Source organism: Onychostruthus taczanowskii, unplaced genomic scaffold (genome assembly GCF_017590055.1).
Source record: "Onychostruthus taczanowskii isolate IOZ18803 unplaced genomic scaffold, ASM1759005v1 scaffold10, whole genome shotgun sequence".
In the NCBI taxonomy this organism is placed as follows: domain Eukaryota; kingdom Metazoa; phylum Chordata; class Aves; order Passeriformes; family Passeridae; genus Onychostruthus; species Onychostruthus taczanowskii.
The window spans coordinates 11,408,589-11,552,767 of NW_024496526.1; the positions used below are offsets into that span (position 1 = coordinate 11,408,589).

At 39.3% G+C, this 144,179-nt stretch overlaps 2 protein-coding genes across 2 annotated transcripts in view; one reads left to right on the forward strand and one right to left on the reverse strand.

Annotated features, from left to right (window-relative positions):
• The first annotated feature begins 9,533 nt into the window (after nt 1–9,533).
• Nucleotides 9,534–80,244, forward strand: MGAT5 (alpha-1,6-mannosylglycoprotein 6-beta-N-acetylglucosaminyltransferase). The gene is made up of 16 exons (XM_041405754.1): nt 9,534–9,920; nt 13,837–14,004; nt 24,379–24,455; nt 25,890–25,979; nt 33,930–34,001; nt 35,061–35,222; nt 36,106–36,275; nt 37,148–37,282; nt 43,195–43,328; nt 47,334–47,467; nt 57,968–58,117; nt 65,661–65,807; nt 68,448–68,564; nt 69,304–69,378; nt 71,711–71,868; nt 73,058–80,244. Exons 1-16 carry the CDS (start codon nt 9,683–9,685, stop codon nt 73,254–73,256), a joined length of 2,226 nt encoding a protein of 741 aa, XP_041261688.1. The 5' UTR covers nt 9,534–9,682; the 3' UTR covers nt 73,257–80,244.
• A 5,800-nt stretch (nt 80,245–86,044) lies between these two features.
• Nucleotides 86,045–144,179, reverse strand: part of TMEM163 (transmembrane protein 163) — an 86,754-nt gene continuing 28,619 nt past the window's right edge. The window contains exons 3-8 of the mRNA XM_041407413.1: nt 121,097–121,140; nt 119,863–119,954; nt 106,146–106,242; nt 92,289–92,400; nt 88,869–89,010; nt 86,045–87,213 (exon numbers count right to left, since the gene is read on the reverse strand). Coding sequence (XP_041263347.1) covers nt 87,153–87,213; nt 88,869–89,010; nt 92,289–92,400; nt 106,146–106,242; nt 119,863–119,954; nt 121,097–121,140 — 548 coding nt within the window. The 3' untranslated portion in view covers nt 86,045–87,152. The remainder of the gene's footprint in view (nt 87,214–88,868; nt 89,011–92,288; nt 92,401–106,145; nt 106,243–119,862; nt 119,955–121,096; nt 121,141–144,179) is intronic.

Consider the following 144,179-nt stretch of genomic DNA (forward strand, 5'->3'; position numbering starts at 1 on the left):
TTCTTGTATTTTCTCACAAAGCTTTAAAAATCTTAACAGCATTGTGAGAATCATGTGCAGAGGTTTTGTGTGAAGGCTCATGTTATTACTGTTTTATGGCTGAACTGTGTAAACAGTGAAACTTTTGTCTGATATTTCCTCTAACATTACTTTCAAGCCCTTTGCTATAAGGTTCTGCCTTCTGTGACTGTAGGTTTCTAACGGGGCTTCACTGTGCATGTACAGAACTTCATGTATGTCCCTTTAAATATTTTACATCTCTGTGGGACAGATTGCTGCTCCTTACAAAGAGAAATAAGAAACATTGGCAGTTTTCATTCTTTGATTTCAATTAAAAGTGCTTCTCTAATCTTTGGTGCTATCAGCTGTTGAAAAGCACCAGTGTTAAGCAACAGCATATATGCAGGAAAGCGGTTAAAATATTTTGCTGCCCTGCTAACTTCTGAATTAGATTACAAATTAAAACTTCATCCTTTCAATAATAAAGGTCTTAAATACAGAGTGATGGAATAATCAGCAGCACTGTTGCTTCCAAACGGGTGACAGTATTGAAATTTTAATTCCATTAAATTTTGTTCTCTGGAGATGCAGCTTGTACTTTCAACCATTTGTCTAGCCACATAAGCTGGAATGTGTTCAACATGCTTGCCAAGAACAAATCCATTGGAAGAAATGTTATACTTTGACCCAAGTTCAAGAAATTCTGAAGCAACAAAAGATAAATATTTCTGAAGACTCATTTAATGTTCAGCTTAGCTGTTTGCTTTCCTGTCCTCCCTGTGATCTGATATGCACTTGCTTAATAGCATGTGCATAAACATTTTCTATATATTTATTTCTGCTTTTCCCTATTTTAATATGACTCTGCTGTCTTTTCCCTTGGTGTTTGTCCTTTGCAAAAAGTTTGTGTGTAGAATCCTGTAGCAACAATTAATTTAAATCAAATTTAATGAGACTTTATATTTGTTTTGATTATCTACAATTCCCAGCAAATGGTAGAAAATTCAATAAAATTAACTCTTTTACACAGACGTACTTATATTCTTTGTTTTCTATTTTTAAAAAACTTTTTCAGTAAGGTACAGTGAGTATTTTGAGCAGGAACATGGCTGGATCTTTCCTTAGAACTTGTATTTACTTTTGGCTGTCTGTCTGTGGTCCAGCACAATTGCTGAAGAACCACATTTAGTGTGTTGACCATGGATTTGACAGGGGATGATAGCTGGGTATCCGCATTGATGAGAGCTTTCTTGCAGACTACAAGGAAGGTTTTGACTTTCCTCTGAGAGTTGGACAGAGCTCCTGTTGAGAGTAGCTTGTTTTTCCTCTTGGACAGACCACAAGATGTGATGTAGCAAGCTGATTTGTGGTTAATAGCAGTGGGTGAGATTGGAGCCTGGAGTATCAGCTTGATGCAAGAAATGAGCTAATGGATCCAATTTCTATGTAATAAACTTAGTCATTCTTGGAGTGCCTCATAATTTGGTTGCTTTGATTATAGGCTGAGGTTAATTTTATTATTCATTAAAAATAAATAAAGCTTTCTGCATAAGCTCATAACAATGCTTGCAGCTCTTGTTGCCACAGATACTCTGTGCACTAAAGAAATGGGAGAGCATTACCAGAACATGGGATTGTTGTGTAGGAGGAACCGAGGAGATTTTGCTATGGAGATTGTCCAGGTGACCTGAAAAGGGTGAGGCCCTGCTTCTCTGCAGGTGCCATGGTTTCACCCTTCAGAGCACAAGTGCCAAATGTAAAATTGAGAATGACAGCAGAGGATGTCATATATTATTAGCCTTTCACTGTGGGGAGTTGCAAGGAGGGGAAGAGAAAAACATAGGTACTTTATCCACACTAGAAATATGATAAAACTTAGTGGCCATGAGTCCTATTTTTAAAATTCATTAAAATTAATGAAGTAACTTAAAGGTTTGTTTGTGCAGTGGGCTTCAGGGACTCTTGAAGCCATGAAAGCATGCTTATGGGTACTTTCTTCACTGGTTTTAGGGATTCTGTAGATGATGACTGGGGCTCTCAGGCTCCGTAAGTTACTTTCTTGCAAAAAAAAAAAAACAAAAACTACCCAACCAAAACCCAGAAAAAACGAAAAACTATTTCTTAATCTCCTGGTCAGCATGCTGACATTCCAAAATGTTCTTTTCAGTGAGAAAATGCTATTTTGGGCATATGGTTTTAATGCAGCAGCAAGACTAAGGTTATTAATATTCCCTGTCCTTTGACTGTAAATGGCTGTAAAAATGTTCAAGGTCAGGAACATTTCTGATTTTCTGAAGTTCATTGAAGTCCTGTTCCTAGTCCTATTATTCATTCAGTTTATTGAAAGAAGATCAGGTTGTTTGTGATTATGTTCTTAAATGCATTGCCTGGAGTGTTTCTAATCAGTAAGCAGTGTATGTACCATAAGGATTTCAACACATAAGGATTTTGCCTTATGGATTTTTTTCTGATCCTTTTCCCCTTTATCTGTTGTGGTTTTTCCTTTTATACTCTTTCCTCCCTGAATTATCACAGTAAGCAAACAGCATGAAAGGAAGAACATCAGATGGTTTAATTTTTGTAGGACTGAAATACAGCAAGTGATGTGCTAGGTAGAAAATTTGAAACACTTCGGAATGCTCTGTGAAAGCACAGACCCACGTGAGGGAATTAAGGTGGGATGCCACCCAAATTGTTTCTAAGTGGGGGAATTTATTTTTGAAAGCGAAGGCAAGCTGCTTGCTCAAGATGAAAATTTACTTGTTTTTATGGCACCTTATCAGAGACTGTTTTCCCTTCCTTCAACTTTCAACCCACTGCCTCCTGCCAATTTGTACTACATGCACATGCACGAAAGCAAACATGCCTCCCCAACCTAAAAAAACCCCAAACCTGGAGTATTTATACTCTTAGTCTCCTTCAGTCCATCTGTCCTGCTGCTTCCGTTTGACCCAGTGTTGTTTTGCTTTTCTCACTTCATGGGATTACATCCCAAATTGCCACTTCAGGCACAGTACATGGTGCCACATCAGCTGTAGAGGGGTGGTGAGCGAGAAGACGCAGTGACATCTGTCAGCTAGAAGAACAGAATGGGTTGGCAGAAACATTGCTGAAAATAAAATTGAGCAGCAGTAGGAACAGCAAAACTAAGACTCCATCATACAGTTAAGGGAAATTGTTCCTTGCATTTATTTTCAATATTAAGGAATGTAAATGATAAAATGTGCAGTTAGCAAAAGTGTGCATAAATCTGGTAAAGCTGTGTGATTTTTTTCAACTACCTCTTCTTCCTGGGCCTATGAGGTGTGTAGGGAATATGTACAACTTCAACCAGTTGGAAGCCCTCATTTAGACGTGGGATTTGCAGATCTGAGTTAGTATTATGAGCTTTGCTCACATGCTTCTGCTTCTTCCAGGGTGTTCTATCAGCCTTTTTATCAAACTTCTGCCTTTTATTGGACTGATCACAACTGAATGAAGAAAGTTTGTTTCAATATTTTAAAAAGTGTTTTGAGGTGGCTTCAAATTTATGACTTGACCTATTGAAATGAATGTTCTTTTGTTTCTGTGACCCACTCAGGCAGGATACAGCCCTTGGCACCCTAAGCAGGTGTGGATTCAGCCTTTGGTTGTCCTGCTGTCTGACCTCTGCTTTATGCATTTGACATGGTCAGTGGCTGAACAGCAGCTAAAACTGCTTCTGAACACTCAGTGTAACTGAGGCCCCCAAGTTTTGCTTAGATGTGTGGATGGTTTAATGTTAATGGAGTATATTTCCTAAGTGTATCAGTTAATTAATTGCAGTGTCAGTACTGGAGTCAAGATGTGTGTGGTACAAAGACACTTGACAATGGTATGAGCAGAAATCGTGTCTAAATGCAAGTAATCTTATCAGAAATCAGGCTTCTTTTTCTCTTCTCTGATCCTTTCTTATCTTCTACCAACAGAGCCTGTGACTGTTCTTTGATTTCACTTGCCCGCATTAAGTAGGAGGCCGTAACTTATCATTGTTAATGCTGTGGTTTGAAAGAAGGAAAGGTAGATTGAGCCTCCAAAAGGACTGAGGGAGCCAACATCTCACAATCACAGCACAGATTGCACTGTTTCAGAGCACAGACTGGCCAGCTGGGGTGGGGCAGGTGCTGGGATATTCCCACAGGAATAAACAACTGCAATACCAGGAAATCCAGTAATTTGCATTCGGTTGGGGTATAGTGCACATCTGTTTAGGCAATACAGCTGCAGCAGGAGACTGTGGTTAACATCAGCCTGGAATTCTAGTTTATGTATACTGGAAGTTTGTCTGGCTTGAACTCTTAAAATGTTTAAAATGTAGCACTCCCAGTCTGGACTCCCTACTCCTAGCAAAGAAGTTTTAGAGGATTTTAGGACGTATTGCATCAGTTTCTGCATGAAACCTGACTTCTGGCACCCCTTAGCAGAGGAGGTCTGGGACAGGGCAGGTGTTTTCACTCACCCTGCGTTTGCTGGCTGTAGCTCTGGTGTGCTGGCAGCCCACTGGCTTCACACTTGAATTATCATCAGCTTTTAGGTTAGCACGCCCTTGGTAAGAATAGAGACGGTTCATATCTTGGTGTTTGTCCTTGGCTGGTCTGCAACAACTTGTTCTACAGAATCAAACAGTTGCAAACAGAAGGGCAGCTTGCCCTCTTGAGGAAACAATCTGGAAAATAGGTCAGGCACGGTGGCATGCGTGCATCTGAATACACACTGTTAGTGTCTGGATGGATATATCTAAGAGGAGAATGAGAGGTTGCTGTGACTGAAGGTTTAGGAGGCTGATGGAACAAAGTGATTTAAAACCAGCTCTAAACTTTGTTACAGAACTTGGGTAGACATGCCTGTTATTAAAGGCTGTTTTTTACTCATTCCTGGTCATTACTACTGCATAGTGAAAGCAATTAGTGTGTAAAAGTTTCATTATAAATGGTGAGCAGAGGGTACCACAGAGCTGGTGCCATGGATTTAGCACTGATGAGCCTGTCACAGGTGCCTTATCTTACTAAGCAGTACTATGCCTTCTTTTCAGCTTTTGCTGCTGTTGAAAGAAAGCAGGTTTTCTTCCAAAATTCAAGGTTGTGTCTTATCATTGACTAGTATTTGACCATTGTTGAGTAACTCACAATTTTGGGGCCTCTCCTTTCAACCTGTGCCTGTATTTCCCAGCCCTTGGTTCTTACCTCATATCTAAGCTGTTTGCTGAAACAAGAGGCACCTGGTATCCAGCTCTAGGTCATATTGTTATTCCTAGAATAATTTCTTAAGCATAAGAGGCCACAATTTGGGACGTGCATATTTGGCATTGGAATACAGGCCTTTTCCTAGCAGTGGCAACACTATTTTTACTGAGCCACATAGTACAAAAATACATATAGGCTGGTTACTAGTCATGATGTGTAAGATTACTTAGGTTTGAGTTTATAACAAACTAACAATTAAACACCACTCAAGCTGCTCTTTTTATGGGTGCAAGAGCTTCTGTTTTGGCTACAGACAATTAAGGTTTTAGAATTGTGTAACTACTGATGAATGGTGCATTCAACTGATGAAGACTTTAATCCTGAGTATCCTGATTTAATTCTGAGTGTCCTGAGGATAGTGGTGTTCCAAGCTTACCCTAAGTACCATTTCTAATATAGGTACAGATTGGACAGAGAATATCAAGCTGTGTATATGTACATACTTATAAAGAGACTTAGCTTAATCTCTTGTAGATGATTAATTCTCCTCCTTAAAAAGTGAAGAGGAATATGTGGCTATGTGTCACCAAAATCTGTTCACATGAAGATGAACTGTTTGTACTGTATTTTAATCATAAAAAAAAAAAGGTAAAATCTTAAAATGCTGAGAAATGTGTGGTTTGATATATAGATCACTTTAATTAGGGTGCTTATCTGAGATGCTTCTTGATAGTGTGAGGCCGCTTTTGTACCGATGACATCAGCATGGTAATGTTATCCTCTCTAACTAGTGAACTGACCAGCTGGTGGACAGGATTTATTAAATACAGAGCAGGAAAAAGTGTGTTTCTGATGAAGCTATATAATAGTACTTTTAGTATTTTGAAATTCTTATGCCCGGTTAAATGGGTGTAAGGTTATCCCTTTTTCAATGAAATATGTGAATAATTTTTGTTCATGGTAAGGACAATTGAGTTGTAAATTGTGGTATGTTTTTCACAAAAGCTGTAACTAGTCTGTTTAAAAACAACCCCAAACACCTGCCTACCACCCACAGAATCTTCTTTTGGTTGTGATGGGAATTTGGCTGGTTAGAGTTGAATTTGAGAAAGAACGTGACAAAGATTCTGTTTATTAGAGGTGTTCTTGCCTCACGTATCCTTTCACTTTCGTCTTGTTTTTCACACTTGGTGTTTAGTTTTCGTACATTAACTGCTCTAAGTCAGGAGGAATTATCTTCCTAACAGTTTCACAAACAAACTCACAACTAAAGCATCCAGTTTCCAGAGGATGTTGGAATTATTTTGAGAGATGTCTTAGAGTGGGACCACATCTTTCCAAAGCTTAAAGAAGGGGTGGGAAGTGGGTAAAAAAAAGCACCTGTCATTCTTTAGAAGCACAAACAAATATGGGTGTCCATATCCTTGTTAGATATGTCCATTTCGAGACTAGACTAGGAAAAAGACTTAGTAATTAACAGGATTACCTCCTTTGGAACCTCTTATATCCTTTATAAGATGTGCATAAGAATAAGGGAAATATACTACCCCCTGGAGTTTTGGGATGTCTTACTTGGTATGGGCAGAGCGATAACTTGTCAGTCAAAATCCATCAGTGATTATGGTAGACAAATGTGTGTTTATTGCTTCAGCTCTTGCTCAGTTCAGTTATTAATTTCCTGTCAAAACAGAAATACGTGGAGACATTTCTGTGCTGCTGTCTTCATGCATTCCACGTCACCCCTTGGTATCTTCAGTCCACTGTCCACTTAGGTACCAAATTATGACTCATTATAGGTGTGTGCTAATCAGTAACTGGGGAATAGTTGGGTTGCAGTCCTTGACAGCTGTCAGATCTGGGATTAAATATATACCAAAGTCATATAAATATTTATTAAATATATACCAAAGTCTGTGCAGCTGCCCATGGGAGCGCCAGGATTCTGCTGTGCACTTTATAAACCTCCATGGCTACCAGCAGGGCTGTAAAGTTAATTAGTTAAGTACATGTTGTTGGGAGCTCATCAAGTTGCTGGCCACTGAAATTGCTTCAGGAAAAATAAGGCTTGTTGGTGATATTTGGGTTTGGGGTTTTCTGGTGGTTTGTTGAAATAATGGGGACCATTGTGCCATCTGTCATTGAATTTTAGTTCTTTCTTATGGCAAATTTTTAATATTTGCTGTCTACCTTCTTACAGTTTTTTAGTGGATTTAAGATTTATTTTTCTGCTGATAAATAGAACAGAAAAGTCAACACCTCTTTAAGGAGATAATTCTCATAGTTCAGTGTCATTACACTATTTCTTATGCCATCTTTCTTTCTGTTCTAGAACTTTAAAAAGAAGGCTGTGAAATGCTTGTATTCATAATTGCTGTTTTTAATGTTAATTATGTTCAGAGGTGTTTTGTTCCATTATCAACTAGTCATAAACAATCATTAGCACTTGTCTGTTAAAATATGGTGGTGATAGATTTACTTTCTTATTCAGTGTTTTCTTCTTGACAAACAAGTGATAATTGAGGAAGAAATATTGACTGTTTAACCACAGATCTTATTGCTGCAGAGGATGTTGTCAGTGCTTACTTGAAATTAAGTCACTGAGGGAATTTATCTGGAATATTTTAGTTTTTTTTTTTAAGTCATGCTTTGTTTTACACTATGGAATTTTCTATATTTTATCGCACCCAATATTGCAAAAGAATAATGAAACTTTCAGCTTGTAATGAAGTAACAATATTCTATTATTCAGTCAGACCAAAAATATCTCAAGACTATAGTTAAACAAACAGAATGAAGTAAAATTTCTCCCTGCCATTTCTTGGAAAATTAACTGAAATTTATGTAGCGCAGCATTGAACAAAGTCCTTAATTTTCTCTGTTGAGACTGTTCATTTTCTTTCCTGAGATATTTTCAGTGTGAAAAAAGCCAGCTTGGGGGCTTTATGATGTTTTTCACTGTACTTGCAATTAATGTCTCTGCCCCATTCCTCCTAAAGAAAAGATGGCAGATTGTTCTTTTAGCAGTGTGGGGGCACGGGACAGTGTCTGCCTTGCCTGTTTTTAGTTTAAGTAATGTGCCTTCACTTCCACAATCAATTTAATCCATGATGTGCAGTGTGCACACTCAAGTCACATTGAAGATAAGTGCTCCAAAGGTATTTCTGGCTCTGTGCACAACTCCTGGTTCAGCTGGAAGCAGAAGATCTACAGGGAATTTTAACAAGCAGGGAGCACTGCTAGCAGGGATCTGAGTAATTATCCTATTAAAACAGAGCAACATCTGCATTATCTGTGCAAGCACAGAATGGAAGGGAACATTATGTTCTCTAATCCTGTCTGGAAGCATTATGAAGTTAAAAGGATAACATTTTACCAAACCTGTGTTCTAACATGATAGGTTACACTTAATTACCTTTTAATTACCCCTCTTCTAGTTGGACTTCAGGCTAAGGACCCTGCCTCTAACTCTCATCACAGACCATTTCTTGCCTTTGGATTCTTCATGCCAAGTTTTATAACTGAGTTTACCTTGAAAAGTTGGTCCTACTGTATCTTGAAGGCCTTTATTGCAATACCTTTTCCCTTGTGTATGAAAAAAGCTCTGAGAATATTAGTTTATATATCAAAGACGTGTTGCTGCATTCAGAAGTTTGTGTTTTCGATTTAGTTGCAAAGAGCAACCTCGTTGGAGTGTGTTTTATGGCTGAGGAGTAACTGCACAGCAGAGGCCACACAGGAGCAGAACATTATTCCAGCCTCCCAACTGCTTGCAGTGGAAGCCAGGAGAGTGTGTTGGCTTAAATAATGTAGATTTCTTCTTTCCTCTTTACCCCTGAGGGAGTCTGATTTCCTGATCACCTATCTAGCCATATGCTGTAGCTCCTGCCAGGAACTCCGAGCAGTGTCACTGCCAGCTAAAATTACTTGTTTTCTGAGAACTGAATTACATTGAGAATTGTCTTAAATTGCTGCACTGGCAACATTGTGAAGTTTTGCGTACACACACACACACACAAATAAATGTTACAGCTGCCTTACTTTGAAATACAGCTTAGAAACCACTTCAGGCAGGGAATTTGATCCAGATGCTGTGAGGTGTTCTCCACCTGCTCGGGCACATCACTCCTGCTTTGTTGTCCTTCCAGTGCTTTCCTCAGCCTCTCTTTGCTCTGGCTGCCACAGTACGATGATGAGACATGCAGATTAACCATTTACAAAGCAAGCATCTTGTCTGCTCCTGGTTTGTACCAGTTAGAGGGAAAGAGCTAGAGTGGGTAGTAAAAACTTCAGGTGTGCTAACTGTGCTTTTTTTTCTTTTCTCTTGCAACAGGATGGAACTGAAATACGGATATGTGTTGACAAAGGAGTTGGAATAAGACTGAGTCCTGCTCTGTGATATTTATATACCTGCACCATGAACTTGCTGTTTGGCTTCATGCTTTAGGAACCTTTGTAGTAACTGTGTGAAGCTGTTGGGAATCATGGCATTCTCTCCATGGAAGCTGTCCTCTCAGAAGCTAGGCTTTTTTCTGGTGACTTTTGGTTTTATTTGGGGAATGATGCTTCTGCATTTTACTATTCAGCAGCAAACACAACATGAAAGCAGTTCAGTCCTGCGTGAGCAAATTTTGGATCTCAGCAAAAGATACATCAAAGCATTAGCTGAAGAAAATAAAAATGTAGTTGATGGGCCTTATGTTGGGACAGTGACAGCATATGGTAAGTGTGTTCTCTGGATTATTAGATAATCTGATTAAGGCTTTTTCCTCAGTTGTCCAAAGATTTTGCTTCATAATGCTGCTCAATTAGCAGCACTTTACCCTGTGCATTTTCTGTACAAATGGAGAAAATGGCCTTCCCTTTTAAGTGGGACAAACTTTACATTTCTTGTCACTTGAAAACGAAGCTGTCTGCTAATTTTTATTATGTCTGTCTAGTAGCTCTATCTAGTATGCTTTAGGTTATTTGTTACAACTCAGTTTTAAAAAAAACTTTTTTGGTGTTTTTGAGAAAGTTGGGAGGCTTTTCAGTTTTCGTTTCAGTGATGTAAGAAATTCCCTGTGGGAAAACTTGCCTTACTTTAAAATGGAGACCTGCTATTTATTTCTTCTTTCCCATTTCACTTCTTTGTTCAGTCAATTTACTTAATGTTTAAGCTTATTTATGTGGTATAATCCTAAATTAAGCTTAAGTATATCCTGTTTGCCTCAGGGCAGAAAACTCTGTGAGTTTTAGTGCTTTGTTTGGCAGTTGTTTTTAATGCTTACTCTCTTCCAGTTTGTATATTAGAGTTAAGGTTTTGTGCATGTGTCAGACAAAGCAAGCAGAAAAGAATGAAACATATTACCTGAAAATATTCCTAAAAAATAAAATTTAATCAATTTTCAGGTTATGTGTGGCTCCTTTTCAGTCTGTTAAGATCACATAATGCACCTTACTTGTTTAGCAATTTTTAGACAGACTTTCTTTCCAACTTACCTATGCATTTCCAGACTGCCTGGAAAACTAATGACTAAACTAAGTCATTTAGGTTTGCTTTCTTTTATAGTTTTCTTAATATTCAGCTCTGAAGAAATTGAGTAGATAGTTTTTGTATGCTTGGACAAAGAATATAGACTAGGATGCAACAGATAGAATAGCTGAGAAAAAATAACTTTTTTTCTCTAGTTTTCTGTTAATACTCTACTTTTTGGTGCATGCAGTGAAAATATTCTGCTGCAAGGTTCTCTCTGTGTCTTGTTTCTGTCACCAGTCCTTTTTCTTCTAAAAAGCAAAATTTTGAGTTGGTGTGCATTTGTGTGCCTGTAAGCATGAGATTATTATCCACAACATAGCTAACAATTAAATTGCTTCTTGGCTTAAATAACAACCTGCCCTTATTCTGTAACTCCAGATTTGTGGCTGCATGTTGAGCTGTACTGGAACTGTAACATTACAAAGCAACACAAGCAAAACTATATCAACATTTGGGTTGAGGATCTCTGAGCAAGCCTAGATCCTTAGAGGATTGTGTGATTAGGCTCAAAACAAAACTTTATCTGCTGTATAGCCATTACCAGTGTCCTGTTACTGTGCAGGGGTGCTTGATGGTGGATGAATTGAGAAAGAAAATAGACAACCCCAAACATTCTGGCGCCAGATATTGAAGGTAACTGGGTTAATATGGGTACAGGATATCCATAAGCAAAGTTCCCCCTGCAGGTTGTTGCCTGTGGCATTAATTTCCTGTTCCAAATCCTGCTGGGGAATAAGTTGACTTGCCTCCAAACACTGGTCAAGTTCCCAAGGAGAAGTTAAACTGCATTTGGAAGCGGGTGAAATAACTTTGTGACACTTCTGTGAAGGGAAAACCAATGTTTGTGTAGTAATTTCAAGCCCATGGCTGAGAATATTTTTAAGTTTGGCCAGGTGTGTTCAACAAAGTAGTTTGGAAAGATGGAAAATAATGGTAATGCAGTTATTTAAAATATTTCAGGGAAAAGCACTATAGTGAGTGAATAACACCATAAGGTAATTACTTAATAAGTTAATTTGTCCTGTTTGGCATACCAAATGACTTGCTGCTAGCAAATAATCAGGTTAGCTCTTCACAAATAAACACATTAATGACTGATGTTAATAATAATTGGTAGAGGTTTCTTCAGTGTTCTGTGAAAATTAATGCTCTTGCTTATTTAGCCTTTTTATATTTCTTAATGTTATCCTCTGATTGCTTTAAGTGAGCACAGTCGTGATTTCCATGTTCAAGAATAAATTAAATGTTTGCTGCATTTGGCTGCTTTTACCTACCTGAAAGGTTTTCAGTCATTCCATAATTGTGGTTGCACAGCTTGTTTACTTTCTCACCTTGTCTTTGTGCTGTGTATTCACCTGTCAGGTAGGTGGCTCAGATATTTTCCTTTCAAAAGTCATAGTTCAGATATACACAATGAATATTAGATTTTAATTTGTAGCAGTAAACGGTTCTTTTGTAAAAATTCTATGAATCTGTGCTTCTGCCCTCCCCTTCTCATACTAGCTTCCACTTCCCTTTTTGTTCTGACAAGATGTCTCTCATATCAATGTGTTGGTATCAGAATTAAAAAACAATAATTTTGAACCTCTTTTGTCTTTATGATCAGTGTATGCTTTATGTAGGCTACGTTTCTTCCTCACTGTTTCCTGAATTAATTTTACTTTTTTTCCTTGATTTTTTTTCTTCCTTCTGTACCTTGGTTTTGTTCATGTTAAGTCCAGAGTTTCCTTTTCTTCTGCACACTGTGCCATTAAATAACTTCTGGACCTCTTTTAAAATAGTCCAGATGTATGGACTAGTGCTTCAGATTCCACCTTCTGATCTTTACAGGACAAAGGAAAACACAGTTATGATGAGAAAGGCTTTCTTTTATGGCACTATGGAATTAATATGATTCTCCTTTTGTTTGGAGAAAACAACTATAAGCTTTCTAAAGTAATTGCATTTTCTTATTTAGTCTCTCATTTGCACAAGAATTGAGATAGTCATTGGAAAAAAAAATTATGGAATGAATGTGGCAAAAGTACAACTGCTGTAGAGACAGTGGAATCTCTTCAGATATATGTGTAATAACATATGGAAAAGTTTTCTGTTATAGATCAGAATATTATTTGATTCTAAAGTTGTGTAAAACAGAAAATACATTATGCCAAAACACATGCAATTATTTTATGTAATTAAACAGAAAAATAATGTCAATTCCTTGTACCAAATTCTTTAATCTTTACAAGGGTAAATGAACAAAGGACAATAGTTTCATCTTCTTTGGCTTGTTGCCATTATAATAATACAGTTTCGTCTGATAGTGGTCTAGTTTTCTACTTTTGTCCTCACTTCTTTTAACTTGCCAGAGTGTCTTGCATTCCTTCAAGGAATCTGAACAAAATGAAAGCCAAGGAAAAAAATATCAGAGAACTCTTTCTGTGTTGTCATTTGATATGCAAATTCCTGTTATTGTTCATTGCCTTCCATGCCAAGGAAACCCTGTGTCAGAGCAAACAGAGACAATCACCAGCAGACTGAAGAAAGGAAATGTGACTTTTGGTCTTGTGTGAATACAACAGAAAGGTTGAACTGAACTTTTTTTGAGAAATTATGATCTATTTTTAATTTGCCAGTGCAGTAACTGGTTATGTGGAGGAGATGCAGGAGAAGGTTTTTGTACTGGCTTAAAGCTGTTCTTTTTGGGAAGGGGATTTTTGTTCCCAGATGACTGAGTATCAACAGACTGTTCCTCTGATGGTGCTTGAATATGGATTTAGCTTTAGACTCATTATTATTTAAGCAGCTTCTTATTACTTGAGCCATTGCAAAGCAAGCATTTTTCTGTTCCTGTAAAGGCTCACATTTCACCTTGAATTTGGATATCTATGGGTAGCGCTGTGCTTCATAAAATATACAGACTGACAAGTTCCATGGCCAAGGAAACTTGGATCTGAGGCTGAACAAAGGGAACATGAATGCATAGAGCTGCTAATGGCAAAGATTTGCACTGAGAAAATGTGTGTGTGTATATATATATATCTCTCTCCAGTCTCATTCTTGTATCTATTGCATGATTCTGTCTGACAAGAGTGCACTGCATTATTAAGCAGTTTAACTTTTCATTTTCATTTGCAGATTTGAAGAAGACACTTGCTGTCCTGTTGGATAATATCTTGCAGCGCATTGGGAAGTTGGAGTCCAAGGTGGAAAATCTTGTGCTTAATGGAACAGGAGCAAACTCGACCAACAATACCACCACTTCTGCTCCCAGCTTAGGAGCAGCTGAAAAGCTTAATGTAGCAGGTGTGTATGGCAATTACTAAAATTATTTATGAGCTGTTTAATCTGAACCTTTTCTCTCTTGAGCATAACATGATTTTTCAATGTTAGATATTTGGAATGTCTTGGAAAACAAAATTCAAAGTCTAGCCTTATCAATGACAAACTGAAGTCCAAGCTTAGTGGAAGGTTTCTGTTCTGTGGTAACTTGAGCACATTAGAAAAACAAAATCTCTTCTCAAGGGAATAGTTCACTCATTTATAGTAGATGTTTCATGCTTTAAATGGTTGCATTTTAGAATGATGAAACTGGGGAGATCTTTTCTCTCAAGGCCTAACTATTTACGTTGGTATCAATCTGCTCTGCCATTCTACCATATGCACTTTATTGGTTATTAACTGAAAGAAAACATTTATTGTATTTGTTGGTCATGATTTTTAAATGTCTTTCCCTACAGTGTTTAATGGCTCTTAGGATTTGACTCAGAGAGATCACCTACCTGGTACATTCAGTTAAAATAAAAACATGTTTTGAGATGACATTTGAAGTCATTCATTTTGTTTTCAGTGAATGAACTGTTTTGTTCTGCCACCAAGTTGAAAGAGATACTGGCAGTCCTGACTCATAGGAAAGTTTGAGTGTAAGTCCAATGATCTTTGCAGTCCCAAAAGAGAACAGAGCAGAAGAGTTAAGGCAACTTGGTAAATAAGTTGATAACTGTGCTCCTGTGTCTTGTCTGTCCTTGGGCTTCCCGCAAAAATAAATATTTCTGTTGAGAAGGTGTTACTTTCTGAAATTCTCAAAATAGAGAGGCAAATGCTGCCTTTGGTAGGGAAATGCCACTGGAGCAAGTCTAGGAAAGCAGATTTGCAAGTGATTGCCTGATGACAGTGTGGCAGCAGAGTTGCTCTCAGCTGCTCAGTCCTAACTGCATTTATCTGTACCAGGGTGCTAAAGTCATGCTATCTCTTGGTCAGACAGACCTTTCCCTCCCCCCATCTGCCTTGCCTTGGTAGAATTGAAGGCAGATCAGGAACAAGCAGCTGAAAAGGTGCAGCACCTGCAGGGTGCTGACAGGCTGTGCCACCTTCCTGCCACAAGATCTTGGAAAAACAAGATCTTGCATCCAGCACAAGATCTTGGAAAAACTTCCACTGAGATGGAAAGTGAACGATTACAGCACTGTTAGAGTCTGGACCATATATATAAAATGAAAAACATCACTGTATGTTTTCTTTGCATAGCTGGACAAAAGAGTTATTTCCTTAGATTTGCAGATAATTAGAACATAATACTCATGTTGTTGCTTTAAAATTTATAGGCAAAGGTTCATTGTTTTTACCTGAAAAGGAAACATCTTTCATCAGTTCTTAGGGTGATTTGAATGTTGTTTATTATTCTTGGAGTAGGCTGGATTCACAGTTTTGGTATTCAGGAGCAACATTGAAGGAGCCTGGTAAGAGTTTTCTGTTGGCAGTGTTTGCATTGCTTTGCACTGCCTGAGGCTTACTCTGTGGCAAAGAACACAATTCCTCTGATCAGAGCCACAAGATTCACAGTTTTGGTATTCTGGAGCAACACTGAAGGAGCCTGGTAAGTTTTCTGTTGGCAGTGTTTGCATTGCTTTGCACTGCCTGAGGCTTACTCTGTGGCAAAGAACACAATTCCTCTGATCAGAGCCACAGCTTTTTTACCTTTGACTCTTGGTACCCTGAGTTTAAAATGTCTGAAGCAATCATTAAACAGCAGCAACAGGAAAAGCCTTCAGGTAAGAGTTCCTTAAGGTTCGATTAATGTATTGTGCTGGTGACTGGATGATGTCACTGCTCTGGACTGGATAGTACCTGGGGTTAGAGTAGAGTTTGAACCTAATCCCTGTGTTAAATGCCTGCTCTTCATCCATTTGAAGCAATCAGTGGCAATTACTTAGATCAGGGGCAGCCAAATGGAAATGAAAAACTTGTCTCTACTTCTTCCTTTGTGGCAGTTCCCTGACAGCACACTCTGGAAGCCATATGATTCCAGCATAATTGTAATATAAGTATCTTCTCTGTTGGGAAGGAATTGTTTAGAAAATAAGCTGGGTGAGGACATTGTGACAATACCAATGTTTGTTTTTGTCTGTGATATTTCAATTACATCCCTTTTACATTGTGTTAAAGCAATTGAGGTAATGTGAAAATTGTGGTGAAGGCATTTTGTTACCCAATAGTTTGTCATTTTACTGGAGTTGAAAGAGGTATGTATACAAATACAGATGATACTTTTCTTTGTAACATTCAGCTGTTACACTATGAAGTGATCACAAAAAGCATGTTAGGATTACCTTTCCTCTCTTTACCAGTTGTAATATTTTAATGCTGACTTTAGACAAATTCATGTTAGGGATGGTTAATAATTTTGGTCTTTCTTTCTGGACAACCATAGTGTTTGTGAAGCATCTGATTAGCATAATGTTTAATAATTTTGATAATCTTTTTTAAAGGCTTCTTGAGTTGCTGCTTAAAACTCTGCAGTAAATTGTGTTTTATGGCCTTATTTGTCAGTGAAACAGTGCAATGTCATTTAGCAGACTTTTCTACAAGAGTCCTGCTTCCAATGGAGCTACATCATGTAACAATATAAAGATGCTTATAAAGCTTTGGCTGATTGGTTTCAAAAGCAGTAAAGCTGTCTTTCCTTCTCTCTCTTTTTTTCTGTTTATCTATGTTGTATCTGAAAAGCTTCTGAGATATTTGATAGTCATCCTTTTTGCATCTGTGGGAAGTAATATATTCTCATACACACAGGAAAATATTAATCTAAACTTTGGGTGCCTAGGAGATAAGAGTTCTCACCAGCCTTTAGAACAGGAAGCTTTGAGGCACTGCCACAAATGACACCCTAAGCAGATTTAAAGTTGCTGTTGTAGAGATGATTAAACAGAAATGGGGGAATACAAAACCATGACACTTTGAAGCAGAGCTTGTCTACAGGGCTGCTACTGTTGTAGTTGCATCTTTGTTTCCATGTGACAGGCACAAGATCAGCTTGGTTTAGGCAATTTAGTTTTTAACAATTGTGCTTTTCTACAATAATGATAAAAGAAATCCTTTATTTTTCTGGGATAGAATTGCACTATCATGATTCATATGATAGGGAAAACTGCACAAACATGATCAGAGGATCAGTCCTCTGTTTTCTTCATGTGTTATTTTTGGTAAGCAGTGGGAGTGGGATTAGTGTGTTGTGTTGTGGGATGGGTTTCTTTAGAGGTGGTGATTGCTGTTTCTATGCTTGTTCAGTGACAAGCTAAATTTTTTATAATCTTGACCATCTAATGCCTCAGATACAATAATTGTACTGAAAACTCTGCCAGACTGGTTGTTTACAAAACATTATTTTACCTTGAAAACTGCTGCTTTGAATGATTTTAATTGCGTGTCTTTGGTCCCACAAAAATGAGCAAGTGAAGGTTTGTGTTAAATCCTCCTCAGCCTTCCCCTTGTACACAGCTGGTGCTGGGAGGACCCTTGCAGAGCCTAAGGACAGGCTCAGGCTGCTGCATGGAACACTGCACAGCGAGGGAGGACACTGCTGGTGTATCTGTTCAAAGCTTCCATAGCTCTCCTGCCTTGTGCATTAACTTGTTCTGCTGTGTTGGCTGTTCAGTTCCCTTTTAACAACTTCAGTTTTAACATCTTTCAAGTCACTCATTAAGATGCAGACTTCAGTGTATACTTGTCATTTAAGACATGATGGCTTGGATGCCTGTCAGATATCTGGCATCCTTCGTGAATATGTAGCAAGGCAGGCTGACAAGTCAGCTTTGGCAATGCTACAAGAAGGCTATTTTTTGTAATGTTACTATGGTGAGAAGGACCTTTGTCGTGGTATTTCCATGTCCTTATTCCTGAAGACTTGGGGCTGCCACACTGAAGCCTTTTAGGTCGGTGCGGGGGAAAGACTCAGGTAACCTCAGGATCAGTGGATTTGTTTCCATGGCTCTCTGATTAATTTTGTTACACAGCCTCTTTAGTTTTAGCAGTCTGCAACCACAGTTCTACCATAGTCCTGTACTTGCAGAGATTAAAAATCTAAGATACTGCATGTTGTTTTAAATTCCAAAGCTGCCCTCCTGTCTTGAGAGGACTAGAGCAGGCTTTTCTTCAGTCAGCGCGGTGTGTTGTGCTCAGAGCACAAGCTGACTGTCCCCACGGGGCACCAGTGTGTACCAGCTGTAGCAGGGTGTGGGACTGCATTGGCTCTGACAGTCAAGATAGCAGCTTCCTGGAGGTGATGTTTTGCTTTGACTCGTGTTTATTGTGCCTTATTCATTGTATTCTTTTTCACACTGTATATGTGTATTTATTAAGATTCCCCCCCTCCCACAAAGGCAGTTGTGTGGAGCTGGGGAGTTTTCTGTGCCCTCAGCCTGGCACAGTGTGGTGTGTGCAGGAGACTGCTGGTGAATATTTTCCACTGCAGTGCAAAGCTGTGTTAATAGTGCTGAAGGGGGCTCTTAGTGGTCCCCTGGGCTGCATTTTGATTAACCACTTGACTACTACTTGAATTCTCCTAGCACTGCATTGATTTCAGTAGTGCTAATGGAACACAGCAGAACAGCTTGTGTGAGGATGGACTAGAGGTAGAAAAGTTAATTTTCTTTAAATCATACCAACACTTTGCTACAGAAGTTTCTAAAATGTTGGTAGAAAGCATTTTGTGCTCTGCATTTGAAATCTTGAAACCTTTAGCTCATTTGGTTGAATATGTTGTTAGTGCTTTCAGCTCACACTGCAAATTCTCTCTTTAAAGAATTCTTACCAGCTGGAGATGAAAAATGTGAATTGAATTGAGAATGTGTTAATTAGTAGGAGAAAGGAAAGAAGACCTTACACAAACTAAACCAGCCTTAACTACAGTCTGTGTCTAACCACAGATACCAGATTTCAGGACTGAAATAGAAACAAGAGAACAGTTTCATGAATTAAAGTAAGAATATTACTTGTATTTAATTTTCAAAACCAGGAGAACAGAGATAAAACTGGTGAATAGATTTGATCGGATGTGAATACTCTGACCTTATAATACTAGAGAAATTCTATATACATCAGTAGAAATCTGCTGATGGGAGACTTTTGACTTGAGCTATTATCTGTGCTGTATATCATAAAAAAAACTTTAATATACACTAGTCTGAAAATCAGAGTTTACGCCTCAAGGTTCCAAAGTACATCATTTTTAGTGTAGTGTTAAATTCTTAATACATTTCTATTCTCAGAAGAACACCAAGCTGGTCCTTTAGCAGAGTAGATAGGCTGCTGGTGTCAGCTTGCATTTTCAGCTGTATTGCAGCCTTTTCATTTGCTTTAACCAATATTGCTATTTTAAAACTCTTATGACAAACAGAGCACCTATCAAACAGCACTCACTGCTGAGTGACTAATTATAACTCTTGTTCAGAGTACAGTCTTAGTGGAATATTTCTAGACTTCCTAACTGTCTGATGGAGGAAAATTGAAGCAGAATTTTTTTAGCCTATTACAAAGCACATTATTTGAAGAATGTGCAATGTAGGAAATGGAGGAAATACGCATGTAGCACTCACTATTGCTCATTTTTACTGTTTTATTAAAGAGCAACTTGAAAGCAAACAAAAATCAATTCCCTACCACAGACTGTGCTTTTAGCCACATCATTCTCAACGTGGGTGTTGTCAACCTTCACTATTACAAATGAAACCTGTGGAGCTGAAATGCAGGAGGCAATGAAGAGCTGCATCTGTGAGCTGGTATTTAGGTGCTGGAGGCCTGGGGCTTTAGCAGGTGCAGTGCTCATAGCAAGCAACAAGAGAGAAGCTTCTTTTCCAGTGCAGGGTTGGTGGCTTAGCTCAGCTCTGCCGTGTCGCTGATGCTGACGCGCCAGACTTTGCGCTGAAACAACTGAGGATTGTTCACAAGTTCAGGTTCACCTGCTGTGCTCTAACGACGCCTGATGCAAAGCTGTAGATCATTTGTGAAGGGAACATATGGCTCCTTTCTAAACACGGGGATGGAGTTTGGTAGTTATATTTTAAATATCCCAGGACCTCACAAACAGTATTGAAAGAGGTTTTTTAAGATCTGCAGTTGGTGGGTGTTTTATCAATATTTTTCTTTTTTTTCCAGGATTATCTGTACTGACTGCATGCTTTTGAGTTTATAATGTGCTATGTTCATGTTTTTAGTTTGTTAATGCATTGACTTTTAATGTATGATCATATGAGATAAATGTTTAATAATTATGTCTTTTTGTAACAGCAGTCAAGAGGAGATAAGCTATGCATGAATTTAAAAACATTTAGGTGTGTGTAGAACATAAATTAATATAATGGCTCACACAAAGTTTAGAAGAAATAAGTGTGTTTATTAACTGCTGTTGTTTTGTACTAACTTGACAGCTGTATTTCTAACTTCTTTTGGCTATAAGTTCTAAGTTTTGGCTGGGAAAAGAGATTTCAGAGCTTGCATTTTAAATTGCATAAATCCTAATTAAGGGTGAAAATTCTTGTGGTTTCTCAAATACTATTTTCCAACAAAAGTAACTTCAGTGTCTGGCTTAATGTAGTTTTCCCCTTCAGGAAAGAATTATCCAACATGAATTTGCTAACAGCATAATACATCTATCCAGACTTTTTAACAAGAATCCTCATGAGATATTAGGGTTTGGGGTTTTATCTCCAAATGATGAAAAACTCCTAAGCCTTGACTTGTATGTTAATGCTTGCTTTTCATGCTTTGGAAGATCCTGATGTGTAGATTGGCATCCCCAGGGTTCCAGTTCTTCATCTCCCTTGTCTTCATGATCACACTCAGAAGTGTGAATTGCTGGTATCTGGTTGAGCTTGGTCTCAGCTGCTCATGGGAAACACAAGATTTGTTCACCTCTGGGGTCCTGTTTAAGGAGAGCCAGCTCTGAGGTGTTACCAACAAGCTCAAGCACACCTCCATGAGGAGCAGAAATGTAATTCTTCATACAGAGTCTGTTCATTAAGAAAAAAATTGGGAGGGATGATTGTCAGCCAAGAAGAAAGGGTACAGCCAGAGCAAGTAGTACTTGGCTGGAACTGTCAGGATTATTCACTGGGGAATTCAGAGCCTGTACTGAGTTCTCAGGCTTATGTGTGGAAACCAGCAGTGACTTGCCCATTTCTGCAGGCAGTTGTTGCTTTGGACAGCAGTCCTTGATGTAGATGTGTTTCCAGTCTGACTGCATCAGCTGGCTTCCTGTTCATGGGCACAGAGGAAAGACTGCTTCTCTAGGGAATACTCAGATGGAACAGAATTACATTTCTCTGTTCCTTCTGTTCTTTCACATGCATTTCCTCTTGTATGCACATATTGCTACATTTTTTTCCTGCTCTGGATAGTAGTTTTATGTAAATTGTGTCATGGGACTGTTTATATTTAAGTTTTATAGAATTGCCTTCACTGTGCAATGACCTAATTAATAGCTGAGAATGAAGCAAGTGAAAGCTGGTGTAGGTGTTTGGGATATAGATCCATGGTAAGGCTGAATGGGAAGATGGGAGTGGGGAGCTGGTGATTGTGGGAAGCATCTCCTCCGTCTGTGGACTATGGTGGAGGTAAAACATGAATATTTTTGAGGAAGGTGAATCCTCAGAGTGTTCACTGTTGCTGGCAAGGAGGAAAGATGTGAGCTACTCTTCGTAATACTCCCAGACATATTAATATTTCAACATGGTTAGAGGTGATAAAGTTGGGCATTAGTGTTCCATGTTGTCTGTACAGATCCATGCTCTGTTTGTGTGTAACCCATCCCAGTGGAAGAGCAATAGTGGGACTGCTCTGAAAAAGCCTTAGTGCAGCTGGCCACAGGGGAGACCAGAAGCCTGAGAAAGTCTGCATCTTTTGCTGAGAAAAATGTCTGTCTCTTCCTTTTTGGTTTTTGGGGGTTGGACAGGAGCAGGGAGGGCTGGGAGGGTTTGTGCCTGGGCAGTCTCTGTGTGGTACTGGCACAGCTGATGGGAGCTGTGGAAGGGTGAGGCTGGTGCAGTGTGTGACTATTGGAAGAGGGGTTTATTCTTGCAGGTAGATCTTGCAAATACAGGGATCCTGTAAAACCTTGTGAGTAATGAACAGCAGCAAAGGTCTTTGCCTCTCAACAGAAACACACTGGGATGCAGAGAATGTGTTCACACGTGACAGAAGCAAACATGTGAACTGCAGTTGTGTATTTACCAAAAATCAGGCTGTTGTCTGGATTTTGGGATTTTTTCTCCATTTTTTCTTTCTTTAACAGGCCATGAGACCCCCATTAAAATGAAATATGGTATAAGTGGTAGACTTGGCACTGTGTGCTGTAAAGTAAGGAATTATAGCTTGTACCCTGTACTTAATAGGACTTAAGTAGAAGAGAGGATTTGCTTGACTAACCTTCTGAAGAGGAAAGCCATCATATGATAGCATAATTAACTTGATTTTTTTTTATTTTAAATGACAAAATTCATGGCTCATTCTTGTTGGCAAGCTATACCCAGGCATTCAGCATTTTCCACCCTAAATTTAGTATAATGCTGAAAGTTAAACTTTTCCTATGGCTGATCTGTATCTCTGATGTTGTACCAGAGATTTCAGAGGTCTTTTTTTCTTTTAGGAAGACCTTGAAATTGATATGCCTTATGTAAAACTGTCATTTTGCATTCAGACTTGTGGGTTAGGAGAAAAAAAAAAAAGAAGAAATAAAAGAGAAAATCCCACAAACCCTTTTAAACCATAAAGGTCTTCTAATGGAATTTTACTGATTATTGAAAATTACCATGTAGTAACCATGCCTCTTTATTACTGTTAGGTATCAGGTATTGATTCTGGTGTGATGCAAGTGGAAGGTCTGATTCCTGAACTGCAGTAAAGCAAAATGTCCTATTATTATGTAGCTCTACTGACTGAATTGAGAATATACTTTAAATTGCTGCTATCTGTATGCATTCTCTGTATGTTCTTATTCAGAGCAGAAATCAGAGCCTTAGATGTCAGTGGTCTGGTCTGCAAGAATCCCACAAGGATGAGAAGATTAGGCAGAATATTTTGAAAGTGCTTATTGATTTGAAATTACAAAGTCATTGTACAAACTACTTTGCTTCAGTGCTATTGTCACGGGCAGTACAGCTCAATTTGTCAAATCACTCCTGCTGCAGAGACTGACAAAGAAGTGGGGACTTCCTGCCATGACTCTTCTTTCCCCCATCAAGTTCATTTTGCAATGCTTGGCTCACTTTTCAAATTTTATCTTTAAAAGAAGCTATTTGCTAAAAAATAAAAAATAGATCAATCAGGTCATGGGGTTTGCATATAATAATATAATGCAACTTTTTAACTTTTACCCACGGATTTTTGTCACCGTTCTATTCTAATACTGCAATGTATTTTTTGTATTTTCTTCTGGGCACTCTAATTAGCATATTCTGGATGAAACTGTGCACAGTTACTGCCACAGTATAAAGTGTTCCCAGGTTGATGGCTGGCTGACTTTAATGATCTTGTTTCTTGCCTGTAGAAAAAGCCAGAAATGATGCAGGTATAATTTAGATAACTGTGGGATGAACTTCCTAAATTGAAAACCTCCTCCACTGCCTTTGGCAAGAATCTCTCCACCATGGTAATGATTTTTCTTGCCTTAAAGGCCTGCATTAGAGGGTTCCTCTAAGAAAGTCCCTTGGAGCTGAAGAAGTAATGTCCTTTAAAACTGCTGCTTTTTCTTTGGCTCATGGGCTAGAAATCCTGCTCTTTATTACAGTCTTTAATGCGTTGCAATAATCTAGAATGAAAAAAAAAATTAAAATGGGCAAAAAAGAAGAAAAAAAAAACAAAACCTTGGGAGACCATAGGAAATATTTCTTTTGAGATGTGATGTAGTGCTACTCAGTTTTTAAATTAGATCATATTGCAACATTTATTAATTGGGTCATACTTCTGGTGCCAAGTTTCGGATCGTGGGTATCTGATAAAATGATAGCAGAGCTTGAAAAACTAGTTTTATGTTTAAGAGCCATATATATCCTATAAATGTTAGACAAATGAAAACAAATTGTTGCAATTTAGTAGTTTCAAGAACACTTTGATTAGGAAATTATTTTCTTGTTATTTTCAGTATGGATTAGCTTAATTTTTGAGTCTTTATAGATCAATTTTTGTAATTCAGCACTTTCACTTCAAGTCATAGTTGAAATCTATGCAACCATTTTCTCATGTGGTCAAAAAGGAGCACACTGAGTTTTAATGTTGTAGCAAATATTACCCAGTAGGACCCTGCAGTCAGTCTGGGCTGTGGATTCATGAAAATAAAAGGCAGGATTCATCAGGCTATCTGTCAGAACTGTGAAATGAAGCTCAGTTATGGTCTGTATTTCTCTTTAGATCTCATAAATGGAGCCCAGGAACAGTGTGAATTGCCTCCTATGGATGGTTTTCCTCACTGTGAAGGGAAAATAAAGGTAAGTGAACTGGTTTTAATCTTATGTGCATTCTATTAAAAATGGAATATATGTTGCAAGAGGTCACTACTCAGCGGTGCTAAACAAGAACAACAGTCAAAAAATAGGATATTTAGGACTGTGTGTCACTGCAGCATTGCTCACCTCAAGCCTTTAATACTACTGCTGCAGAGGAATAAAGTGACATCCTATTAAAAACTGCCCTATTAAAATGCTATATTATTTACTGAAAACCTTTATTGTTTGAATGCTGTCTTGTTATTCAGAAACTTCTCCTTTTGGAAAAACCCTGTTTTCTTCCCCATGATGAGTAATTTGGTGCTCTCCTGCCCCAGGACTCTGATTCTGAGAGTACCTCACTCCAGCCCCTTTTTCAGCATGATGTTTCTTTACATTTCTTTCATCTCTTTGCCCACAGGTTCTGTGTGGTTCCTCTATTCCCCTCTTCCCTTGAAAACATTCTGCCTCCTCTGCTCAAGGATAGGCAGTGTCTAAGTGTGCAACCAGAATTCTGGGATTCTCAGTGGATCCTACATAAGTCCTGTATTTTACTAATAATGCAGTTGGAAAGGCTAAATATTACAACCCATGAGACTTTAGCTGGAAAGGAAAAAAGAAAAAGGCGACAAAAACAAAGAACAAACTCCAGCAAACTTGCAGAGATGGAGGTTTTTAAGGGTTGTTTTTTTTTTTTTTTTCCCAAGATATGTTTCAAATGTAAGGAATACTGATTTATTACTGTGAATGGCCAATCCTTAAAAGTTCAAGGCCAGGTTGGAAGTGCCTCAGAGCAACCTGGTCTGATGGAAGCTGTCCTGCTCATGGCAGGTGTTTTGGAATGAGATGATCTTTAAACTCTCTTCCAACCCAACCCATTCTGTGATTTTATGATTAGTGGTGGACAACAGTAAATTTTCTGCTTACTTAAATACCCAAGTATTTGTAAAACTAAAAGTCTCTAAATTTTGAGTCTCTGATCTGTGTTTTGATCTGGTTTGGCAAACAGGCTGCATAGTAACCATGTAATAAATTATTTGAACATTGAAATATGAACTGAAATTAATTATTTTCTTCCATAGAAATGGCAGATTTCAGTCTTGGTAACTGAAATGATGTCATGGTAGGGAACACACAATGCATTCAACTCCAGCCAGAGCCAAATGTCTGGATCCCAGTTTTATTCTCCTTTTGATATTTGTCTCTGCTTGCCTGACTGCCAGTTTGTAAAGCTGTGCTCACATCTGCTGTGCTGTTGCTTCCCAGCATTACTGAATGCAGGGATGCAGTGCTGCTAATCACTAATAACATTCCTGGTTTGTTATTTGTGGTATTTGTAGTCACTTTGCCACTTCCCCCATTATTCCTGGGTGTGAAACAGAGCTATTTTGTTGTACTTTAACCTAATAAACTTTTGTGTCTTTTGTTCTGTTGCAGTGGATGAAAGATATGTGGCGCTCGGATCCCTGTTACGCGAGCTATGGTGTAGATGGGTCCACATGCTCCTTTTTTATTTACCTCAGTGAGGTCAGTAATTTTTTCATCTGCTAAGGGGAACATCATATCGCCTTCACAGCTTTGGTAACTGTACTCTTCCCAAAAGAAATCATCATTTTGTTCGGAATAATTGGGTAAAGAGGGAAAAGTTATTAAAACTGAATTATTAAGTGTGTTGCTATTATTCATGAACTCTGCAGGGGTTTCTAGCCTGAAGAATTCTAATGTTTGTAACTGCAGTGATGTGAGTAGCAGCTCTCCAGGGAGGCCATGTTGGGTATCCTGTTAAACCTGCATGTGAAGCTCAGTCAGAGATTTTTGCCTTTAAACACTTTTTCTGTTGCTTTTTATGCAGCTGCTGAGGTACTAATGGGGAGGCATTTGGAATGGAAAATTTAGGAAGTGTTTCTTGATGGTCCATTGTCCTAAGCAGCATGGCCATGTCCTGCTCGGAGTCTGTTTGTGGATTGTGGAATCTGTTAGCAGGAACAAAAAAAGAACCTGAATGTAACGTTTTTGAGTGAAGTTGAAGCTATATTGGCTAAAGCCTTCAGTACCTGTCACAGCCTGAAGTGTTTTGTACACAGCTGAGTAGGGTGCTTGTCCTGGCGAGGTTTTATTTCAATTTCCTGGATAACACTTCTTTCCCAAGAATTAATTTTATCAATTAATTATCATGAGCTCTATTAGTGGCTTGAAGTGTGCATGCACCAGAAATAGTCAGGTGTGTTTGATCACTCAGCCTCTTCTTTCTTATAAGTGAAATTTTGATAATTTATGGCAACTGGTCTTAGAAGGAGTATTGATATCCAGTGGCTCACTGCTTGCAAAGAACTGAAAGAGCCAATGTGGCTGCAGGATTGTAACTAATAATAATTTCATAGCTTCTGTAGGATTGGGAGGGTTAGGCTGGGATTTTAAATTCCATATCCGAGATTAAAACAGTAAGTCTATTATTAAATAACTTGGTTGTAATCAAAGCAGTTTCTGTTGATTTACTCAGTTGGCTGTCATTAAACTTCTGGGGGTGTTGCTTGAAGCAGCAATAGTTAAATGCATATCCAAAACATTTATCTGAAGGCATAACAAAGGCTGGGTTGAATCACAGTTTTGACTCATTCAATTTCTAGCACTGAGTGTTGATTTATTTATGGGCTGTGAAGCTGTGGAAGGAAAAGATGCAGGACAACTATATTATTTATTTTGTTATTTATCATAGAGACTAGAGATATGGTTTCACGATGATCTGAGGTTGATCTAAGGTTTCTACTAGAAGGTTTTGTTTTAGCATCAGAAGAACTATGTTTGGTCATTAGTATTCTGTCAACCAGCAGGTGCTTCATGGTTTTAATGCAGATATATCTTAAAAATTATGATGTATCTCAACTGAACCCGAGACTCTAATATTCTTCAATGGCATTTATTATTTTGCATTTCTGTTAAATCCCAATTTTTTACATGACAATCTTCCCTTATCATCAGTCTTGAAAAGTCAGTTGATGCTGTTAGCTCTTTTATAATTGATCTTTCATGGCCAAATGTGAACAGACTTTCAGAGGCCAAATGGTTGTTTTTTCAAGTGTCTTGGGATTTGAAATTTGAAATTTTTCTTTAAGCAGCAATATTTAATTTGGTCAACTTTTCATTTCATGAAGGACTAAATGTGCAATTAGCCTGTGGACATATTTGGTAACTTCAGAAAAAGGTGGGGGTTTTTTCCTTTTTTTTTCTTTTAGAGTATTTTTTAATGACAGAATGTAAAACTAATATTGGGTGAGCGTGTTATTAACCTTGAGTTTAAATTTGGCATTCTTAATCCTATGATTAATTTCATGATTAATGTCCAGCAACAGAGGTTGAAAGCTTAAATGTTTGCGAATGCAAGCATGAAATGAAATTCTAATAACACTACAATGATGTGGATTTATGAGGTGTGTTGGCTGCTAGGGATAACTTGGAAATGCTGTTGCAAGAGTAATTTGTCAGTGTGGACAGTGATGAAGAGTTGACAGTTTATAGCGTGGTTGCACAGCTGAATGATAAATGTGCCTGCTGAGCTCTCAAGTCAGAACTGCTGATTTAAAATATTAAAATGCATTAGGGTAATGGAAAGGATATTACTGTTAAGATTTTTCTTTTTTACTTCAAGGTTAGACTGTTGGAGTGAGATGGTTGTGTACGTGCATGTTTCAAAAGGCAATATATGCATCAAATTATGTCCAACCTCAGTTAGGAAAAACAGTGTGCATGAAATTATGTGTGTATCTACTTTTACTCTTCAAATCACCTCTACAATCTAGTGTGACAAGTGTCTGTGCTCTTTCGTACTCTTCTGGGATCTACTTTTTTAATTCTGAAGCAGTTCAGTTAGGGTGTTACACTACGCTCATGCACTACTCTTTGTAATGTAATTTCAAACTTGTAAACAAAACAGCCTAAAATGTTTCATTTTGTTGTGCAATACGGGTCAGAACCACAGAGACACAAAGTAATTTGTTGACAGTTTAGGTTTAGAAACAAAAGGCTGGCATAAACCCCAGCCTTTGGGTATCAGCCATGTGCTCTGTTATGTTTTCCCCATGAGTGTCTGCAAAACAGAAACAATGCTGACAAAGCCCAGGCTGCCCCAGGTGTTCCCTCCTGAAGAGCCTGCTCAAGTGCAGGTACCAGCACTTCTGCCTTGCTTTGGGTGGCAAAAACACCTGCAGGAACTTGAGAGCAGCTCTTCTGCACTGCTCTGTGTCTTGGCTGCTTGAGCAGAATGGGAGGCAAGTGTGGCAGCCCAAGGAAAGCAAGAACCAACCCAGCATGTCCAGGCTCCTGCCTTTTATTTAAAGCTGTCCCTTGTGCAAACTTGCAGGTGAAACTGAGAGAACATTTGCACTTCTTTGTCACTGTTTTGCTTCAGGCAGTGGATCTTTCCTGGGGTATGATATGCAGCTGTGTGGTCACAGACCCATGGAATGGCTTGGGTTGGAAGGGACTTCTTCTTGTTCAACCCCCTGTCATGGCAGGGACACCTTCTCCTGTCCCAGGGTGCTCCATGTCCTGTCCAGCCTGGCCTTGGGATCCAGGGATCCAGGGGCAGCCACAGCTTCTCTGGGTGACCTGTGCCTCACCACCCTCTGGTCTCAGAACACAAATTGTGCTGGACTCTTTGAAGAGCAGGTGAGGTACAAATGGCCTGAATAGCAAAACCAGGCTTACATTCTCTTGAATACAGAGCCAGACAGGGATTAGAAATAGCAAACATTAAAAAGCAAGTTTAACTTGCTTCCTTTTAACTGTGATGCCCATAGAGAAGAGTTACTTTTAAACTTAGCATTTGGTTATGAAAAAGGCAGTTGTTTAATGCTGTAATGGCACTGGCAAAGTTATAATTTTCAGGGATGGCATTGCCTCTGGGCAGAAATGTGAAAAAATTAATTTCTAGGCGGTACAAAAATATATTTCAGTGCAAAATGTCAGTTTGCAGCTGAAGAATGAAGCTTTTAAAAATATCTTCTAGAAAATGAGTTTTTCACACTATTTCCAAGCTTAAAAAAAAAAATTGGAGAAAGTGGAGGGGGTCTATAGATTTTTTTTTCCTTTCTTTATCTACATCCATGTTTCTATGAGAGGACTGCTTTCCACACAGGAGTGGGACTGGTGGTCAGCTGGTAGCTGTGGGGCAAGTTCCCCCCTCCCATTACACTGGTGCTTACCTGCTGGAGCTGGGCAGGTGTCTCTAAAATCCCAGGCTTTGGTTCTCTAGCTCACCTTTCAGGTGCACATGTAATTTTTGGTACCCATCCTGGAATCCAACACTTCAAAGATTTTAAAGTGGTTTGAATTCCAATCTGTGGGAGTCCTGTAGCTTTTGCATGTGTGCTAACACGCTGCTGGAGAGAATTCTTGTTTTCAGTCCTTCGGACTTGATGGAAACACAAGGTGTGGTTTGGTAATGGGAGTATTTTCCTTCATATTTTTTGTTTCAGGGCTAAAGCAGAAAAATGTGAACCAAAGGTGATTTTGAACATGGATTTGTTTCCAGGGTGCAAGCTGTAGTCTGAGGCACAATTTAGTGAAAATTCCTGGGTATGATAATTATAGATATTCCTTTAATCCTCGTGGTTTTTCTAGTTTAATGCAATTTGCTCACATCCATGGGGAAAGTCCCCTTTCCACAATTTCTGCTGCTAATCCTGGACATTGAGATAATGATTTGCATTTCTTCAGTGTAATGTAACATCAAACCAGCTTCTTTCAACTCTATGCAAATACTCAGAAATTTCACAAAACCAGTGTCGTTGTCTGAAATGTAAATCACCAAAAGTTCAGACTTATTTAGTCATTTTACACATGTCCCTGAGAAACTGAAACGCTAATGATAGTCAGCACTTCATCCCAGAACCTGTTGGCCTGATTTTGGGTGATTTGAGTTGTTATTTTTTGGGTGATTTGGGCTGTTATTTTTTCCTTCTTCTGTCACCTTAAACTGGGATTAGTCTTTTAATGACTTGTTGGAAAAGACATAAATGCCAGTGTATGAGAGGAATCAAATACAGTGCACATTGCTGAAGGCAAACAAGAGGCTGTTTGTTGATTGATGTGTGAAATGTTGTGTTGCCTTGTCACCAGGGCTGTGGGTGCCTGACACCCAACATTTGAGACTGCCTTTGGAAACAACCACATCCAAAGCTGCCTGTATCCTACCCATTTCACTAACCAGACAGGCACTCACCTTGCACATCACAGATTCTGCAACCCCCTCAAAGGGATTCTGTCACTGAGGAAATGCCAAACAAAAAATAGGAGTTGAACAAGCCACCTTCCCAATTGGAGTTGTCCTTTCACATCAAATTCTCAAAGAGATTTGTGGCATTACAAGTTCACTACCTGCCTAATAAATTTAAAGATGCACTTTCTTTCACCACATATTGCAGTGGATTATTTTGTTTGTGTATTCTTCTCTCCTGGACTCACTTAAGACACTTAAGAGCAGCACTGAACCATGGATAGAAGTACACTGAGCAGTGTGTTCACCTGGTGTGTAAAGAAAGTTCTTTTAGCTTCCCTATGGATGGGCTGCACCTGCCCTTTGGCAGAATCCAAAATGAAGATTATCCCAAGGGCTCAGAGCGTGCCCTTCAGCTCCAGCTTTTATCAACTCCCACTGTGAATCTTTGAAAGCATAAAAGTCTTTCTGAAATTTTGGATGTGGAGAGCTGCTGGCAGAGTATGCTTTGATTCAATTTGGAAGATGCTCAGACTACTCCAGTGCTACAGATGTTTGTCAGGTTCTTAAAACCTTGCCTGAAGTACTTGCTCTGTAATGGAGTCAAGTGCTGCAATCTTGCCTTGCATACAGTTTCAGTGTGTGTCTGAGGAAGTCACTGGAACAGACACCTGCAAAGCTTCTATAAAGCAAGTACTCTTCAAATTTACTAGGTTTGTTTGGGGTTTTTTTCTTCATCCTAAACCTAGCCATGTACACCTCAGAGCAGTTCAGAACACCAGCTTTTCTCTAGTATTGGGAATCATGTAGCACTTAAATTTTGTACTTTTAAACTGCTGTGCAACTTAACCTTAAGGCGCTGGCTGCTTATACTCCAGGCAGTCTGTGACTAATGTGATTCCAAACCAAGTAGGAAACACTTGACTTCTCAGGTGGACATGGTTTCCTGAGCAAGATCAAAGACTGCCTAATGCCCTTGATTTGCATTGAATTCAGTACCAGGAACAGGAGTCACAGCTGGTCTTATTCAAAAATATGACAGTACAAAGATAAATATAGTGTGTTCTGAATAATAGCTTAGCATTTATATCACTCATCCAAAAAATGGTCTGTCTTCAAATCTACAGTTGCTGCTTCCCAACAGTCATCTTTAACTGCTAATCTGTCTGCTATCACATCCTTCCTATTAAATCCTCTACATGACAGTACAACAGGAGGTTGCTATGGAGAGAATCAGCTGGAGAAAGAACTGATGGGAACCCAGTGAGAATAAGGCGGTGCTGGAAATGGGCAAGAGGAGCTCTGGTTCCTTCTTCAGAGGCAGCTTTAGTGTTTGGTCTTAAATGATCAAATGAACAAGTTAAAGAGCAGGATCCAAATGAGCATCACTGCCTTCCTTCACCTTGCTCAAAATTAGGGCTTGTTGTATGTAGATCTTCTGTACCTAAACAATTGCAAAGCTGAAGGATATTTCTGAAGGAATTTTCTTCTAGAACCCACTTTAGTGATGTCATAATCCTTTCTGCCATCATTGCTAAAGATCAATAAGGAAAAATGAGAGTCAGACCAACTGCAGACACTGATATTACTTTGAAACTATTCCTTAAGTGTTTATTTGTGATGAGAATTATTATAAATTATTTTTAGACTAGAGGGAATATTACTAAAAGCACAAAAGAACTGTGTTTGTTTTTCAGTCAGTGAGGCATGCAGTGAACTGTCCTTGGCAGCCCTGAAAAATCTGCAATTCCTTTAGGATGCCTTGTGGTGCAATATGAAATACATAAAGTAGTCCTTGAAATGTCATATCTTAATTTAGATCAGTTCTAATGCTAGGAATAATGCAAAATTTGTACTACTGAAACAAAGAAAGAAAAAAAAAACAAAACCAGAGACAGTTTGTGACTGTGCATGATTTATAATGTGGAGCTTGCAACTCTTTTCTGCCACAATTTATATTGTAAAAGTTAGGATTGATAACTGCTACACTTTCTGGTGTGGTTCCAGAGTTGAAGACCACTAAAGAATCAGATGTTTTCAAAGGCTGATAAGTCACTGCTTTCAAATGTTATATTAAACACATTGAGTAGGTTAAGTCATAGCATTCAAAATGCTTTTCTATAATTTGTCTGAGGAACCCAAGGTTGATACATTTCTTCTCTTTAATGAGGTTAGGATGGCTATTCATTTATTTTCATGTGATTGGCCCTCTAGGCAATCATATGGTGTGATTTTAAGCCTTTAATCTGTAATGCTCCAGGCTTCTGCAGCATGATTAAGCTAAAATTGTGGTTTGACAGGTCTGTGATTGGAGGAACCATAAAAGCAGCTCTGACTTTCAGTTCTCTGAGAGTTGTGAACTTAATCAGTAGTGGTGGGGTGTCTCAGCCAGCTGATAAATTTTCACATTTTCCCCTTTTGACAGTACAGTCATGTTACAGTTTTCATGGGTTTGCCTTCAACACTGAGATTTCTCCTTCCCCAGAGCAAGTGATCTAATTTCTTAAGGCAGATAAATAATAAGGATTCTACACAACAGGGAAGACCCCGGGGGCAGCTCAGGAGCTCTCAGTGACTTGCATCCATTTGCTGTTTCTTCATGGACTACTCCCTGTTGTACTTCTTTATTTTGTAGTGGACAATAGTAGGAGTATTGCATTTGCACTGTTCATGTTTCTCTTAAGAAGCACAGCTGTTGATGCCTGTGAATGTTGTTACTCATGTTATAATTACCTTATTTATAGCCTTCAAACATGCTGGCTTTGATTCTATAATGATTCTTACTTTTTTGGTCTGCATTGCTACAAGGTAGAACTTTGATCCTTTGATTTAGCTGGCTTTGTCTTTTTATAAACATATTCTAGGGAGATGGAAATATTCCAAAATACATATTGTTGTAAGGTGTAGAAGCATAAAAAAACTTATTGAAAACATTTTGGAACTGCTCAGAGAAATTGTATTTTGAGCATTTAACAGCTGACCTCTGCCTTGATCTTCTGTTTTCATTATCTTGAATGAATGTCTAAATGTGACTTCTGGTGGCAAATTTGCTGGGTTAAAAGAGCATTGAATTGCAAAAAGCAATCTTAAGCTTTTTCTGCCAAAACAGCAGTTTTATCTTGAAATGATGACCTTATTATCAGCTGATTACTTTTTTAAGCCATCAGGTTAGCATAAAGATGTAATATAAAGGCAGTGAGTGGAGGCTTTGGTCAAGGTGAAAATAAAGTAACATAATTTATTTTGATGTGATTGTTTTATAGGTTGAAAATTGGTGTCCTCGTTTACCTTGGAGAGCAAAAAATCCTAATGAAGAAACTGATCAAAAAACAGTGGTAAGAACAGCCATGTCCTTAAAAAGGACAAACATGAGAACTAATTCAGCAATTGTGATTCATAAAGTAAAGTGTCCTGGAACCCTGTGCCACATAAATGCTAAAAAGACTAGAATTTACAATTTTTACTCCTCAATTCTTCAAAGCTGAAAGGCACCTCCTTGATGTGTATAGCTCATGTATCCAGTCATTGTATTGTGCTCTTGCTGGTAGATTTCCATTAAAAGCATTTGTGTTTAAATTTATGAAATACTGTACACAGCTACCAAGAAAAATTTCAAATCCACAAACTGCTCACCAGTGTTAAGTATATGTGAAAATGTCCATTTTTATTGTCCCGGTAATATGGAACCTTTTTACAAAACTGCATTAATGGCAAAGGCTTATATCCATTTCAGGTTTGTAGTAACATTTTGATTACTCTGTTTTTTCCCATTAAATACTATAAGCACACAGAGTTGTTTCTAAATTGCTACAGCCTAATTATGTAGCAATTAGGTAATTTAAGATAATTGCTGGGCTGCATATGAATGCTTCTTACATAATATAGATATAGGTTGCCTCATTTTTTAAAACCAATTTATCTTAGAAGAGTCTAGCTTTAAAACAAGTATTTCCTTTAAAATTTATACCCTGGTAATGTTTCTTCCTTTCTGGTGTAATTGGAGACTTCCTTGTGTTTGGAAGATTCATGATACACATAAATCTTGAGCCTACTGTTCTGTATTACTATTTAGACTTACCTGTACCACATTTTGAAGCACATGAACAATACCAGACCTTGTATTGCAGAAATAAATGCATTGTGAAACATTGCAAACATATTCTGGGCTACCAAGTAATACTAAAAAAAATAACAGTAATTTATGTAGCTTAGAAGTGTCAGTTTAAGTATTTCTTTAACATTTGAACTAAAATCTGAACGTGCTAGGAGTTTTTTCTATTTCATTTATTTAAAAGAGGAATATAAAGAGCTCACATTTGAGCAGTTTTTAACTTCTGGAAAGTGTGTTGAAGAATAACTAATGTTTGGGGTGTTTCTTAATGCTTTGCTCGAAGGCTGAAATCCGTATCAACTTTGATAATCTCTACAAAATGATGTCAAGGCATGAGGAGTTCAGGTGGATGATGCTGCGCATCAGACGGATGGCTGATACCTGGATTGAAGCCATTAAATCACTTGCAGAAAAACAAAATTTGGAGAAAAGAAAACGAAAAAAGGTAAATGAGAGCACTTTTGTTCCTGTCACTTGCTGTTATATGGGCTCTTTCAAGCTTCTTGTTCCAGGTGTAGCTTCAGAATGGAAATGGAAAATATAAAAGGCTCATGTTTATACTCCTTTCAAGAAGTATTTTCCTGTTTGAAATTCTGTTGCAATGGGTGTTTGCTTTACAGATAGTGTTACGTGTTTTGCATGAGTCAATCTTGGACTAAGTTTTCTGACCTCTATAGTTTTGGATAAAATAGACTATGTAGATTAAATACAGACTATGTTCTAAATGGAGAAACTGGGAATTTACTGCAAGCTGATGACACTGGAGTGTTTTATGTAGCCATAGGAAACAGCAATTGTACATCTTTGTTGTCCAGAATTGAGATATACTGTAAATGGTGTATGTTGGTTTTGGATTTGAGTAGACTTAAAGTTGACCAATACTTTGGAATGGATCAGTTTAGACCTCCTGTAATGAGTTCAGTTTTAAAGCCATGAGACACTTGAAGTGAAAAGGTGTAGTTCATTTGATTTTATTTTTTTTAATTACCTTAACTAGTTAAGATAAAGCCAAAAGTTGCAAGCACAACAACAGGTTTGCTTTCTTGCCTTGTTATTCCTGGAGCCAGTTCTGAGTGGCAGCAGCCCCATGTATGTTCATATTTCCACTCTCTCTTAAGCCTCTTTTAAGCTCAGCTCCTTGCTGGAGATTCTCAGTCCTTGCATTCATTACAAAATTAAATTATTCAGGTGGAAGTATTGGCTTGTTTCTCTTGATTTTTTTTTTTTTTTTTACCATAGCTGGAATTTAATAGAAAGGAAAACTGCTGTAATGTATAACAGTTGCATGTTTAATGTCGATAACTCAAACATATGACTTTCCTTTCCAGATCCTTGTTCATTTGGGGCTTTTGACAAAAGAATCTGGATTCAAGATTGCAGAAAATGCGTTTAGCGGTGGCCCACTTGGTGAATTAGTCCAGTGGAGTGATTTAATTACATCTCTCTACTTACTGGGCCATGACATCAGGATTTCAGCTTCACTGGCAGAGCTCAAGGAGTAAGGAGATTACTTTCCCTTTTGAAACCAGAATTAGAAGAAAAGAATTGTAAACTCTTGAAGCTTCTATTAGCAGTATATAATTTCTTGAAGCATAAAATGAAAGTGATAATTCACTAAACAGACGATAAGATTATTTTCATGAGCTAAGTATATGTGCCATGGAAAGGATAATGTGTTTTCACTGTAGCTTCAGGCTCTTGGGACTTCATAAATGAATGTTGTAAAATTCCAACTAAGCAGCTTAGTCTTTAACATTCCAGGTGCTTTAACCAGCTGCAATGGGAAATGCTACAGACTAGCCTTATTCTGTGTCCTCTGCTTCAGTTTCTGCTGTTCTTCACTCAGTATCTCATTTTAAGATAAAGGTTTAAGTTCTTTAAACATGTTACTTTTGATGTAGTTAATTGCTTGTGTTAGGTCAAATTGCTCCTTACTCTTCCTTGTTCTGCTTTGCCAACTATTTCAGCACCAGACATAAAACATCTGTTTGAAGCTTGAGCACATGTGCTTTTTCTGCAGCTTGCTTTTTTAAATTACATGACAGCATTGTTTTATAGACAGCTCTTATACTATAAAGCTGTCAATAGAAGGCAGAAATTATTTTGAATAATTTCAAAGCACACTATTTTTAAGCATTTCAAACATATCATTCTTTTGCTTAAACTAGACAAGATTTTTAGTGAAAATTAGTGCTTTACATTTAATAAATGTTGAGCATCTCTAGCATTTCAGTGTTCGTACATGGTTCATGATAGTAAAAGAGTAAAACTTTTTTGGAAACTGGAATTATTGGAATATATAGTGTTACTGCATCAATTCAAGGTATTTGGAAAGTAATGCTTTTTCATATTGCTTCTTTTTTTGTTTAGGATTATGAAGAAGGTTGTAGGTAACAGATCTGGCTGCCCAACCCAGGGGGATAAAATTGTAGAACTCATTTACATTGATATTGTGGGACTGACTCAGTTTAAGAAAACCCTTGGTCCATCATGGGTTCATTACCAGTAAGTATAACACTCACTTGCCCTCTAAACTGCTTTGTTAAGGAGCTTTTGTTGAATAACACATGTCAAAATACTGAAATAAGTCCATTCACATGAATTTGTTTAAAAGTGAAATGCACTTTTCTGTTTTCTTTAGCTTTTAGGATTAAAGGGGCTAATGCTTGTTCTTTGCATGCCATCATTATCCCCCCCAGCAAGCTTGAGATTCTTGGATTCAAGTATTTTTAATCTTAAAAATCTTAATTATCCTCTTGATAAATCGTCATCTCTGCCCCTCTTTCCCTGCTTTCTTTACCTGCACTTCCCCCTCCCCATTTTTTCTGTAAATTAGTAGGTGAGCTGAGAGATTACTGCATTTTGTTGTTTAGTTGGAGTACCAGAGGCATGTTTTGCTTTTTTATGTTTGTAACCACACTGGATCAATGATTGTGGAGATTTATCTGTTCTAATTGTATTGCCCAACAACTGCAGTGCAATTTTCTGTTCCATTCCTTAAGATAGTGGGCAGAGAGTTCAGGGGCAGGTCTGAACAATAAACTGCAGTTATTGTTGCTTTTCTAATCTATAAACATCTTTCCACTTGTAATGGAAGATGAGGGTGACAAGAAAGAACTTTGTGTACCTTTCTTCACATCTGCAGTTTTAGAACCTCTTTTCTTTTTGTCAATAGCTTTAAATCATTAAGTCTCTCATGTATTGACACATCAGCATCAAAGAAACCCAAATCTCAATTACTGATGCTGAATTTTCTATACCTGCTAGAATTAGCTGTGTCTCATGATCCACAAAGTCCAGTAAATCCTACTTGAAGGAAGGTATTGGAAGGTGCTCATGGCAGAGAAACTGTTTTCTTTCAGCCTCAGGATTTTCCAGAGCATTGGATCTTTCCAGTGTAATTTTAAATGAGAGTACTGTGATCAACATTGCAGATTAGATTACTCTTAATCTCTTTTAGAAGCAGGGAAGTAAATGGATATTCTAGTTTTTAGGAGCCTGCTAATAAAGATAATCCCATTTTCCACCGAGCAACAGTTACTTGTCTGTCTGCCAGATGTAATTGTCACTAGGAGATCACATGCAGCACTATGGTCAGGATATGAAACCCTTCCTATAAATTTTAGATGTTCTTCCTGTCTGCTTGCAATTACCTGTCTGGTATATCCTGTAACAAAGCTATGGAAATACATATTGAGATTATAGATTAGCTATTCAATTTTTCTTTTTTTGTAGAATCATTACATCTTGAATTATCAGTCTGTTTTACATGGATTGCTATTTTTTGGTAATGGCTGGTGTTTTCCTGTTTAGGAGAGCAGAATTACATTTAACTCCAAGTACCATAAGTACTGCAGTTGTTGGCAGTTCCTGGTAGTTGAGGCTGCAGGCGTGTCCTGACTCTCATTCCACTTGCAGACCATCCTGGCAGCCTGGTGGGTGGAAGTACCACAAGTGAACACATCACATAAGCACAGAGAAACAGCAAAAACTGAGTGGTTTGGTAGTTTTTTTTCCCTTTTATACTAAAACCCTCAGGGTTTCTTAGAGTTACAATTTTTTGAGGCTTTTGGGGGAGAAAAAGGTATCTTAATGCCTGTCTTCTTCAGCACTGCCTTTGATGGACTGGAAGGGAGTCTCATCCAGTCCGTGGCCTGACTGAAAAATAGATAAGGATGCATTTGTTTTTCATGAGAGATTTTTGCCTCACCTTTTGCTGAAGACTGAACAAGATGCCCCAGCATGTTGCTTTATATAGTTAAGCTTTTCTTTAAGGTGTTTTTCTTGGCCTGGTTTCTTGTTAACTGCCCATTACTGCTTATTCTAAGGGGGTTCTGGAGAATAAATTACTTCTTTCTCTTCTCTGCCAGCCCCTAGAATGTTGTCTATACTGCTTTTCCTTCCATTTGCTTTTTTAAAGTACATACATTTAGGGGTTTGAGTCATTACATACAATTCATCTTTTGTATACCTTTCATGAAACTTGTTATATTTATTGTGAATCTCTCTAATTACATGAGGCTTTTTCTCAAGTTCAGTGTACGAAAGAGGATCCAGAGTCTAGCAGAGACTACAGAATTGATTAAAGCAGGGGAATTAATTTGTAGCTGCATGGATGCTGTATCCTATTTCAGGATCCTCTTCCAATCATTGTTTTTTCTCCCAGCATCATGAGTTATCTTATAAATTTTGTCATTAAAATGTTTTGAAGTTAAAACCACAAAGTGCCTTATAACAGCAGAGGCATCCATTTCTGTTTAATTCCAATAAAATAAACATTATCACAAACAAAGCTGCTTTTTAGCCCTTGTTCTTTACAAACTCTGTTTTTTTTTTTTTCTCAGTTGTATTTTATGTCAGTAGGAATAATTGTTTCTCTCAAAATAATGTGTTTTTCAGTGGATGTATGCAGGTCTGGTTTATGCAGACCAGACTCAGATAAAAATGAATTAAAATGTTTTTATTCACTTCAGATCAGAATAGAGTGGCAGAACAAGCCTCTGCCTTCAGAACAGTCACTTGGTAAGAGTGCTTTATATAATCTTTCTGGGTGAACTTGAGCCCTGAGGAAATTTTTGGTAGTTGCAAATCAGGTTTCTGGAACTGCAAGCTCGAAAGAATGACCCTGCTGCTTTGGGAGTGAGTATTTCTGAAAGACTCTGCACAGCTGAGAGCACCAGTGACTTTTGGTAGTATGTGCTTCATCTGTGGGATAACTGGTGCTGCAAATAGCAGGAACACAGCAGAACACATCTCATTTTGGACTGCACCTTATTTCCAAGCAGAGCAATGCCTGGACGTGCTGGATTTTTCAGTTCTGAGGTGTGGATGTTTGAATGCAGTTTGTGTGCAGTGAATCAACATACAAATTAATAGTTTAATATAGTTTGAGAAGTGCAGTCTTTCTTAGCACCCTCATCCTCCATGCAGCACATAAAAATCTGGTATTTTTTTCATTTTTCCACAGTCTCTCTAGCAGTGACTCATTCCCATATGCCAACAATCCAGCTGGCTTTTTTTTCTTGAAATAAATTAATGTGACAGCTATCCTGAGAAATGAGCAATGTTCCTGCTTTGTACATGTTCTCTAGAACACATCTTTTTTAGGAGGTTTATTTTCTGTCCTAAGATTTTAAATGCAAATACTGTGTGGCCTGATGAAGTGGGAGAAGGATACAAAAAATATGTGTATAAATATGTCCACTAGGTCAGCTCTGTTAAGACTGTGCTTCGGCCCAATACTCAAAGGGGAAAGAAAAGCTCCATTTCAATAATCCCGGGTTACTTTTGTCTGATTTTTTTAAAAGCCCTAAAATTGTCACTTCTAATGTGCTAGACAAAAAAGACTAATATGGCTGTTTCAAAAGCAATTTACTACCTACCAGTCCTCTTTTTAATTAGGTAGAGAATAGACTTATTGTGACACCAATTTCAGGGCACGCTGCAATTCTCTGCAGCTTCACTCCTAAAGTTAGGTGACATTTTAGGAAGGAAGAGTGGGAAAACTGAAATTAAAGGTATACCAAATTAGCATTTTAATTTAAAATATATCCCTGAGTTATAAGAAAAAAATACTGTTTTGTCATTTTCAAAATTAATTCTTTCACTTTAGAAATGCTAATGCTTGTATGCAAAAATAATAAAAAAATAAAAGGCATCTAAATTATTAAGTTAAACAAATGGAGAATATGGGAGTAGGGTAGACAATCAAGGTATTCCTACATATATTAAAATATCAATTCAGTATAACTGCTATTAATTGCATTCATTTCTAAATTTTAAATCTTTACCAGCTCTTTTCTACCACATTTCAGGGATTAGTTTCACCACTTGAAGCTTTGATCTCTCATACCATTCCTGCACAGACTTGCACGTTTTTCTGTTGTCTTTTTTTCTGACTTAGTTTATACCAAATCATACAAATATTTTTCTTTTGTTTTCCTGCTTTCTGGTTTGGATTTCTGTTGCATCACATTGCCTGACCTAATTCAGAGACCCTGCATGTACTGGACATGGTTCCTCATATCCCTGTGAACCATTAGTGCTTATCTTACATTTTTTAAAAAAAAGAGAGGCAACAAAGCAGAGTAGTGCTCCTTACATATATCTCTTGACAGCCTCCAGTAATGTTGCAGTTTTTCAGTAGCTTTCTCCTATTTTTCATTCTCCTGTGCTCAAGTACCTGGCCAAAAGCTGTATGTTTGAGAGGAATTTTGTTTTAAGACCTGCCAAGAAATAAGAGGGCTTTTATTACTGAATGATTCATCAGTGCAGAACTTGTTTTGGTCCTGCTGGAGTATTTTGTGTGATGCAGAGATAATTGCCACTGTTGTAAAATATTTTCATTGAGAACAGTTGACAGAAAACACTGCACAGAAACTGATCTGTCAGCTTTGTTGTTTGGTGAATCATAATATGTTGTATATTTTGACTTTCTTTTTTGTTTGAAATATCTCTGTGAATGTTTAAAAAAGCACATCATTTTTCTCAATTTGTATTTTGAAATACGAAGGTAGCATTTCATAGAAAAGTTTAAAAGTTCCCACATTATTGAATACTTTTAGAGAAAGAAGCAACATATAAGTAACACGTAAATTTATTTTGAGGACTAAAATATTTTATTTTTAAAGCTGAAAAATAGTTGGAGATTAGTTCTTTCACCATTTGAGGGCTAAATTCTTTCACCTTTAAATGCCAAAATCAGGTGTTTTACTGAACAGAATATACATATGGGCTTGGAGTATGGGAAATGTTGAAAAACTGCAAAAAATAGGCATTTTTAAATTGTCATTTTTTCAGCTGCCTCCCTTCTCTGCCACCCATGAGGTCCCTTCCTTAGCACATACCAGCCCAGTGCTACAATGTGCAGTGATAAGAGTTTGTGTTTATAGCACAATTGCACATGTTATTTAATTCCTGTATAAGTCTTTTCTGCAATTTTGTTTGTAGAGGGCTGAAGAATGGTAGACTGGAGCCCTGTAATGCACTTCAGTAGCAGTGGTCACTATGTGCAAGTCATTTCAAAGATTTGGCAGGCTGCATTTTGGAAACATAACTTCTAGAATCTCTGTCCTATAACATGTACTTCTTCATACTGACATATTTTTTCATACTGATACTTCTTCATACTGACACTTTTTCTGCTTGTCATGCACCATGTGCCCTTTCTTTTTCAATAAATTAATAGGATTTTAAATACAGGGTGAGTGTGAGTCTCTCATCCCAGGCCCTCTGTAATCCAGTGCCAGGATTTCTCTCTCTTTTGTCTTGGTTGATGCAGGTAATTGACTTTTATGTTGTTTCTTCAAAAGTCGATGAGAAAATGTTTCATAAACAAATAAATGAGCTGACTGCAAGAACTCAGCATATTAAACCATCTTCAGTGCTTTTAGTTGGTCTGAAAGTCAGAACCTGGAGATTAAATACAATTCTCTAAAGACAATGTCCTCTTCTGCTCTGATCTTCTTGGCATGTGGCCTCTGGTTGCTGCATTTGGTTTGTGGTAATGGTTGAGAACTTTAGAAAACACATGGAAAATCCTCTCTTCTTCTGCCTAAATTCTACTCCAGAGCCCTAGGAAATGCAGGTGGCCACTGTGGCATTCCCATAAGCTCTACTTGGATTTTAAAGCATAGCTTCATTCTGTAAGGAAAAAATAAGCTCCAGGGCTGTTATTTGAATATCTGATATATCCTTGAATTTGCTGTTCATAACATCTTTGTGAATGTAATATGAACAGAAATGTTTGAAATTAAAATATACCTTCAGTGTGTATGTTCTCCACAGCTGCAAACAAAGACAGAACACATTTTAATTATCATAACTATGTGTGTATATATATATATATATATATATACGCACATTCTTATATATACATATGTAGGTGTACCCACAGTACATTTTTTTTTCTTTTTCAGGTGTATGCTAAGAGTTCTGGATTCCTTTGGGACTGAGCCAGAGTTTAACCATGCCCATTATGCCCAGTCTAAAGGCCACAAGACACCATGGGGAAAGTGGAACCTCAATCCACAGCAGTTTTATACAATGTTCCGTAAGTACTTCTGTGCTTATGAATAATTTAGAGCTTTAAAAAGGAATGCTGTCATTGAGAAGAATTTTTTCAGTATGAAAGACAAATTCAAAGTTTAATAAAATGCAACTGCTAAATGGGAAGAATTTTGTCAGTGTCTGTAGACTGTGCAAAAGCTCTGTTGTCCTTCCACCCAGCAATGAGAAAACAAAAATACTGAGCTAATATAAATAGTGGTAGGGATCTCTATGCCCTGGGTACCTGTGGAAAGTGGTGCTTGGCTTTTCCCTCAAGTATCAGGGGCTTTGTTACTTTTGCTTTCTTTAATATTACTATAAAGCAATAGATCTTTGAGGAACTTGCTAGGTTACACTTTTATGAACTCCTGCATTTCATCACGTTGAACTGAAGTTTGGAACTATGTTGGCTATAGTGTTGTATTTCTGCTTTTGTTCTTCAGCAGCTCAGCAGCACCATCCCTTCACTGTTTCTTTGTTTTCAGAATTCTAAAATGACTACTCAGCAAAAAAATTTGTCTCTACTTTCTTAGGGCTTCGTAAAAAAATTTACCTAACTTGTTTTCATATTGTGAGTATTTATCCTCAGGTAAACTGACTAATGTTTATTTGCCAGTAGTGTACAAAGCTGTTGTAAAATAAGTAGTAGATTTCAGCACTGCTGTAGATCTTTGAAGTATCAATAAATATCTTTTGAAGTGACCTAGCTGAACCTAAAAAAGAAACAAAACAGACACAAAAAAAAGGTACAAATTCTCTATAAATTGGGTCAGATTAAATGGTTAGTGTGACCTGGTCTATACCTAGTCTTTGGCTTTATGGCAGTAGGTTCCAGAATCAAGGGATCTGCCTCTGGGCTGTTGTAGCAGTAATTCAGGTGTGTTGTCTCTGAAAGGTGCAGGGCAAGGGAGGCTCAGGGCAGTGCCTTCTGCTGTGTGCAGAGGCTGCTCACCAAACCTGTAAGGAAACAGTTCACGGTGACCAGCCCACCTCCAGAGTTTGGTGCTGGTCCCTGTCTGGCATTAAGATCAGGGCTCTGTCCTCTCTCATCAGCTTTCATCATCAATCTTTGAAACTTTCCTGCTTTTCACAGCAGAATTATACATGCTGCTGTCGGGTTGACACGCTTTTGATTTCAGTTGCCCTGTAGAATTCTTGAGAGAGGCATATTTTGTCTGTCAACATTTGCTGTGCAAGTTTTTCCAGAGAAATATAAGTGTAGGTTGTTCAAGAGATAAAAGGCTGCATTCACAGTTGTTGGGAAGCAAGTAACAAAGCATGTGGTGGTGAAATGTGACTTGAAAGTGGCTGCAGAGTTTGTGTCTGGATATTAGTAAGCAGAGCTTGTTTTGTATCCACATTTGCTAATATTTATTAGTTTGTCCTAAATGGAAAATGGACTCAATTATTCTTTGTTTAAGTGGTCCAGCTGTTGGGAAATTCAGATGTGAGGCCTGTTCAAGATAGCACCAAGGGGGATGATGCACTCAGTGCGAGCTTGTTTTGTATTCACATTTGCTAATATTTATTAGCTTATGTCCTAAATTGAAAAGGGACTCAATTATTCTTTGTTGAAGTTGTCCAGCTGTTGGGAAATTCAGATGTGAGGCCTGTTCAAGATAGCACCAAGGGGGATGATGCACTCAGTGAAAATAGCTGGATGAGCATTGGTGATAAAGCTGTGTGTGCACTGCTCAGTCCCACTCCATGAAATGCAGAAGAAAGTAAATCTTCTCTCTAGACATCTCTGTTGTGGCAGTACAGACTGCCACAGGTATAGTTTCTTGTGCAGAGAAAATTGCTTCATAATGAATTTTCCAAAGAGTATGACTGTATTGGAATTTTAATAAATAACCATTTCCAATTTTTTCTGCTGGAAATGACTATGGGTTTTCTTCTGCAGGAAAAGGGGTAAATAGATTGCAGGTAAACTAATTCTGAAGCATGAGTGGTTCCAGTGCTGTGGATTATTCAAAGATTTTTCTTCTTTTTTCCCTTCTTTTTGTTGTTTGGTTTTGTTTTTTTTATTTTTTGCTAGGTGCAGAAGAGTCAACATGTGTTGTGATATTTAAAGTTTATATTTGTTGTTTTGTTCTCTACTGCAGAGATAGCACCATCTTTATGGGGTTGTAATTAAAAGTGCATATTATGCATCAGTAAAGATTTTATGGCAGATTGGAACTCTGGACACCTTCCCAAGATCCCCAGACTCTATTATGTTTTGAGAACTCTGATTATAAGGGCAGAAAATTATCCTGAGCAACAAGCAAGCCATATTCAAACCTGTGGCACATTACCAAGTGCTTGACTGTTCTCTGTGTTTCCCAGAAGCATGAGAGCTTTTCCCCCTTTTTATGTTTTCCATGTTTTTAATTCAAATACCTTCCTGCAAAATAACAGCCCTGGTACTTCTAAAAGTGCATGATCTTGCTTAAAAATCCGTCTGAGTGCTGCTTCCTGTCCGTGGTGTTTGAGGCATTAAATTCTACCAGTTCCAAGTGCTAACTTTAACAAAGGTTTATTTTTCTTTTGAGTGTGTACTGCCTTGCCTCTCCTTTGAATGCAGTCTCTCATCCAAAAATATGAAAGGATGGAAAAAATGCCCCTTTTCAGACATATTTGAAATGTGCTGTTTGCTGTGTAAAATTCTAAAAAGTCCTTGGGTCTGAGTGGGTGCCTGGCTGTTGCTGAGGCATTTTTTTGTGAAAAAGAGTAATTGTCGTTTGAAAGATGAAGTGTAATGGCAGAGGGACATGTACACTGTGTATGGTTTCTCTGTTCTCCTGCATTATCCACTTGGCTGATTTTCAGGAACAAAAATGCAAAGCCTCATAATTGCAATAGAATTTTTTTTAATAACTCTGGTATAGGTTTAGCATTGCACATATCGAAAATGCCTGGGGTGTTGTCTTTGGATTTAGGAGGTTTTTGTTTTGTTTTGTGTTCTTAAGCTTTTCAAAATGTGATTAATTATCAGCTTGTGTGCCAGAGTTTAACAGCAGGCCTAGGGAGGAGATCCTGCTGTTTAGTGCAGCCTTTTTCTATGTGCACTTGTGAGGCTATGGCACTTTAGAGGCAAAAAAACCCCCACGTGTTGGAGTAGTTTTTATATAGTAGGGATGGATTTCCACCTGAAGCATTGAGTGTTGGAGTCCATCACTGGAATTAAACATCCAGTCTACAAAAAAAACCAATCCAAAACAACAAAACCCCTTACTTTTCATGAGCCTAAAATCTGTGTTTTGTAGGAGGGAGAACAGTGACTGACACTGCTGGAAAAAAGGGGCTAAAAATAATATAAAAAACTATGAATTAGTTACATAACTTTTGCACACAGTCTTTTTTCACCTGGGTTGGGTTGAAAACAGTTTTGCTGACTTCATTTGCCACATTTAAATATTTTATGATCACTATGTCTGGGTGAATTAGGCAATGCAATTTGTATTCTGATTTGCATAGCGTGACTTGGTAGGCCAGTAATTAGCATGGGTACCTAATACACAGAGAGTTGGGTGGTTGGTGTTGGTAATTCCTGTGTAAGAGGTGAATCCAAGAAATTTGTTAAAATTTATTTATGCCATTGAGCAATCTTTGCTTGCATCTTTGCTAACAAGCATAAATCCAGGGGGTTTTCAAACTGTTGGTATTGTATCTCTGAGATTTGTCAAGCTGGATTTCTTCTGTTTCTTTTATCTCTAATAATAAAATAAAGCTTAGCATGCAGACAAAAAATATCATTACTATTGGACTCAGTCCAGCTGCAGAGTTTTTATTATCAGAAACAAGACAGAAAATAGCTGCTTACTCCAGTAGGCATATGGAGCAGGACTTAAAATTAATAAAAACTCTTTTGGATAATAAAGCAAGCAGATGTGTCCTTCAGTACTAATAAGAAGGAGGTGATCAGTTGCATAATATGTTCCTTATAGCTTCTTTTCTGACAACATTTACTGTAATGTAGCATTGACCAATATTTTCAAAGGTGCTGAATCTGCTCTGTTTCTTACAGCTCACACTCCAGATAACAGCTTCCTTGGATTTGTGGTAGAGCAGCATCTGAATTCCAGTGACATTAAACACATTAATGACATCAAAAGGCAGAATCAATCTCTCGTTTATGGCAAAGTAGATAATTTCTGGAAGGTGAGTTTTTTATACTCATATGCTTGAGTAAATTTATGTTGATCAATAAAATAAAGCACAATTTGAAATTTGAAAGTGTCCCATCTGTCTAAACCCATTAAGTTATTTTTCTGGAAATAAATGTATTTGAATAATTAAATTGAACATTTTGAAGTCTTTCTGTTAGAGAAACTTCTGTCTAGATTGATGTGGATCCTTTGCTATTTCTGTACACCTTTCTGGTAGAACAAAAAATATAGTCTTAAAGTCACAATAATTTTAGAAAATGTAGAAGGCTGCTAAACATAATGGAAAATTTAAGGTGTGAACTTCCATTAATCATAAGCAAACCTGGCTCTCAATTGCTTCTGTTCTTATATCTACAACGAAAAATGTGCTGCTTTTTGAGATGAAAATTCTGTTCCACGAAAGGCTCTAAAAGTGTGCAGTCTCATTTTATCTCCTGTAACAATATCAGAGTTTTGTTTCTTTAATATTGCCATTATTGTATTTTCATCTGCAGATGAGAGCAGCAGAATAACAACACCGACGTTTGGTGATGTTTTCACTAAATTAAAGTGTATTGTGTTTCTAAGTCATAGTGGTCTCTTTTTTTTTCACCCATTGTCCTTTTCTGTGACTCCTTCTTCCAGGCTGAATACCTGGAAATGTGTGTCTCATGCAGTTTTCAAAGAGATTACTTACTAGTATCTGGATTTCTTCCAAGTTACCTCCAGCTCAGTGTGCCCAAATACTCTGCATGCCCATATCCTCCATGTCCCTTCCCTCCTGTCTAAAAAGACCTTATTTTTAAACCTCCTGTCAGCTGAAAAGGGAACTCATCAGTGCCATACATAGGGCCAAACAATGTGACAGTGGGAGAACACCTGGGTCTCGCATTGTCTTTCCTTTTCTCTTTATTGGCATGAGAATATTGCTTCTGCACAGTTTTTCAAACCACAAAAACAGCATTCATTCTGATGACTGAGATTATACAGAATAAATTCTCTAAAGGCAATAACTACAAGTAAATGGTCCATCTGTGAGACAAAGCAAAACTAAAACTTGATAGAAGCAGTAGAATGTTTGCAGTGGTAACAGAACAAGTAGAGCTGGATGCTTCTTGGCTACTGTGCTGAGAAAATATGTAGTAAATACATGAAGGAATTTATTCTGTTTGGATCATGGTATAGAAGGAATTTGTATGCCCCTGGGTTCAGTCTCTCCTGTCTGCAGAGTGCTGGAGCAGAGCTGGAATCCTTTCTTTAAGTCTTTTCAAGCTTAGGCTCTTGTACTTTTACATGTGACTCTACTTACACTTTTGCTTGTGACTGATCTCATTATCAGTCTCTCAAGAACAGCAGCATACAATAATATTCTAAACTTCCTGACCTGATTTGCAGTGCACATCAGCAGAAGAACCTGTTGAATACTAGCTGGATTTAAGGAACAAGACAGCTCCTTAGTCACCAGGGTGTTTCTCACTGACATATATATCTTTCTCAGTTTATTCAGTCTGTATGGATTCAGAAGTGTGTATGGATATTTTATATGCCCAGAGGGGAGATTTGTGATTAGTCTCAGATTCTGTATGACACACAGGATATTCATGGACTGATTAAGACAAAAACATGGCTTTTTGGGAAAGAATATCCAGTCTTGATTTTTAAATAGCACACAATGGAAAGGCCACTGTTTCCTCTGGTGAAGTCCTCTGACAATCTAACAATTGCTTTCTCCCTAAAGACTTTGCATTATTTCTGGTACAGATTTCCATGTGGTTGTTTTGAGTCTTTGTAGAAGTTATAAACTTTCTCAGCTGGCCTGATGATGTTTCTGTTCTATTGCCCTGCAGGAATATATAGGTTGAGGTCAAAATAACCCACAATCATCTCCTGAAAAGCTGTATATATTGAACCCCTGAGAGCTGTGTGCTTTCTAATCCTTAGGTTGAGGTCAAAGCAACCCACAGTCATCTCCTGAAAAGCTGTATATGCTGAACCCCTGAGAGCTGTGTGCTTTCTAATCCTTAGAAGTTTTCACATGTCGGTTTTCTGTGAACCTTCTCAAGATTATTAACATTCCTCTTGAAAGGTGAATGTTTGCAAAGGGCAAAAGTTTTCACATGTTGGTTTTCTGTGAACCTTCTCAAGATTAAGATTATTAACATTCCTCTTGAAAGGTGAATGTTTGCAAAGGGCACTTGGGCCATACCAGCATCAAATCCAAAAGGAAATACTGTCTCATTTTTAGGCAGGTCCCCTTCCACCATTAGGACCTCTCAGCCAAGACCTTTGTATCATTTTTTAAAGTGCTGCTTTTCATGTCACTGCTGTATTCTATCAGTATTTCCTATCTTGTTTTTTCCAAGATGTTTGATTTGGTATCTGGCCATGTTAAAATGTGTACTGTGTGCTGGTAACATTGAGCAGATTAAAACTGTAACTTGCAGATTGTAGCTGCAGTCATGCTCATATGCACTCACATATAAAGTGCAAATCACTGCAGATAGACTTTGAATCAGTTAGTGTGGGATTTCTTATCTGGAGTGATAAAATCCAATTCTTGTGATCAAGAGAAAGCCTGAACTAATCTTGTGTCTGTGTAATTTGCTTATTTCACGTTTCTTTCATTTTCCCTGTTCAGTGTTCTTTTCATCTGCCACCATGGCTTGTATGGAACCAGAGTAATCTATTTATCCTGCTCCTGTTCTTTCTACTGAACATGGCCAATTAATGAGAAGTGTAATCTGCACAGAGTACATGTGTCACTGCTGGGGCTGATCAGTCATTAGAGCAGCACAGTGGGGAGGGGAGAGTGTTCCTGTCCCCAGACTTTGGTGCTTTTGGGCAATAGCAGTGACAAATCAATGGTTTAATTTTAAACCAAGCAGGCTGAAGTGGGACTGAAGTGTGCACAGGACCTCTTCTCCCTGGGGCTGTATAAACCACCATGGCTTTACACAGCCATGGCTATGGGTTTTTTCCTGTGCCTGAGCCCAGTGACGTCCATCCCATCCTACAGTGGCCAAGTCTGGGTGCACCCCCTGAGGTCAGGAAGGATGTATGGTGCAGAGGGTGTAAGATAAATCTGCTTTATTTCCCTCTGGTAACTAAATCTGCCTTAGGTGGGTTGAGGATAACAAACAGGAGGTCCTAAAGATTTTTTTTGCCACATTTCCAAAAGTTATCTTTAGAGGTGAGCTATGAAGGGCAACATTTACCAAGTGCTGGGCAAGTGTTTGTTGGGATAAAAGGTTTGGGGTTTTGTTTGGGATTTTTGGCAGTACTGAGGAATAAAGAGAGTCCTATCTATGCCAAAGTGGGAGATTTATAAAATGTGTGTGAAACCCATAATGCTCTCCATTATCAAAATTTACTTTAATTACAGACCATTTCAATTAAAAGAGAATGTTTGGAGCATTTCATGTTGCCTTAGCTGCTGTTTCTAAGTCTGTTCTTTGATCTTCTTCCTGCAACTTACTGTTATACTCTTCCATTAATTTGACCCTTAATCTAGCAGAAAGAGTCAAGATTCATTTCGCAGTACTTGCTATTTTTTTTTTAATTCTTTGTTCTTCTTCCTGCAACTTACTGTTACACTCTTCCATTAATTTGACCCTTAATCCTAGCAGAAAGAGTCAAGATTCATTTCGCAGTACTTGCTATTTTTTTTTTATATATTGTGGGTTGCTGTGAGAGAAGTCAGAAGGCTGCTTCTGCCAGAAAATAGGCATACATAAGTATATAATGACAGCTTTAGTATTTTGTTATAGTCTGTTGGAGCAAATATTGAAAATATTTGTATATTTAGAGGCAAAATAATGTGGGAGTTTCTTACTAATGCTACTTGAGAAGCTAGGCATTCTCCTTAAATATATACTGCCTGCATAGCAACTTTTGAAGAGCTGCATTGGAAATGGTTACCTTCTGCTTGTTCTCAATGGGAAAGCACATCACTGAGGCTGTTCACACTAATGTTCCCTTCGTAGCTCCAGGGAACATGTGATGGAATGTAATTTCCCCATCATGTGCCCTCTTGCACGAAGCAGGAGGAAAGTCCCTTCTTTCTGGTTGGTTTTTGTACTTCGTGTTTAGCATTGTACTTTGAATAAATATTTTATTTCAACTTTTAAACTGAAAGAAAAATAAGTAAGGACAGAAGTTCCTTCTGACCTTTTCTCCCACGTGGTCAGTGCACTCACAAACTTTCTTGTGGTTGTTCTATTTTGTGTGCATCCAAGTGTGCAGCAGCACTGGGGGCTTATCAATTGATCAAAACTTACCCCAGAGCCTGGCACCACGAGCTCTGTCCTGCCTTATGCCACAAATCTAACAAATTGGAATGAGCCAGACACTTTAGCTCAGCAACATTTCTGAAATTCACTATTTCCTTCTGGAAGCAGTATGGATCAGAAACAAGTCAGTCAAAACAAATGAATGCAGTAAATAAGCATACAACTTTAAAGGCTTATTCTTTAATATTTATTATGAAAATTAGAATTTAATTTATTATGAAGAAAGAAATAAAACTGTATTTTTCATGGATATTTACCTGTCAGGTAGTCCAGTCATCAGCTTCTCACTTTCCAGAACTCTTCAGCTGCAAAATGAATTACTGAGGTCTTACAGTACTGATTAACACAATCACCTACTGTTATTTGGTTAGCACAAAACCAACACAACCTTTTCTTCCTCTGGTCCCACTTCCTATTTTCATCTGTGCCTCTTCACTTTTCTCCTTCAGCACTTAGAGTGAACAAGGATGTTCTGGAAATTTCCATTCAAAGGACAGGAAATCGCTGCTTGGGTGTTGGTGTGCATTGCATGACAATGAAATTGTCAAATCTTGGGAAAGAAAAAACCCCAAACCTTCATGGATGAAAAAGATGAGGATAGGGAAGTGGATAAGGTTCTTCAAGCTCTGCCAGCTTGATCCTAAACCTTCACTGAGATGTTTTATTCATTCTTTGTGCAGAATTTATATATGTGCCAATGTGTGTTTTATTCAGAGATATATGGTGCCTAAAAAAGAAGTTAAAAATGGACATTCAGGAAGAGCAAGAGCATTGCAAAGTTATATAATACTTCCCTTGCAAATTCTCTCTCTTTGCAGCTTTGCTAATTCAGTTTATTTCCTGAATCTGTTTCTCTGTTGATAAACTGTCTGGTCCCACATTGTTGAGATCTCAGTAAGAGGTGGTTTCAAAGTGTTTGTGGTTTCAAAGTGTTTGATCATGAACCTATGCAAACTTGGTTTGCCTCTGCAGCTTTTTCTGTCACTGAGTCCCTCAAATCTCTGACCTGTTGCAGAAGTAGCTAACGTAGTCATTTTTCTAAACCTGTCCCCCTGATCTTTGTTTGGATTTCTTTGTCCAGGACATTTTGAATAGTCAATCACTATCCACGTTCTTTATGCCAGCTATGGGTTTGTAAACCTCCCTCATATTCTGACAAGTTGTCTTTTTCAAACTGAAGAATTGTTAAAAAATTTCTTGCAGATTTCTGTGTGTAGCAGAAACTGTCCTGTATCTTGGATCCTTCTTACCCCTCTCAGAACACTGTCCAATGTTTTCAGCTTCTGTTTGAGAAAATGGACCAGAAATGCAGTGGTGTGTGAGGAGGGAGAGAGAGAATGGTTTTTACAGAATAGTTCTATAACATTCTCTTTATTTCTGGATTTCTTTCAAAAAAATTCCCATCATTTACTTGGTTGGTGAATAGATTGACTCCTACTGAACAATGGACTGATTTTTTCGTGGGCCATAATCATGCATTAGTATCATGCAGTGATCATTCTTGAGTGACACTGGTTAGCTCAGGGGTTTCTTTGCACACTTGAAGTGAGGACTGGTTTTCAATATTTCTGTCACTTTAGTTACCAAACAGGTTTTATTTCTGTGAGAAGAAGTCTATGCAGCGGTAGGGGTAGATGTTGGAAAATACTTTCAACTTCAGCACATAATGTATGATCCCCACATTCATGGTTAATGCTTAGTTTTGTACCACACAGTGCTTAGTACAAATGCCAGAGATTAATGTGGCCTTGTGTTAACTCCCTGTGTCTGAGACTAATAAGTCTTGTGCCAGCTAATGCCTCCTTGTTTACTGGTATTAGTGATTAATATGTACTGGCTGATATCTCAGTTTTGAGAACAAGGATTGTGTGTGTGAGAAAAGAAGGATAAGGGAAGTACATCATGACTTGATGACATATTTGAGATACTGTCAAGGAGAAAAAATTCATCAAAAGAGCAGAACCATACCCAGAAAAGTCCATGGCAATAATTAGCACATGTGCATGTGTTCAGAAAAAGTGATGAATATGCATTAATTTCAGGAATAGAACCTGGTCTCTTAAGTTATTGAGAGAATTCCCCGTGCATTCAGTGCTGCTAATAAAGTAATGTCAGCTTTCTAACCTAATTGGTTGGAGAGTTTATTTATTGGGTTTGGTGACAATTGAATTTATCAGATGGTCTCTTTTCTAGTCTCTCTGTCCCTTAGATTACTGAGAGGCCTTTTTCAAAAGCTTTAAAATCCCAGGTGTTCAATATTATGATGGTTTTATCCAACATTTTGAAGTTAGTATGAATTTTGTTGCTTCTCCGTTCTCTTTCACATGATGACTGTTCATTCACAAGAGTGATTCCCAATCTCTCCCCAAGAGATTTAATTCCTTGAAGACCTTCAAAGAATTCCTACAAGCTGATTGGCTTCTTTAGAAAATGCTAGCAGTTTGGTGAGAGATGTTTTCCTTGGACAGGAAGAATTGTCATTGTCATTTTGAGTGGTTTATGTGGTTACATAGGTAACTCTTTATTTAAGTTTCAGATTACTTGGTCAGTATAGAATTTATACTTACTAGTAATGAATCACTGAATCTTCTCCACATCCATTTGGGAATTCAGGGCAAATTCAAATTTATAAATTTGAAAGTTTCATATTTTACTTTGAGGAGATTTAATCTGCTCTTTGTGATTTACCTCTGTAAAAAAAACACTGTATGCATTTGAATCTCTTAATATTCTCCAGCCTTTGTGCACTCTTCTAGCTCCCTGGTAGACAGGATTTTCATTATTCAGGCATGTCTTGAGAAGTCTTTGAGAGGGTGACAGTTCCTGAGCGAAGATTATGTTTGTGTCACAATCTTGATTGTCATACATTGCATGTACACTGCATTTTGGCTTACTTTTGACTTGACACTTCTACAGATAAGCACTCAGATGATGGGACTTCTCTACTTCACAGTATGCATTTAGGATATACACAAAGATGTATTCCAGTACTTGCCTTTCTGAATTACATTTGTCAAGCTTTATAAAACCATTTCCTTTTGAATTTTTCAATGCAAGGAAGCGAGGCTGGATATATGGGCTGTTTTACACGTGTTTTGCAGTCTGAACTTTCAAGCAATAAAGCAGTTCAGGACTCTGAATCAAGCTCTTCTGTAATGCAGTCGGCCTCTATGCTTAATTTCATTCAGTGCTGAATTTTTGGTGTTCTGTGAGGGCACCCAAATGGTCCAAAATTGCAAAATACTGTCATTACTTTGGGCTGGCAAACTGTTGGTGAAGCAGAGTTGTTAATTGATACTGAGAAAACCAAAAGCAGAGTTTAGTTCTTGATGAACTGTGTTTCCACCACATATTTTTGTAGCTTTCATATTTAAATTTTTCACCCACCAAACTTAAAATTTCACCTCTTCATGCTGTGTCTTCTTGTCAACATTGTCCTAGGAAAAGACTTATCAAACATTTGTCACTTTATTTCTTTGATGAGAAGGGCCTTATCATGATGCTTTTAAAAGTAGGTGGAAGTGATTGATGAACAGTAATAGCAGTTCTGCAGTCAGTGATCAACAAAGAGAACTCTCCTGAATGGCATGTTTATTTTAGCTGCTGAAAAATTGTTTCAGAAAAGGTTTGTGTAGCTGTTACATTTCCATTTTGATTCTGAGGAGAAATTATTCCCCTTTTTTTAAATGTAATTATCTTCCCTCCTCTGAGTCTAGGTTTGCAGTGTGGACAGCAGAGTGAACAGTGCAGTCTGACACAAAATGCAGAGAATTTCAGGTTGGCATTAGTCCCCAACAGCTCATGATCTTGTCTCTTTGAATCCTCCTTGGAGAAAGTAAAGTTCATGTGGTTTAAGATAAAAGAATAATTCTATCTGCTCCCAAGTGAGCAACTCAGAAAGCAGATAAATAGTTGAAGGAATGTTAGTATTTTGTTTGCAAGTCACATTTCTTGCTTTACCTGATATAGTCTTTCTGTTTATAAATGCCATTTTTGCACTCTCTTGTTTTCTAATTCACTCTTTTTAATGTCTAGAATTTGATTATGTGTCCTGATAATTTTTCTGAGGTGGCTTCCTAGAATATATACTTTTATGATCCAAAATAACACTCGTCTGCAAGGAACCTGGAAATACAGGGCTACTTAATTGCAAAAGGAGACAAATGTTAGTGAGTTTTAGGTGAAGTATAAGGTGCTAATAGTACTTTTATGGTGCTTTGCAGATGATTTTGAAAACAGGTGTTTTGACTCAAAGTAAATAAAGAAATAAAGGACTGAGATTTCGGTTGGATAAATTATCCATTTATTTGGATAATAAATGTTTTATCTGTGGTTTTAGACTGAATTGGAAAAGAAGTCAGTTATATTCCTAAATACTATTCCCATTAGGGCCGTGCATGGTTAATGCCATTTTACAATAGCTAAGTATGCTGTAAAAGGTTTGTAAAATTGTCATTGCAGTCTTGAAAAGAAGTGCAATTTTAGGTAATCTTGGTTTTGTTCTTTCTAGCTGCTTTTTGCCTCAGGTTGATTTTGGGGTTTTTTTTTGAGTCAGAGTGCATTTGTGTCACCAGGGTTTGTGTCATGAGTCAGTAAAATCGGAGCCAAGTGCCTCGGTGTTGTTGCTACAGGTGGATCATGTCAGTAGCACCTGCTGCTTCCTTGCCTTCTCTTCCATTGAGAACCCTGAACACTCCAGAGTTCTGGATGCATTAAAAGCCAGGCAGGATTAATGTATCCTCTGGAAACAAGATCAGGCTACTCCTTTTATGTTTCTCATGCTCTTTTCCAAAGAAAAGGTTCTAAATGGATTTTCTCTTGACAAAGTGTAGAGTTTCTCCCAGTTTCTAATTACGGTATTTTAGCAATTATGTCAGGAATATCTCTTACAGAGTAATTCATATTTGAAGTAAAAAATGGAACAAGCTTTTAGGTTTTTTGAATAAATTGTGTTAATTAATAGCAAGAGCAGCCACATTGAACAAGAAAGCATCTTTGTCTTTATCTGTTGGCTGGCTTATGTAACACTTAGCCCAGGACAGTGTCTGGCTGGTGCAGCCTTGGCAGAGCTGCCAAAAGGGCACTCAGGGATGGCTCAGCCCATCCTGACCAGCACAAGCAGGTCACCAGCAGAGCAGGGTGAGGGAGAAACCATTGTTACACCCATTAGACACACTCTGCAGCAAAGAATTCAGCAAGGAAGATGTAAGAAGTAGCACTCATCCACCTAAGTGTGATACCTGCTCCTCTAGGGTTGGAAAAGTCAGGATTTTCACTACTCTGCTTGTCTTTTGAATGAAATTCAGTAAAATTGTTGGCCAGCTTTCACACAGGGCTGTGGAGGAACCGTGCACGGAATTTACATGACAAAAATAGTGAGTGAAAGTAGAATTGGTAAAAACTTGCTTGCTGCCAAGAAGTACAGCAACTTGTTGCCTGATTTTAGAGCTATTACTAAGAGTATGTGCAAATATTGAGGGAAAGTCGTCTTATCTGTGTTGCAGACTGCATGTAAATACAGTCTTCAGCTAATTGCCTTGGAATGCCAGTAGTCTTTAAAACTCAAAAAAACATATGGCATTGAAAATTAAAGTAATTCTTGTGTGCAAACTAGGATGGTGTACTATTTTTTCTTAATTTTTTTAAATGCAACATTAAAGCCAGACTCTTCTCTGGGTCTTTTCCAAAATGCCTTTAAAGCTTCAGGTAGGCAGAACATTTGTGGGTCTCTCATGGAACTCAGATGCTGGGTATTTATATTAAGGGGTGTGTTCAGTATTAAGTTGGCAAGACTGCATCTTACTAAGGTGACATTCACCCTCTTCTTCACAAAGAAGATAATTATTTTGCATCTTTGACCAAAACAGTGAAAATTTGATATTTCAAAATGGGTTTTTAGTATGTTTAGGCCAAGTATTTTTTCAGCATGCTGAGATTACAGCTGTCTGATGGCATCCTGGTTTTTGTCCAATTAGAAATTAAGAGGGCCTTGGTATTAATTTCTTTATACCTCAACTGCGAGTGAAAAAGCTGCAGTTTTCTTCCAGTTTAGTAGAAAACCAAACTAATAATGTAATGAAAGATCAAACATTATAGAAATCAAATAGGAATGAGTGAACTTCTATCCCTGGTTTTGTGGTACAGGAGATAAAAAAACAGCTCTGATTAAATATTGCTGCTTCAAATTTGTAACAACTGAAACTATTTTTTCCTTGCCATTACAGGATAAGAAGGCTTATCTGGATGTCATCCACACCTATATGGAGGTCCATGGAACTGTTCATGGGACAAGCACCATGTACATTCCTGGCTATGTAAAGAACCATGGAATACTCAGCGGGCGGGATTTGCAGTTTCTGCTGAGGGAAACCAAAGTAAGTTTGTCAAGCAGGAGTGGTGGCAAAAAATATCTTCAAGTAGAGGGTGTCTGAAGTGCATGCATTTCACCTCCTATGAATAAGCTCCTAATTTAAAAGCACTGAAAAAAAATTATCATGTGTAAAGAAGCTTAAGTTGTGTTCTGTGTGCCGAGAATACATTTTTCATCATGTCTCCGTTTGGTGGATTGACAGCTCATATTAGAAAATTGGGATGACAACCTACAGTCCCATCTAACAACCAGCTTGAGAAACAGGGATAAATGCATTTTTCATTTTCTTGAATGTGATATTCAGCCCAAGGAGATTATCAGCTGAGAATGTGCTCTGTTTTACATGCCTGAGGTCAAGGTTAGGTGATGCCCAGACGCCGCAGAGCCGCACACTTGCTGTGCCCTGGCGGTGACTTCAACCCAGAGCCACCCTGCTCCCTCAGGGAGAACAGCAGAGCTGCTAAGAATTTGCCATTCCTGTCCTTCCTCTGCCTCAGCTGGGCACAGAGAGTGAGCACAGCAGCGTGGCTTTCTGTGATGTGCTTTGCCTGTGGCTGCAGAGTCAAGAGAGGGATGAAGGACAGGATATACATGGAAATAAACTTTTGTCCCCACAGTTTTGTCGGGATTCTCTGCCCTTCCCAGAATCTTTGTGGTGCTTTTCAGCATTCAAACACTTCAGTAGATTACATTTAAATAGGATGTTTAACTCCAAGTTGGTGAAAGAAGGGGGTTGTGTGTTTAAAATTAGCAAAATCTGTCAAAGTGCACCGCTGTTGATAGTTTCTTGCTGTGCATTTCCACAGAAAAAAAATCTCTTAAAAAAAAAGAAAAGAAAAGAAAAAAGCGAGCACCTCTTAGGCTTCCCACACAACTGCAGAGATCTCCTTTTTGAAGTACTTGGGAAAATGATGGTAATTTGACATCTCTGTTTGACAGCTGTCAGTAAATTATGAGTTTTTAAATGCAACCACTGTGTGTATGTGCTTGATGCATGCAGATACACATAATGTTGCATATTAAAAAGTCAACATTTGCTTTCGTCACAGATAATCTGAGATTACACAGCTTTTGCCTGTGTGGAGTATGAAATCCCTGTGTGGAGTATGAAATCCCTGTGTTAATCATAATGTGGGAAGAATATTGACCTTGTAACAACCCCAGGCATGAACAGTGACTACCTCCTAAAAAAACGTGTTCTATTCACTGAAATAGTAAAATAAACAAATGCACTTCCTGTAGAATTACTGAAGTCCCTATACAAGTGCCAGTTCATAATAATAGTTATATTTAACTAAACCTTTCTCTAATTTTTTTATCAGCCATCTTGCATGTATCACATTAAAAAGCTTGTTTTCAGTATTAACTAGATATCTCATCTAGTTGTTATTGGTTATATTTGCTGTGCTTTAAGATGCAATGTAAAGGCACATTCAATTTAGGACAAATTCAAGTTGATATCTACATGTTACACAATTTATGGATTTTGTGACACAGGAGGGAACAGACTATTTCCAGTCAGATTTTGAGCAGTAATTGCAGCATCAGATAGAAGAGACTGTGTTGGGATTATGAAGTACTCCTGAGATAGTAAATTGCTTCTTTTTCACAAAAAGCATCTGGTGAAAACCATGAATCTGTGCTGTTGTCAGAGTCCTAGAGCATTTTAGATTTTAATGATTTTTGTTCTGTTGTTGTGCATTGGTTATGGTTGTTTTTTTCCTTCATAACATTGGGGAAAATAATTTTCAGAATCTGCTGCATTTCTTAGTAGATGGCACTGAAAAAATCACTGTTGTGTTTCAGAACCCTGGATCAGGAAGTCAGGATTTTAAAAATTATATCTGCAAGCAGTATTTTTATATGGCTTTTCTGAACTTTTGTTAGTAGGTTTGCAAATTACAAAAGCTGTTTTCCTTTTAAGGAAATTATTTATTTAGGATACAGCCGGGCTAACAAAACTTTGTCCTGATGATAAGCTGTTAATAGTCCATCTGCTTCTCCTAATACATAAGTATTGTTAGGGAAATGAGTGCAATGTATTTCTGATTTTGCAACGAAATGAAATTAAATATGGCTTATTGCATCATGCATTTTGCTTATTATTCCTGTCTAACACAGTTTCAGCATATCTAATTGAACAGAAAAAGCAAAACAGCAGCATCCTGGGATTGAAAGTGGAAACTGAGATCTCCCATCTCATTTTTTGGACATTTCAATTGGAGGGGGATTGGGGTGGGTGGGTTTGTGGGGTTTTTTTGCTGGCTGATGCTTTGTATCTCGTAGGTACTCTGGCTGTTCTGCCTCAGCATATGGTTACCTGTCAGTGTTGATCAACAGACACTTGCTGCAAGTCTTCTTGCTGCCTGTGTATGCCAGATTTTGATACCCTTTAAGAGGCAACACTTGAACACAGCTTAGTACAAAACACTGCTCACCTGTCACCAGTGGCCATCTGCTGCCTGTGTGGGTCAATTGTGTTTGTATCAGCTGGATCATGGATTGAATTGCTAAAATAAGTGCAGGTTTCTCACAAAAATCAAGGTGACTTTGTGGCCAGAGGAGCCCCGTGTGTGTGCACATGCATGCAGTGCAGTTCAAGGACACTTTTTAATCATAATCACTTGATTCTCTAGGCAGCATGGCCAGAGTCCCCTAATTAATTTAGTTATGGGGTTTTGTCACCAGACTGTCCCTGTGCTGCAGGTGTGGGAATAATCAGGGCAATAACTCCTGGCTGGGAACATCTGTGGGTGCAATGATCATCTGGAGCATCGTGGGGAGACAGCAACCTTTGTCCTTAAACTTCCAGAAAGCTTCAGATGTGTTGAGACCATGGGCAAGAATTGTCTATCATTGGTTGTGATTTCATCACTGTGTTAGCAGGTTTTTGTTAGGTCAGCTGACAAATGTTCTGGTTTTCAGAAAGGGAGAGCTAAATAATAATTTAACAAATCACATGGTTCAGCCCAGTCAGAAGTGTCAGCTTATGCTGCACTGCTTCACTTTGTCCTTAGACAGCAAAATACCAATAGGTGGGGGCTCAGTCCTGTGATTCTTCATCAGAGCTTTGCATTCCCAGAATGTCTTTGGTCCTGCAGTAGCTGGTAGGACACAGTTATTCCGGGCAGAGTGCAGCTGCCATTTTGTTGTGTGTGTGCTGTAAAGCAGCACATTGCAGAGGGAGGGAGTTCTGCAGGCAGGAGGGGCTGTTTGAGATTCATCATGGCTGCTTCAGCTGTGTAGAGCATGACAAAAACGAGCCATGTCTGCAGTTCCTAATGAGGAGATGTAAAGCCATTCATCACGTCGGAGGAGAATGGGGTAGGCGAGCTGGCAGCCTTCCTGCCAACTCACAGGGCCCCTTGCCAAGTGGGCAGCTGGAGGAGTTGGACCAGGCCCTCTTGGAGGAACCAGTGTTGAATTCTTTAGAAGTATTTCTTCTTTTGAGAAAGTTTCAGATGCAACTTTTTCCTTCAAGTCACTGTGAATTTTTCAGAGAGTTCAAATTTTTTGACTAAGTGGGTTTTGTGATTTCTGTATGGAGATTAATAGAAGTAGGAGCAACACCCTACTTAGACACAGGCAAACAAACTTTGTTTTCATATTGCCTTTTATGAAGGAATATATATTTATACTTCATAAAATCAGCTGAAAAGATATTTTCCTAGTGATTCTGTTCTCAAGTTGTTGGAATCACAAAAGGATTGACTGTTGCAGAAAGTATTTTGTATTGATGAGAAGAATATAGCAAGATAGTTAACCTTTGCTTACTCCTTCTTCTGGAGTTTAGAAGAGAATATATAAGTTGAGTAAGGGGCATATCAAAGTGGTGATAAACATACCTGCCTGACAGAATAAATTGAATAAAGTGCAGTAATGCTAGAAAAGGGAGAGGAGAAGATAACCACTCCTGTGTGTGGAACTACAGCATTTACTCTCTGGAATATGAAATTTTTTCTTAACTATTCAGCTAGTCATAATTACAGTCAGTGAAGTAAAGCATTCACTCCTTACTTTATACTTTTGGCTATGATTTAGGAATAATGTTTACTTACTTATATTAATAGTAGTCTGATGTGGTGCTGTAAACTCCACCAAAAAAAAAAAAAAAAGAAAAAGAAAAAAAACCCCATACTGCTTGTCCTGAGAGGTGGGGTGAGGCACTTTTTGTGTCAGAGATGTCTCCACTTACCTGCTGCACTGTGAGAGGCCCCCTTACATTGCAGCAAGCAGAGCGGTGTCTTAGCTGGTGTGATGCTGGGTGGCCAGCTCAAAAGTCTGTCAAAGATTCAGTTCATTACAAAGGTGGAGAAGGTTCCTGAGGAGCCTTTGTTGTGAAAACCAAACTGTTAAGGGTTTCAGCTTTATTCAAGTTGAGCCAGTGATGTTGCAGACACAAATCCCCTTCTCTGCTCCATGCAGACCTACAGGCACAGACACACTGGGACATCAGACCTTGCTAAAAAGGAATGGCTTAAAAAAACCCAACCCCACACTGCTGTTTCCATGATCACTCTACTCCTGTGTTTGTTGGCACTTATCTCTTTTAGATAGACTTTTACAGTGTAGCTTCCTCCTGGCAATCACCACGTTCCGTGGGGTGTCAGCTGCACAGCCAGCTGTGCCGTGTGCCCACTTAGAGCTCTCTAGGGAAAATAATGGATTTTGCTTTCAGAAACATTGGAAAGGTGAGAAGAATGCTCAAAAACAGATTATGAATTTTTTGCAAGCACTAATCAACCAGTAAAGCATAAAGCAATTCCCTGCCTAGCAGTTCTGCTGCAGTAATAGAGTGAGATCAGGACTAATATTTTTAGCCAGGTGTACCCACGGTGGTGTTACCAACACAGTCACATTTGGAGCTTGCAAGATGGATCTTCAGCCCTAAGGTGCAGGTGCCTTTCCCATTGTGGGCTGGGTTACCAGGTCTCCATCTGATGAAAAATTACCCTGAGAGCCATATCAGCACCTGCAGTGTTGGAGGCAGCAGTATACAGCTACATCACAAATTAGGGAAGCACAGCCTGGTCTAAATCTTCACTGTGGGACAGAGCCTTGTCTTCCCCATGGCCTCACCTGTACTGAGGATGATGTTTGCTTCACTGGTGCCTGAAAATGGTTGACTATTATTTCTACTTTTTTTTTTCAGTTCTTTCTGAGTTAGTGACTTGCAGTATTTGCTGCATGCTCTTAGGAAGTACCTTGACAGATTGTTTTAGCCTTTCTGGAAATAACAAACGGCATGTAATTCAAAGGATTAGCAAATGAGAGCATTGTGAGTTACAGAAAAGGCCTGTGTTCTCTAATATTTGCTCTTTTAATCGTAATGAATGTGACTTTCTTGAGGCATGTGAGATATTTCTGTTTTGCTCTGTATACCAGACAAAAATACTGACTGCCTAACCAAGGAGGGTTAATTGTAGAGAGACTCACAGAATGGTTTGGGCTGGATTGGACCTTAAACATCATTTTGTTCCACCCCCTGCCATGGGCAAGGACACTTCATAAGGGACAACTTTGTGGAGAAGGGTCTGGACTGATTTTAGGAATTTCAGCTGGTTTGATGATGATGTGCTGGAGGGTGTTAGAAGGGCTGAAAGGAGGATTTGAGGGGCTGCAGGCAGCTGTGAGCCAGGCTGCAGCCTCAGGCCTCCAGGCAGCACACACACAGCCACACACACACGCTTTTCTAGGGATCAGACACATCCTTCTTTCTTCCTTCAAGGGAACAGTGCTGCTTAGAGGTGAGGTTGGAAAATGGATGGGAAACAGGTGGTAAGCTATTTATTATAGATTAAGTGATGGCAGTGCTCTCTGTGCTGTCAAAACACAAACCCATGTTTCTTTTCCCATGGAGCTTCCTCCCAAATAAATGGACCAGTCAGACACAGAACTCAGCAGTGCACAGCAGCAGTTTTTTTAAAAAGTGCAAAACTAAGCAAACAACCCAGCATTCCCTACAAAACAGACAAACACAGGATCATAGGAGAATTGGTATTTCAGATAGGTTTAATTGCTGGTTCTCAGCTGGTCTTCTGCCTGAACTAAGGAGTAGTTTAAATAAATAATATTTTATGTGCAGACTGCATGAAATAGTTTCATGACCTTAATTCATTGTTTTCAACAGATTACCTTTTTGTAAATTCCCTCTTTGAGATTATATGTAGTATGCATTTCTCTGACTGAAAGGTGGTATATTTTATGCCATATATAAAACCAGAATTTATATCATTTGTCTTTAGTGGAAAGAGCTTCCGGATCATTTTATTGTCAGCCACTGGAGAGGTTCTGTAAGATTTAAATCAGTGAGAGAGTTGAGAAACTTTTTGCAAGTGGGCAACTTCTTTAACCGGAATATTGAGAAATGAAATTAGAATATTCAGCTCCGTGCAGTGCAAATTGCATGTCCCCAGCTATGCTGAGAAGTGTTAACTTGCTTTTCTAAAATGAGCCAACTGTGAATTTATACTGTTGTTGCCGTGGGTTGGGGAGGATTGATGCTGCAATGCCTCTGCACGACAGGTTTATGCATCAATGTTAGGATCAGCTCCTAGGAAGAGCCTCCAGCTGTGGATGTTCTGTTACTGGGATTCATTTCCATGTTGCAGAAGATTTAATGCAGAATAGTATAACTTGACCTCCTTGAATATGTGTGCTGATTGCATGACTCTCACAGCTATGAGGTTGTGCTTGATTTTCCTGATAAAAGCAGTAGATATATATAGATATATATACATATTGTTATGCAGCAGTACTGAGAAATTGCTGTTCCAACTCAGAGCTTGCAGTTCTCCCATTATACACAAACATTCAAATGAAGGTGAAGAATCCTATATTTAATTCTCAGGGTTTTGATATGTTTGGCCAGGAAAGGGGGCCAAGATTTTTTCAGACAACTCCAAAAAAACATTAAATGTGTTTTCACTGGAGCAGAGCAGTGCCTTTTCTAGAGCACCTGGAATCTCAGCTGGTGGAGGAAAAGCTTTGGGATGGATTTTTGCTCTGGCTTCCCTTGGAGGCGTTGAACCCTCTGAAGCCCCTTCGGGCTCTCGCTGCCTCACTGAGCTGCTGTTTGCTGCCACCTACCGTTTTAATTAGGCGGCTTAATTAGTGTACCAGGAGCGTGTTGTGTTGGCAGAGCCAGCAGCTTGGCTGGTTTGGGAGTCGGGAAAACACTGGTGCAGCTATTGCTGCTTTAGAACCTGTGCCTGTAGGAAAGCCCCAGCAGCTCCACTTCAACACCAGTCAATCCCCCAATTTTTCCCCCTGTCCAAAAACATCCCAAAAAGGGTTTATTGTTGCCTCAGCTCCATGAAAAACCACCTCAGCTCACTACAGATGATAACTGTCAAATGAGTTTTACAGGACATTCCATTACTGCTTGGGTGGGAGGTGGGGAGCTGTTGAATTTCTTCCATTTTCTTCTTAGCGCTGCATTTTCTTCAGGCTGGTACATTTAGAATGGGCTTTTGTTTCTTTTAAGCTAGCTCTTAGCTTTCTGTGAATAACAAAAATTAAAATATCCCTTGTTTTGTGTTTTTCAGCTGTTTGTTGGTCTTGGATTTCCATATGAAGGGCCAGCTCCCTTGGAGGCTATTGCCAATGGATGTGCTTTCCTAAATTTAAGATTTAACCCACCAAAAAGTAGCAAAAACACAGACTTTTTCAAAGGAAAACCTACACTCCGAGAGGTAAGCTCTATCAGTCTTGATAATTTTTTTATTGAAAATGCTTGTGGGTTTCCTTTTAGTAACAGAGTGTAGGAGAAATTGCATTAATGTTCAAGGTTTATGGGCAGAGGTGTGCAACTGCTTTTTTCTGTAGTCATTGAAGGAGGTATTAGTCCTTGTTTTTATAGGACAATTAAAATGCTGTTAGCCCATTTCAATCTTTACCTCTGTATTTGCATTAGGTTCATTCTGCTGCTTATTATTGAAACATCATAAACTGAAGTTTCTCTTGGAAACCTGATGTTCTGCCCAGGAACAGATTGTGTCATTTTGATACATCATTTGAAAGTGTTTTTATTTTGTTGAAGAAACAGACATTGCAGTGTACTGTGCAGGAAGTAAATAGGAGTATAAGCAAATTATGAAAAGGGCATTTGTGGGTGGTTATGTGTGTTTTGGGATTTTTTTTTTCTTCAGAGAAGACCTGTTCAAGACACTGTTGAGTTAAGGTATTAATGGTCTCCCACCGTGGTTGTGGTTAAATGCTGAAAGCTTTTGCAGAACTGACTCTTGAAGAAAACAGGAAAACCAAACTCCAAGCTTTTAAAACAGTCAGTGTGTTTAGGCTCTAGTGAAAGAAGACTGAAGCTAAGTAAACTAAACCCTCATCCTGGCACTGACTTTGGAATATTTTTCTTTTACTCAGGGTAGGTAAAATTCAGCCTATACTTGTAAACATTTAATAGTCACAGAACCATTTCTGACATCAGCACTCATGTCTATGGCCATGGCTTGCTCATAAGTGTATGTGCATATATTCTTTATGTATTTACATCAAGGGAAAGCTCTCAGGTAACATGCAGATGATTCAGGTTATGCTTGGGCCATATAAATTGTGTCCTCAGCAGCACCAGCTGGTTGATAAGCAGAAGACAGTTTCCCATTTTCAATCAGGAACATAAATTCCTTATAATTTTATGATCCACAACTGTAATTGCCTTTCTTGCTATACACTGAATTCAAGTCCTGTACAAGCTGGAGCTTGCCCCTTCTCTCAGTCTGTGTTGCTAACAAAGGAGACAGCAATAAGGGAATAAAAGCCTGTTTAAACTTTTTCCTTGGGCTTGACACCTTTCAAGACTTTTCTTCTGTGAGTCCCTTAGTTTTTGTGTCATTTCCAGTTCGTCTGTGCCCAAACACCATAACTGGTCAGGCTCAGTAAATAATCTGAACCCATCTAAGTGCTTCATGGGAATTTCAGGGCTTGGAATGCCATGATAAATCCTGATGACACATGTCAGCACTAACAGAAATGCTGTGTACAGAAAAATAATCCCTATTGACTGCTCAAGTCCAGAGTATATCATATCTATCCATGTATTGCTGCTTTCACATGGCCTGCTGACCTGTCCTGAAACTAACATTTTCTCTGACTGAGAATTCACAGCTGCATGTAGATCCAAATGCCAGTAATCCATATGCTGGCTCTTTGGGATTGAGAAAGCCCTTAAATGCTTCTCTCCATTCTTCAAATGCTAAAGAAGAACAAGAAGAGTTTGTGTGGTTCTGTGACATGATTATCCGTACATGAATTTGAAGATCAAGTCTGTGTTTAGTGGTCTTTGCAAGTTGCTATTCTCCACAGGCAAAATGCATTGGCCATTTTTAATGGGGTTTTTAATAGTGAATGCAACAGTTTCTGGCAGATCAGAAGAAAAGATCAAATACAGTGTATCTCCTAGTGCAGGAGAAGGTTCTTCCCAACATACCCTGCTTCCTGCTTCAGATCTTCTGCAATGTCTTTTTATCCTAACGGCAGCATAAAGAGGCAGCTGTACAAACACTGCCTGTAAACAACCTATCCTGTGGGGGTTTTGGTATTTATTGAAAATGCAGTTTTCTTCTGAGGCTGGTGTGACTTTCTGTAGCTTTTGCTCCCTTTTGTGTGTTCATGTCGTTCTCACTCCTGGATGACTGGACACAAAAATACATATTGAGCTGTCCTGCTAGTTCTGAAAGCAACTCTGAAACAGCTTTTCTTAGTTACCCTCTTGGGCATTCACTGATATTGTTTTCTGACCAAGTGGTGAGCAAAATATTGGTTATCACTCTTGGTGAGGTCACGTTACTCTTCTCTCAGTCATGAGAGTCAGAATTCATTCCTGGTTATAAAAATTACTCTTTCTTCATTGTTGCTCACAGAACTCTGGAAATGTTTGCAATTTGAAGGATGCAGGGTGAGGATGACATCTCTGGGAGCCAGCCATGCAGATCTAAGCAGGACTTGTGGCAGTGAGAGGTTGTGAAGAAGGAGGGTGGCTCTGTGAATGAGCTGTGGGGAAGCAGGGTCATGCTGCAAGTAGTTTCAGTAAATATCAAGTCTTCTGAGATGTGGATCTTTGTGAGGATTGAAGCCACAAATCAGAGGTGCACATATCTGCCTTGTGATTTGTGTTATCTGATTTTCAGTTTTCCAGCTAAATTCACACTCTAAAATTAAAGAGAAAATCTGAAAAGTAACTCAGAAGGAATGATGTTGACAGTTGTGTTCTGAATTTTCGCACTATCCTAGTGCATTTCTTCCTAAAAGTCTGATTAAGAGAGTGAGAGGCAAGGACATCTTTACACATCAATTTTTACCAATATAATTTCTTCTTCCAGTTGACATCTCAGCATCCCTATGCTGAAGTTTACATTGGGAAGCCCCATGTGTGGACTGTGGACATCAATGATCTTTCTGAGGTTGAGAAGGCCGTGAAATCAATTTTGAATCAAAAGGTGAGAAATGTGTCTTCAATTTGCTATCAGCACTTGAGGGTGTAGGGTGTACTGCACATACAGTGCTTCCTAATGTTAGTCTAATGAGTGCTGCATTTTGGTAGGATATTGAAGAAAAAATTGTTATTCCATATCTATGGTACTGAATTTCTCATGTTTTAGTACTGGATATGTGAGGTTGTTGAAAAAAATGAGTGGGTGAATTTGTATAGAAATGGGAATTTCACATGTTAATTATACAGCAATCTGCTTTCTGTGCATTCAGTGAGGAAGTTTCATTGTTGATTCTTAGAGCATTACAGAGTCTGCACTGCTCAACTCTGAGTTTGTAGCCTTGAGATTCCCACAGAAGTGCTTGTGCACTTACAGTGTGGAATGGCAATGAGGGCACTTCAAGGGGGGAAAAGTATGAAGGAATTTTCAAAGGTATCACATTCTGTTTTGTCACTTCAACTTCAGAACTGAAACTTAGTTAAAACAGGAGCTCTGGAATCCCAGAGGGTCTCAGGCTATCCTTACATCTGCCACTTTGCAGTGTACCCTTGCCTTTAAAAAGGAGAAAAATCAGCTAAAACTGCTGATGTTTTTGTAAAATTATTCTTTGTTAATGACCTTATTAGTACTTTTTCTTGCTGCTCGACCTATAATGGAGTATTTGGACCAGAAGCTGCTGCCACAGAGTGCACAAAAAGTTGATTGAAACAAAAACCCCTCTAACCTTAACACACTGTCTCCACAGATTGACCCTTATTTGCCCTATGAATTTACCTGTGAGGGAATGCTTCAGAGGATGAACGCCTTTATTGAAAGACAGGTATGACCTTCTCTTGTGGATGACTCTTGGATTATGTTGGAAAGGGAGGACCATCTCCATTTTAAAGCTTCTCAGTGTTACTATTCCTGTCCAAGTAGGAATAGTAGCTGTGCAGACCTTGGCATTATGTGAAAGCAGAAAGGCAAAGCAATTTTTCAGTGTGTATGTGACTTTCTTAGCTGTGTACACACATAAAAGCTTTGGATCAAGAAGGATCACTTAAATATAGAGGTACTTTTTGATGGAATTGCAGCCTCTGGGCAGATTTTTCAAGTATTTAGTTTCAATCAATAAAGATTTAAATGGTTTGGAACCCAGTTACTTAAAGGACTTTTGGTTCCTGGGCATTACTGCCAGCTGAGAGCAGCAGAAGATGTTCAGTTGAGTAATAAACTGCAGAGATTTACATGGGATCCTGGTTTCTAGAAATTGTGTGTTTGTTTGGACTTCTGCCCAAGCCAGATCTGTTGCAGTAGCCAGCTCTGCCTTTTGTTCTGGCTGCTGCAGAACAGAGATAGGGATAACCTTTATCTCTGCTATGTCAGTTAATTGCCAGGATTTCTTTCAAGAGCACTGGACATCTGTCTGCACTTGTATTTTTGAAGGTGGGTGCTATTAAAGACAGTCCTAAAGAAGAGCACAGCTCCAGGTCAGGAGGGCAGTTAACACAGCAGTTATTCCCACTTTCCTGCCAATAAACACTTCAAGCTTTTTGCTGCTGTATTGATGACAAAACCTGTAATAGTGTCACTACTGCTTTTGATTATTCTACCCAAGTTAGCTATAATTGGGAGTTTTTGTCAATCAGGAAGAGATGGAGCTCAATGTAAGGGAGAAAAAGAGACAATCAAGAGATGGTACTTATGGCTGGATCCTGTCTCTTCCCTCTGGCCCTCCCCCAAGGGCTAAGCCCTCCGTTGTGCTTCTCAGAAATCCACAGAATATTGTAATTTTGTTCATTGCTTTGACTAATTGTCAAAAGCTGGTGGTGTTTCACAGCTCCCAGGATGCTCAAGCACAATTTTTAGCTGCATGTACTTAGCACTTTGCCTAATTAACATGTCAGATGAACCAGAAATAAAAAGCAAAAATAAAGATAGAGACCTTATTTGGACGAGTTTGTGGTGGAGGGAGGAAGAACAGAGAAAGCAGCACAAGCTTAAAATGGGCACAAAGATGCTGGAATAAAGAATTGGTCTGGTTCAGTGGTTGTGTGGTTGCCCATGACAGTGGGGCCTTCAGGGGATGTTTGTGTGAGGAGATGGGGCCAGGTACAGTGACCACTGGTCACTCCATGGACAGTGGAGCTGTAGCATTGAAAGGTGTCCAGAGTTCCCTTTCTGGGGCCTTGGCACAGGGTCAGGAGGGACCACAATGTTCACAAGAAAGGTTTGGTGAACTCCCTGAACCTTCCAGCAGCTGGGCTGAAGGTCTCTATGGTCTGAGGTAAGGGAGCTGCTGTGGGCTGGGGCTGCCCACCCAGCAGTGCCACCTCCAGCTGCCTTAAACCAGCCTTGTGTCCAAGCTGCTCCATCCTGGCAGTGCCCTGCCCCTGCCAGTGTGGCTGTTGGTCACAGCATCCCTGCTGAACCCATCCCTGCTCCTGCTTGCTCTGTGCCTCCGCACACATTTGTGTCTGCTCTGCAAGGCAAGGAACTAGAGGGAGGAGGGATTGCTTCAGTTTTGGCACTGGCCTCAAAGGAGCAGCCAGGCAAGCATGGCCAAAGCATCAGGGATTCCCAGGTCTGGGAGCTGGTGGAGGAGGCAGGCTGGGCTGAGGGAACAGACACGCTGACTTTGAAAGATGTGGCCAAGCAGAGAAGTCGATAACCCAGCAGAAAATGTTTGGGGCAGGACTCTGTGAGGTCAGAAAACTGACTTGGCTCAGCTGAGCCCCAGAGCTTGGCAAAGGGAGAGAGAACATTCACCCAAGAGCAAGAAAAGACAGATGAAGGAGGACACTTCCTTTGGTCTCACCTTGAAGTTTGTGGGTCCCTTCCAACTCAGGATACTTTGTGATTCATGACTGAATAATATTAGTGGTTAGACCTGGAAGTATGAAAACTTTCATCTTCAGGAGAGGAAATCAAAACAGAACGAAAAAAGCTCAAGATGATATTGAGAACTGGTAAATGAATTTGGGGGCTTTGGGTCACAGTGAGGGATCAGTTCACACAGGTTTTGGTTTTGTCCAGAGGAAGCAAACCGTGATGGACCAGGCCCAAATTATTTGGTCATCTTTTTGTGAGAGTTGCCAAATGTTAAAATACAGTCTGAGTATTGTGAAATGTTGCCTGAACCTATCATAACAAAACATGATCTGTCACTGCAGGATTTCTGTCACGGGCAGGTGATGTGGCCCCCATTAAGTGCCCTTCAAGTCAAAATTGCTGAACCTGGAAAATCCTGTAAGCAAGTTTGTCAGGAAAGCCAGCTCATCTGTGAGCCTTCCTTCTTCCAGCATCTCAACAAGGACAAAGCTCTGCTTAGGTAAGTATTTCTAGCACAAATATGTTGTTTGGTCTCTTTATTGAGCTGATTTTTACCACACTTGGAATTTAAAGTACAAGTTCTGTGAGAAGGGAAGGTGGGGGGAGCAGCTCTGGCTGCAGCAAGCTGTGAGTGAGGGCCTGGCAGTGCTTTGTGGAGTGTGTGCAGTGGTGACTGCTGAGAGCACCCTGCCAGGAGCACAGGGGGCCACAGCCCTTCTGTCACCATTGTCCTGGGTACAGAATTGTGAGCCCTGGCACACTGGAGATGTTGGTTGTGTAAAACTCACCAGTGTGCATTAAGGAAAGGAATGCTGCTTTCAGGTGCTCTTTGGAAATGTGTCTGTGCTCTTCTCAGAGTGAGAACAAAGTCCTCCAAACCAGGCTCTCACAATTGGCTGCTGGGGAATCTTCTTTCCAGGTTTTCTGTCCCCACTTTTTGCTAAATTACATTGTAGAAGATTTTGGGGTTTCTATTTGCTTTGAAAAGTTGTAATTTCCAGTGGAGTTCAGAAGCAGCTCATATAAAAACTTTCTTTTCTAGCTGTCTAGACAAAATCATAATCCTGTGGGAAAAAACCCGTCTGTTAAATGCTGAAGGTTACCAATGTTTCCAGAATAAGTGAAAAACAAGGTTTTGCTGGAATTGCTACCCTGGTGCTTAAGCTTTGTGTTAAGAAAATGGCAACTGGCATTTTTCATTTTCTGCTGGCTGGTTCCTGGGAGCTGCAGGCCCTGTTCCCTGGAGCCCAGGAGCAGCATCCCTCATCCCCAGCTCACCCACCTCCAGCTGCCCAGGGCTGCCTGGCTCTGCGGGGCTTCCCTGGGGAAGAGACTTCCTGAAGTCAGAGAGAATATCTCCTGATTGCACATTCTTTGAGTCTGCCCTACTGAAAATCCATGGTGTATTTAAATATTAAGTTTTGGGGAATAGTCAAAAGCAGTTTTTTTCTCTTTAACTTCTTCTGTTATTAATCTTTAGGAAACAGTAAAGCTGCAAAGGCTGCACTGCCCTCTGCAGAGAGAATCTGTACAGCAGAAATGTCATGTTCTGGAAAGCTGCACTTGTAAATGCGCTCAATTTAGGATCCAGTAGAGCAGGGTTTGTTATTTTTAGTGAGGAAGGTTGAAAACTGTAGCAAACTCCCATGAACTCAGGTGTGATGCAGATCACATGCTTTGCTTTTTAGGTATAATATCGAATGTCTCACCATGGAGTCTGCAAACGATATCCTGGTCCCCTCTTTTGATGCGAGGAGGAAGCACTGTGTTTTCCAAGGTGACCTGCTACTGTTCAGCTGTGCTGGCTCCCACCCTGCCCACAGAAGGATCTGCCCCTGCAGGGACTATATCAAGGGGCAGGTTGCACTCTGCAAGGACTGCCTATAGCAGCAGCAGGGCTGCTCCCAGCTGGGGACAGAGAGCCTTTGGAGAGGAGCTCCTTAGTACTTCCTGCACTTTGGTCCAGGTTTTCCACTGCAGGCAGAGCTATCATTGCTGGGCACAATTATCAACTAAGAGAGGAGGGATTCATAATAAACAGCTGTAACTGAACTTTTCCTCCTGTAAGGACATTTGCAGTGTCACTCTTCAGATTCCTTCAGCTGTTTGCGAAGAGAAATGAGTCTCGTGTTCGACAGTGATTTGAAGATGACTGCACAGAATAGTTTGTAGAAAATTTCCAGACCCATCAAACTTCTGGTTTTGTTGTTTGGGTGAAGTGTTTTCTATTTTTTTAATGAGTTAGGACATCCCCCATCATGGTTAGCTGAAGGATCTCAACTTCATTCCAGTAGAAAATTGAAAAAAGCGTGCTTGAGGGAGGGGGTGCTGGGGAAGGAGGACTAACATTTTATTCAAGGTGCACTGGTTTGGGTACAGCTTTGGCTTGAATGGCTACAAAGTGGTTTAGTTCACAAGAATTTGGAATCATGAGAGAGCTCTGTACCCTGCTATTGGGTTATTTGGGCCCATTTTTTTTTCCTTTTTTTTTAAATTAAGTATTTGTATGCAACAAGGTATTGTCTGCATCACAGCTGCTGCAGCAGAGCAGCCTAAGCAGAGTGTCACAAATGAGCAAATAGGCAGTTGCCAGCGTGTGGCACATCTTGGTGACTGCACAGCTCACTGGGGTTGTGGCATTCTTCAGTGTGGAAATGCTACAAAAACACACAACCATTTTTGGAATGGACTCATCACAGTTTACTGGTCCCATTTAGGGAGTAATCCTCGGAATTTGCCCATGCTTCTGTTGTAGTCTGTCTACTAGAAATACTGTGTGAAGCAAAAAGTATCAGCATCATTGGAGCAATATTATCCTTAGAGCCTCAGTTTGCTACAGCTTCCAGTAGTTAAAGTGTTGCTGAATGGCATAGAAAGGTTAAACTCAGCTAACTATAATTATTGTATGGTAGAAATGTAAAATGTCTGCACAACTAGCTAGGTTTTTAAAGAGAAATTTTTTTCTGGAGTACAAGTAAGAGGAGACAAAGAACTGAAAAGAAAAGAATTAATCAGTCCTCTTGGGTTCTTTGATTGTTTTTCTAGTTTTAGGGGGCTACTTGTTCCTTGTTTCTTCTTCCCTTTTGATCAGGCACACCAATTACAAATTTAGAAGAAAATAATTCAAGAGTTGTGAATTTAAATCAAAGTTGGTTGGTTTTTTTTGAGAGAAGCAACTCCTCTAAACTGCCTTCTTTTCACAGAGGTAATTTTTGTTATTTTCAGCAGAAGGCAACATGCTTGACAGCACCATTTGTAATCAGGAAGTTCATGTTAAGATTAGTGAGAAGCAAACCTGCAGTCAGAGTCTGTAGGTTTGCAATTTGGACATGCTCTCACCATGCTGGAATAAAACCTCAAATCAGCACAGATTTTTTTTTTTTTTAATAAAGATTACCAGGTAGTATGAAAGGCAGAGATGCTTTACATTTTCCTTTCTCAGACATGGTTCAGACTTTTCTGGTAAGTAGTGTTCATTATCTGTGTGGGAATATTGATGGATGTGACCTACCGAAGACCAGGCAAGGGAGATGCTATTGCAGTGTGGATAAATCCTCCAGAACAGTCTATGTTTTAAATTCCAATTTAAAGGTAGTGAATGAGTCTTTTCAAGCATTTGGTTTCCTGCCTCAACACTCCTGCCAGTGCTACCCTGTAACACTCCATAACATCCGTCTGCACAACACAGGAGGTCGTTGAGTATCCAAAAAGGGTCTGTGGGAGCTGTTGAACAGCAGGGTCACCAAGATCTTGGTTTGATGATGTGAAAATCTGCTGTATTTTAGATTAATTTTCCAGAAACAGAACAGCTGGGTTCTCTAATGGGAGGCAAAATTTTTGTATGAAAAGAAAACAAACACAAACCAGTTTGAAAATCCCTCCTGTTGCCACAGCTCAGCATTTGCTTCAGTCAGCATAAATGTAGTTTACCACGGTTTCACTGCCCTGGAAAAGCTGGGGGAGGACAACTGGAAATGGGTCTGAGCAGGCACAGCAATTCATTCTGTACTTATATAAAATATCCCCTGCATACCTGTGCATATTTGTGCAACTAAAAATCCTGCCTGTCACAGTGTATGAACTTCCAGCTGGTGCTGAAAGTAAAGGCAACAGCAGGACTGGTCTTCAGCCTGAAGTTTTTCAGGCAGGAATTGATTTGGACTGGGATATCACAGAATTATGTTGGAAACAAAGATTTGTGCGTGTGCACTTAAAGGATGCAAAAGGTGGGTTTTGCTGTAGTGTAATTCTTTGCTGTAAATACATGTTTGCTTGCTTCCCTCTGCTGTAAGGCCCACATGGCAATACATACTGCATTTGATTTTGCCTCTAAACCTTTAAAGATGGGAGGGGTTTGGTATATGTTATTATAAGATTTTCTGGTCTAGTGCTTTGCTCAATGCTAAGTTTGCCTTCACCACAGCAGGGAGAGTTTATTATAAGCTGTTTTTCATGCTGTAGCACTGTTTCTAGTCTGCTGAACTGAATTGTACATTCTGGCCAAAATGCCGCTTGCGCTTCAGCCAGGGACAGAACATCCAAATTGGCTTCAGAGTCAGTGCTCTCTGATCTTATTTCCACTGAAACCTCTAGAGAAGACTCATTAATCTTGAAGAATAACAAATCAAGACCTACAGCTTCAGTCTATATTCCTGTGAAAGGAGACTATCATGAGCTCTGTAAGTGCAGACTCTGCAAGCCTTGCTCGCTGAGCTCCACACACACTCCCCTCACACAGGCGCGTTCCCCGTGCACTGAGACATTAGTGACTCCTTCTGCAGGTAAACACTCAGGCAAATCCATGTGGGACTAGTGAAGAGTTTCAATTATTTACTACAACCTGTTTTAGATATCCACATTTCAGGCTAGGGGGCAGCTTTCTGTCCAAGTTCCAGAACTAATTCCTTTCCTAATCGAAGAATAAATGTGTGTAGTCCTGTTCTTGCACTCAAGCAAGGACATCAGAGAGGGGACCGTGCTGCTCTTTTCAGTCTGACAGTAGAGCTTGCAGCTTCCTTTGCTCAGAAGTCAGGTTTTTGCATGACTGCATTTGAATATATTGATCTGCGATTGACGGGAAAAAAAATGTCAAAAGTTGAATACAAAAACCATTTTACAAGCTTTTAAACATATCTCTCATATCAAGACATTCTTTGTTTTAAAATTTTGTATTTTTGTATGTGACCTAGTTTTTTTCAAAAATCTTGTTCCTACGGGATTAGAAAACTTGAGAGAAGCATTTACATATTTATTAAAATTAACATAAAAGGCTTGCCTTTGAAAGGTAAAGTTGGTAAATACACACTGTTTAAAAATGCCAATAAAAACCTCATTTATTTCATATATGCAAGTTGATTTGCACATGTATAAATAGAGTTGCTTTTTGCATTTTTTGCTTAGTTTCTATGTTTCTTTTTGTAATTTATAGTTGCAGCAGTGTGTTTGCTTGTTCATATCAGATTATGTTTCTACAAATATTTAATGTTTATGTGCCTTTTTTACTTTCTTTGGGGTTTGGATATGTGTTTGGAATATGGACACTGTCTGAACAAGTATAATGGAACACTAATTCCAGGTAAATTGTGCTGATGACTCTACAACTTAGCAGTGTGAATTTTGAATGTTTTTAAGTAGTGGGAAATCTGTTCTAAAACTATATAAGGGTTAATAAGATAAAATATACTATAACTTTTAATAATTCCTGCAAAACATTGCTTCTGCAAGCAGAATGCAATTTAGTGAGAATCTGTGATTTGGCATGAGAGCTCCTGCTGGGACGGGATGTCTGTTCAATGACCAGGGAGCAAAGGAAAGCCATTAACATTCCCCAGGGAGACAATGATGACAGAAAACCTCCAGGAACAGCCAAAGCTGATTTGATGGGCAGGAAAATTGAAGATCCACATTGAGGTTTGGGAGGTGTTGGTTTTTCAGATAAAGATGTCTCTGCATGGATGTACACGGGGCAGTTCCTGGTGCTACCAGAGAGTACTGGCCTTTTATCACAGCTGAACCTGCAGCTCTCGGTGTGCAGGGACTGGTCAGCTTATTGTAGATGTGTTTTCTTTTTTATGCTACTACTTTTCTGCAACAGTGTTTTGCAAAGCAGCTGCTGATCGGATTTCAGTAGGGATGGGCTTGTAGCCAGAGCCAGGACTCTGCACCTTCCCAGCTCCACTCTGCTCCCAGCTGCTTTGTGTCAGTCTTTGCACCTTGCTGATTATCAAGAATTCAGGCTCATTAAAACTGTCCCTTGATAGCATCAGCTCCAAATCAGGCTGTCATGTTGCACCACTGTCCTTTAAAACCTAGGCAGCATCCTTGATTTGTCCTTAATAAGAATGGCATTCCCTCCCCTCTCAGAGTGCATGGCCCATCTGAATTGCAAAGTGATTTCTGAGTTTGCAGCACTGTTCATGTAAACAAAACCCAAATTGCTTTCTCAGGTATGTCTTTTGCTGAGAGTTCATTTCAGGACCAGATTTAGTAAAATAAATTAACTGGGATGAGTTGGGCCGGATATAATCTCATCCAAGGCTCATTAACTTTGTGACTCCCCCTGGCTTCAGTGATAGCACAACTCCTCCATTGATGTTTCTTAAAATTAAAGAATCAGCCCTCCCTTTTTAATAAGTGTAAAGCACGGTACCTTAAATGATAAAGACCTAACACTTCCAGGGCATATTATTCATATATCAGCAACCAGTTTTTCTTGCTGTCACAGCATGGATCAGCTCTGACTGAGTTGATGTTACTGATTAATTATTAAGGTATTAGTTGAAAATGTGGTTAAATTGCTGTTCAGTCAACAGTAGGGAGTCTGAGAGATAGAATTTTTTATTGTTTCTTTTTAGAGAGACCAGGACTTATCAGTTTCTGATTTCCCAGTCTTTTTTCCAGGGGTGCTAACATTTGGCATGGCTTTTTCCATGTGATGTTTGTCATGCAGCTGCTATGCCTTCAACTTCTCACTTGTGATCTCTTTCCATCTCCTTTGGCCCCACTGTTATAGGAAATGCTGTAAACTCAAGGAGAATAATGCACTGATGGATGTGTTTTCATTGGAGCTGAAATGGCCAGGGATAAGCAGGATTTTATTGAGAACTGCTTTAATAATATTGCTCTAAATGTAACATCAAAACACACCATTTTATGGGCAGTGACTTAAATCTCATCCACACATTTTCAAGCAGTTCTGTAGGGTTGGGGTTTTTTTTTAATTAGTTTGTAACTTCCAAATATACTTACATTTAAATGGAATGTGTAAACAGCAACTCCATGTATCAAGTGTAAAATGTTTACTGTAGGAATGTGTTGAAAATAGCAGAGGCTGGACCCCAGAGTGCCTCAGGTGTGAGGCATAATTTGTTGTTTCTTCTTCCAGGAAAAGCAACAAAGTGCAACCATTGCTGATGTGCCTTGCACGTTGGGACCTGTTCATTTTTAACAGTGTCATCCTTTGCATATTCATGTAATTAGAATGCACAAAAGTGTGTTTTAATTCAGCAGACCTCTCTCAAGAGCACTAAGCCAGCTGTTTATTAAATGAGTAAATAAAACCAGGTCCTCAAAGTTTTGATAAAATAAGTAATAACTTCACCCTTGACACACAGAAACTGCTTTAAAAAATCAGTTGTGCTCAAGTGATTGAAACCCTTCTCTCTGCTGGGCAGTTCAGTGCAGGTGCAATTTACTTAAGTGAGCTGTGCATGGGACCAAAATTTGTCACCTCATATAAGGGCTCACAGAACTGAAGCATTGAAGACCCTGCTGTCCCCATGGCCACCAAAGCACGTGGCTGCTTCTGGTGCAGGAAAACACATCTGTATTGTCACTGCAAATACAGCCCTGGGTCCTGCAGGAGCCACCAAATCCTTGGCTTTAAGGGGAGCATGTAAATAACGCCTGGCATTTCCTGGAGCCATCCGGGCACGAGTGCATGAAACACGACCTGGCTCGGGCTCCAGCAGCTGCAAAGTAGTTTGAAGTATCCAATAGGCACACGATAAATCAAGTTAAATTGCTGTCTAAAGGCAGTTAATTTTAATGGTGTAATACCCAGAACTAATTTATGTTCATTATCAGGTCTGTTGCAGTACAGTGATAGTGAGAAATATTTTTAAGGAGTCGTGGGTTTGATTTGGTTTTTGCAAGGAATGCAGGAGAGGAGGAGGAAATGGCAGTTTTTACCAAAGGGAAAATGAGTAAATTTTGTAAGAAAAGTTACCCTGAAGAATCTAAGAGAGCCAAAAGAAAAAATATCAGGGAATATTTACAAAGCTAATTTGGGCTTGGAGACTTTGATCCCCCTGAGCTTGCTGAGCTGACCACTGCAGGGAGGAGATTCTCCAGAGTGCTATTTGAGGCAGCTCTTGGGGTTCTGGTCTGCATCATTCCCTGGAGGAGTCTTCCTCTTCTGGGTGAAGGAGGTCAGAGTCTGAATAAGCCCTGTAGCAGTGTAAATTGGGAAAAAACCCTACTGAATTCACTGGAATTAAATATTGCTTTTTGCAAACAATAATGTGGAGTCAATGAGGGGTTTAAATGGACACAAGAACTTCAGGATCAGGCTGGTACTATGGGGTGTTTGGTTTGAATTCTCCCCTAATAGGTTAATAGGTTAATCCTTTGTTTTATTTCAACGGTTGTGTTCCACTATATTACGTTCAAGCAGTTGGATTCAAACAGAACAGAACGCAGTGGTTCAGATACTGCCAAGTTCCTGGGGTTCAATAGGATGAGAATTTTTTTTAATTTTTTTTTTTAGAACAGTAAATGTCTGTACTTTAATGGCATAGAAAAATGCTTTGTTTTCACTGTTGTAGAAAAAAAACTAGGGAGAATTTATTTTTCAATAAACTTTTTTCTTGTGTGATTTGGATTTATGATTGCTTTGTGCTTAAATGGGAATGCCATGAGCTGCCTTTTATCCCAAACTGCATTTCTGGGGCTCCTTCCAACTCTGCAGCTGGGTGTTTCTGTTGCTGCCCCACCTCTGCACAGGTGAGTCCCACACCGTAGCCAGCAGAACATCAGGTGAGTAATGAACTGCTTGCTTTGTTTTGTTTTAAACCTGGGTTGGATAATGGGTTACATCAAGCTTCCTTTCAGGAGGCAGCTTTGTCACAGCAGTAGTTCGAAACTCCTGCTTTCCTATTAATTTACAGCACACTCAATTACAGCACACACTGAATTTACAGCACACTGTAAATTTGGGAGAAAGGGAAAGTGAGGCTGGAATTGCACAGTGGCTCTCAGGCCTGCAAGACCTGCTGGCAAAATCGACTGTGGAGTTGAAAGATGGAGCTGCACTGTGGTAAAAGAGCAGCTTTAGAGAGCATTCTCCTGCAGGATCCAATTTAACATGCTAAGCACTCAGGAATGAAACATTTGCATGAGGAACAAGGCCCCAGGCATGAAGCTTTGGCCCACGTGGGATTGGGGTGAGCATTCAGTGCCCTCAAGAGGTGCCACAAGAAATCACCTTGGCAGCTCTGCACAAATAGGAATGCCAGAGGGAAACCTCTCCAGGGGAGCTGTCAGGGTATTTCAGTGGCACCCATTCTGCTGACAAGCCTTTCCTGCCCACCTCAGGTTTTGTTAGCCCAGCCAAGAGTGAGGGAAGGGCTCTCTGTTGTCAGCTGCTGGGAGTGTGGAGAGGTTTTGGTGCAGGCATCCAAGAGTAACAGAGCAATTAATGCAGGAGCAGTATGCAGTGGAAAAAATAATAGTTTAAAAAAAAAAAAAAAAAAAGACAGCTCTTTATCTGTTTAAAAAATGTCCATTTGTAACACAGTTGCAATGTATTTTAAAAAAAAAACACACGCAACTACACTAGAGAGTAGCAACAGCTCTTTTTTTTTCAATATTACCTTTTTCTGTGTTTGTTAAGGTTTTGGGTTTTTTTGTTTTTAATGTGGCCACACATAACTGAGTACTGTAGAATCAGAAGAGTACAGAAATCAGTAACTACCAGCTTGAGATGCCTTGTATTGCCCCTCTCCCAGTTAATGACACACCCCCTTGGTAAGCAAGAGCATAAATGAAGATGTCAAACAGATGCCTGCAGGATGGCAGAGGTTTGTGGGGTGGGTTTGGATATCCACTTGGCCAGTCTCTTCACTGGGGAGTTCTGTGCATTATGGCCACAGAGGGTGGTTTTTCCACTGTGCAGTGCTGCTGCAAGAGCCTTTTATGGCTGTTTCAGTGAGGAAATGTATGTGAATATCCTTCACCACTTGCCCCTTTTTATGGTCCTTGGCATACTTCCCCTTGGACTAAATTGGGTGAAAATGTTGTTGGTTCTGTGTTGCTATTCAACATACCACAATTTCCAAATGTTTCCTACCATCAAAATGAATTAGCGGAGGACACTGCTCATTCAGGCTCTTGTTCTGCTTATTTTTGGAAACGTTTTCCTTCCTGTTTCATTCCCTTAATTGTTCAGCTTTGACATCTAAAAAGCTGAAGAGACATCTGTAAAATGGTGAGCAGCTAGAGTTAGATGTGGGCTGTGTTGCAGTCACATAATGGAAAAAAATCTATGAAAATTGGAACTTGGAATAAAAAATACACCATGCAGCTGTATTGGAAAGCTCCTTTGGGGGAGCTTAAATACTGGATACTTCAACTCTCACATGCTTAGACTGGGTTTAGTCAAACTCCAGCTGGTGGAGAGTCCACAGATGGAAACATTTTGCTGGGACTTTGTGCTGCTCTCAGAATTCTTCCCCTCAGTGTGCAAGAGCTGAAGTATCCACTTTGCTGCCTCACACTCCCCTGTATTTGTGTTTATCCTTGTCAGGAGTTGTTATTTTATTTTATTGATAGTGGAGATTGCATTTAGCTGAAATGTAGGTAGTAAAAATCTTTGTAGAAAAAAAAACCTGGGAACAGTTTGCAGAGATCAGACTCCAGCTGTCCTCACCGTGTGTCCTGCTTTGCTGGGGAGCCTTGGCTCGGGGGTCCTTGCCCCTGCAGGACCTCAGGGAAGCACTGCCTGCTGAAGATATCTGCTTTGTGAGGAGGGACACGTCAAAGCAAACCAGTGCTGCACAAAAATGCTGAAAGAGTAAAAACTCCAATGAAAATGGACTGAGGTGAGAGCCTTTGGTGGCTCAGCAGGTAAGAGCTGATGATTCCATTGAAAATTCAGGGGATTGTGGAAGGGAAGCTGCCAAATTCCTAGAGACCCTTTCTGGCTTTAATTTCCTCCTCACTTCCATAGGAGGGTGGAATTGTGTGATCAGCCCAAGCTGTGCTGCAGGCTTGGGTTGTGCCCCATGGGTCTGCCCAGTAAGAGGAGCTGGCATTGTCACTTGGCCTGTTTGAGAGGAGTTGCCTCCACTCCTTGCTCCGTGGTGAGCTGAGAGATGACAATAACCCCTACAGCCTGTGCCAGCAAGAGGTGAGCTCAGAAGGGTGCTGGGTTTGGTGCTAGCAGTGAGAGCTGACATTTCCCAGTTACTTGCCAAATAACTTGGAAAAAAATGTGCTTTGAGCCTGCCTGCAGCGGAATGGTGGTGCTGGTGTCAGCCCCTGCAGGGCCTGAACTCTGAGCTTCCCTTCTCCTGCAGCTCCTGGTGAGTGGGCTGGAGGCTTGGGGGCAGCTGTGCCCACCTCAGAGGGCAGCTGATCCCATTGAACAGGGGAAAGGCAGGAACTGTTCAGTGCTGCCCCCAATACCAATCCTGTGCCTGAAAGGAAAAGAGCAGCTCCCAATCTTGGGGAACAGGAGAGGGAAACATCCCTGGCTGCTCTGTTACTTGCATTAATTATCCTCGCACATTGCATAACCTGGCCCCACATGCCAGGCCACAGGAATGTGTTTTTGTGTGCTGGTCCTGGATGAACACAGCCAGAGGCGCAGGAATGGCTCTGTCACAGCTCCTCTCGGTGGCAGCACACCCAGCACAGGCAGAGAGCTGAGAAATCACTGCCAGCACAGCAGAACTGTGTGGAACCCTTGTGTGAAGCATCTACACAAGTCTGTGAATGCCAGGGATAAACTCTGTTCAAGGGGCTTCCTCAGCTCTTTATTTGACTGCCAAGGAAAAACGCGTTGTCAGGTTGGGAACAAACATTTCTGCTCTGCATATTATTAAGGCTTAATAGAGGGACTGGATGATCTTGGGCTAGATAACCTGTAAAGATCCCTCCCACCCCAAACTATTCTATTAATCCTTGTTCTGTGGCTTAGCATCTCCATGAGCTGGCCCACAAAAAAGAATGCCAGAAATGCCTTCACTTTTCCCAGGCAGCTGGGATTGCAGAAATGCAAGTGGTATTAGCAGTGGTGAGCACCTTTGTGGTGCATTCCCAGCTGCAGGCCTACCTACAGCTGAAATTGCCCACATCTGAGGAGCTTCTTGTCTGGGGATCTTTGCTTCAGGTCCATTCCTGGAACATCATCAGGGAGCTTCTTTTGAGGTTCTTTTTCCACCATGATTAGATGATGCTTATTTATGGTCTGCCTACTATAGCAACAAGTAAAATGGAATAAATCAGCAGCAGATGTTAGTCTGGTGATTTTTTAAAAATAACAATCAAGATTAAAAAAAAATCTGGCTTTTAGCTAAAAGTGAACATTATGATTTCCCATGCCTACCTGCTGTGTGTGGGTCATGGCTGGGGATTCAAGATTGCACCTCGTGTAATCCTGACAGAGTTTTTGAGCTCCCTTCTCTGCTGAACAATATGGCCAGATTCAAAGCATCTGCTCAGTGTCACAGTCACTTTCAGGGATTAATTTGCAATTCTGAGCTTGGCCAGACTTTAATAAGTGTCAGTTTGCAGCCTCATTCTGGCCAGTGCTGCTCCTTGTGTGAGCACTGAGGTTCCTTCCTCGTGCCCTGTGCACAACAAAGAGCCCCTGGCAGTGCTGAGGGCTGCTGTGATCACCAGGCAGGTTATTATGTTGGCCAGTGCCAAGTTTCAGGTGATTAGTCCCAATGCTTTTGAGCTGTTGCAGCTTTTGAAAAGTCCATCTTCCCTTAGCCTAGCTAGAAGCAAACTTGCCATCTCATAGTTGGAAAAAATCAACTGGCACTGACATTTAATAAAGAAAACTCACACAGAACCTGTTCCCTCTGAGGTGGCTGGCTCGAGCACTGCCACAGTAGATGGATGAGCATCTACTAGCAGTTACTTTCTCTGCTATTGTCACATACCACACAGTCTCCTTGATGCCAGCTGGCTTTATCAACATTTCTGAGAATCATTTTTTCCTGGACTTTATCAAGTATCGCAAGTATTTCTGTTATTTTCTTGCATTTACCTGCTAATACCAGCAATGCTTTGAAGCACCTGTGGTAACTGAAAACTCTCTGCAATTGGTTTAAATTAATCTGATAAGAGTATGATTAACTTGTTTAACCACATATCCTTTTCAGGTGTCTGTACTTACAAACATCCTCAGAGCATTCCAGAGTTCCAGAAGGAAGTGTGAAACTTCATTAACTGAGTGTTTAACCTTCCTTTGTGCACGAGCAGCACATCTGTGCTCCTGTTTACACCCAGCATTCTAACAGAACTATTTCATGTTTCAGCAGGGTGTTGGTATGGGTGTCCTGCATACTTTCAGTGGTTTAGGACTTTGGTGTGGCAAAGGTTACACCAGAGTTCAGCCACCATGAACCTTCTCAGTTTTCTGCAGCACTGGGCTACAAACAGGCTGCTGGACTGCATGGCACTTCTGTAGTTCTCAAATGTCATTCTCAAAATTCTCAATGGGACTGAGTGGGAATAAAACCCTCAGGGAAGTGGAAAAGGGTAAACAGTATCAAGAAAACTAACACTCATGAAATGTCTGATGTTGCTAGGCTCAGGCTCTGTGATTCTGAGGCTGAAGATGCCTGACAGACACTGTTAATCAGTGAGGAAATAACAGCTCACAGCTCCCTTCATGGAACTGCTGTGAGAGAAAAACATAATGGGAAAAGCAAAAGGGTCTTGGGGTGGCATTTGATATTTAAAAATCCACCTGTGCTGAGTACAGTGAGCAGTCCTACACCTTCCAGTCCTTCTGGAGTCCTTGCTGAATGCTCCTCTGAAGTAGTTCCTTTGTCACCTTACAGCTGGGTGACATCATCCTGTGACAGCAAGGCACAAGCAGCATCAGCACTGATAGCACCACTCTGCATACAAATACTTAAACAAACTTAATTCATCCAAAATATATGAAAACAAATGACAGCAGCAGGGCAAATTTCATTTTGCCATAAGGAATCCTGTATCAAGGCATGTTTCCAATATTGTCACTCTCATATGGGTACTGCCAGGTCAGGGAAAGCCCTGGGTGGGGTCTCTTCCAACACATATCAGTGGGAGTGGGCTTTTAATGGGCTTTTACTAGAGATCCTTAAGGACCTGGTCAAGTCCCAGACGATGGAAAATGCAATTTTAACATCACACCTGTGAAAAAAAAAAAAAAACCAGCGTCTCCACTGTACATCCCTCACTGATCAGTCTAATTGTACATCTACTCTCATATCTATAGTCTATTGTTATGTACTAGAAATGGGCATTTCTAGCTACTCACCCACTTACCATGGCCTTATTCCAAACTCTACAGTGGTCTGTCCTATTTTTTATTCATCTGTGATAAACAGAAGCAACAACACTGATTCTCTGTTGTGAAAACCGACCTGGAATACATCAAATAAAGAGAAAATGGCTATAGCCAGAGAATCCAGTTTAATAGGCTGCTATACAGGAAGACTTTGTTCTATGATACATTCTGGAAATAGTTTTCAAATGTTACTTACAGATACTGTATAAAATAGATACCGGTTTTATTGATTATACATCAAGATTCTTCAATCATTTAACCTGCTATTAAGTAATATATAAGATGTGTGGTGGAAAGTGAGCAACACTTTACAGGACAATCTAAATCTAATAAATAGATCTGTATCTCACCACGAGATTGAGCCACTGCTGTGCCGTTGTCAGACTACAGAGCAACCACAACGTCACACACGCTGGTACAGCTGCAGATGGTAAAATAGGAGATGAAAATCCCATTCCTTGAGCAGCTCCTCTTCCCTACATGACTTTTTTGGCTTTGGTCTGTACAGTAGTACTGTGTGTGCTTGTTTGGTCCATGCAAAGCTATGAACAGTGTCTCATTAAGAAAAAATAGAATTTAAGTTGAAGAGGTATCGTTTCAGTTAATTTGGGGTTGAAATGCAGTATCTCTCTGATCACAGGAAGGGCAGTACCTGCTTTTTCTGGGTGTCTATTTCAACAAGAGGGTGGAAGTAGCTACTGAAGTGTTTTAAGCAACACAGCTCTTGGTGTCCAGACTCTGTGTAAGATACTCTTAGTCGAAGAGGTTAGCAAGGATTGTACTCCTGTTACAGCATGTGTTTGGGAAAATACAGGCCAGGGGAAAAAAAAAATTCCAAAACTCAAATCTGAAACTGGCACTTCTTTACCCACAGGCTTACCACACCATTGAGAACACTTTCACTCTGGAATATACAACATGGCAGCTGGCTTCAAGCTGCAAACTGCATGTTTTCTATTGTCACAGGAATCAATAGCATACTGGAAATAAATAAGAAATAAAAAATAAACCAACCAAAACGCCGCTGTTTGGCTGAATCGCAAGCAGTGTGCACAATATGCCAGATTTACAGAGAGATTTCCCATTCAAACAAACTTCAACAGAAACAGACCACGGGGAAACAAACTGCATATTGAGGAGAATAAGTGCCCGCTGGCATTGCCGAGCCGCAGGACGCTGTGGCTTTACAGTCCTTGCAGGGGAGGGCAGCGCCTTCACTCGAACATCTCGTAGTGGCGCGTTTGCCTCACCCGGGGCACCATGTCCATGAGCAGCCTGCAGGGAGAGCACAAAGCTGTGCTGGGCTACAGCCGGCACAAAGACGCTTCTACAGCTTGCAGGGTTACTAAGGAAACAGCAACAGTTAACCTGTTCTATATGCTTGTAGAAGAAAGCCTTGCAAACGTTAGTCTCAGTATTCATAATGATATTTACCTAGACTTTGTCACCTTATATCTGACTGGACATACCTTGTGATAACTCTGAATAGTGGCAACGTAACACTTTGGCACTTTCAGTTTAATGATTATTCATAATCCTTCAAAGAAAAATCCACCTTGGGCCATCACTGAGACCCTTAGAATGACAACTCGTAATTTTACTCAAATACATCAAGAATCAAATATTTTAAAGACATTACAAACACAAAAATGTGGCATTTTTCCTCATGTGCCAAGATGTGGCCTGTGAAACTAACAAAGACACGAGATGTTTCCTTTGATAATTTTGAATTAGTCTTGTAAACAGTACTTTCAGAAGCAGCTGTATACCTCACTAAATACAATTCTTACAGCTATAGGGTGTGTTACACCACTAGTATCCACTACATAGCACTTTCAAATATATTTTTTAAACAGAAAAGGGGGAACGCTTAGTGCTATGCATACCCTAAAACAGGTGACACTATTAAAAAGATTTTATATATTTAAAGAAATGAAGACAAAGGATTTTATTTATTTAAGAATATAGATAATAGGCCAGATCTAGTCACCACACAAAGGATCATGCACAGGACAGCCCCAGACCTGAATATTTAAATATTCATGAATAAAAAAGAGCTCAGGTGGTGTAACAGCCTTTACAGTTTTCCAGAACAGTTAGTTTTACAGTGGAAATTGTGATTATACCGACCTATTTAAGAGTGGAACTCCCCATTAAAAAGTTAATTGAATTTTCCAAGTTGGGGAAAAAAATAAAAAAAAAAAACAAAAAAAAAAAACCAAACCCACACAGCTTCCAGCTAAAAAAAAAATGCAGCCTGGCCAAGGGCTGCTTCTCAATGGGCATAATTCCAACTAAGATGCTCCATCTCCCACTTTCTTTTGTGGCAGATAAGCCACAAGGGATAAAGTCTAAAATTTGGTTTAGATTCCATGCAGTCAAGGGAAATTGTGGTAGCAATGAAGGGCATGGCAGACCTCCATTAGATTTTTTATTCTGTTTCTGGTGTGAATCAAGAAAGCATCTTCAAATTCAAGAGAAACAACATCTGAAACATGAGCAGGAACCTTCAGTTCAGAAGTTGCCAAAGGTAGGGCTGGGACAGAAATCAAGAGTAAGATCCCTCTTTAAAACTTGGGCACCTTTCCTTTAATCCAAAGGCAAAGCAGTGCTCAGAAATGTGCCATAAATGCAAGGAGGACTGTTTTTATCCATCATTTGTGGTTATTTTTCAGATTTTGTATTTCAAGTATACAAAAATCTAAAATTATTCTGATTTCTTTTTAAGTCCTGGTTGCTTTCCAGCTGATGTGGGGCACACAGCCTTTTCTAACCCTTCCCACACATCCTGCTCCAGCACTGGCTGCTAGTCTAATAAATTCCAGGGACTGATTGCACTGGAATTACCTAAACTCTTAAAGGCTATGACCTCCCACCTCTCAGAGCCAGCCCAGGACACAGGGCCCTGCCTGCTCCCAGGAGATACTCACTTGATTCCATAGGCAGATATTGTAAGTCCAATTAACACTCCTATACTGCCATCCAGGAACCAGACAGAAGAATTGTGTTTAAACACTTCTGCACTAAGAAGGATGGAAAATCCCATTATTCCACCTACAAGAGAGTTGAAACCTAGAAGGGGGGGAAAAAAATTAAAGGATGAATGCCAGGAACTCATGGAAAGGGAAATGGTTTTGCACAGTTTCCCTGTCAAAGACCCTCTCTTGCAGTTTTTATCCCATTCCATATATTTATTTACATGCTTGGCACTATTGCTCAGAGCTGCAGACATTGCTGATGACATACAGGATAATCCTAGTAATATCTTCTATTTATGCTTTAGATGTACCACGGTAGCTTCTTATCTACTATTTACAATTCTAATGAACATCCTTTTAGATTCCTTTTTTCTTTTTAACCCATTCTCTTTTTCTCCAAGACTGTCCCTTCAAAATTCTCACAGAGCTTTTGGAAAAATTAATGCCCTTTTCCATTCAACTCCTGTTTGATTGATTATTGATTTGGGGTTTATAAGTCATTCCTTGTGTTCTGGTTTTTAACTCCAAATTCCCTTTTTCTGATTTTTTTCCACAATAACCCAAAAGTTGTTCTATACAAAAAGAAGTCACTGAGAATACATTAATTTGGTAGATCCATACACTATTTAACCTAGATAATAAATGAATGATCAAACCTGAAATATTCTATATTGCTTGGTGAGTCAGCTCTAGCCAGCTGCTATTTACAGGACTTAGCCAGGTTTTTGCAGTTCCCCATGACTGCCAACAATGATCCACCTGACACTTGTTCCTGAGCCTGTCCTTTGATCCACACCTTTCACATCCAGTCTTTGTCTATTTACTCATTTATACTGCTAACACGTGTTGAAATTATGTATACTGTCTATAGATATAAAGAATATAAAATATAAATTAATAATTAGAGTTTTAATGTTACTTCCCCTGCTCCAGCTTAATTCAGAATCCATCAGCACGATGGATCCATGCAAAAGAATGAAACATTTTCATGCCATTCTTCGCTGATGGTTCCAAATAATTTAAAAGCTACTTGCAAAGGAAATTGTTTTCCCTTCCTGACTCTCACTCAGGCAAAGCTTTCTTTGCTGATGTGGCAGGAAATCATGTAATGGCTGCAGGTATTAATCCAGACACTGTTCTGAGTGTAAGGCCAGCACAGGAAAAAACAGGTGGCTAAATCTGGGTAGGAAACAGGTACCTAAAACCTACAGGAAAGTTGGCTGACATCACTGACTGTCACAGACTTGTCCTCTGGGATGTCACAAAATTCAAGGCAGGAAATGGCTATTTTTATTACCCAAAAGGCCAAGAGCTTTTGCTGTAAACACACTGTACAAATGACATTTTGCCTCATTAGGATTCATACACCCAGGATTTAAAGAGACATTGCTGTTAAGCCCTACTCTAAAAAAGCATTATTAACAAAAATTAATAGAGGTTGACATGTATAAAAGAGAATTTGCTGTTCTGAAAATAAATCTATTTTTTAAGAAGAAAAATTCATGCTCCTTTTACTCAAAACAGTTTGTTGGTCTGGAGCCAGGAATCACAGGAGGTAAATTAGCAGGAAACAGAAAACACTAAAAAAAGATAAGCAAGGGACTGCTAAATCTGTCTCAGCTGCTGAATCACATTGTCTCTTCCTGATCATTAATAAATCAAGTACATATGTAAATATATCTTGTGAAAGCAGATATTTAACCACACATGTTAAAATCAGCCTCCTACATTTTCTAAAGTAGTTCTAAAGGGGAGAAGAGAGATAAAAACCAGGCTGAGGTAATTGTATACTTTTTTCCCTAATTTTTTTAATCAAAGAATGAGCAGTTTCCAGCTCAGAAGCAGTATCATTAGCACGAGGATGTAATTATGGGGAAAGAGATTTCTCTGTCATACAGGAGAACAATTCAGAGCTGGAGTTGTTTAGGAATTTTCAGTTAATATTTTGGCTGAATAAACTGCTCTGTTTCAAAACTAAGCTACATTTTTCTGAAGGGAGGGTCCCTCATTTGCCTGCCTAGGCACAGCTCTGAAATGGCCAACGTGTCCCAGTTCCACCCTGGCAGTGAAGGAAGTCAGACTCACTGGGCTGCAGTTCCCAGCATCCTTTCCAGAATCCTTTCTGCAGGTTGGAGAGATTTTTGTTTTCAAATGTCTAAAGTGGCAGAGCCCATTGGAAAGAGTAAGATGTCTGAGCTGGAAGTCTGCTGGGAGAGAATCCCAAATACACTTAAGCAATAGCTTAGTTGTAACCCCCTCACTGCTATTCTGATGCTTTTTTTGCTTCTTTCAGATTTAAAATATAAATACTCATGAAGAATTTATATAAGTGGGATGATAGAGATACACATAATGTGTGCTATCACACATCATCCAGAAAAAAATTAAGTATGTTTAATTTGCTTAAAATAAAGCAAAATTTATGTATCTCTAGAGTAAGCTGAGAATTGAATCTCCTTAAAGTGAAACCTGTAGCAAAGAGTAAAATAATTTAGGTACCACAACCTATGAATCATGAACACCCTCCAGTGTTTGTTTACTGAGTATTTCACACTGCCCTGGCAGATAAAACTGGAGAGATTTGTAGGGGGCTGTGAAACTTCTGCCATCACTGTGGCCTCACCCGTGTGAAAGGCAGATCCCTGGGATTTCTGAGGATTCAGGAGCCTGAGCCCTGCCAGTAAGAGGAATATCTGGACCCATTTATAAAGCATGATTTTAAACCTGCCTTTAAAACCAGAAGCAGTCAGGTGCTGGGCTGATGGAGTGGTGGCAGTGAGGTGCTCCAGGATGCAGTGGAGGAGATTCACCCTGTGCCAAACCCCAGAGGAGTGCAGGGCAGGGAGGGCTTTTGTCTCACACCTGCCCTGCCCCAGCAGCTCTGCTGAGTGGCAGGGAAAAGCACTGTGGTGACAAATGACACCAAAGGGATGATGCACTGTGGGTGCTGGTGCTGATCCCTGCTCAAGGCAGGCAGTGTTTCTGCAGCAGACTTTGAGCTTCATTTGAGCTTTCAGGATTTTACCAGGCACTGGCAGTGAGGATGGAGGTGATTTAACCAAAGCTCTCTGAATTGGTGTCATATCCCCCTGCTGCAACCCAACCTCTGAGTGATACACCCCTAATCCATTTTCTACTCTAACTCTATTATTGCTTACTATCCACACATTCACTGCTTGGCTTCCACCAGGCATTCCATTTCAGCTGAGCTATCTGTGCTAGAGGCCAGTGGTACCACAGACTGTTCTAGGGTTTGGGTCTGGTTTTTCCCATTTCTCAGTGGCTGCCTTATTTCAATGCTCTTTCACAGCTCTCAGCATGCAGGGGTCCCTGGAAGAGTCTATAAAAGCAGAGGATCAATGTCACACTCACCATCAGTTATCAGTGCTCTGCTTGTAAGGACCTTTCCCAGCATAAATTTGATTACTGCCAAGACTGTGCAAAGGATTCCACTTAGAACAGAGACACTGTACAGAAAATCATCCTGGGGAAATAAAAAAAAAAAGAAAAAAAATATGTCAGACATTAGTATGTCTTCTGGTCATGTCCCACCTATTAATGAAAAATGCTACTAATTACTGTGCAATTGTTTGTGCTACTGAGAAACACAACCTGAGACCAAGATTTCCTACCTTATGACTTCCACAACAGCTGGTGCTTATTTTGCTTGTATTGCCACCTGCAATTGCTTTTGCAGCCATAATTAATGACAGTTCCAATCAACAAACTGTGAGTTGACCCAGCCTCCTCAGAGTCAGGAGATTATATTTACCTGTGGGGCTGAGTGCAGACTGCCAGGTCATCCAATGCCTAATGCCAGCACTAATGAAGTCCCCACAGGCAGGAGGAAGGCTTGACAATACAATCCCACTTACCAGAGCAATATTGATTCTTGGTGTAAGAAATAACCATTTAATGCTGTTTCTGATTCTGGGCTTGCTTTTGATTTTGTTTCATTTCCTTTTTCAGAAGCCTGGTTCAAGCTACATCCATAAAACTTCCGATGCTGATGTGCAAAGTAAAGTTTAGCTCTTTCATAGAAAACATTTTTTTTTCAGGGACTTCCAATTCACAGAAGCATTCCCACTGCTTAATTTGCACGTGAAAGATGTGCTCCCCAGGCTCCCTCAGGAGAGAGCTGTGTGTCAGGGCAGGGCAAAGAAGAGTTAGTTATTATTGTCTAACACCATTCTCTAAAGGCCACCAGGAGCCCCCAGCCCTTGCTGCTGGCTGGTTTGTGTGTGGCTGGGCTGGAGGACACTGCTGGGTGCTGGAAGCTGCAATAAGGTGCCCAAAGGGGTCCCTGTGTGAGATACATCAGCCCACGGGCTGCAGAAAAACCCAGAGCTCTCAGCTGCCGCCTGACCACAGAGCTTCGAGTTACATTCATTTATTACTCTTGATAGAAGCTTTAATTCAAGCTGTTGCAACACCACTACAAGTGAAGGAAATAGCAAGAATTCTTTTTTAATTTGTATCTGCAGGTCTAAGTGGGCCAGTGCCACTGGGACCCTGTTCCTGATGAAAACACTCTGGCAAAAGTCCCCGTTGGTACCAAACATTGTCATGATGATTCATCAGCAGCTCCATCCATTTTCATTATTTTAGCAGCAATTTGATACCCAAAAAAATCAAAAAATAGTTTTGAAAGCTGCTTAGGAAGATACTGAGAATTAGATTACTGATATAATGTACTCATTTCTCTAAATAAATCATTCAATATTTTTTATAACATTTTGTATGTCATATAATTTCTACTTCACTCACATCATGAGCTCATTTTCTCTCTAGACATGGTACAATATTAACAATATTAAGACAAAATGTACTGAGGGAAAGAGGGTAAAATAGAAGCAATGAGAACACAGAACTCGAGTACTGGGTAAAGGTAGGATAAAAAGCATCCATAAGGTTATTTTAACAGAACAACTGAAAAATATCCAGGCAATTTCTGAGTGCCAGGGAAGGACTAAGGAAATACTGGCAATATTTGGTTACTGTCAATCTAACAAGGAAAGTTGGGAGCTCTCAGAAAGTCTGAAATGACAACAAAGCTTCAAAAGTCTGGACAAGCTTTGCAAAAAATATTCAAAATTTGAGATCCTTGTCAAAACTATGCCTCTAATTTTTACGCATCTTTCTCAAAAATGTGTATTTTCAGTGCCCGAAAACTTCATTTTGATAGCCTAACAGTTCTGATTGCTTAATCTAATCTAATATTGAACCTAATATTTAATATACAGTGTAAGTATAAGGCTTCAGAATAATTTGAAGCAGAATGCTGTGCTCCACAACATTTCTCTCTTGTCCCACTTGGCACGAGGATTACATGAGTTCCCTTGTTTCCCCATCACCCCACAGACCCTCCAAAGAGTCTCTGATTCCTCCCAGACATCCCTACCTCTTATCTTTGTCTTCCCTCCCAATGCAGCACAGGCTTTGTTCCCAACACAGAGCTGGACACTGCAGGCCAGCAGAGGTAACAGAATAAATCACTTTGCTGTGGACAGTTGTGTCACTGTCAGCCTTGGGATGATGAAAAGCAGTTTTCCTACCCCTGTGAAATCCTTGGGAATGCACTGGAAAGCCATTACTAATTGACATTGTTTGGAAAAAATCTATGGATCACAACACAAGGTATTTTGAAAATTGTTCCAGAGATGTTCAAAATTCCAGTTATTGATTGTGAAAATGCAATGCCTTATTCCCTGTGCTATCACATCAGGTTTCATCCTCTTCATAGTGCTTTATTCAGAGTTTTTTTCTTGGGTTTTTTTCTTGTTATGGCATGTCACAAATTTTTGGGGTGAATTCAGTATTTTTCCTGTACATGTCACTAAGACCACAGTATGTGGAAATGCATCTTGCTATTTGTTCTGCTATACAGTCATGATCAAAATGAGTCTAGCTACTCTGCTGGAATCCAAGAATGATCTGAACATAATACGGATTTCTGAATGAAGCCATGAATTTCTGAACAGGCTTTTTTACAGAGAACACATATTCAGGATCTGGAAATTATTTATGTTTTCCCTTTTTTTTTTTTTTTTTTTTTTTTCCACTGAATCACATGTGACAAGCTCATTTTGCTGCCAATACTAATCACTAACTACTAATCACTAATACTAACCACTGATAAAAGACCAAACAAATCAAAGCTGCTTCGTTATCACTGTGAACGCAAGAAAGGGAAGAAATTAAAAAAGCCTGCTCTGAATCCAGACACTTTTGGCTGTACCAAACAGCTTTTGTGAAGGTGGTATTCCCGGTTTTATCTCTGAACAATTCCCAAAAATCTCTAAACAACACCCAAACCTCTAAACAACACCCAAAATCTCTAAAAGAACACCCAAAATGTGTAAACGCCCCCCAAAATCTGCAGACACCCCCAAAGCCAGCCGCTCCTGCCGTGGCAGCTCCCGCAGGAGCCACCGGGAGGCGGCAGATCCCGCACGAACCGAGCGCGGCTGTCAGCACAAACACAAGAGGAAAAACCCTTTAAAACTCTCTTTTTTCAGTACTTCTCTGTGCTTTCTGGGTGTGCAGGCGCCCCAGAGCTGGGAGAAGGAGGGTGAGGCTGTTTGCTGCTGCCAAGGAGGTTTTGCGGGGGTACCAGAGCATCCCCAAAGCGATGCCCGGCAGCACGGGCAGCCCGAGCAGGTGAGGGTGAAAGAGAAGAAAAACAGCTCAGGGCATCGCCTTGGCACTATTTTGGTGCCAAGCAGCTGGAACTGGTTTAGGACAGCAGGATTCTATGAATTAGCCGAGGGAAAGCTGCTGTGGGCCGAGTCCTGGGCTGAGCGGGCGACAAAGGCGCTGTGGGCTCCAGAGGGTTAAACACGTCACCCCGAGGCTGTGAAATGATTCCCGTCAAAAGAACTCATCCTTCGGAGAGATGAAGGCAAGAAAAGCCGTAATGGAGAGCTAAATTAATAAAATAAGCCGGGCCATCTGGCACCATCTCCCTGCGGATCTTCCCGCAGCCGTGCCCTCCCGGTAGCCCTCGCCTTCCCATCTGACAGTCATTAGGGGCACGGAGCACATCCAGCCAGGCTCACCCTACCTGCCCTTGCTGCTATTTTAATTAAAGCACCAGTAAATTGTGACAGATGATAAAAATTTAAATTCTGATCATTTCCATATGATAAAGGCTTCCTGGTGTGGTAAATAAAGCACCTTCCTTTCCCATTTCTTTTCATCATATTGCCTCACTGCTACTACATTGTACATGAGCCCTTAATTAAAGGACACCTATATCTGATTAGCTGGCTTCATGTATAGACCAGCACTGTACATAAAGCAAGGTGCCCATCCTGGGCTGCCTTCTCATTACACAGCACTTTAACAGCTACAATGTGCCTACTTAAGATTTATTTTATGCTAGGTTTTATACTGTGGTTTTATGCTTTCTTTCCTAGGAATAAAATCTTTTCCTCTTTTACCTAAGAAAAGAATAATAGAAGTCAGCAGGCAGCTTTCCTCCACTTGGTCCAAATGCATTGTCCCCAGCTGTGCAGTTGAGAAGAGCGGGTTGCAAAATTGTCACAACAGTTCTGTCCCTGCTTTCAAGGATTTCACCAAAAGCAGCAGTAATCTTATGGCTTCAGAAAAAGTTTGTTGGTTTTTATGTTGCTACTCGGATCTCTTCCTAAATCTATTATTGAACGTAAAAAAATAAAAAACTTCACAATGGATTCTTCAGTGCTTAGCTTATTAGGTAGAAATATTTTAACCCAGCCTAGTAATTAAGTTGCAGCTGATTTGTGTTCCTAATCTTTCCCTAGAACGCATATTGCTAATTCTGACCCTAAAACTTTGCCCTGGTTTCATGTATTACTTCTACCAGCTCCTCTCTCCCCATTCTCCTTTAGCTGCAGTCACTTCACTTCTGAGATGTAAAAATGTTCTCATTTCACCTGCACTGTACAGTGTGGAGTCAAAAGACATTCACTGGTATGGGAGGAAGCTCTGTCCTTCCTTGGTCATTCATCCTACTGCAATCCCAGAACAAGCTGCTTGTCCCACCCCGACAGCTGCAGGCTTCCTTCCACTCCTCTGCCCTCTCTGAACCAGCCAAAAGTTCCTCCACACTCCTGCAGGAGCTGGGAATTACTGGTACTGCCTTTTTCCTGCCATTTTTTCCCTTTCCAGAGAAGCTGGTGTCTCACAGTGTTTTGCCTCTCCTCTGCTGAGCCTGGCTCCTCTTGGTTGAGGAGGTAGGGATGTGTTTCTGGAATGCTACAGATGGTGTTGGCAGGAGCAAACTCAGGGCTGGCCCAAACTGAGCTGAGTTTGTGTTGTTAAATATTAATTTTGCCCATCTCTGCAACTCACCATCTGTCTCCTGGATCCCAGCAATGACCCTTCTTCAGTCCAGGTGCTTGGTGACCATCCTCCCCAGCACCTGCCAGGTTCTGCTCCCCATCCCTACCTTCACACTTCCCACAGCCTCCTGCTCCTGCAGCTCCCCCAGCAGCTGCCAAGTCATCTGGGCACACTGGGATCACTAAAAGCCCCTCTGCAGAGTATGTTATTCAGTGAAAAAGGACTCCTCTTCTTCCCCTGAAGGATTATGTTACTATATAGAGAGCAACAGGAAAGTTTCTAATACAAACATTCAAAAAAAAAAAAAAAAGTCCAAATCTCTCTCACACTTTCTCCCAAGTAATAAATAGTTTATGTAATCAGTCTAAAGGGAGCTCCTGGGAAGCCAGAGGGTCTCTCTCACTAGCAAGCTTCAAAAGGGATGAGTTCTAATTGCACTTCACTGTCAGAAAACAAACCAACAGCCCAGTCTCTGACTCAAGCAGCAGACAGTCTCTTCACACGGAGATACAAAGATCTATTATTAGTACAAAAAAAAAAAAAAATCTTATGAATGTTTAAACTAGTCTTTGGTGTGACAAAGCAATCCCACAGCACAGAATGCTTTTTCAAGAAGCAGATAACAAAGACAGGGTGTGCTGGATGCCATGGCAAGGCATGGGATCTGGGAGCTGAGGGACTGGGAGTTGCAGAGAACCCTCGTAGGTGACCTTAGGACTCCTGCAAAGGGTCTGCTTAACTATTAGATCAGTCATGCTTCCCGTCCTCACAGAATTCATCCACATTGTTTAAACACCAAAGTCATGAAACACAAATTAAAATTGTGTTTGTCCACCCTCAGAAGAGCGAGACTGGTTTTTCCAATGAGCAGGAAGCTGAGACCAGCAATGCATTCCACATCACCCACCAAGTGGGGAGCAGCCAGAAAGATTTTTCTTTCTTATAAAATCTGGAAAAATCTCTTTCTGGTAAAATCTGGAAATGAGGCTTTTCATCTAAGCAAAGAATGATGTGCAGCTGTTCATTTGTCCAAACCCTGGCTTACTCTTCAATTCAAATTCTCAACAATCTGCAAGAAGAACATGTATCTTAGGCCAAACTCCAAGCCATACATAGAAATAACAATTATAAAGCAGGATTCTAATGTATAATTAATGTATATGATATTCTGATTTTAAATGGCAAGCACTAAATTATATATGAGGTTCATAAATGTATAGGGAAATGTGTATAAAGACATATGTGTATATAATCATAAGTGCTATTTGTTATGTTGCTACTGACCTATAATTCAACTGCTGACATTGTTGAATATATGTTTATGATGTATTTATTTTAAACTATTAAACCAATAAATCAATTAGAACTCACAAAGCTACACTGTGCCACCCCTACCTTCCTTTTTCAGCTGTAATCAATAACACACAATAGAATAACATATGGCCTAATTTTTCACGAGATTTCATTTGTAAAAGCATTGGAGGCACCACATGAGACGGGCTGCACATCCTTCATACACAAACTGATTACCTCTTTCCTTTGTCCTGCAGGAAATGTCACAAATATTGCATGATGCTTGCTTACTCTTGCAAAAAAGTGTCCTTTGCCATACTAATGAGGACAAATGCCAAACTGCATTGACATTACATGTGTTATACTATTACCCAGGGAAATGCAAGCAGTAACTGAATAGTAAATGGATATTGATTTACAACCCCAGGTGAAATTAAAACAGCCTTTCTCAGTGTGGTTGGGTTGGGCTTTTTGAGCCTTCTTCAAGAAACAAGAAAAAGTCTGTGAGTTTTTTGTGGCAATGGTCAAAATAAAGCACATCATTCATGTCTAAATTATATTTGCACTATCCAAAAATATCTAGTAATTGACATGATGAAGGAGAGGGGCAAATGATGAAGGGGTTTTTATCACAGAGCTGGCAAGCAGCAAATGCAAACACAAAGCAATGCTCAAAACCTACACTCAAGGATTTTTAAATTCCTTTCTCAATATATTAATAAAATGTCAAAAATCAGTAAAATTTACACAGAAATCCAAGCATGTCATCAACAGTATGCAAAATCACTGTTCCTTCTTATTTGCAGTGAAATGTGTGTGTATCGAATCCTCAGGGACAGCATTGGCTGTGGATATTGCTCTCTGAAACATCAATAAAGGAATGGTAATTCCTTCCCCTATTGGGAATTATCTTACTATGGCTAACACAGGTTGGAGAACAAATGCTGAAAGTAACAATAAGGGAAATATTCTCAATCTCACAGCTAGGGGAAAAGGAGCCTCAGTAAATTATTTCTGAGCCAACAAGAAATGATTCTATTTTAGGTTCAACACTCATCATTGTAGGAAAAAAAATTAAATTACATGAGAAATATTAATTTAAAATTAACCTGAAGGGTAAACAAAAATGAAGACTTTCTCTTCCAAATGTCAATTACTGACTAGCTTTTTAATTCAGGTGTATTGAATAAGAGCTAAAATTATCAGAAATTTTCATGTCAAACACTCCAGAAAGAAGAGCAGCTGGCCTACTTCATCTAATACTTTCAGCAAGTGCTGGAACAATGGGGAAAAAAAAAGAAAAAAGGGAGAGGGGAAAAAAATTCAAAGATCTGGCTGGTGAAAAATATTTCCTTAGGGATCAATGATATGAAACTGAAATAATAACTGCAGCATGTCATGTTGAAGCAGGCCCATACAGAATAAATATTCCCAGCTAAATAAAAAATTTCCAGCTACATAAAAAATGGGACAACATAGAAAGAACTGGAATTTTCAGCTGTAATGTGCCCACACATCGATGGCACATCTCTCTCCCCTGTATAAAATTTGGTCTCTTTGGGTTTTGTAATCTTTCCTTTTTTATTTTTTTGGGTTTGATAGTGGCACTGAAAGATCCTGGAAATCTTGGGGGCAGGGTGTGACTCTGAACAGCTCCTGTACAGGAATCCTACCCAAATCTGAAGCATTCTAGAGATACAAAAGTAGGAGAGAAACAATAAGATTCCCCTCCAAATGTGCTCCAAGGCAAGTGGAAAATGTTATCACATCTCTAAATTCTCAAAACCAGGAAGCTTTAATTAAAAATCTTTTCAGGCAAGTGAGAATGGAGGTCACAGCTCGACAAAGCGCCTGGCACGTACGTGCTGGCAAAAATTGTCTCCACTCCCACACCCAAATTTGCCTCCAAAGGAAAAGGAAGCATCTCTACAAATCCAAGGTGAGGTTACCTGGCAGACAAACCCCCTCTGAAAGGGATAGGAAATCTCTGTTCTCCTCATTTACTCCTCTCTCCAAAAATCAGACACCCATCATATGTTTTTTAATGCTCACAAAGGGTAACGTAAAAATCTTCAAAACTGTGGGAGAAAGATCCAATCCACTTCTCACTGCCCATATTCAATACTGGCATTTTCCAGCCCTCTTGGACAAACACATCCCTTCAGTCTCCTGAATATTTCTCCTATATCTACCTTATCATCACCCCTGATATTCATGACTTCATTAAATAATTCATTTCAATACATACACCATTCTATGGATCACTGTTGAAAAACACTGCTCTACATCACAAATACCAAAAAACTCTGGCACAAGGGATTGTGTTTTGAACCCCGAGGATTATTATTATTACATCTCAGTTGCTTGAAAATGAACTTTTCTGCACAGTTAAGAGATGTATAATTAATAAAAATACAGAATTATATAGTAAGTGTATAATTAATTGTCTGGCCAGCTCTCCTGACACAGAATATCATTTTTCAGGGCAGGCTTCTTTTTAATTAAAATATAAATATAAAGTCCATGCAAAGGGAAAACCTTAAGTTTACCTAATAATGAGAATTTCTGGGCTTGCTGCTAACTGCAGGAAATTAAACCTACAGTTAAAGTTCTCTAAAAATATCAATTCAGTGCTAAACAGTAATTTGCAAAAGTGAACATATTGCATAAATCCCTGGTGACCCTTATCCTTTGAATTCTGTGGGCTCTCCAGGCTTCTTCATCTAAAGCTGGAGATAAAATTAAAAAGAAAGGCATGAAGAAAGTCACTGAAAACCAAATTTGGGCCTTTTGGGCCAGTAGGGCCATGGTTGCTGTGGTATGTAGGAAACACACACACTACAAAGTCAAAATTCCAGACAAACACTTCTCATTAAACTCATCCAAGTTATTTTAAACTAATTGATCTACCTAGTCATTCATATCTTGCCCTACAGGCTATGCCAAAGTTAACTACAGTCCTCAGCATATCAAGCTAGGGAACCAAGGGGAGAAATCCACTGTTTCTGTGTTTCCCAAGGTTTTGAGGCATTCAAAAGAATTACAAAATCACTGCCTGTGCTGAAAGCCTGTGCTGTGACATAACACTGCCTACTGAGACACAGCAAGAGGTAAAAGAAACATGAAGCAGAAGAGGAAGGCAGAAGCAATATTAAGAAATACAGAAAGTCAGGAGCTCTAATTGTCCTCCCTCCTGTGCCGGTGCAGATCAGGAGTACTGTCATTCACAGGACTTCAACAAAATTACATTCAGCATGGAAGAAAAGAGAATTCAAATGGGTGACTGGAAAATGCCTGACTAAGCTAACCATGAGCTCCTGCCCTGTAAACTGAGCAGTACCTCTCTGCAGCCTAAGAATCTGTGGGCATTTAAGCCCCCTGCAGAATGGGGAAGTCAAGGTGCAAATGCCATTAATGTGCAGTGAAACTCTCATTATCTCCTGGTCCTCTGAATTGTTCTGATAGCCAGACCTGCACCTGAAATCATCATGTGAAATGACAACAATAGAGAAGGCTCCTGTTTCTAAGTGTCCATATAAGTAAAAGAATATCTGTTCAAAATATTTGGAAAATACTTAAAATTAATTCTTAATCACATGATTTTTATATTTTCTCTTATTGCTAGTATTTTCATTAAAGCATTTCTTTCAAGATTCACTTTACGGACAACAGAACCTCTACATCAAATAATTCACAAAATCTTTCCAAGAAAATGTTTTGCTACGTGCATATTAAGAACTGACAGACGCATAACCAGTGTACCTCATATGCAACAGGAAATACAATGAACTTCCTATAATTGATCCAGAATTATTCAAAAGTTACTGACTCTGCTTTTAGGCTTTTAGTCATAGTTCTATACCATTAGCAAGCAGATACTTAAGTACCCAGTCTGTTTTATTTCTAAAATGAAACTTGTCCATATCATATTATTATTATTATTTTCTCCAAAACTTCTGCAAGTTAAAATGATTATACCATTAGCAAGCAGATACTTAACTACCCAGTCTGTTTTATTTCTAAAATTAAACTTGTCCACATCATATCATATTATTATTATTATTATTTTCTCCAAAACTTCTGCAAGTTAAAATGAACTTAGAGAAAAAGTTCCTGAATTTTACCAGAAATAAAAGACATAAAAAGAGACTTTATAGCTCTGAGAAAATGCAGTCAGTCATGTTGCTTTGCATTATTATTATCATTAGGTTAATCTTAAAATGAACTCAGAGAAAAAGTTCCTGACATAAAGTAAAGACATAAAAAGAGACTTTATAGCTCTGAGAAAATGCAGTCAGTCATGTTGCTTTGCATTATTATTATCATTAGGTTAATCTTGAATCCCCCACGTAGAGCAGTGCATTCCAAACCATCTCCATTCTCAGGGCTGACTACCAACTTTGTGTTCAGCATCTGAACACCAAGAGCAACATTTTCCAGTTGGGTTTTTCCCACATTATCTCCCTTAAGATTAAAGTCACACAGCTAAAATTTCACAAGACTCTTTAAAAATTACCCACATCTTCAATGACCTTTGCTGCAATAAAGAGCAATAAGGATGTAAACTGTACCAAAAAATCATGGGACTCTGACTCACATGTGAAACTTCTGTTGAGGCACAGAACCTCTTAATTTAGTGCCAAGCTCTTCACTTCAGTTTTATACCAGTTTGGGGCACTGGTGGAGTAACAGTACCTTTCCTTGGTCTTAACGCTCTGTTCTTGCTCACACCATGAGGACAATTCCCTGCTCTCAGAATAGCAAGTCAATATCAAATCCCAGTAACACAGTTATCACCAGCAGAAAATATTTCAGGTCACTATTTTGATGCAGAACTAGTTACTTTACTGCTATGCAAAAAACTATTAACAGAAAACATTGTTCCTGTTATATACATGATATATAGCCATACATTAAAACCAAATTACATGGTAAGATACTACAGAAATTACTATCATTAGCAATTAGTGGTCCAAGGAGTACAAGACAGCACCCTGAATAAAGGAGCAGAGACAGAAACTTCTGCCTCCTACTGATGAAATTTGAGCAGATTGCCCCTCTGCTCAGATGCTGATGATGGCCTGGGCAGGTGCAGCTTTGCTGGGAGCACAATCAGTCAACAAAGACCCAAACAACTGAGAAGAACAACAATTTCTGCTTAGAGCAGCTAAGGGAGAAACAAGCAACCTGAAAATCAACATCACAGTCAGGCACAGCTAGGGCAACTGGAAAGGTTCCTATTCAACAACATCCTCTTCTCCCAGTTATTTTTAATGTTGGCAACCCCTAGGCATTATACCTCACTGGCCATGACTTGCAGCAGGGGTGGAACTCTGAGCCTTCCCAGTTTTCATTGTTATTCTGAGTTTGCACAGAGATATTTCACCTGTCACACAACCCTTGCTGAATAAGTTTCCCACAGGGAGATGTACTGAAAGGCTTTGAAATTAAAATCCTTGCCATGTCATTTAAGAGGAATTGAACAAAAGTACCATCTCTTGTCATCCCATGCTCCATCCTACATTCCAGGCAGAATTGCCAGGTATGAAAATCCTTTAGGTGTGTGTGCATGTGGCTTTTACCCTGCCACCAGTCATCCAGAGTCCATGCCTTGCCAGATACATCCTTCAAAGTTTTGGTAGTACTCGAGTGCCTAGATGAGTGAGAACAGTCACAGGAGGAAGATTATCCACCCATATTTATAGGTCTGATTCTATACCTTTTCCTACTGTGACTGCATTTAAAAACATTAAAAATGAGGAAGTACAATATCATAAAAATAATAAAAATCATAAAATGCAAGTAATAAAAAAATGTTTACAATCTAAATATGAGACATCTCCATGTTAGAAATAGAGCCCTCTCTTGTAGGCTGAACTTGTAATGATGAAAGAGTGAGATAGAGATGACACAACTTTTAAACTTTTGTTCATACTGATAGAATTATTAGAGCATTTGCCCACAATGAATTAGACTGAGACTTCCAAGTTAACCTGATATACACTATCAAAAATTCACCAAAATGAGTGTTTTATTTATGGTAGTAACCTCCCTTTTCCTTTCTCCTACACTGAGTCAGGACTATATATTTCAGTTGCTCACTAAACAGGAGTCAAGCTGTAGCCAGTTTGCACTGTTTGGCTACAGACAAGTCAAGCAGTTGTTCCTCAGATGACCACCACAGCAGGGTCTCCCCTCACCCTCACCTGCCTCATCTTCAGCCTCACTGGACATGCCCCATGCTCATTCCCCAACCCAGTTCTGTCAAAATGTTTTGATTGGGTTTAAGAACCAACTCCTGAAAGTGTTTAAGCTAACCCAGATCATTTTGACAGAACCAGGTTGGTGAACTCCATGTGCTGTAATGCTGGCAAAGCTGAGGAGGCAGGAAAGTATGAAGACTGGAAAAGAGGGCAAGCAAAATGCAAAGAGAACATGAATCACCTGCAGTCAAACAATGCACCTGGCTGCAATTCAGTAACGTGCTAACTATGGGCTGTGCTGCTCATCTTCACCCAGGTTTCCATAAACTACTGAAAACAAGCTTCTGGAATTGCCCAGCTCCTTGCAAGTTTCCATGAGAACACAAGACCCAGCTGGTCATCTGCACTGCTAACAGTGGGTAACAGATGGAATTCCATTCTGGCTTTTTGACTTTCCAGCTCTGCCTCCATCTCCTGGTTGAAAAGAAGGAGTTTTGGTTTCTGTGTGGTGCTGTATTGAGAATGGCACTTGGCAGGGTGAATCCTCAAGGTGAGAGGCTGAGCACGCAACCAGACCAAACTTCACAAAGGTTGAAGACAAAGCTCTGAGTCAGGCTGTGCACACAACAACTGAACTGAAGCCTCCTTTTGTCTGAGCACATTAGGAAGAGTCTTGTGGGAGTGGAACCACTGCCAAATGGTTTTCCCAGTGAGCAGCTCGTTAAGATGAGTAGAAGTTAATAGCCAGTACTGAAAGGAAGCAAGCAGCACAGGCCAGAGCAGAGCTGAGAGAAAGGCCACAGGGGAGAGCTGCTCCACAGGCCAGGTAGGGGCTGCTTTCACAGCCAAAAGAAAGCAGAGAGCAGGAAAAAAGCCCTTGTGATGCTCCATGGTGAGTCAGTCTAAAAGTCAGCTCTTTCATCCAGCATGCTCCCCTCACCTGTTTCATCCCTGCTACATGTACATGGCTCTGGAGTTGGAGGCAAGAGCAGGAAGACATTAACATATAATCAAAAATATTTTTTTTCCACACTGAAAATAAAATACTGAAGCCACTGGAGTAATAAACTGTGGAAACATTCATCTCATAAAATTCTAGTACATTCATTAAACCCAGAGAGGCCTCCTCTCTGTAAGTGAACTCCCACAGTCCTGTGTAGAAGCTTTAAGTGGTTATGCTGAGAGAGATTTGGGGTCAAACCTATAAAAAACCCATAATTAAACTCCATCACATAAATAAAAAATACTGCTGGAAGTGCAGGGCCAGTATGTGAGCCAGGCAGGAAAGGCACCTGCTAGAGCTCCACAGGGTTCAGTGGGGCTGTTGGAAGGAGACACTGGCAATTCTCAGTCCCACTGGTAGGGCAGGGAATAAAGGGAACATTTAAAAGAACAGGAATCACCTTACCACTTCTGGAAGCACCCTCTTCGCAAGATCATGGATGGCTTTGATCACAATACATATTGATGACAGCAGGAATATGACACCCAAGATAACACAAGCCCTGGGGGAAAAAAATAGAAAAAAAATACAAAGAAATGTTAAGAACATATTTGAAGTTGCCAACTCTTCCAGGGTAACAGAGGGTGCCAGAATATTAATAATAAAAAAATGTCTTAAGGAGCTAAAGATAGAGGCTTAAATTAAAGAACAGAATGAAACATCCAGTTCCTCTCCCATCCCTAAAACCTGGATTATGTATGAGAAGGCAGGGCACAGCAGATGATGTTCCATTCTCTGATGTTTCAGAGAGAATGACCTGCTACTTCTGCTCCTGATGATTTATCACAGAGTCCTCTAGAGAAGGATCCTTTATCTGTATTTGTTTGTTTTGCTAGGATCTCCCATTAGAAAAAAATGAAGGGAGCTCCATTCTCTTTACCAAGCCAGCAGAGATATTTGGTAAACGTGGTCAGTAGCAGAACAGAACCTGGAACAGCTGTTTCCTCCCCAGTCAGGTGTGATGTGACTCAGGAACTGGCCCACAAAAGCTGGCTGTTGGCTGACTTGCCACTTGCTGAGCCAGTGACTGCTTGACATAAGATACATGAACTTCCTGCAAGGATATGCTGACATTTCATCTGACAGCCACTCTGAAAGACAAGCTTTTCTATCCCCCCCACCAACAGCCTTAAACCAACACAGCCCAAAATCTGTGAGCTGGAAAATATGGATCACACTTCCTGTGGCAATACCTACTGCTGGATGCCTGCTGAATGCATCTTCCCTCTCCCTCAGCACATCTTTTATTCCCTGCACACTTCTGGGGAAGACAGACAAACTTTCCCTGGGGAATGCCCTGACCACTGTCTGGATTTTATTCCCACATAAATCAGAGAGTTTGGGGTTATCTCTGTGGACTTGCCAAACATCCAAGTCTTTGCAAAACACTTGTATTTTTGCAAGTTTTTGGCAAATTTGCCAGCAGATACACAATGGCTTCAGCAATCTTGATCTGTTTCTCTTATTTTCCAGCTCAGTTTTACTGTGGCAAAAGAATTCCCATCCACCTACTTACCCAGAAATAGCTAAAGTAGATAGAAGAAAAGGAAGATGATCACAACAGTGACAAGGGTATTAATAGCAGACAGAAATGCAGTCTGAGGTTTGAATAAGCATTCAGTAGTCATATTTAGCATATTTATCATATTTAGCCTAGCTTCTCCTTTATAAGCTGGCTTTTGGAATCCACAGCCATGCAAAATTCATGAGTATAGTACTTCAAGCAAAAAAATACATGTTTTTTGCCTTCTTGAGTGTATTGATTTATCTGCAAAACCACTAAAACATAACACTGCACTGTATCTTCTTTTAATCTCATTTGCTAGAAAGAAATAATTTCTAACTAGCCCGCAAATCATGCAAAATTCAACTACAAATGTAAAAAATAACAAACCTCCTAAAATTAATCTGAGGAATTGTAGTACCTAATAAACAAGTTGCAATTGGTTATTGTAAGCACGCTCTCACTGTACTAGACCACAAAAATGTTAATACAAGCCAGCTCACTTCCATCTGCTAACAATCACTGCTGTGTAACTAAAGAGTGTTTCCAACTGCACACCAAGGGTGCTAGTGCCAAGGTGCTTGGCAAATGCAATTTCATTAAGAACATTCAATTAAATTAGATGAGCAAACTGCCATTCCTAAACAGGTTTAAATCAACTCAGAAGCACCCAGAAAAACTAGTGAGAGAGGAGTGATGCAGAAGTGAGGGTGGACTGATAACACAAATAAGAATTTAAAGCCCAGATAGCTTTGTCCTACCCCTGGACTTACATCTCCAGCACCTCTTGAGGATAATGTCCTTATTTTACAGCCATTTCTACCTAAGTCAGTGTCACAGGTTCCCACTATCTACTAAATAATTATAGTTATAATTGATCTGTAAAGCAAAATAATTGATTGCTACAGGTTTGACAGGCAAGAGAAAAGCTCTAATGAAGAATGCATGAATCTGGAATCTTCTCCAGTCTGTAATGTATTGGTTCTAAAAAGAAGGAGAAAGACAGAAAATTTAGTCAAAACATTTTAAAACAGTGCAAAATCTTTATTTGGTTTTCAGAAACAATAAGCTTTCTGGAATCTTTCAGGATGCAGTACAGTTTGAAGAATAGAAAGCTAATTCACAAAGGACAAGGTGAGGGCATCTCTCTGATATTCAGGCAGCAACCAACTTTTAACTCAACTACAGTGCAAACTTTCAAAGTTGTTGTTTATTTTATTAAAGAAATGGCATTTGGAATGCAAGAGTAATGAAAACTACAAGAGAATTAAATATTACAGATTTAACATTTAAACCACCAAGCCTTCTTTAGTTTGCTGTAGGTGTTGGTAGCTGATCATTATCTGCCCAAGATACTTCTTAATTTTGATGTGGTTTTGAGGCAGTATTTGTATGTGAAAATCCAGAAGACAATATGAAGTCTAATTCATTATATTAGAAATTACCTCATCAGTTCTGTCAAATTTTCAGTATTATTCTGTCACAGATGAAACTCTCTGTTAAATTGGTTGTACTGCAGCCTCAGGCATTGAGAAGGAAATAATTTAGACACTCAAAACCATCAAAGACTTTATACAGCTTTGGAGATTTTGTCCCTGCTAGATCACTTCTAGTGGAATTCAGACACCTGTATAAATCTTAAAAACAAAAGATTGATTCTGACAATTGAATCTTGACAATTTTCAAAAGATGCTTTCTTGAAAGCAGTATTACAACCCACATACAACCCATTTATATTTATACAGCCCTATAAATACCCATTTTGTACTACAGCAGCCCTGGATTTTTCACACTCATCAGAAGCAGATCAGTGTAACTACATTACAGCACACACAGCTGCCACCTCACCTCTTCCATCACATATTCCCTGTGTGGAGCTCTAATAGACACAATTCCTCATTTTGATGACAAATTCTCACAACTCATAAGGAAACCAGAAAAGGAAATCAATCACTGTAAGCACCTGGTATTCTTTTCCTTAATCAAAAATTTGTTGCTTTGCATAAGTCAATGGCTTTTAAGCAAGTAGCTATGAAAAGTACTGAGATTCAGAGGCTTCCATCTCCACAGATTCAATTTTCAAGCTGCTATTAGTAAATTAGCACTTTTTCCCCTCATTTTATGACAAAATTAATTTCCTAAGGAGAGTAAGTCCAACAATCCAATTGGTTTGCATTCAGCAGATGCAGCAGAACAGCATCCTAATTCATGGATTTAGCCTTAATTCTATCTTAAAGTTTGCAATTCTTTGTTATAATTCCCTGCAAGTAGTGATAAGACTAAAATTCTGTAATGCTGCCAACACAGAATTAGAGATTAATCTCACTCAGATTTCTATGGTGATTAATCTTCAACATAATGAAGTAATTTTACTTTAGCATGGTCTTGCCACACTAAACACCCTTTCCATGAGTTGACCCCTTTCAGATAAAGAGGCTGCTCCTCCTTAAAGAGGTAAGCAGCAGTCAGATTGATGTAAGACTGCAGGTTTAGATTCTCAGCTACTTGCTTGGTAACATTTTATAAAAATGAATCGATAATAGCAATGAAATTACAAATATATGCTGAGTAAAGAGCTCTGCTATAAACTACCTCAAAAGTGATCAGAGAAAAGCTAAACAAGGGTGGGTGGAAACGGAGTTTTTCTCATATCAACTGACTGCTATGAAACAGCCAATGCAAAAATTTTCCCTTCTCAATTATCATCCCATTCTCTTTTTGGCAAATCTTTACAGCAGCACAGTACCAACGAGGGTTTGCAATGAAGCCCTTGGTAATTCCTCCTCTCAAGTCAGCAAAGGTGGAAAAACAGAATTAAGGATTCAGAAAAAAATATTAGTGATGCATATGAACACAATCTGCAAAAATGTGTTAACTTTCTCCTAGCAGCTCACAGGGAGCTGTTTTGGGGCAGTAGGGAGGGAAAAGGGTCTCATGCACTTGATGGTTTGTCTGTTCCAGCCTGGAAACTTTCACCACCACGCTTCCAATTCATTAAACTATTGCCTGAAACATGATGACACCACGTGGAATAAAACAAGTTTGTCAGGAGCAGTCTAATTGCTTCCCAATTTTGTTCTATTCTCCCACCTGTTACATTAATTTCAGTATCCCAAATTAGCTGACCTGTTTTGATTTATATGGGTTATTTCGGCTATTCTCCCACCTGTTTCATTCATTTCAGTATCCCAGATTAGCTGACCTGTTTTGATTAATATGGGTTATTTGCGGGGGGGTTGGGGGTGTTTATTACTTCTACCAAAGCAAAGAGGTTCACAGAACAGAAGAGTCCAGGATGGAAGGAACTCCAAATGTCACCTGGTCCAACTCTTCATGGCAAAGGGGAGTCTAGATGAGATTCTCAGTACCCTGCCCACCTGCTTCTTGGAAATTTCCCACAATGAGGACTCTGCCACATCCCTGGGGAGGTTGTTCCAGTGATTGATTGTTCTCACTGTAAAAACTTCCTTTCTGGTATCAAGATTGCTTGCCTTATTCACAGAAAACATTTTGATCATTTCAGCTGAGCTACAGGGGTAAACATGACAAAAAGAACTGGAAAAAAAATCATTGTATAAAGCACTAGGATTTGTATTCATATTCTTGAGATAGAAATTCTATTCTCACATTTGCAAAGCTGCCATCTAAGCAAGCTTCTCTTCCTCATCCAATTCTCTGGCAGCCACAATGATGTAAATAAAAGACAACACTTCTAATTTTTACATGTATTCTGGTTACTCTACAAAGCAGGTTTGCTCTATTTTTCTGCATTTCCTTGATTGTTAAGAATCTTATCACGTTATATTTTCCTAAGATAAATGAGATTTCCACCATGGATTAATAGTGGAACAGTTTCTCAGAGAGGCTGTGGAGCCTCCATCCTTGGAAGTTTTGGAGACCTGACTGGATGAAGTTTTGAGTGCCCTATTCTGATCTCACATCTCACTCTGCTCTGAGCAAGAGCTTGTTCCAGAGACCTCCTGAGGCCCCTTCTACCCTGCAGTATCCTGTGAACCTATTAATTTTTAGTCACAAAATCTTTAACTCTGCAGGCTCTGTCAAGATCTTTCAGTACTAATGACTCCTAATAGCCCACAGAAAAGGAAATGTTAAAATCTCTGCAGGCTGTTTTCACCACTGAAGTGGTGAAAAATATTACTTTGCAAGGAAACTATAGCTTCACATTAAAATGAGCTGCAGGCCAATAAGACAAATATGAGCTCTAAGCCCAGGAGTAATGTGAGCTTCTTCAGCAAAGCTGAGAAAATCAGTTTTATGATGGATACAGAATTTAATCTCTGAGTAAACCCACTAATAAAACCTCTAGAGTTTAAGGAAGAAAAAAAAATTATAAAAGTAATTATTCTAATAAAAACTGTAAAAGTGCTGAATCCTGTTTCCCTATGATTAGAAGGGATTTTAGTATTAGTGGCTGACAGAATATCATGTAGAGAATCATTCAAGGAAATTCAGATGGTACAACATGGAAGGCAATTGTCCAGGAGGCTTTCACTGTCAGAAAATAGGAAAATATTTTTGAGCATGAAGTATTCATTCACTCTCTAATTCTGTATCTATACTTTTTTCTCAATTGTCTTCCATGTCTAACCACATGAGAGAAACCCTTTACTATCTCTTTGCCTTGCTGGTACTCTTGTTTTCATTCTTCCTTCCCCAAACCAAACACAAATTACATTCTGTGATTGCTCCTTCATTAATAACTTGGAACTTGCAATAACCTGCATCACATTTCTTCTGGAGGAGAGGCTGTCAGCCTGTTTAAACACTGGAACTATGGCAGCTCTCACAGCCTACTTACAGCAGACAAGTGTAAAATGCCAGTTACAGCCAGCCCAGGAATTCTCAAGTGCAGTCAAAACTGAATGCTGGAATCTAAAGGATAAGGATTTGGAGGAAAAGGTTCAAATTTGGTCACCAAAAAATTATTTTCTGGTGGCAAATCAGTGGGATCTGCTTGATGGAGAGGATGAGAAGCACCGTAGGGAAAATCTGCTGTCACACAAGTGAGGAACTGAGCAAGGGCCACTCCTGCCATGAAAAAAGGGTGTGTAAAGAAGCAGAGGGGAGCCCCAAGCAGCTGAGCTGGGGATGTCTGCCAGCACAGCAACAGCACCCCTGCACACAGCCCAGGCACGGCAGGGGCAGGTGACAGCAGCAGCTCTATCCTGGGGACTGTGGCAGGAAGGGCCTGTCCAGTGTACAGCACACTGTGCCACAGCTCTGCTGCTTTTTCCCTTAAATACAGAAACCCAAATTACAATGCAGCTGTTCACTAACACTTGCTGCTGTTCTGCAACATGGCAGTCACATTTTTCATGAGGGTGACATCCAGAACTCCGACAACTGTAACATCTGCCTCTTAAACTCATTAAAGGACTTTCTTTAAAAAGAACTAGACACCGTGACATATTATGGTAATACACAGGCAAAAGATGCAACATCAGCCTCAGTCTTGAGATTCCTGCTTATTTGTCATGCTCTACTGCTAATCTAATGCTAATTCCTTGTGTCCAATTAGGCAGTTTTATTAGCTACTGGTGTAGCTTCTCTGTTAGGTGTAGATCCTGAAGAGGTTTTGGACACCAAACTGTACAGAAGCACAGCTGTTGAGGGTATTTACACCTGCCTGGTGCTCAGTGAAGAGGGAATGGAGTCAATTTAAGACTCTCTTTAAAAGGAACAAAGTGGGCTTGCTGTTCATCACACATGTTCCATAATCCACCCCCAACTGCCAGGATCCAGATCAGCATCGTTACAGCTTACAGCTACTCTGTTTTTCTCACCATAAAAAAAACCCATAAGCCCAAACTAGATTACACAATAAAGACATCACAAGTAATAGTCCAAATGATCACTGAAAATCAATTTTTCTATTATTGTGTTAGAAAAGTGTGCTGTGGTATCACATGGTCTGACTTCTTAAAAGACATGGAGGGGAAATGCTGTTTATGTCTGAGACTCAGATCAGCTCTGCTAGGGAACCATTTCACGCTGGAAGTGTTACAGGCCTTCTAAAACTTTTATTATCCCTTAGGATTTCAACTAGTTGCTGCAGAACAGAGTATTTACATACTTTAACATCATGCAGCTGAACTGGGGCAACATTTCCATAAATAATTTGATACCCCAGGTATAGAATATCTACCAGAAAAAGCTGACAGACATTTCTACAAGTGGAGGGAGTTCAAAAACTCTCAGGACCTATTTTCCAATTCCTAGGTCTGCATAAACTCTGCAGCTGCACTTGGAGTACACCTGCCTTACAACCACCCTCCTGGCTCCAGCACTGCTCCTCCCTTGCAGCAGATGATCAGAGACTCTGTCATTCCCCTGAACCTGGAAATTAAAGCCTTTTGAGAACTTCTATAATATTCTTTTTTATGGTGATCATCAAATTCCAGCACAGAAAACATCATATCCCTGATTTTATATGCATATGTCTATGTGTAAATACTAGGCAGTACACACAAATCCTGCTTAATAACTACCAGTCAAGTAAAAGGAAAGGCTTTCATAGGTTTTGGATCTAGCTCCAGTAAAATCATTGCCAAGTCTACAGATGCCACAGTTTTTGAAACAGATTTTAGAATATATAAATATATACATTTTCTGTTTCATATTTAATATAACTTGTATGTGCAATGATTTTTTTGGGTGTGTTTGCACAAGGCATAAATGCATTTCTGTCTGGGTAAGAGCAAAGTTTGTGATTGATTTACTTTTGTCTGAATATGGGATAATGAATTTATGGAGAAATTCTGATGTTTATTAAATCAGCCTAACGAAGCACCTCTTGTATCTAGCACTGTACCTGGATACAGAATTTTGGCCAAATATCTCAGAAGAAAGAATGATTTAGAAATTTTCAGTGTGGTTAAGAGGAAGCTATACTTTTCCTCCTATAAAGCAGATATCCAAGCACAGGTGAGCACACCTTTGAAAACTCTTCACTGTGCCTTGTTCTGTGGGAGAGACATGAAAATGTGCTGTGAGGCCAAGCCCTTGGTAGCTGAGAACCACACATGAGCTGCAGAGGTGGGTTCTGAGCTGTGTGCAGCTCCATGTATTTGACATTTTTCCAGATCACTTAGGTATTCCATTCACTCATCACAAAAGAGCTTTGCCTCCAGCCACAGAGGTTTGCCCTGAACTGTGGGTAGGTGTGGATTTTGCCATCTGTGCTTCGAGTCTCTTTCATGTGCATGGTATAGATAAAATTATCCACAGTTTTTTCAATGTGACTGATATGTTGGGTCTGAACCCAGAGGATTATTTTCATTCAACACTACCTAAATAGACAGTGCTCATTTAGCTGGGTTAACCAGTACAGCAGAGCAAACCCTCCCGTGAAAATTCAAATACAATAGAAATACTGAAAATTTGAGTGATTTTGTTTAATTCTGTGAACCAAGAGAGAATATGCCTTGGAACCATATAGATCAATATGCTTTCTTTTAGAACAAGAGGAAGAGAGAAGAGCCAGACCTAACTTTGCAGTATGACAGTCGTAAAAGGTGGCTTCTGATTCTTTCAAGCTTTGAGTGCAAAAGTAGGATACATCACAGTCCCCATATTCCCCAAATGCCTAATTGTAATGCACATATATTCAGTATAACTTCTGCAAGACTCCCCAAGACCAGATACCAGGGTAAATATTCCCAAGTGGTGTCATCTGAACATGAGCAAGAGAGAAAAAAGGGTTACAATTACTTTGTAAGGAGAGGCTGTCTCTGTCTTAGGGTCTTATCTCATTTTCTCATGGGATTTCTAACATAATTTCTGAATTTCAAATATCGTTCTTAGAGATTGCATTTAGCTGAAGCTAAATATGAAATTCTTGGATTAAGCTCTTATAGTTGTGTTCTTCTCAATGTCAAAACAGGTGAGAACACCAGTTCTTCCTCCCCATAATTTAGGAATCCATTAAGAAGCAAATCCCCAGAGAAGGGATTCTTCACAGAGCAAATGGGCTCAGCATCCTGAAGGTACCAAATCCACAGCCACAGCTGAGGTGTGGAGATGAAAGTTAAGTTACAGGCACATAGCAAAGCATTTAGGTAATGTCTAATTGCAAAATGACTCTTCTCTTCTGGCAAAAAGCTTTCTCAGAAGCAGGTGGAGATATGACAGATATCTGCACCCATGTCTACCTGGGTGTACTGTAGATTTTCATTCCTGTAATTTCAGTATTACTGCTTATGTTTCAAACAACAGCTCTACCAATATTTTAAAAAAAAAGAACATATCTGCATTCATTATGTATTATGTCATGGCAACATAGAGCACCACAAGTGTGTTTAAAATGATTAGTCCATGATATAATTTCATTTTCTTATTAGATAATTGAGGAATGCATATCCAGAGTCTGAAATACGTAATAAAAAAACCCAAGCAAAGAAACAAACAAAATCACAACACCAAAACAGTGAAAGAAACATAAGAAATGTGTGTTTTCTGCTCTTGCCATAATCCAAAATGTTCATTATGAGTCAGGATTCCTATTTACTCTGGCACTGGGTTAAGAAAGATGTTGACAGACTGGTTCCTGGGAAACACAGAATTTAGCTTGATACCATCAACAAAATAATATATAGCAAACACCAGCTGCAACTGTCAAGAATCACTGTTTTAAATATGCTGTACAGAGTAGGGTTTTGCAATAAAAAACCCAGTAGCCAAAAATCCCAGAATCAATGGATCCCACAGGCATAGGCAGATACTGGGTCCTGTACTGCATTGTACAGAAAAGCAAGATCTTTCCAATCAACTGTACTGAAAAAGCTCTGGTTTTTAAAGCTTTCTCACAGGGCTGTGTACATGTACAGTTTGTTGCCCTGTTTTTCCAATCCTTCCTTTTTTGGTGGTATTTCTCACTTTCTCCTCCAGTCCTGCACTCCAGCCAAGTCCTGCATTCCTGAATTTAACACAAGCTAAAAGCTGCCCCTGGCTGTATAGCCAGTGACTAGTTCAACATTTCATGAGACATTTTTCCAGTCTTCTATTAAGAAATTTCTTCTACAGCTATTTACTGAGTTCATTTAAGCACGTGAAAAACCACTGTTGCCAAACTGGTGTCAATAAAGTTCTTCTTCAACAGATTTGTATTTGCTTCAGCAACCCAATAAGCTACCAAGTTGCTAAGGGTTTACTAAAGGGCAGAATATTCAAGGCATTTGTAAACTGGTTATGGAGAGCAGCCAGGTGGACCACTGACATTTCTTTGCACATCTTAAATGCCTCAGTCAATTTCAGTTGTAAATTTTCATCTTTAGTGGAGATTTCTAATTATTTCTCCAGTAATTTCAGCAATTTTTTTCTTTCTTTAATTCCTTGATCATTGCTTTCTGATGACTAGTTCAGCACCTTTACATTTCCTGCATGTTAATTTGCAGCCTAGCAGATCAAGTACTCATGAACTATGTATGTACTCTGACTCTCTTCCCAGATGTCTGTAGTCCTTCCCAACTCCTGCATTGCCTCAAGACTTAATTCTTTCAAGGACTCTTCTAAAAAACATCAAATATTCATCCCACTCCCACATACTCTTTCATTAATGAGCCAACTAGGCAGTGTCAAGCAGTTTCTCAATCTTGCAGTGATTTCATTCCTGATCTTGGTGAATGTTTTAGCCTTGGCTTTTATTTCATGTGGGCACCAATGACACATCCAGGAGCAGTCTGAGCAGCAGCAGGAAGGGTGACAGAGCTCTAGAAGAGGCAGTAAAAGACTTGGGAGCAAAAGGAGTTTTCTCATCAATCCTGCCAGTGAAAGCTAAGAGATTTGAGATGGCTGAGTCTGGAGAATCAACAAGTGGTTACAGGACTGGTGCCACTGCCAGGGTTCAGCCACTTCTGAGCTGTGTGTTGTGGTTGACACTCCGGAGGGAAGGGATGAACCAAAGGGATGACCTCTGAAAAAGAACCTTCTCATCTCACCGCAGAAAACAAGAGAAATCAAATGATCTAACAAAAATGAAAAGCATTAACCAGACTTAAGCTCAGCAGGACACATTTGCATGATGGTTTCAGCACTCCAATTGCCCTGAAGTCAAATGGAAATGCACTGGTTCCTCTCAGCAGAACTTGGCACAGCGAGCACTTCTGTACCCTTGGGAGTGCCAGCCCATCGAACGCTGCAGCTCCAACTGCCATATGGCTGCAGCTTAAGCAAGACTACGCATTTCTTTCACATCTTAGCATTTTATTCCCAGTATTTAATTCATAGCACATCATGAGTCAGGCTGTATTCTCCGTGCCTTTTCTGGGGGTGTGTTTTTCAGTCTATCTTTATGTTCTCTCTCAGTGACGTCCAAGAGCTAGGTCTGAATCAAATGCTGCCTTTCCGTGAGAGGCTGTATGCTGATTTTAACAGATTTTGGGTCAATCTCTTGCTGTCAAGTTTATGAAACAGCAAATTCTATAAATTTGCAAAACACAATTAATTGGCAATGCCACTTGTCTTTTGCCAAGGTGATAAGGGTTTTTTCAGATATGTTAGGATACACAGACAAGTGTAACATTTAAATCAATAAGAGAGACCTATAAATAAAGAACTAAACTGAAGCTACTCTGGCACACCTTATTCTGGTAAACAGACCCCTGCACTAAGGCAGAATATGGCCAGGCACACAAAAACAGGAATAACACACAGCACAACCTAAGCACCCACACAAATTTGCACCACACTGTCCAGGAGTCTGAGGGAGGAGGCCCACAGAAAACAGGGATGGTGACAGACCAGGTGGAGTTAGAGGCAGATATGATGCAAAGATTGATTATTCATAAGCTGAGCAAGCAGCCAGCAGGCATCATTGCAACATTCTCCCAGTGTCAAGGAGGAAAAAAATTACGTGCAGTGTTTCAAGCTAGAGACTGATTAAACACAACAGGAAATTAGAAATGTGCCACCCTCAAAAATCTCACACAGTAAGAGTTGCCTTAAGCAGCACAACCACCTCACCATCTCTTTGCTGTCAGTACTGTGGTGGCTCTGGAAACAGGGACAGCCAGGCTGACTATCCAGTGATTCATATTCCCAGCATATGGGGACATTCTTTCACTTGATACTGAACTCATAATGAAACCCTAACTGTCTTCAACTAATGGGCATGGCAAGTAATTCACTGACTTAATTCAGCCTTATTAAAGCAGAGGGATTATATGAAAGCAAATTAAAAATGAGCATAAAAAACAAGGAAAATATGTTTACTACTTTGCCTGTTCACTTTACTGGCTTAGCCAAAGGAATATGTTGAGTCTTCTTTTGTATTGGAATTTATTTTCTCTTTTAAATACTTTACAAGGTTCACGTGAAAAAGCCCAACAGAAGATTTCAAAAATATGTTAATTGAATGTTGACAGAAATCTCTGTGGACACTCACAAAGGAAGATACTACGAAAATGTCTGTTAAAATCTCCAAATCTGTGCAGGAAGACTAATTTTAATCACACTTTTCTGAATTTATTTTTTATGAATCAATGCCACATCAGTCTTTTATGGCCTTTTATTCCAAACTGTTCTGTATGGAGCCCTGCCAGGAAGGAACTCACAGCCCTGGCAAGCTGTTGCATGAGCCTGAGTTAAGGCATGTAAAAATACTGCTTACTTTTTCTTAGTTTTTAGAAAAAGATTGTGAAGGTGTGATTGAGACTCTCCAATGTGGCTTTTTGCTCTTGGTTTTCTGTGTTTTTTTTTTTTTAATCCTACCAGTTATGCAACATTTAGTTTAATCAAGCTACCCTTTATTAAAGGGACATCATTAGAGTGTTTCAGCACAGAACCTACCTTATTCCCCTTTATTGTAAAATTGCAGTCCATTCCAGGGGACAGTTGATCTATTTTCCAGCCAGATGGGATGCTGCCAGAAATGGCAGTACAGAGAAAAACCAAAACCAGGCAAATGTACTGCAATTCTCCACCTAGATGCTCAAAATTCGAGTAGGAATTTAAAATCTTTTTTATGCACTAGTTGGAAAAACTCTTCCTCCACCTGATCCTCTCAGCTACCATAGGAATCACCCACAGAAATGCTGCACTATCATGCAGAATACAATTCCCACTGTGATCAATACTGCACTGCATATGTAAAGACCTTTTTTTCCCCCATAGGATATATACATCAAACATTAAATATGAAAAAATTGCTTGCAAAGCATAAAGAGGACATGAATCACTGCTGTACTCTTACTTAAAAAAAATTAGTGATTCATATTCAAACTTCTTGAGAGAAGTACAAACATAATACAAGCATCAATTTCACATACTCTAGTAAGAATAATTCAGTAAGATACAAAATGAAAGATTTACAAATCTATTATAGATTGCAAATATGGTTCACTTGATGGAGGTGCTGCTAGGGAACCCAAATTGCAATGGCCTAACCATTGCTATGCTGGCTAAAAAGAAACTGAAAATCACAAGCACAGGGAGGTTTGGCTGAGGAGGGGCTGAATGTTTGGGAGGGAGCAGAGGGCTGGCAGAAGGAAAGAATACTTGCTGACATGACAAAATGCTTTTGTCAAAGCTCTGGATTGTGTAGCTTGACACCAAGAGCTGTGCAGGCCCCTGCCACAGGCAGAAGCAATGATGTGTACTCACATGTACTCCCTGTACGCAGAGTGCACCGCGGCCGCGTTGCTGTAACGCCACAGAACGATCGCTGACGACAGAACGTCCAGGGTGGCATCAAACTGCAAGAGAGACAGAGTCAATTGTCCTGTGGGCCATTCAATGTGCCCTGCACTAAGAGCAATGCATTTACCATCCTCCTGCACAGGCACAAAGCAGCTTCAAATAGATCACTTTAATGAAAGCACAATTTATGTTTATTGAATTGATGTTCGCGTTTTCGCCGTGTATTATTGCACAGTAATACACTTCAGAGCTCAGAAAGTCCATCAAAGGATTAAAAATTTTTGAATTTTTAATCTATCACCTGTGAAGAACTCAAGAAAAAACCAAATCTCATAGTCTGCCACTGTAGCACTCCAAGAGTTAAAATACTAATATGATCCTAATGCAAAGACTGTAAAGAAATAAGTGTAGAAAAATGCCTGTCAAACATTCCTTTTTCCTGCAGTCACTAATTTCCTCCAATAGCTTTTGTTTCCAAGCAAGAAAATATTAACTTTTTCTCCAAAATCCCACCTAGATTTCATCCTATATGAATTTATTATTCTGCATCATCAGCAAAATTGCCATGTTTGTATTCCCAATTAATGCAGATGTGGTGTCAGGAACACTGAAAACCAGGCTTGTCCCACTGTAAGAACTTTCAGTCTCATGTCAAACTTCCTACAAAGTGAATCCGACCTTCAAAATTGAAAGCTAAAGATAAATTATTTGATATGAGTCATTGCTTATCATTAGGAATTTTTTGCTCTGCCACTAATCTGGAAAGTCATAGCAAGGACTGGAGAGGAAAGCTGTCATCCCAAAGTCAAGAGCAGTCTTACCATCAGCTTCAATGGGAACAGTTCAGAAGGGAACTTCAGAATTTGGTTCAAGTTCAACAACAAAACTGATTTGTAGTTGAGAGATTTTGCATAAGAAAACCATATCTGTTGGATAAAATCTATCAACAATGAGGTATAAGCATGGGTTTTATCTCCAGGATAGGACTTAATGGGCAGAAACTGGAAAAGTATAATTAGAGTATCTTTGCCACCCTTTCCAATACTTGACTTTAACAATATGTTTTCTAATCCATTATTGACTTTGCACACCTTTCCATTAACTTACCATAAGAAAAAAATGCAGTATTTCATGTTCAGAAAAAGCCCTTGGAAAAGAAAAAAAGAGTAGATAATATTTCAATTGTATCTCTACTTACAGCAAATCCAAAGGATGATGCACTGTATCTCATTACGGAGACAGCTGAAGGAAAGAAAATATTATTTAGAATCACTTTAAACTTTCTTTGCATTTTTTTTATGTTGTTCAAGAGCTACAAAATCAGTTTTAACACATGGATTTACTTTCACCCAATTCCCACCAGAACAACCTGACCCAACACTTGAAAATGTCTACAAAAACACCTTGTGCCACAGGAGATGGTCAGAACACTGAAGAGATTTCTTCCAAAACTGTAATGGGGGAGATTGAGCAGAATTCAATCTGCTCATGAAACAGATTAGATGCAGATTTTAACAAAAACATTTTGAAACTACAATATCAAACTCTCAGAAAACTTCACACATCTCAAAGTGCTCCTTGCTCCAGCCAGGAGTTTCAGGCCACCTGAACCGGATGGCAGAAAACCACCCAGGCCCATTGAGACTTCTTGAGTGCCATTTTTTTGGCAAAAATCCCAAGGGTAACTCACACAGCCCCAAGAAATGCTGCAGATCCCATCATTGCAGTGGCTTCCAATGCGAAAATACCAGGAAAAGTTTTGAGCAGCCCTGGTTTTAACCACATGGTACCTTCTAAAAAATAACCAAGACAAAAAAATGTGCTAATACCTAGGAAAAAAACCACAATTTAAAAAATTTTACTCCTCACATCCTAATTTCATCACCTCATTTTCCAATTCTAGGAAGGCCTGTGCCAGAACAAATACTTCAACAGCCCAGAGAAACAGCAGGGAAGAAGCAGGCAGCAGTGGGACAGGAGTCTCCTGGAGATGGGACTTCACCAAATGCAGCTGCCAGGGTCACAGCAACCCCAGCCAAGCTCCCAGGCACTGAGCACTCCATCCTTCTTGCTGTGTTTGTGAAGGGCCACCTGAACCTCTGCTCCCTGAATAAACTCACAGAACTCCAGCTCCAGTATTAAGAGGGCTTGAAATAAAGCCTAAAAGGATTGATGTGCCTACTCTTATATCAACAGATATCAGCTAACTTGATAAGAACACATTTTTGTAGAAAATAAAACAAATAAACCAAAAAACCAGACTCATCAATGACTTTGTCAATCTCAGGCTGACAAACACAATATCTAATTCTCAGTGTTCATTAAAGCAGCTTGGCAGAACAGAGAGACTATGATTTGACTGTTCTTTTCAGTAACAGCAAGCTGCAGCTCTGTGGCACTTATCTGGATAAACAGAAATTAAATTCTTGGGGAAAAAAACCCTTTTTGTTATGGATCTGAGACCTAGGTGTGGTCACGAGCAAGCCAGATGTCACAAACATTTGGACTTTATCATTACATTTGGGCAAAACACAAAGAAAAGTCATCAAGGTTCCTCTCCAGACTCAAATTTTCTCAAAGTTGAAGAGTATTGAAACAGTGTAGATTTACATCTCCCTCTCATTTTTAAGCCATAATTTCTCACACTTCATTCCCTAGTAAAAAAGGAAGCTGTATTTCTCGGTCAGACTTGCCAGTGATCTGCAAATTTCAACACTTCACTGCATAATAATATATTGCCTATCAAATTTTCATTGTCTGCCTCCTTAGAGGCATATAGTTTCAAAATCAGCAGAAATTGCAAAAAAAAAAAAGATGGGGATTCACAGGTACATAGAAACTTGCAATGTTCCTGTCAATGCTGCTTCCACATGATGCAGTTCAAAGCAACACTTTTACTCCTATTTCTAGCTTACCCCTCTAGTGGAATTAACTCCTCAGTTTTTACTAAATTGCCAGTTTCTTTCCCAACTCAGATCCAGACTTGAAACTAACTAATTGTATGGTTGCTTTAAAAATGAATATGTAATTTCTCTGGTGATGAACTGCATACAGATAGCAGTTCCACACCTTAAGGATGCTTGAAGGGACATATTTGGTATATTTAAAGCACAGGGAATTCTGCATGAGAACTATTTTTATGTTATGTGTTCTATCACAGCAGTAACACACAATCTGTTTGTCCTGAGCTATCTAAAACAGCAATGAAAAACAAGTATTAACTAACAGTGTCATAACTCTGCTCAAACCTTTTTGCTAATTAGTGAATATGACTAGGACTGGCATCCTACAACACTAACTTTTACTGGTAGAAGGCCATAATAAAAGTAATAAAGACCTTTTAAGCACTGGAAAGATGTATTTCTATATTATTTATTTACATACTGGTTTTCTAATGGAATAAACAACACATTTCTTTTTCTTTCAGAGTCACATAACAATGTAAGAGCACCTTCAGCCCTGACTTAAGCACATTAATACTCCTAGCTAGCAAGAACAGTCATAAAGCCCCCCAGTAAGTCACCCCAGCTTAAACAGGATGTTTGTGCACAAATCCAGGCTCTGTGGCAGTGAAAGCAGCTCTAATATTGGATTACAGGGTATCAGTCAGTACAGGCTGCACCAGGCCAACCACATCCACTAAAAACAACTGGTTCCCACTGCAGACACTGAAAGGAGCTGAAAGGACTCTTGGGGAGGGATTTCTTAGCAGCCAAGCATTTGAGAGCCCTGGGCAGAGGAATACTTGTGGTCCTTTTGCCCCAGAGTCACTGCGGGGCTCCAGGAGGGCACTGCAGGGATGGGCCACGGAGCTTCTGCTATCCCTCACCTTCCCTCTTCCCAAAGTGCATTTTCAGCTACTCCCAGATGGGAATAAAAACCCCCCAGAGATTCCAGATATCCACACTGAGGCAGAATAATGGTGGGAAACAAAAAAATGAGGAAAGAACAGAGCAGGCAGCTTAAAGCCACTGTGAAGACACATTGAGCAGCTGCACTGCCATGGCAGGGGGAGCCTGCTTTTAGCTGTTTTATTGGCTAAATTGGACAATGTTTTATTACCTCTACAATAAAGCAGATAATCCTAATGCATTTTCCTGACATTTGTAAACAGAACTTGCAAGCAGTCAGAAGCTAAAAATAGAGCCAGCACAGTAAGCAACAAATCTGCCTCTGTCTCCACCTGCACAGCAATATCAATTTGTGAAGTCTGCTGGCCTGTAGGTCAGGTTTTGCTGGAATTCCTTCACCCCTTTCAAAGTAATTCCAAATAATAAATTTAAAAATAGCCTATTTCCCACACATTCTACTCTCAACAAAATAAGGGTTTTATTCATTTCATGTGCATCAGAGAGAAATCATGTAACTAAGGCTTTAACTCCACAGAATAGTTCCAATTTAACTTTCCAGACATCTAGTCTGCCACCAGCCTTTGGCAGGTTTAATCCAGCTCAAATTTGTTCTAGGGTGAGGACCCTGCTGTTACCCTGGGACTCTCATTTCCTCCCCAGTGCTGGGAGAGCTCCCTGGCACCTTTTTGTACAAAGCTAGGAGACAAGAAATGGGATAGAAAATTGACTCCAGCTCTTTCAAACAAAAATTTTTGGGATGAGCCTGACTACAAATGAGAGATGGATAAAAACTGCTCCTCCACCTGTCATAAAAGTCTCCTCTTACCTACTCAGAAAGGGAAAAGTTATTTTTAGGCAGTTCCTCTAGATGGGACAATCACTCCATCATGTTTGCTTTGAAATTATGCTTTCTGAAAGACACACTTGGATGTCAGCACATAAAATACCAAGGCTTCAAAAGCATGACCTGCACTTGGCAGAAATCAGTCAGGCAATGTGAACACTGCTGAAAGTGGTGGGTTTATGTCTCTATATATTACAATGCAGATCTTGCAGGTTGTACAGTCACGAGCAAGAGGAACTGGAAGTTCTGCTGAATCAGAAGTGAGACTGAAATACAGACTGTTTTCACTGCCTAGTGTTGGTAAAACATCTAAAACTAATGTTACAACAAATATTTCAGAGTTTATTTAAATGCATTTCAAACAGAGAAAAACCAATAAGCAGTTATTTTTTTAAAAATCCCTCACAACAACTGAAGGCAAAGAACAGACATGTCTGATAATGTTGATACTTGTTAAAAATGTTACTGACCTAAATCAACAGGTGCCTCAGGTGCCTTCTCCCTTCCCCAAAATTCTGGTAGAGCAAAATTTAAGGATTTTTATGCACATGCATTAAATTTCTGCAATCAGCATCTACAAATGGCTGCCACACATTCAGTATCTCAGACACAAGTCTGCCAGATACCTTATCTTCATGGGTGGATCCAGAGCTATCCATCAGTGTCATCCTTCTAGATCCATTTTTCTATCCCAAAGTAACTGGCAGAAGTGTAAAAACATTATCTATACAAAATCTTTGGCTCATTTTCTCAGTCGATATTGCATCAACAAGGTAAAACCCTCATTTCTGCTCAGTACCATCACAATGTGATGTATCTACCAAGTGAACCTAAACTTCACATCAAATCTGGATCTTCATCTCATTAGAATTCACCACCAATTGTAAAGAAGCCCCCAAGAGGGTTCATTTTTCCACCTGCCTGAAAGATGCCACAGCAACGCTGTGCAGAATGAGCTGCAGGAGAGTCCTGGGAGATTTCAGTCCTTGGGGAAGTTCAGCTCTGCGACAGAGGGAACGAGGCCCTAGAGCCAGACATCAACTCTTCTGCTCTGCCACTGCCTGGGGCATCACCCTCAGGCAAAGAAACCAAAAAAATCCTCAAGGTATCCTGAAAAAAATCTCTGCAGATTCATTAAGGTAACAAATTTTGCTATTGGTAGTAGTAAAACCTTCCAGGAATAATTGTCTTTCCTGGTCTATTATGTAGTTAATTATTCTGCTTGTTTGTTTGGCAATGGTTAAATCTTTAGCAGCTGCAAACTTTTGTAACTTCATTTTCTGCAGTGAGATACAACAGCATATATAAGTTGAATGTATTCCACATTTATTATTATTATTATTATTATTATTATTATTATTATAGTAGAAGAAAAAAGTTTCAGGATTTTGTTCAAAGGTTTTCCCTTGAGTTTCATCAAAACAGTTCTTTCCAGTTTGTTCACATGTTAGCAGATTTTTTTAATATTATTTATTACTATTATTATTATTGCTGATTTCAGTATTTTCTATATTAAGTGGTTCATTTTTCAGTGTTTCAGTTATAGAAGTTTTTAACATCTGCTTTTGCGGTTCTTGAAAAGAAATGTCAGTTCTCCCCTAACTCCCTTTGCTTACATGTTTTTTGTTTCCACTTGAAACTGGTTATCCATTATACCATGGTGCTCAGCAATAGTAACAAAGAACCAAGAATGGCAAAACAGACCAGTCCTCAACCTCCCTTAGGCTGCAGATTCACTTCTGTTTGATTTGTTTTCATCTCCCCTTTTGCCGCCAAAAGAGCAGCCAGGCCTCTCCTGGCATGTCCCACAAATGGGCCAGACTGGGCAAACTCACAGGACTGCCCAATCCTGAACTGTGAAACAATGCTACTACAGAAAACAAGGGATAACTTTCTAAATTATGAAAACATTACCTTTGTGGAGAACACAGTGACCCAGCTGCAACACACAGCGAACTGAGCACAGCAGTGATATAAAGAAGCCTGGTATAAAGAACCTGAATGGCAGAGACACACAGACACTGACAGTAAATCTGCCCCTGATTTCAGGAAAAAATAACTTCTGGGATATCTTTTAACAGCTGCTGAAATATCTTCTACCTACAGCAAGCATTCCCTGCCACCCTTCAGTGAGTAGAGCACTAATAAATGGTCAGCCAACTATACCAGCTGTCCATTTTCTGCGGCACTCTTTCCTAGCATTGCTAGAGATGAACAACAGGAATCATTTCTTTAGGGAAAGCTGTTTGTAAAGGCAGAAATCAGACAACTCCCACCAGGCAGAGTTAGCAGCAATTTCCAGAGCTGCTCAGGAGCAATATTCCAGCAATATTCCAGCATGTGCAAGCGCTCTGCAAAGCACAGGAGAGAGCAGGATCCCTCCTGTCTGGCATCCCACTGTTTCACACACGCCTGTGCTTCCTCTCTCAGGTGCCAACCTTCTGTTTCCAAACAAGATCATCTCAAAAAAAAAAAGGGAACACAAATAAATCAGAGCAAAGGAGGACTTGGTCTTTTTGTTTAGTTTTGGCTTTCCAGGGGGGCCGGAGCTAACGGAGGGTCCATATGTTACAGCTCCAGTTGAGCTTTATCAGGATACTAAATGCATATGTTTGCATTTCAGAATAGAAATAATGAAACTTTTAGGTCTATAAAAAACAGCTAGATATGTGGTGCAAACTCTCTGCAACTGAATATACAGGTGCATGCTTTCATCTGTTGTATTTCAAATGGGGTCACTGGAAATGCCCAAAATAACTCACTGCAATGACATTAAAGCACATTGTCTTTTAATGAAACTATGTATTATTGATGCCCCAACTCCAAATATAACAACTGAAATGGCCTAGAATGTTTCAAAAGCTTGTAACTGAGCGTTTACCAGGGAGGTTTTTGCAGCTTATGCCTATAATCCACAAGCTTTGTAATTCTGAGCCTGGAGTGAGCTTCCAAAACCAAAGGAAGCCCTTTGACCCTGAACTGGGACAAGCAAGGAGTGGTACCTTGGCTAAAAAAGCCACAAATTACCACAAATGTTGGGTGATATCAGAAACACTCAACAGCTGTTTCTAAAGCCTCTGGCCAAGATGTGTTACTTGCTGTTTCCAGCCAAGGGTTATCTAGATTTAATGGCCTGGGAGACTCTTCAAACACAAAATTTCTTCCAATTTTTGTTTCACTGACTGGAGGCAAGAGAAGTATTGAGGTTCTACTTAGCACAAAAGGGAAAAAAAAAAAAAAAAAAACTTGTTTTGGGAGTCTGACCAGTTGATTCAAAACAAAATTAACACAATAAACCAGGACACTGAGGTGAAGACCCTTATCTAACCTAAAGAGTTTCTGGCATCTTCATAGGGATTCAACCAACTCATGTTTTATAAATATATCCTCAAACCTGTAACAGCTAGGACACAGATTAACATTTTTACCAGTCATTGAAGGTTTTGAATTGTTAATCAAAGAGATGAAACATTGCCATTATTCTCAGGTTCTGGTAAGTTCCTGTCCTGTGGTCACATTAGAAAGATGAAGAGGTCCTTTCAAAAAGATAATTAAAGACAGATATTGTACAAAAGCTCAGATGTATTAACATAGAATTTTATATGCAAGGATTCAGGCTAACTGCAGCACAGCCAACAATAAATGTATGAATATAATTTACTGTGTTAATGACTGTGTATTGGCTTCTGTAAGAAAAAAATATTGTTAATAACTTTTATCTAGAAGCACAGCACACTAAAAAGAGCATAACCAGTGAGAACTGCATCCCCTGCCCCTGATAGGGTTATTTGTCTCCATCCCTGTAAAGAAGCCTACTGGTTTCATTTTAAAAAAGGTGCTCAGTTTGAAGTCTGCCAGATTTAGACTAGAAAAAAAAATATATCAGAAATGTCCAAGTGCCAAAGTTCCAGATGCACGGTATTTTTTTATTTAATTTTGCTCTCTATTTTCACGCTACTATTTCAAATGTGACTATGAGCAAGCAGGGGTATTTTAGAAATCAAGAGCATTAAAACAAATTAGTGCTGCTGTTAAAAAAAAAAAATATTAATTTAGTATCCTCAGAGCAGCAAACAGACAGTTTTAATACCTGGAATCACACTGCAATCTAACCTCTGCTCCCTATAAATTGGCTGAGAGAAGTGCAACATGGAGGATGCAGATCAAGAGAGGATTTAGTTAGCTTTGTCTTATATCACATTATAGAAGTATATCTATATTTCTAGAAGTATTACAACTGTCCTTTAGCTTAAATACACTCCTTAAATAAGAAAAAAAGACCCTGTCTATGGTTTACATTTACTCCAGTGTGACTCTTCTCAGCAGCCTTTAAATGTAGGCAAAACAAACACATTTTAGCCATGGTAAGAATTTAAAACCAGACCACAAAGGCACTGGCTAAATTCTCAGTTTTCCACATTAACTGTAAGAACTCTTGTTTAGTAGCTACAATCCATGACACAACACAGATGAATTTTCAACTTATGAATAAATGGAAATTTGTCAGACAGGAAAATTTCCACTGAAATTGCAAGTGAATATACAAACTTTTTGATCAAAGTTCTTTTATTTCCCCTAGAATTTCAATAAAATTTTAAGCAGCTCATCATATGAAGAAATGCATTGCAACTGTTTGTATTTACCATGAAAAGTTTTCCAAACAAATTAGAATCTATTTTATTTTGTGGATTTTCACTTTTCCTTTCAGTGTGTATGTGGAGGAAGTTATAGAGTTTGAGATCATTACAGCCATGTAACTAAATTTACATTAAAAAAAAAAAAAGTCTTCCTGTTTCAGAGGAAAGGAAACAGAACTGGATCAGAAACCCAGAGATATTTGAAGATCAGGTATCCAGAATAATTCAATAATCCAGAAGGACTGAGCTCTGAAGAGAGAGTGTAACTGTGTGAAAAGGCAGGTAGATGCACAGTCCCACACACCCTATTACCAACCCTTCCACATCTCCTTTCCTAGGATTCTTACCCCTAAAACAGGGTGCAAGTACTTCCACAGTCCAGGGGGTTGCACACAGGGAAAATCATTTTACCCTACAAAAGGATGGAGAAATTCTGCAAAGAGTGGCAGCAGACACCATCAATATCTTATCTATTTGAGTAAACTGTGTCCTGCTATGACCTGCCTTTTATATTTCACATTGTCAAAGCCTTCCTTTTTAGAACTGCAAACTTTACCCATGGAAAATTACCCCAATTAGAAACGATCTGGAGGAGCTTTATGGCATTCCCACAGCTCAACAGTTGTGAGAGACTATTTTTATACTAAAAGTATTTGAACAGACTTCTGAAAATCAAAGCAGGTTTCCTTCTATAGAGAAATACAGCACATCTTCAGAAGTGTATCAAGTGCTGAAAAAAATATCCATTTTGAAAATGATTTTGCATTGTCCCTTAACTTGCACTAGTATAATGTAATTTTAATTACTGAAACTGATGTGACTTGTGCACCCCCTGATAGGTTTTAAAGCTTGGTTTTGTCCTGCTGAAACCTCTAGAACACAAATGCAGTGGGAGCCATGAATGCAAAGGTGACTATTTTAAGCATCCCCCATTTTAGGTTCCTTTGAATTTGGAACAGAAAAAAATGAGTCCATACAAAACTGTCAGCTGGACACCAAATAATGAATACACCCAAAAAAATTGTAAGAAAGAGCTATTAAAAATTACATTCAAACTCTGAGAACACAAGAGGCAAGCTGAAACTTTATTAAAAAACCCTTTCTAGTATAACCACCTATCTGTGTTCTATTTTTTATGAAGGTGAAAGAAGATATTTGCTTGGCATTTTCCTTGATATTCTTGTCTGGTTCCTCGCTTAACTCACAGGTGGTTGTCTTGCAATGCTGTTCTTGAGGAAGACAAACAGAAATAGAATAAATTCTCTTCACATCTACGTTTGGGATTTAGAGACCAAAGGCTGCTCCTGGTTGGAGCCCATGCACACCTGACCAAAACCAAAGCTGGAAATTTATATTACATATATAGATATATTTATATTTATTTCTCTATGTGTGGCTCTCCTGAACATGCCAAGAATGGAACAAGGTGTGTGAGCACAAGGCCAGAAGAAATCCACATTCATGACTTTTCATCTCATACAAAATGTTTGTTCTCCAAGCATTTTAATGAACTTAAAAATATGAAAACCAGGGAAGATCCAAACTGAAAAGCATTGGTTGTTGAAAGATAATTAGTTGCCTTCACAGCCCTTTTCATCATCCCTATCGATTTCAGAGACAAGACACATATCAGGGCACCCCTATTTAATTAGAAGGCTGGTGAGCAGCTCCAGAGCCAAAACAAGCTGCCAAGCACAATTAAGCAGGCTGCCAGAATACAGCACAACCTTAGAGATTTTCCTTTTATAAAGGGACATTAGGAGTGCACCATCCCAGACAGCTCAGTGACTTACTGGAGAAACTTTAAAACCTGGTTTTACATACATGTCCAAACAGAATTGCAATGTAAAGTTGCTTTTTGATGTGAAAAAAATTTAGATACCTCAACTGGCTGTGAGAAAGGACATCTGACCAGACTTCTCCAGCCCATTTTAGTATGTAGGAGCCTGAGGACCTGTTCTCAGAACTTAAGCACACAGCACATCATGCTAAGGACATCTCTACATACTGCTTCACAGCTGTTCTATACCCCGTTAAATCCTTCTATTTAATCTTCAGTTTTAACAAGTGAAAGTACAATTCCTGCCATTTAACATCATAAACTGGTAAAACTCCCACAGAGGTGCTCCCACACTCTAAGAATCTGCAGTTTTAAAAATGCAAAATTACTTGCTGTCCCTTCACTGATCAGTATGTTCAAGAATTTCTTTATGAGGCACATTTGACAAAGGACCCAAATTCACACCTGGAAGGATTATATTGGAATAAAGTAACAGATATTTTGGAGCAGAGGGTAAATTGGGAAAACTATCACAATTATAATAAATTTAACTGGCCCATTTTACTAATAAACCTTACAGAACACCAACAAAACAATGGTCACACTGAATAAGCAAGTTTATTCATAATTTAATCTCAGTACTGTCCTATCAATATTCATTTACATTTACTGTATTGTCAGATAATCTGTGGCAGTTTATCACTTAGACTGTTACACTAAGAAGTCATTCCTATGGTCAGGTAACTTGAAATAAAGAGATGACTGAAAGTGTTGCCTTGTTCATTCAGTTAGACCAAATGGCAATTTTATCACCTATTTCCATATGTTTAACATGGGTCATCATCAAAGTAACATTACACTAACATTTCCACCTCTGATAGGGAAAATTATGTTATTTTCACAAAGCAGTGAAATAGTCCAGGTAATTCAAGTAAAATTGATTGATTTCAGCTCACCAACTAAAAGATAGCAGACCCTGGCTCTCCTTCTTGTAGAGCTGCTGGAATGCCTGAAAATCTTCAAGTTTGAAGTGGATTACTAATGTTCCTTTAATAAAAACCACCAAGAAATGAAAATTCACCCTTCTTGCACAAATTTAATTAAACAGTCAAGTTCTGAACAGAAACAATTCTGCTAAACAGATCAAAAGTCAAAAAGAAAAATAGAAAAAATAAATCCTCTATGCAATCTTTTATCTTTCTAATCTGAAATATAAACAAACCTTCTGGGGAGAGAAGCAGCTGTCTGCTGCTTCTCCATTGAATGTAACTGTAGAGAGGAATTGCAGGCCCTTCAGACAAATCTCTTGCTCAGACAATGTGTTAATCTCAACAATCTATTGCTAAGGGCTGCAATAAAGAGCCCTGTCATCAATCCTGCTTCAGTGCTGTAGCATGGGGATGCTCTGACAGCAAGGATGCCACAGACACACAGCACACATAAAACAGCTCTGCACTCAGGCTTGGTCTACAGCCCAAGAGCAAACCCAGTGTATCGTGTCAGCTGTGAGCTCCAAGTCATTAAGCAAAAATTAAAATTAAATATGAGCCTTACTAGCAAATTTCCTTCTTTTTGTGTTTGTTTAAACAAGCTCTGGTAGTAGCTTTTAAATGTGGTAATTCTAAATAAAATGTCTCTCAACATTTTACAACTGTTGCAGTTTTCTTCCAATTGCATGGTCTTGACAACAGGCAGCAATAGGAAGTCATATCCAGCAATTCAAAGATTGGGAAGAGTTTCCCTGACAGAGCCAGAGTTGTAAAACAAAAAGAAAACCCACTAAGTGATTGACATACCACACTGCTCTGCATCTGCCCAATTTCAGAGTAATTGGCTTGACACATCTTCTGCTAATTCTGATCAAAGTAACAGAAGACTTGCAATCCTCTCTGATGAGATGGGCTTAATTTATTTGGACAGAAAACAGTCCAGATAATATCATAAAAAATGTGATGATAAGACAGAGGGATATTACAAGGTTGTACATCACTATTTACACATGTAATCATGTCAATAAAACTCAAACTACATTCATTACTTTTTTTCTGCTACATGCACAGCAAAGCCAAGGAGCAAGCTCTTGAAAAGCCTTACAAACATATTCCCAGGATAAATATGTTGTGCCAAGCAGCATATACATACAAATGAAAACTTACAAGTGAAAACACTATTTCGCAAATACAGGTTTGAAATGCTGAAAGATAATATCCTTTCTTCAAATGAGAATTTTTAACAGCTTCTTAAGCATCCTGACTACTTCCTTCTGCATACTATCTCTTTAAAAATATGCTGCCATACACTACTTCATTCTGTTAAAAAATAAAATAAAGAAAAGGCAATTGCAAGTAATCTCTAGAGAGAAAAAAATTAATTCAGAGCTAGAGCTGAGACTCCTCTGGGGTAGGAAGTAGGAATGACACAGCTGCTCCAGATGGAAGTCATGAGATTAGTCACAGTTCACACATAAAGTCTTGAAAGGGCTTAAGAACACTTCTGAAAGTTCTTCTGCAGCAAGAATTTATCCTGGTACAGGAAAGGAGGTGATCACTCTGAACATACACAGTGCACACACATAGTTTAATAATCTTTGTAAAATGGATTTGCAATCTCTCATTTGTCAGAAAGCTCTTATGACACAGAAAGCAATCTTCATAATATGCTTATATCTACAGGCTCATCATTTCAAAGAAAATAGTTACTTATTTCTGGCCTCCCGTGCATTTTTTATAAATACATGACAAAAAACGGAGTGCCATGGCTCAGGATCAGACACTAGGTACACTACAAGCCCATTCTGTGGCATTTAGCACTGCACTGTATTTTGAGTTATCAGCCACAAGACTGTACAAACTGTCCAGGAGGGATCTTGGGGCACAACTCTCCCAGCTATGTCATCCAAAACTCTGGTACACAAATGAGCTCTTGGAATGACAGCTCACTTTCAACATTGCAAACTGATGTAATCAAAGTCCTGACCGTGGTTTGATGGATCCCAGTCACAACAAGGAAAATTCAGAGGAGGAAAAGATCAAAGGACTAATCATACTCTAAAGATTCCATTTATTTACTTTTTTCATTTTTTTCTCTCACATGCATGATCTTCCCAGGAATGCACAGCAAAAGCATCCCGCTTTTGTATAAAAGGCTTCTTTGGAATCTGCTTTTGTCATAACAGGAACAAAATGACAGATCCCTACCTGGCCAGCTGTGTGTTGAAGCCAATGCTGACTCCTACCTCATTTCACTGTTAGAGTTGGGCTTTGATTTAACAAAATCAACAGGTTACAAACTTTACAGTGGGAATTATGAGCAAACTCACTCACTGGCATGGCTTTTAATATTCTTCTAACTACCAGCCTAGAAGGGAAATACCTATGTTCTCCTGTTCTTGTACAATTATAATTATTCTTAAAATTAATCTTGCAAATTAGTAGCTCAAATACCTCCTCCCCATGACTCTGGCTGGCACCCACACTGTCCAAGCTGGCTCCCCTGTGCTCCCTCTGCTCAGACCTCATCTCACAGTGGCACAGCACCAGCCCACAGCTGGGACCTCACTGGTTATCTGAGCAGAGATCTGATAATCACTGACTCATATGCATTTGCAGAACACTTTCATTAACACTAATTCAATTGGAAATATTTTCAATATCAGAGACTCAATAGACTTGTTGGGGTGTGATACTGATGAAGTAAGCCACTTCCTTAAGAACTGGGTAATGGCTTTTGACCAGTTATTGCTTTTGAGGCAAATAAAGCATTTACTCAAAAGCAAACAAAATAAAGGAGTAAAAGGTGCTTATCAGGAGTTATTAAATAAATATGATGGCAAGAACTTTAAATAAAATTGTGAATTATCTTTGTTCATGCCATACATTAATACAAATTATTCTCTCAATTGTTTCTGATATTATTTCATGTTATGGAACAACAAGAAACAGTGATTATTTGATTCCCATCTTTGATAGGGATCTTTGATGTTCTTTAACAAATTCAGGATTAAAAGTCTGCAGCTTTATACTGACACAAAAGGAATCAATGAATTACACTATTCTACAGTGAAAGAAACTGTAAAAACAGGTGTTGGCATTTGGGAACTGCAGTACTGAACACAGGCCAGATGATTAATTTCATGACAGGTACCACGGAGAGCAGTCTCAGAAAGAAAAGTTCATTGAGAGATCTAGAAGAATATATGCACAAACAAATGGAAACAATGTTATAAATACTCAGTAAGATTAGACATTTAACATTCATTCAAATTGGCTGTTTGTGCCAATCTAGTTTCCCTATATAATTCAGTTTCCACCTATGTAAAATACACAGTCTTTATCCTTTACTGATACAACTAGTTTGGCAGATTTAGACAGAAGTCTGAATTGGCATCCAGCAATAACCAGATTCAGATTCTTTCATCTTGAGAAAAGGTTAACTACAGTCACTTTGATTATTTGCAAATTTGGATCTGACAATAGTCAGGGGCTGGGCCTTTAACACTCTGTGATGTTCAGACAAACTCAGAAAAGTAAAAAAAATCTGCTGGTGTTAAATTTTTTTTAAATCTCTGGCAGCTGACCTGAAATGGATGTACAGCATCTGTTTCCTCTCATCACCACTTTAAATTTGTACAGCTCCATACCAAGAACATTTTCAATTTCTTGTAAAATTAACTCTGTGAGAAAGTTCTGATCCATAGGCAAAACAACTGTTAAAATAAAGCACATCAGTAAGGTACTGGTTCATCCTTAAACGTCAAAAAACTACTTAGGATCCATGAAAAAGTTTATCACAACAAGGATAATGAAAATATCCTCTCTTTCTTAAAGAAACCCTAATGTAACTTGCAGAACAACTTGTAACTCACCTTTTATTTTACACCCAGCCTGAAATATTGTGTGAATAAAAATATCTAGAAACAGCATCAAAATTTGCAGAACAATTTGTAACTCACCTTTTATTTTACACAGCCTGAAATATTGTGTGAATAAAAATATCTAGAAACAGCATCAAAAGAAACCCTGTGTAATATCATTACACAGGTTTGTACAGATTATTATAAACATTAAAAGATGTTAAAAGAGGAGTGTCTGCACAGCAAGTCCTGCAGAGATGAGGTGATTTCCTAGAGTTTGGTCAATTAATTATATACCTTGATGTTAGTTTAAAGATGCAGGTCCTCTCTGTAATAGATTTTAGTGCAATGTGTTTCTTGTGACACATAACTCCATTATCAGAACATGAAAATTGCACAGATATCTCTTCTTATTTTGCCTTTGGCTTCTTTTGGAACTACTGCACAACAAGCACCATCCCTAAAGCTTTTCAGATACTGAAAAACAGTAAAAACAACTGGCCAAAACCCTTTCCTCAGCCCCTAGGTGTGGCTGAGGATTTGAGAAGCTGTAAGGAAGTACAAAGCAGAATTCACATGGAATCAAATGCAAACTAGCCACTTGTTTACATCTTCCACCTGAAGAAAACTGTAGCCCAGGAAAGGTGCTAAACAAATGCTTCCATGTGTTTTCCGTGTGTGTGTAGGCACAATCACACATGGACTGGGGGGAGGGAAGGTAAACCAAAGCGAGCTGACAGAAATGGCATTTGTGACATTTGTGGAAATGCAGAATGGGGGAAGAAGAGCTGGCCTAAGCCACCAAAGACAGGAACAGTCACACTTGTCAGCACCCATCACCAGCAGGTCCCTGCTCAGCCTTGTGTCTCCAGCAGAAAACTCTTCAAAGGCAGGAAAACAAGGGGAATTGTGTGGAGGCTTAAAAAACTCTTCAAACTCAATCCCCAAGCCCAGCTACTCCTTTTTCCACCTCCCACAGTGAGAGCAGCTCAGTCCAGCTCCTGGGGAGAGAGGCTCAAAGCCACAGGTGAGGTTTGGCTCCAGCTTGGGCAGGACTGAGTCCTGCTTCATCCATCCTGCCACATCTTCATCTGTTGCCATGACAACACTGACATCTCCCCATGCTGGGAAGCACTCTCACTTTAAATATTGTATAAATGAACATAAATCTTGAATATATCTCATGCAGCTATTGTTTGTGGAATGGGGGCAGGATTCCTCCTAGTTTTATTAGAGGAAGAAATATTACACAGATCAGTCATGCTGTTATTCGCTGAACATTGAAGAATTTCAACAGTGCAGACCAGAAAAAATGTTAATATTTTTATGAGAAGCAGCATAGTAGGGATTTTTCTATCTTGAGTATAGACAAGCAGTTTCAACTAATTTTCAGTCCTTAAAAATTCAGGTATATCAAAAAGCAAGACTTTCACAATAACTTATTTACTACTTAAGGTGTGTCAAATATTTTTTAAGGTGTGTAATTTTTTTTCAAATTTATCAATATTCTAAAGTGAATATTTTGTGGAAATTTCCAATTAACAGGTTTGGATATTTTAATTTTTAATATTTTTAATATTAATCATAAACATTGAACAGGGTTTTTTTAGGATAAAAACACTCCCATCTGTCTCTAGGTGAGAATCAAAGCATGTACTTGTAAACCTGTAAGAGTGATTCAATTATTTTTAACTCTTCATTCGTAAAAGTATTTGAGACAAACTTAGAAATAAATTAAAACATTCTAGTTTTCTGTTTGATTAGAATAATTTAAGAACAGATATGCAAATAAAGAGAAAAAGAACAGCCAGCCCTTTAAAAAAAATCAGTTTTTCACTGCAAAGGGCTATGAAGACATTCACATAGGTATTATAATGTAAAACCACCCACAACAGAAACCATCCTCTTGTGTGAGCTTTCTATCCTGTCCCCTCCTTTCCATGCAGGGCATGGAGCTTCTACTGAGGTCTGAAAACACATATTTATACTTTTTATTACTTCTATACATATATTGCAGAATCAGATGACACTGGGGAGCAGGGTATTTTTGTTGGCAAATACACAGCAATGTTGTAAAGACCTATAAGGGAATGCATTAAATAAGGTCAGACTCATCTTTAATCATTCCCTGCATGTTTTTTATAGATAGGCAGATAGACAGATATTTCATCTTCTCATTTTTTCTTTCAGGCCCACTTTTGGTGGCTGCTGTAGCATTTAAATGGAGTTAATCAGCTCCCTCCAGAGCAAAGGCAAGTGCTATGAACAGAGCTGCAGGGCTCAAGGGATGCTCAGCAAATGTGTTCAATCAACACTTGCTCCTTCTGGAATAGCGAGGATGTGCCTCTGCATCACATCCAGCCCCTGTCTGCTGTTTGAGCAGCGTGGGGGCCTCTGCCTGTGCCACGGTGGGGTTTGGATTGAGGGGAAAAGGCCAAGGGGATGTTCTAAACCCCAACTGACACGCCCGGTTTCCATCTAATGAGGATTCTCTCATTTGCATTTGAAAACCTGCACCCACCCCAAACCCGCAGAGTCACAAAAGGAAACACGTGCAGGGCTGGAGCTGCAGATTTGTTTGCTCTGCCAGGACTCTTAATCTATATGAACACATATGAACACATTTTAATCTATATGAACACAGATTTTCATTAAGCAAACTAATACAACCTTGAAACATAATATTTTCTTCTGATTAAGTTAATTTTAATAGAAAATATCAAGCTTATGAGCATAGCAATTTTTGGCACATGAGATGGCACAAAATTTACTGCTCTTAAATATGATGGCCAAAAAAAAGTCATTTAGTCACAGTAAGCATTAAAGAAAGGATCCTGATGAATGTCACCAATAAATATCAAGTGGAAGTCCTGATTCTGTAAACTACCACACAGAAATTTGCAATTTTAGTAATGTCTAATATCTCCTTTAAATTGGCTAAGATTCTTATACGTAACACCCTTTCTCATTATTTTAGTAGATTATAGATTAATTCTGAAAATATTTAGAGCCTTCCCAACCTATCACTTTACATCCCTGAAATCCTTTAAGGAAAGAACACAGGGCCATTGTGTACACAGACACACAGGTTCTTTTCAACTGTAGAGCCAAGCTGCATGACTCCAATTTCCCATTAATTAGACAATTTTTCAGAGGTTTATTTGCTAATTATCCTCAGTAGGTTTTCAGCATATGAAAAACACATCAGAAGAAGAAAGAAAAAAAAATTCTGAGATTTCTCTTAAAAAACCTGGGATGTTGCATGGAGAGCAATATGGGAATGCCCCACAGATGCTCTGGAATCCTTCAACCATGACATTCCAGCTGTAACAACCTACTTGTGTTAACTGCTCTGGGTAACAGACACCCAAGGTCTACCAGACTTCAAACTCAACCAGACAGGACTTTAAAATAACATTATTTCACTAAAAAGTGTGTTTAAGCAACTCCTTGACAGATATGTAAACAGACATAAAAATAAGTGTGATGTCTAATAGCTGTGTGTCATTTATTAGCTGTGGGAATTTCCTTCTTTTTCATTCTGCTAGCAGAGCTAAGGGCAGACACAGGAGGGATTTTTGCATTTGTAATGATCAAGAAACAATTCTTAATTAAAGCAAATTTTCTATGCAGTCTCTTCCTGAACAGAAACACTTACTTGGGAATTTTCCCTCATAAAACTCCCTACTAGGAACTTATTAATCAGTCAGGTTCACCTGTAATGTTTCATCCTGACATGAAATTCAAGCAAGAAGTATCTGCCATTTCCTTACTAATGAAATGCTGGTTTTGGCAGTCTTATGATGCTACATGATGATGCTTTTGAAGTACCTTTCTGCCAGACCTAAAAGAATATTAACATGGGGATATATTCCTATGATGCTAACAGGATTCATTCTGCCAGAACGGCTCATGCCCTGGTACATAATATGTATTTTGACAATCCCTTTTCACACAACATGGTTACTGCCACTAAGAAGTGCATGCTAACTTCTGCATATGATCAAAACTCTGTGGCAGATGAATTTGAAATTTGAGGATTCTGATGTATTTGGCAAGGTTACAACTTTATCAGTATTTCCAGGATTTGGAGGGCATAAGTTTTTGAGGGCATAACTTTTCTACACACTCTTGCTGCCTACATGCTTTTGAGGGTATAAGTTTTCTACACACTCTTGCTGCCTACATGCTTTTTGCAATACCACATAAACAAAGGTATCAAAATGACTCAATCTACTGGCCAAATGGGCTGAACAAGAAATGTTGAAATACTGCCTCCATTAGAGCTGGACACGTGGTAAAAAACAAGCACTATCAGCCAGTATGTGCTTGGATAAACCTTCTTTTTGCAAACTTGCATTGATAACTACTCATTCTTACAGACTTTCTTTCACTTCCTTTCTTTCCCTCACACAGTTAAACTGCAGTTGCTGGGTACTCATGTGCCCAGCTGACATAAGAGCTGCCTAGTTCTGGGGTTTGAGTTTCCCCATGTCCACCCAGAGATTGTATCTATAACCAGTGAATCTCTCCCAAACTGCAACTTCCTTGACAAATCCGACATCTGTAGCCAGAAAGGATGAAGCAGGAAGAAGGAGCTGTCAGACTTATCCTAGCAGCAGCAGAGTTTTCCTCCTTCACCTACTCCCAGCTAACCAAAACATGGCACAGAGCTCTGGCTGCTGCTCCTGGCTGTTCCAGCTGGTGGCTGCCATTCCCTCCTCCATTATTTCCAAGGCATAGAAATGCCAGGTCTGTTCCAGGATCTCCCACACCCAAAATCTCAGCAGCAATGTGCAGGCAACACGACTTGATGCAACTGAGACCGGCAAAATGACACCTCAGGCAGCTATCCAGAGAAAGGATGGATCAGTGCTGGCAGCTGCAGAGCACAGCCCTGCTTGCTGCTGAGTCTACATTTGCAGCACGTTGGACAGCAGCAGACACAGCCAAGTGTGTTTGAACTTTCAGCAGTGTGGAAACGTCCTGCCAGCAGCTCCAGAGCCACAAAAACCTTTCTCCTAATCCTGTCTCACCTAAATCTTATCTCACCTAATCCTAAATCTGAAATTGACAAACCAAAACCACTATGCAAAGACATGATCCAAGTTCATTAGCCTCCAAGTACTTACTGGATTTGAACTTGGGTCACTGAAGTCAAGAGAGACATTCAGGGAAAGTCAAGCATTGGTTTATGCAGTTGGAGAATTTGGGTGCCTTGGGTATAGATTGGAAATCTGGACAAAAACAAAACAAACCAAAAAATGTTGTGTGCATGCCTATACATGAAAAAAAAAGCATCTACCTCTTTTGATGATTTAAAGGAAAGGTAAAATTCCTTTAGATTCACAAACCCCTCCTATGTTATATTTCTGCTGTAATGGGCTGATATTTCAAGGTACTGTAGATTGAGTAGACTCAAGAAAATGCGTATTATTTTCCTGTAGTCCTTGTACATAGCATTCTCCTCCTGAGATAACTAGAAGACTTTTTGGTTTGACAGAAAGAAAAGAAAAATATGTACAAACTGTACAAACTGACCCTCCAAACATCAACAAGAGCTGATGGCTTTCTTAGAGCACTTTAGAAACATCTGGATTAAATGTTCACCTTACAGCACTGTCTGTACATCCTTGAGGGATTGCTTCTGTAAAGAAGTAAGGCACTTAAGTTTTCAAGTTAAAATAATGAAATAAAAGGTGTTCTTTATTTGTCTGCAGTCTAAAAGTCCTTGTATCAGATCCAATATGCATATTAGGGAAAAAAGAAATCTGTTTGATTTCTATTTTTAAAATAACTGGAATAAAACAACGGGTACAAAGATTCATATGTATAATAAGCAGCCTGGAACAGACTTCATTTTCCAGCACAATTCCTATTACATATGCAGACCCTGAAACATAAATATTAATGTTAACAACAAAAATAATTTGTATTTCTATCTGTTTGTAAGCACAACAGATGCACTTAGTAACACCAGTCATGCCACTACAGCCTACAGTAACACATAACTTTCTAAAGTATATTAAATACTCACCTTAGAGGTAGGGTTTTTTCTTGAAAGACTCATTAAAATTTCCACATAAATACTGGATGTTCTAGTGGGTTTAGAGCCACTGTATTTTTGTGGTCCTTCCGTTCCCAAAAACAAGACATAAAAGTGTAATACAGAGTAAGATGTTGCTCAAATCAAAGCTAAGTTATAGTGAGTTTAGAATTAAAATTCCACACTTACATTATGCCAGTTCTGTTCAACCAAACAAGAAGAACAATCATGTTTGGTCAAACAGATCAGATTCTATTTTACACTTTAAAGGAAAAATCAGTCACAAACGACCAGAGTAAAATTTCTACACAAGTACAAAACTCATCCTGCTCTGGTACAGTGTAGTATCAGTTTTACTGCTGAAAATACTCTGCATACACCAAATTCCTAGAAAAAAACTTACTTTTTTTCCACTCCCATTGGAGAGTCACACACAGACCTTTATAGGATTTAGCAACTTGCAGTCTAAAACCATCCTGGAGATGGCTAACACAACTGGGCTGAAAATAAATTCAGATTTCAACCACGAAACAGTTTCAATTCAAGCTCTAGCACATGCGCTGAGGCAGTTCCATTTGTGTAGAATGGTAACTAAATCCTAAAAATTCAAACAAAGAATGAAAATAAGTAATATATATAATATTGCTGCTTATTCTGAAACTACCATTTTTTTCAAGTTACACCCTTCCACCCAGTCTGATATTCTAAGAATATAATCCAGCAAACCTTGGATTTATCAATGAAGAAGCAAAAAAGAACAATAACCAAAGCTGTATGAATAAGGTGCCCTTTCTTCCCCCCACTATACCTAATTCTCATGATCACCATATGAACCTCACAGAGCTGGCCTCAGCCCTTTGATCCAGCCTGTCCAGATCCCCCTGCAGAGCCTTCCTGCCCTCCAGCAGATCCACACTCCTGCCCAGTTTGGTGTTGTCCACGAGCTTGCTGAGAGTGCCCTCAATCCCCTTGTCCAGAGCATCAGTAAAGATGTTAAACAGGGCTGGGACAGGGCTGGGCCCTGGGAAGCACCAGGGGTGACAGCCCCAGCTGGATGTAACTCCAGTCACCACCACTCCCTGGGACTGGATGTCAGACAGGCTTTTACCCAGCAAACTGCACCAGTCCAAGCCATGAGCAGCCAGCCTCTCCAGAAGAATGCTGTGGGAGATGGTATCTTTACCAAAGTCCAGGTACAGACACCCCAGCCATCCCCTCATCCACTAACTGGGCTGTCCTGTTAGAGAAGATCAGGTTGGTGAAGCAGGACCTGACCCTCCTGACTCCCCAGACGCTGTCCTGTCCCATGGAATGGTGTGTTGGGCAGACATCAGCCTACAAACACCCGAACACTGAAACAAAACTGCCTCCTGGTGCTCACAGGGCTAACACTTTGTTTTACCATTACATGGGAAATCCAGCAGTATTTCAATTATTTAGATGACTGCAGCCATGGACAGTGCAGTTAAACACAACCTAATAAAATATGGAGCAAGTAGAGGAAGCTGAATTTAACACAACAGCAGTTTGCTACTCTCCTGCCAAAACAGAGCCTCAAAGGATTCCCAATACCAAAAATCTGAATAAGTGAACTAGAAAAAAATAATTTAATTTGAACCATTAATCTTCAGTGAAGGACTTTCACTGGTCAAAACTTATGGCAGCTGATGACAGCAGTAGCTATCTTACTACAAATTAGAGATAAAATCCTAGCTCCAAAGTCCTTGCCAAATTCCAACAGTACTTTTGAGCAATTCTTAGCCCTTCTGACTCAGTTTTTGAACTGTCAGTTGAGTAGGAGGTGTGAATTGAGGAAATGTTTTCATGAGTTTCCTCATTTAGCCATTTTTCCATAACATACATTGGCAGAGCTCAGAAGGAAAAAAAAAAAAAAAACACTCTGCAGACTGTTCACTGTTTTCTGAGTGAATTACTCAGCTCTTTAGCTAAGCCAACGCTTACACCTTCCAAGGTTTCCAGAAATGCTGAAGGCTGTAATTCTTACTCCTCAACACAAAGAATCAAATCCCAGGAAGAATCTTCTTTCTACAATCAGATTTTTGCAGGTCCCTCATCATATGGATATCCACATGAAATCTATTAAACTTCAAGCTATTTCTGAAAGGAAAAAAGCTGCTTGGAAACTTCAGTGCAAATAAGAAACAGATATATTACCAATTATCATCATAACTTAAATAATTATCTTGAACTTCAGAAAAACTTGAGTAGGTTGGAGTAGGTTGGAATTCCAGGGCAAGAAGGCAAAGATGT

What these genes read in the sequence shown, in the direction of transcription:
- MGAT5 (XM_041405754.1), top strand. Translation starts at nt 9,683, where the DNA reads ATGGCATTCTCTCCATGGAAGCTGTCCTCTCAGAAGCTAGGCTTTTTT. An exon ending in TTCTGCTGAGGGAAACCAAA is followed by an intron (nt 58,118 to 65,660) that starts GTAAGTTTGTCA and finishes TGTGTTTTTCAG; the next exon opens with CTGTTTGTTGGTCTTGGATT. An exon ending in AATCAATTTTGAATCAAAAG is followed by an intron (nt 68,565 to 69,303) that starts GTGAGAAATGTG and finishes CTGTCTCCACAG; the next exon opens with ATTGACCCTTATTTGCCCTA.